The 121,564-nt window shown below is 43.5% G+C and overlaps 1 protein-coding gene across 2 annotated transcripts; it reads left to right on the top strand.

Annotated features, from left to right (window-relative positions):
• The first annotated feature begins 30,181 nt into the window (after window positions 1-30,181).
• Window positions 30,182-116,080, top strand: GRB10 (growth factor receptor bound protein 10). 2 transcript variants are annotated; one of them, XM_080940612.1, is made up of 18 exons: window positions 30,182-30,376; window positions 71,753-71,828; window positions 82,583-82,744; window positions 85,286-85,511; window positions 86,550-86,703; window positions 95,813-95,977; window positions 98,568-98,724; window positions 103,925-104,040; window positions 104,276-104,344; window positions 104,659-104,796; window positions 105,057-105,167; window positions 105,808-105,906; window positions 109,002-109,076; window positions 109,537-109,653; window positions 110,366-110,435; window positions 110,623-110,710; window positions 112,241-112,334; window positions 112,829-116,080. In XM_080940612.1, exons 3-18 carry the CDS (start codon window positions 82,660-82,662, stop codon window positions 112,973-112,975), a joined length of 1,911 nt encoding a protein of 636 aa, XP_080796738.1. In that variant the 5' UTR covers window positions 30,182-30,376; window positions 71,753-71,828; window positions 82,583-82,659; the 3' UTR covers window positions 112,976-116,080. The 2 variants fall into 2 exon arrangements, with proteins under 2 accessions (XP_080796738.1, XP_080796739.1); XM_080940613.1 differs by lacking the exon at window positions 95,813-95,977.
• Window positions 116,081-121,564: the final 5,484 nt, after the last annotated feature.

The following is a 121,564-nucleotide window of genomic DNA, read 5'->3' as shown; positions in this document are numbered from 1 at the left end:
CACACACACACACACACACACACACACACACAAAAGTAGGAAATTTCTTGAGATCACAGTGCTGAAGGCTAGGAAGTCCAAGGTCAAGAGCCATATCTGGTGATGGTTTTCTGCTGCTTCATGGTGAGCAAAAGAGGAAAGAGCACATGGGTACAAGGGGCTATGATAACACAAGGAGCTGCCTTGCTTTACATCAATCTGTTATCACAAAATAACATACCAATGAGAGGGCATTAATTCCTCCTAATGAGCTAATTAGCTCCAAAATATTCCAATCAAATACCAACAATAATCTCACAGGAGACCAGCTTATCCCCAATCATTGCACCCCATGTACAAACAAAGATTACAAGGCCCAGAGAGACTGAGAGATTCACTTACTTTGAAGGATCCAAAAGACACTGTAGACCAAGTGGCTCCTAGAGTGTCTTCCCACTCACTACTGAGAAGAGGCAGTTGGATGTTACTGGCTCCAATGTCATTCTAGTATGAGTTGGTGACAGTTGACACTGAGTACATATTGTTTTTACTTTTCTAATGGTGTATCATTCAAAACCCAATTCCTCTGCTAAGCCTACTCTTAAAGAAATGAGATTCATGAAAGCCTTTTGTTAAAAAACTGAGTTTCTGTAGATCCTAGGTACTTTTATAGTACAGATTGGTAAAAACCCCAAGAACACATAAGACTCACAGAAGTGTAAAGTGAAATACACTCTTAAACTTGGTAAATAAAAGGCAAGTTAAAATCTACATTATATTTTTTAATATAAAAACACAAATTTAAGGTCAAGATACATGCTCATAAAGTTGTTCTCAGTTTCCTTAAAACTCCAAGTAACAATTCTCCAGAAAGGTTGAATCTATTCGGTGTGGTGGACACAGACTAGGTGTGTGGCGGGTTTGAAAAAACAATGAAACAAGAGTTAGAATCAGATCTCCAGATTACATGTAACGCTGTGCCAGGGGAAACTTACTAGTCATTCATCAACAATCTAAAGATCCACTCTGTCCAAGCAAGTTCTCACAAGGTACAAATGAGACAGGCAAGGGGTCCCTGGTCTCCAGCAACAGACATCATGATGGAGTAGAAAGCCAGTAAATAGAAAATCTGTTCCAGTTGGTGATGAACCTGTGCAGCAAGAACAGAAAGAACAATGGTTAGTGGAGTTGCACTGAGCAGTCAAAGAAGGCTCTCTGAGTAGAGCTTTGAGGGAAAGAAAATCTACTTCAGGGGGACAGATCCCAGGCAGAGGGAAAGACTGATGGCAAACAGAATAGAGAAGAGGACGCAAGAGGACATTTGGGACATAAGGAAGAAAGTAGCAGAGGGGAGACCTCTTAGGTCAAGAGTCCACTGATGCAAGTTCATTCTAGAAAGAAGTCATAGGAGGGACAATATCTCCCAAAACATGTGAATTTGGTGCCTTTGAATGTTAGCTTATAGGGGTTGGTTGGGTTTGTTTTTTTTTTTTTTTTTAAAGAGTACCATTAAGTGGAGTTAAAGTCTATTGTAATATGATGGGCCCTGATCCAATGGCTGGTGTCCTTGTAAGAAGAGAGGACATAACAGATCCTCGCAGGAAGAAACTGCCTTGAAACAAAAGAAGAGACAGAAGTGATGCAGCTACACATCACAGAGTGACAAGTGTTGCTCAACCGCTAGGAAGCTGGGAGAGGCAGGGAAGAATCTGCATTAGGGGCATGGCTATGAAGATTCCCAATTAGAGACACATACTCTTGACATCTCAAAACAAACAAACAAAGCTGTTGTTTTAAGACCCTCAGTTCGTGTGAGGGATATTCCTTGCCATCTAGTGGCATTGGTTCCAGGATTCCTGCAGATTCCAGACTCTAACAGTTCAACCCTTTATACAAAATGAAGATGTTATTTTCATATAACACAGCCACATCCTCCTGGATATTTCAAATCACCTCTAGATTCTTTGTAACACTTAATACAAATGTGTATGATATACCAATTGATCTTATCTTCTTTGGGGAATGATAGCAAAAAGTCAATCTGTGTCCAATAGAAATGCAACCATGGAAGACAATGTAGCATTCTCTGTCTTTTACGAGGATGCTCCATAGACTTTTTTTACTTTTGAAACTTTCTGAAATTGGGACCAACAAAATGGTTTGGTTTGCATACAGGTACTTCCAACCAAGCCTGATGACTTGAGTTCATGTAACTCACACAAATTGTCCTCTGACCTCCACACATGCACCCTGGCATATGCACATGTGTGTGCATGCACATGTCGCACACACACACACATGAATATAGTCAATCAAGAAAATGTCTAAAATTAATTTCAAAATATTTGTAAGTCACGTGATTGAATCTGTAGTCATGGAATCTGCAGATACAAGGGGCATACTATAATTTATTCTCTTAGTCCATAAGAAACTAACAGGTGTAAATCAACCTCAAGGGATTTAAACAGAAGTGTGCCAGGCTGAAACTTTGGAAGAAGGTGTGACCACTAGGCTGAAAGTTGACTGTAGAGGTTGGGAGTGTGGCTCAGAGGTAAGACCTTTGCCTATTCTGCACAAGAGATGTGATCTTGGTCATCATCTCTGAAAATAAACAAATAGGTAAAGACTAGAGAACAGCCAATTGGGGAGAATACAGAACTCCAGAAGAGAGGTAGCAAGAGCAATTCCAGAGAGCTGGGCTCCCATTTTGAGGCTGAGCACCCGCACTGGCAGCCAGGCATGATGTAAGGAACACCTACACAGATGGATCTCTCCATGTGGAGGACTCTGGAGAAGGCAGCCTATTATAACTGCAAACCCTGACACAGCAGATCCCCTTCAGCTAGCCAGCCAATGTATTACACCCTGGAGAAGAACTTCCCAGGAATAATGAATGGTTTTCCATATTTCTGCATCCCCAACTATATTTCCAGAAAATTTGTGTGGAGTTGGTTTACCCTATGACTGCTGATTGATGTGGATGGAGTGAACTAGGAAGGTGAACATAGTCTCAAACAAGCTTTGCTTACATGCCAAGACTGTTTTCATTTAGTTTGTTCCTTCAATTCTGTTGGAATCTATTTGTTGCTTGTATTAGAAAGTAACAACGTTTCATCCTCCAATGCTCCTGTGGTCGGGAATCTATAGCTCTTTCTACCTCTTACTAAGGGTGAGAAAATTTTTGATTCTTCTGAGTTGGGAACAGTGGCATCAGGAACTAATTAAAGTCAGGCTCCAACCATGGAGCCAGCCAGTGTTTCCTCACACTGAAAATGGGGCTACTTGGCTACCAGGCTTCACAGCAGTGAACAGCAGATCATTCCACCAGACTTCTACACCACTCTTTCTTTAATAGTAAAAATTTTAAAGCCACCATTGTGATCATGATGGAGAGATTTACAGATGTTTCGATGAAACTCTTCATTTGGAATTTATTTAGCAAAGTACATATTGACTTTGTGTCACTGAAAACAGCAAGATTTATTATTCCTGAAGATAAGTAATAACCTTGACTTTGATTTGGTCAATATTTATCTCACAAGTCGATAAATCTCCAGCAATAAATTTCAACAAAAGACAACACTTTCTGATACAGAGCTGTATTTTGCAAAGGCCCCCAAACTTCTTTTTTTTCTCACACAGAGAGCAGTCAAACCTGAGAAAGTATTCCCAGACATATTTTATTTTTAGTGAGTTCAGTCCTTTTATGACAGCAGAGTTTTATCCAAATAACTTAATGTGGGTGGAAAAATTACAGACTCTGGATCTTTTTGTCTTTTTTTCAATGGTTGTAACCAATGGATCTTCTCCCCAGCCCAGGTCTTTCTAAAGCTGATCCCAATGCTAACATCAGACAGTGAGTGGCCAGAACAGGCTAAGGGACAAGCCTGTCTGCAAATAAAGGTGATATGTGATACTGGTCATTTGTGTGCCTGTCGGTGAAGGCATGATCTAAGCCACCCTATTGTATTTTAACAGTGAGTGACCTCATACTAACTTCACAGAAGCCCCCAACCTCTTTTTAGTGTTTGTTGGTCAAACAGTCTGTCACCTTTTAAAACGGTGCTGAATATGTGCACAGTCAAAGCAGTTTTCCCATCTAGCTAGACATGACATGATGCTGGAAACTCCAGATGACTCATCCCCTGCATCTTCAAAGGCCCTTTTCTGTTCAATGTTACAGGCAATCGCCTTCTTTCATCATCTTTGGGATGTGTGTTCTATTCTGTAATAAAGTATCTGATACAGGATAATTTATAAGGAACAGAATTGGCTCTTGATCATGTTTCTAGAGGTTAGGAAATCCAAAAGCATCACCCGGTGATCTGTTCAGCCCCGGGGGAGGGCCTTTCTGCTGCATCATCATCATGGAAATAAAGAGCAAGAATACTATCCTGGCTCTTTCTTACTCATTTTTATAAAACAACTAATGCACCCTCATGATGTCTTCTGATCCTCATTCCCACACAAGGGTCCCATTTCCAAACACATGAATATATAAAAATCAACGTGTTGCATTGGGGAACATATTCCAGCCATAGCAATGAGTTGACAGTTTATCAGCATGTATGCACCAATACTTCTGACCATATGGTATCTCTTCTCCTTTGAAAAGAACAAATATGGCAGCACATACTTTCTGTGTGGCCCATGGACCTCACCAGGAGCCACAGGAGCTGATTCACAGAGAAGAGTCTTTAGCTGGAGCCTATAATAGCCTTTTTCCTGTCTATCAAATATGCATTCCAACATACTAACAGGTTATCTGGGTAAGATTACCAGCTGAAAATGTCTACCCAATTGTAATTTTATGAAGAAAATATTTAGCTGCATTGTATGTAGATTTTCACCCACCAGGCAGGCTTTATTGTTGCTTCTTTTTTGATTGTGTGATGTCTTACTTGAGACCAGGTTTATTTACTCAACTTATTGACTCAGTAAAACTTCCAGAGAACTTAAATCACAGATGGAATAGTCTGAAAAAAAATCTAATGTACATATTTAGGTATGTCAAAAATGATACCAGTCAGTCGCACTAGTAATCCCCCAGTAATAGAATTCTATCTTTTTAATATTTATATTGAGATGATGATACAGATCAAGTAAGGATTCTGGAGCTAGACTGTCTGGTGTTCCATCCAACCTCTCCTACATACCAACCAAGCCATTTTGGGCAAAGCATTTATGCATATTTCCTCACAAGTTAAACTGAGTTCTCTAGCTGTAGTATTATGCACATAAGAAGTGATATATGTAATGTGTGAGAATTACTTAGAATAATATCTGGCTTACAGTGAACAATAAATGCACCATACTGGTATTTTGTTGAGACAGTGAAATTTTAAATTAATATACACTCTTAATTGATTCATATATATTAACAATTTCCATGACATGTATTACTTTGTAAAAAAGAAAGAAAGAAAGAAAGAAAGAAAGAAAGAAAGAAAAAAAGAAAGAAAGATCCAAAAGATTAAATTGACTTGCCTAAGGTGGTTTAACTTGGTACTTAAAATTTGGCTTCAAAATCATGACTCTTGGTGGGGGGGGAATCATACTAGCTGTACTAGGGAGGGCCTTCCCTAAGATACAAATGTTACTTTTACTGACCATTCCTTACATGTCTTCCATTGTCACATATGTCGCCCAATGATTGCAACAATCTTGGGAGGATTTTTGCTCCTATTTCATAAGGAACTGGGACCTGAGGTCACTGAAGGCTCCTGGTTTATCTCAGATTTAAAGATTTTATTCCATTATGTAGAAGTGTGTGTGTGTGTGTGTGTGTGTGTGTGTGTAGGGGTAGGTAAAATGCATGTAGAGACCAAAACAGGGCATTAGGCCCCCTCAAGCTATAATTACAGGTGGATGTGAGGCACTTGATGCTGGTACTTTCAAATAAGCCCAAGTTCGGTGCAAGTATTCTTAACTGCTGAGACATCTTACTGCCTTTAGGTCCTAGGTTTAAATCTGTCTTTTGAGATTGAAATTGTTGACGTTCTATCCCTCAAACCACAGCCACGTGTGAATATAAAGTCTGAGTGGCTTTCTCATCGGTATCCTACCATACCCTACCTTTTCAGTTTAATACTTTCTAGGCCTTTGGAAATGTTGAACAAATACAACAATTAATATCTAACAATCCATCAACTGATTTCAACAACTATTTTCTCTTTTGTTTCTCTCAACAATTATTCTTAATCTAAAAGCTTTTCAGACATATAGAAATGTAGCCAAGAAGAACTACATAACATGAAGACAGTTGCTCTTAGGTCACAAAGGGTGTAATACAGAATAAGATCTGACTGCCTTGGGCACATGTGCATCAAATAATACAGCATCAAATCTATACAGCAACTGCCAGAGTTATTCACGTGGGCAAACAGAACCACATCGGAAGACTTGCAGGCACTGCTTTCTATTCATAAAACGAAAAAAGTAAGCATACAAAATACACCCACAATCAAAACAAGGAGAACTTGAGAGGAATAAGAGTCCTACATAGTAAATTTCAGACCTAAATCCAAGCTGTAAGGTGAAACCTTGTCTCACAACATAGAGGAAGAGCTTAACTGTAGCAGTGGGTTCACAAAAGCACAGGGCAGAGGGCTTCTCTAGTGAAGGGATGTGGATGGCTAGGGAGGATGAGCACTCTAGAGTTAATGCTTAATTGTGGCACCTCCTAGACAAAAGGGGAGCATCAAAGTCTAAACTGTTGAGTAAAGAACAACACAAAAATACACATTTCTGTCAGGCTCTTGAAAAACAGGAGCAGAAAGTCCCTTTCCTCTCATCAAAGCTATCTCTGTTTGTATGGCCAGTGTCACATGCCTTGTCTTTAGAAGTTATGTAGATCAATGGGCAGAAAAGTGGGGGCAGTGAGCTGCCTGTTTTCAAAGAGCGCAGCTCAGATGAAGACTCCATGGGCTTTTCCAAACACAGTGCAAACCAAACATCAGTCACTTGGAGACTATGCTTCCCTCCGAGGGCAGCAGCCTTTCCCCCCTGATTTGTACTTAAGATGGACTTACTTTCCTAGCCAAGGTGTAGTGTTGAGGGATGGTTTACTTCATCAGGTGGATTAAAAATGTAAGAGAATGACACTGAACTCAGCACAACTGTAAGAACTTGAGTGTGCCATGCCTTGAACAGGTTAGTGGCCCCTAAGCAGAAATTCTACCCTACTCTAGCTCCTGATTTTAACTCAAAGATTTGCTTGTATAGTCTGAAGCAAATCCTGACACTGTTAGACATGCTCAGAGAAAGTTTAAGTGTCAAATGGTGTCTTCTGCTTTAATGGAGTTAAGGGTTCTCAAGTATCTTGCTGCTCCTTGCCTGTTCTGTCATCATGATGCTGACCGTTTGCTTCTCAAGGATGCCCATAGGGTATCTTCGGCTGTCTGTCTGAGTGGATGAAGAAGGATGTGATGAAGACTTACTCTTCTGCCATATACGACCATCTACCACTACTGAGTGAGTGTGGTTGGGAAGGGCAGGCAGCACACTGGTTACTTTTCTGATAAAATGTGACAGATGGAGCTTACCTAAGGAATGGTTTATTCTGGCTTACAGTTCCAGATGAGGTAGAGTCTATCATAGCAGGGAAGGCACACCAAAGCAGAGCATGAGGCTGACTTGGCTGCCAGGAAGCACAGGGATCACGTTTCATTCACACCCATGAAGCAGAGAAAGAGAATATAAAGCAAAAGTAGATAAATGCCAAATAAAACACCAAAGCCCAGGGATGTACTTTCAGCAAAGCAACACCCTCCCCGGTGGAACCCTCCAGGGTCTACGTGTTCAAATATGGCTTCTGGAGAACATTTCATATTTAAACAACGAGAAGCAGTATGCCCAGAAAAGCTGAACATAAGTCCTGCATCCTGCTTTTGCCACCATGAACAAGAAATGGTCCATACATCTCTGCTGTCTCTCTATGGTCCAGTGCTCTGATATCCCAGCATGAGCATCCATGGTTGATGCTGGCTGTGGGCCCTCCGTGAAGGAGAGAGCATCCATGGCTGATACTGGCTGGCTATGGGTCCTCCATGAAGGAGGGGTTGTCAGTTTCTGTTTAAGACAGAAACAACGGTACAGAGTTTAGTCCAAGTCCAGGAGGACTGAAACGGTAGATCGTTTGTAACAAGCAGCAGCTGCCACCGCCACTACCTTTAGGTCACAAACATGCAATCCTGAAGCATGGACATCAAACCAAAACTCTCGGCTTTGGTGTCTCATGTTTAAGGAAAACAATGTTCAGAAATTTAAACAAATCAACCTGAGTTTTTGGGGGTTTTGTTTTGTTTTGTTTTTTCTGACATCAAACCATGGAGGCAATTATCACCAGCAGTCTCAGCACAGAGGAAATTTGTATCCACACTGAGGGATGTGGCACTTTGGATAACTGACTAACGTGGGTAAACTGTAAGAGCTTTACTTTTTTTTTTTTTCCCTAAAAATACACTGAGAGCTAATTGATTGTCCATTTCTGAACAAATAAAAATGTTGCACAGGTTAAAATGTATTTAGAAGTAAGAGTGACAACAGAGCAAAGGCCAGGAGGGAGAAAGTTCATGGCTGGAAAGTCTTGGTTATCGGCACGAAGTGGGACAGTACACCACAGTGCCACACATCACGCGCACTGGCTTCCAGGAAAAGGAACTAGCCTGAAACCATGGGACCCTGTGTTGTGTAAGTGACTGGGGAAAACTGTTTAGCACCTCTGAAACACTGGCAGGAATAAATTATCTTTATCCATAAATTTCTATCTTGGGGTTTTTTGGAGGGCGCTAATTTTTTTTTTTTTTTTTTGCTATAACAAAATGTTAGAGTCGAGTTACTTACACAGAGCAGAAGTTTGTCTGGTTCTGGAGGGGAAGTCTAATGCAGGATGCTAGGATCTAGAGAGGGCCTTCTTGCTGCCACAAGCACAACAGAGCACCTGTGCCAAGTGAGGTCTTTTCCTCTTAAGGTCCCTGATGCAAGCATGAGGTCCTCACCTTCAGGAACTAGTCCTAACTCCCTGCCTTCTTAGTCTCTTCCCTGCTGCTGTAGTAAAAACACTCAGAAAAGCAACTTAAGGGGAGGATGCTGTTTTCACTCACATGAAGGTGAAGACCATCACAGCAGGGAAGTCAAAGCTACAAGAGTTCAAAGCAGCTGCTCACATCACACCTACCATGAGGAAAGAGGGAGAAATGAATGCAAGCAAGTTAGTGTTTAGCCTCTGCTTTCCAGTTTTTACAGCCCAGGGTTCCCTGCCCAGAAAGTATCTCCTCAGCAACTGAGAAAAGTCTCCCCACATCAGTTAAGATAACAAAGATAATCTCCCATAGGCAAGACCAGAGGCCCATTTCCCAGATAATTCTAGACCCTACCAAGTTGACCATACCCGTCATTAAGCCTATCACCATGGCTAATCTTAATTGTCAAACAGAGGACCTGGAGTCAATTAGGAAACAGCTTCTGGGCATGTCAGTGAGGCAATTTCCAGAAAGGACTAAGGGGAGTAGATCCTCCTTCACAGTGAGTGATGCCTTCCCCCTGTGGCTCAGAAGTAAAGAACCAAGAAAAATCAGTATTGCCTGCATGTCTGCCTGACATCTTCCAAAGCAAGGACATCTCTTTCTGTCACAGTCACTGCTGTTCCCTGCTGGCATTGGACACCAGCTTCTTTGACCTTCCAGAATGCACTGCAGAAGACCCATAACTCCCCAGGACTTTCTGAGGACTTCAGTTCCAGATTAGGATTACAAGAGCATTCAGTTCCAAGAGTAAGCCAATCTAATAAAGCCCTGCCCCCCCTTTTGTTCCACACACACATAGAGAGACACAATATGTATATGTAATCTGCCTGCCCGAGTTTCTGAGCCAATAACCTGGGGAACTTGTTTTTCTAAGGTGTTCTCAAATAATGCTGGCCCTGCTGCCTGGGGACTATTTACTTTGAAAACAACAGTTTTAAGAAACACATCTCTATATGTATTTTTTTTCCAGTCTGCTTCTGTCTGACACACATACCAAAGGTCTCCACTCTAAATGTTAACTCATTCATTTGGCCATCACATTAAAATCATAGCAACTAGGAAAAGCTTTTTTTTTTTTTAATGTAGCCAATGAAATGTTCAAACTTTTCGAATTCAGACACTACCTCAAAGATGCTGAATCAGGATTTTTATTCTGGAATCTTTCTGCATAACACACAGGTATTGTAAAGAATCATAATCCACCTGGGAATATTGAATTCATAGAATGCATAAGCAGTCAGACACATTTTTTGTTGCTTTAGACACATCTGACAATACAACCTACAAATCTGTTCTTTATTTTTATGTATACTAGTGTTTTGCCTGTCTGAGAGTCAGATTCACTGGAACTGGAGTTACAGGCAGTTGTGAGCTGCCATGTGGATGCTGGGAATTTTACTTGGGTCTTATGAAAGAGCAGCTAATGTTCTTAACCACTTAGCCATCTCCCCAGCTCCTACCTGATCGGTTTTTGAACTTTCTATGTATCAGAATCCGGCCTAAGCTTTCAGTTCCCCCAGAACATCCTCCTAAATACTGGGTTTACAGGAGAAAGTAAACCTGGCCAGAGTAGGTACTTTTTAAAAATCAAAACACTGAATGCAGTGTTAATATGAAGTATTTTCTTGAAACCAAGAAAAAAAACTTTTCTTCTTTATCACTATGATTTATAATTATCATAATGAAATAGATTTTCACTTTATTTTTAGTGCTATATTTTTTGATAAAGCAATAAGGCATCAGGATTTGTGTAAACTTGTTTACCATTTTAAAAGTTTCTATTTTTCTCCAATTTTCTGAAACATCAGAAACTCCAACCAGTAATACTTCTTTCAGATATTAAAACATGAATAAGATGAGAATTCAATGAATGACATCCTTGCTTCTCCAAATTGTTGGAGAGTCAGAAGAACTTGTCTCCTCACTGCATAGGTTATTTCTCCTGTCAGCCTGAAATTTCTGTGATAGAAGCCAGGTGGATGTAAGGACTTCCAAGCCTGAGGAAGACTGAGAAAGGGAGGCAAGAAGCAATGTGGGGTCTTCCTCTAGGAAGAGACCAGAGTAGCAGGAAGGGGACCCCCAGCAGCTCCTGAGGGCCACTGCTTCTCTCTTGTGAGGATGCTGAAGTCAGTCTCAAAAGCCTGGAGACTAGGCAGTGAGGTGCAGGAAGGCTGTAGCCAAGGCTGGTTTGTTTATTCGTGTGGGGCACTCCAAGGAGGTATTCCTCTCTCATGAGCAAATGCATCCATGCAACCTTCGGGTCTTGGCACCAGTCAGATGCCACTATGGATCAAAGCCAAGGGCTGAGAATTTCTCCGAATGGGTGGTCCTGGCCATGGGCTTCCCTTGCTGTGTCCTACAGAATGTGCAGACAAGTGATTTGGCCTTGGTAACTTAGCTGAAAGTTGACTCTTAGGATCTGGACCTTTATTTGTGTGCTCTGCTGGGGCCTCTAGCTAGAACTTGCTTATCTGCAGGGATGGTGTGGGGGTGGATCTTCTGTTTACAATAATTGCCTAAGGTCAAGTGCCTGTCTGAATTTCTGAGCCAGTCACCTGAGGAATGTGTTTCTCTAAGGTGTTCTCAAATAGTGCTGACCCCGCTGTTCAGGGAACTATCACTTTGAAAACAACTGATGTAAGAAGGACAACTATCTTTCATAATCTACAGAGAATTTTGAGATCTCCTGCCTGTACCAATCCCAGAGTTACTACAGTCATTTAAATAAGATGTAGGTGGTCGACAGATACACGGTATCCCCTCTACTTTCAGTATATCTAGAATACTTTCATCCACCACAGAGACCCAACTGCCATTTACAATTTATAAAGTCTTTCTACGCACTAAAGCTCCCTGGATCCAGCTAGACATTTTAGGTTTAAACTAGATTTCAACAACACTGTGACTAATGTGCAGCCCACTGTGAGACAGTGGGAAAGCTCTGGATTGCGAAAAGCTCATATTTACTGAGTACAATCCATATTCCAGGCACTAGGCAAACATCACCGGTCCAGAAAAGTTAACCTACCTAAGATGGATAAATCAGCTGGAAAGAAGAAGTCATGTTGGAGCCCAGGCTGTCTGATTCCTACGATCATGGTTAACATTGTGCCATGCTGTTGCTCCTCCTACAAATGACAAAATAATCGTTCAATCACAATAAAGTACTTGTCACCACCAAAATACTCAATTAACCGCAAGTTCCATACCACATTCAGCCCAATCTCCTTAAATTTTAAGCACACAAGACCACTTGCAAGCACCTTGAAAAAGGGAAAACCTTGTGAGCCAGCCTGGAGAGCTGCCCATGGGAGGTCCAGCAGCCAGTCCTTCCCTGTCTCTCATGAGGACCCTTCTCTGTGGATTGTGTTCTATTGCATATATTTGCTTCCCTTTGGTTAGTCAAGTTTCCACTGCACAATCACAAGTCAGCTCCTGATTTTAATTTTCCCACCACTTCACTGTGAAGGAGGCTGGTATCTCTATACTCCCCAAATGGATGCCCCAAGCAAGCAGTGCTCGTGCTGAATTCAGTCTCTCTCCTTTTTCCCCAACTAGCATTGACAATTGCTCTCTTGGGTAAGGTGACGACAGCAACACAATCAACTACAGAAAGGAACAGGAATGTGGTCTCTTATGTCAACCACAGCCAAATAAGTGAGTGATAACTTTGTTCAATGAGTTAGTATGAGTTTGAGATAAGGAAGATGTTGAAAGATCCCACATGTATCTTTTTTTATAGCTAAGTAAGGCCCGTTTTGTCTAAGCCATTGTGTGGACACCACCTGCCTTCTGATGTTTTATTGATATCAGTATGGCAAAGGTTTCTAAGGACTTTCCCAAAGTGAAGAAGTAGGGAACAATGTCATTCCTTTGGAATGGGTTGCTGTGACACAAAGCCATTTTCTTGAGAGCCAGGAAAAAATGCACACCTAGTGTTTAAACACGAGTACAAACCTGATTTAAGAATATGCCAAGGACAATGAGAATCTCTTATCAGGGATTATACTTGCATTGTTCAGCAGGTGAGAGTCTCCCTGGAGCTGTTCTCTTGAAAAGGTGTGCTGTGTTAACTGTATTCCCTGCCCTCACTGGCAGCCATGAAGACTGTACAAGTTAGGGGTGTCCTTTGTTGCACAGGTAGGGACATCTCTGGCACTAAGTTAATCATTTGAAACAATCCAAATTTGTTTGAGCCTCAGCTCAATGCCAGACACAGTGCACGTGTTAGTTTGGAAAGTAAATAAGATTGAATCAAGGTCCCCGGAGCTCAGAGGAGAAGGCAGACATTAAACAGGATTTACTGTTAATGGCACAAACACAGGAGACTTAAACACTGTGTGGCTAGGCAGGCCCAGCAATGTCTAGTCTGAAGCCTGAGTCTTGTTTCTCAGCCAGTGTTTCTCAGGCCAGCATGTCAGGGCCCATTCAAGCAGATCACGGCTGCAACCCCTAGAGTGACGGATTCTGTATACCTGGGTGGATGCTGAGAGTATGCATTTCTAGCAAGCTTGCTGGAGGTGTGGATACATACTTACCTGGCAGGGGAGATCTCATGATCATGAGGGTGATTTTCCCAAGATGAGGCTCATCCTTTGCACTTTAGGTATGTTAACCCTTGACTCCTCCAAAAATGGAAGTCAGCTTCATATCATAATTTGTGGTAATAAAGAGTAGTGGTGTTCTATCACCAAAAGGAGATGTGGATTCTGCCAGTCTGTGGGGAAGACACTGAGAAACCTTTCTCTACTCCATGGCTTGGAACAGTATGTTCTGTGTCCTGTCCTGGATTCTGCATAGGAAATAAAAAAAAGAAGCAGGTTGAATCCTCCAACTAGTGATGAAGTAGGTGCAGAACAGTCTGCTGGCATTGTCTGGTGATTGGGAATGTGAAGTCTGGAACTCAGGGAGTGTGTTTGCAGTTTTCAGTGGACAAGAAAGTGATGTGGCTCTAGAGAAATTGTGAGATAGATAAAGAGGTGTTCCCCTCCCTGTGTGACACACTCACTCTCCATTCCCCCCTCCTCTCTCTTTCCCCCTTCCCTTCTGTCTTCTCCTCCTTCTCTCACAGACAGACACTTATTTTATAATGTGTCTTCTGTAATGTACAATGTTGCTCCTCTGAGTATTCAAACCTTGTATTTTGTTGACTTTGTAAGGCACCTACATTTTGGAAGTTCTTGAAATCTTTCCTTGCTCATGAATACAGTAGTCTTCCATTGCTCTTCCAGACTGTGTGGATTCCTGGCTAGTCCTAAGTCCCTGAACCCTCTGTAGAAGGTGTCAGTCTCGTTTCCTGGTAGGGAAATTCTCTAGGGGAGGAAGGATATGTGAAGCCAGTTCTGGAACCTGGAAAAATGATAAGAGAGAGAAGATATAGACATAAGCAGACAAAAGTCCTGCAAAGAGTTGGAGTGCTGTGGCTGAAACCACTGTCTGATATGGCTCCCAACGAGCCATTTAAAAGATTTTTTAGTCAATATGACCATTTTGTAAGATATCATACTATTGGACCAAACTCATTTGATTTGATGAGGGGGGATGTTTGTTTTTTAAGGGTCTCGCTATTCGCTATTCTACCCGTTCTTTACATCTGCGATGGTTAATCTCGATCACCATCTTGGCTGTGTTGAGAGATGGCTAACCAGTGAGTAAAGAGCATTTCTTGGTGTGCCTGTGAGGAGAGCAACTGAGGGAGAAAGACCTTCCCAATAGACTGGGAGCTGGGACAGAGTAAAAAGTGGGAGAAGAGAAGAGAAGAGAAGAGAAGAGAAGAGAAGAGAAGAGAAGAGAAGAGAAGAGAAGAGAAGAGAAGAGAGGCCTACATATGCTCCATTCTGAGAAAGTATGTTGACTGTGGTTGCCATTAACCATGAACATCAGACTCGAGCTTCTGAAGAAGCCCTTCCATGAGATGCCCATAAGCACACCTTCCAGAAGCATCTGTATCAGGCAAGGCTGTCATCACTGGATCACCTTGTTCTGAGGCTTGAAGCTTCTTGGACTGAGCAACAACCAGGTTCCCTGGCTCACCAGCCAGCATGAAGATGGATGCTGCTGAGTGATCTAATCTGCAATCTATTACACTGACCAATCAAATAAATTCTCTTTTATTATACACACACACAGTCACGATATGTATTTGTGTGTGTGTGTGTGTGTGTGTGTGTGTGTGTGTGTGTACATCATACTAATTCTGTTTCTTTAGAGAACTCTAATATAATATTCAGTTCTGCTCTCTATGACTGATGATGTCATGGTCCTTAGAGGAGAAACTACTGACACTTTCCTAAATTGATATAATTCCCAACTGCATTCTAAATACCTATCTTCTTAACACAGATAATCGTAGCTCTCAGCCCTCATCTGAGAGACTTCTTTTTGCAGCATAAAGAGGTTACTAGAGAGATTATCAAAACATAGAGAGCAAGGGAACATAAAGTGTCCATGTCCTCAACTGGGACATCTATAACATATTCCTATACCCAAGGAACAGCATGAAAGAGGGGAAAGAAAGATGCTAAGTGCCAGAGGATGAGATGAACATGGAAAGATAGTATATCCTAAACACAGAAATGTTGCACCCACAATGGATGGTGGGGGAAATCTCACAAGACTCCACCCCTAAATGAAGAGCTGTAGGCAGGTAACAGTTGCTAAGAGAAGAACCAGTCTTCTCCAGGGACAGGCACTCCTTTGGGTTATCCAATCCCAAGTGGTCAGTCCTAAACATAACATTATATATAATTACAAGATTATGTATGTGTACATGTATATATATTTATGTGTATATATGTATTTATGTATACATCCAACACCAAATTACCATGTGATATTTACAGACACACACACACATGCACACACACAATCAAGAAGAGGTCAACTTTTTCTCCTACTGGATTGCCTCATTTAGCCTCAATAGGAGAAGATAAGCCTAGTCTTACTACAACTTGATATGCCAGGGCTGATTGATATCCATGGGAAGTTATCCTCTTTTGTGAAGAGAAAGGAAGAAGAAGTGGATTGGGGAGGAAGGACTGGTAGGAGAGGAAGAAGGGGAAACTGTGGTTAGCATGTAAAGTAAGTAAACTGGTTATTTAAAAAAAAAAAAAAAAAAGAAAGGGTTGAGCTGGAGAGATTAAAGGGCTAAGAGCACTGACTGCTCTTCCAGAGGTTCTGAGTTCAATTTCTAATAACCACATGATGGCTCACAACCATCTGTAATGGGATCAGATGCCCTTTTCTGGTGTGTCTAAAGACATGCACAGTGTACTAATATACATGAAATAAATTTTTAAAAAGAGGTCAATGAATTTGAGAAAAATGGAGAGTATTGGAGGGACAAAGAGACAGAAATTATGTAAATGCAGTATTCGTGTATAAAATTCTTTTAAAAGTGTAAAAAGGAAAAGAAAAGGTGAGTGAGCTATGGCCAGGCCCGGAGTCCACCACTGAAAGGGGCTGTGCCTGGAAGCACCAGGTGCTCATGGCTGAATTCTACCACCCAGTTTCACATGTCAAAGCTCTATTCTTAATTTGACAAATTTCAAGAGAGGTCCTACAAAAGAGGTGAGTAAGGCAGAATGGTCCAGTCATCAGACCTTGTCCAATAGGATTAGTGTCTTTATAAGAGGAGATCAAGACACTGGTATTCATAGAAAGAAGACTGTGTAGAGATGTTCTGAGTAAATGGTCATTTCCAGCCCAAGAAAAAAGCCCGGGAAAGAACCAGTTCTGCCTGGCACCTTGACTTACACATTCAGCTCCCTTCATTGTGTGAAAATAAAGTCCCTCTTTTTAAGCCACCAAATCCATGGAATTTTATTAGGCTGTATGAGTTTACTAAGCTTAGGAGACCCGGGGAGAGATGGATAGCAGAGAGAGAGACTCAGTCATTCCTGTGTGTGGACCACTGTTTCAAGAGTGAATTTTGAGGCTTTTTGCCATTGGCATGAATGACCTATAACAGGAAGCCCTAAACTAAGAAGTGGTTTACGAATTGTGGAAGTGGTCAGCCTGCCCTGAGGTTGGGGTGCCTGTGAGGTCATCTGCCACAGACACTGCATCGGATATAGGGAACTGCCCATGAAACTTACAAACAGATGCTTGCTATACAATAATGCAATATTTATATAAAATTGGAAGGTCTCACAGAGAACTCTAGACCATTTATCACCACTTAGCTGCATTGGATTGGACAAACTTCAGCATGCTGCCCATGGATGACATGTCTTTGTCTTCTGGGGACACTGCTGAGCTTGGTGGTGTAAGTGTTGGTGTAAATACCTTCAAGATCATATACTAGTGCAGGCTGAGTGACGGCTGATTAAAGTATGCGGTGGTTGAATGTCGGTCCAGTATGTCCTCCAAAGGTTTATGTTGGAATCTTGGTTCTTGGTGTGGCAATAGTAAGAGGTGGTGGACCCTCTGAGGGACAGAGCCTAGTGGGAGGCAATAAGGGAACTGGTGGCATTATCCTTAGAAAGGATGAATGTTGTTTATCCTTCACAGGTTCATGGTATAGTGAGTTCTAATGAAAGTAGTTTCTTCATCTGGCTTCCTAATCTCACTGAGTGATCAACGTCTTACCCCTATCCTGCCAAGATGCCATTCGCTATCATGTGACACACTCAAGGAGGCTCTTACTACTGGGGACTAAATCCTGAACGTTTAAGAACTCAAAGTTATAAGGTCAACTATTTAAGAAAAATAATAAAGTATCCAGGATCAAGTATTTTGTTACAGCATTACACATGGCAGACTACCTGCTACACTTTCCACCTTTTCCATCCAGATAACGACTAATCCGAGACATGAGAAGATGCTAGTGTGGAATTACAGAGTTGGTAACAGATTGTCAGTGTTCATGCAGTGCTCAAGGTAAACGTGGGGTGTGGGACTATTCTGTTCCCATCAAATGCCAGCCCGCCTTGCTTTTTGTCTACAGCATTAAGGCACCCAGGTAAGTCTGATATAATCACTGATCCATTAGGACCTGCAAGAGCAGGGTGCTGGCTCTAAGGCACTGTAGTAATTACACCTGTGTTGCTATGACCATGACACTGGAAAGAAGGATTTATTTTGATTCAAAGTCTCAGAGGATACAATCTGTCGTGGCAAGCAAGACAGAGCAGAGTCCAGGTGAAGGGCCTGTGGAGTACAGCCCCTTTATACCATGATGGACTCAGAAAAAAAGCTGGACAGCCATAATGAGAGCCAGGAACAGATATAATATTCAAGAGCACATCTTTAGCTGCCTACTCTCAGAGGTTCCCAACACCTAAAGCCTAAAAGATAGCACTACAAGCTATAGACAATCAAAACATGAGCCTCTAAAGAGCACTTCCTATCTAAACCATAACAGTCACTAGGGCTGGGGAATGATTTTGCAAGATTCCATTTGGAAATGAAGAATGAACTGTATTCGATTCCATTCGGAACACAGTCCCACTGCTTTGTGAGAGGCTGTACCTACAACCTAGCCTCGGGTGACACCTGGGTTAGCCTAAAGAGATGGCTTTGTTTAGGAATATGAACTCTGGCATGTAAACATGAAACCTGTTGGAAATGGACATTGGAACTGTGGGGAAATTGGGTGGTCAGTCAGTGTGTGAGGAGACATAATGTCCTGGCAAAAGCTAGGTACACGTGGACAGAAGCAGCCAACAGGAGAAGAGATGAGGAAAAGCAAAGGATCACCAGGAGCACAGCCCACAAGGAACACCAAGGTCTGTCTTATGCTGCACGTATATTCTCCATCCTGAGCCCTGTATGTCTAAGGTAACTTTAGAAATCATTCTTCCTTGACTCTACTAAAAGGAGAAAAGCAAAATATCAGCTTTCTAAGGGAAATATGTTTTATAGAAGAGAAAATATACACAGCTTGCCAAAGGGTGTTTATTGAAACGCTATTCATAGCAGCCCAAAGCTGGAGACAGGCCAAATGCCCAATAGACAAGCATGTGGAGGGTGCCAATTCATAGAAAGGGGTGCCTGGAGGCAGCGGAAACCAAAACAAGAGAGGAAACTCAGTCCTCTCTTGTCGAGATGGAAGCATGCACATCACAGTATTGGGAAAAGGCCAGAGGTTATATCAATAGTTGACATTTCAAGTATTTTTTAACTCTTCTTGTCAACTTGTGAATATAGGGGAAATTTATCTTTTCATAGATGGTGATTTAAGAAAAACAAAAAAACAAAAAGAACAAAAAAAGGTGCTTTGAGGCACACCGCATTGCTCTTTACTTTTCTGTCTTTGGAACAAAGCCACCACAGAGTTCACCAGCTTGCTGCTAAACTTCAGGGCTGGATGTCACAAGGTCTGGATGTTCACCCCCCCAGGATGGGTGTGGAGAGTGCTTTTGAGATAAAGAGGGAAGCAAGCAGACCAGCTCAAAGCTCACCTTGCAGGCCACCCAGTTCAGACCTTCAAAGAAGCCGTCAATGGAACAGGGTGGAGACGGGGACAGTGTGTCCTGTACTATGCAGAAAATTCAGGTGTACATTCTTTGTCACTACACTGTCATCTGACTGTCTGGGCTGATGCTCTGAGTCTCCTATTCCCCAGAAAGACAGCAACTGAGAGCCTCATGGGTCAAGTTCCCTTCCCAGCAAGGCAATCATGAACCATACTGGTCCTCAAAATTTGTCATCAGAAGTATCTTATACTGGGCAATGTATGAAGAAAAGAGGTTTAGCTGATCCACAATTCTGATGCCTAGAAAGTTCAGACAGCATGGAGCAATATTTAGTTAGGGCTTCTTGGCTGCATCACATACCGGGTGGTAGCTAATGGGGAGAAGAGAAAGGGTGAGGTGCAAGATCTTATAGAAAGGGAGGAAATTATTTACAATGAGAGAAGCTTGTGTTGTTGCTGTTGCCGTTGTTGTTGGTAGCCAACTCTTTGAGAGAACTAATTCGCCCCGATTTATATTACTTACGTTGCTCACTGCTCTGAGGAAGCACCTGACAGAAACAATTTAAGGGAGAAGAAGACTTACTTCATTCACAATCTCGGTGGGTTCCGTCCATCCATGTGGGCAGTGGTGGTGGAGCAGACAGGCTCATATCATGGCAGGCCCAGTGGTGGAGAACAGGGATGCTGACGGTCCGTTGGCTTTGCTTCCATCTGGAATTAAATTTCAACACGAGTTCTGATGAGAACAGATCATACTCTCTGCCACCATTTACTGAGGGTGGTAGGTAGGGACATTGAGAATCACATGCACACACAATCAATGAATCTTGAAATACTACCTTAGGAAGTTGGGATTGCTATTTCCCCAGGCCACGGATTTAAAGGGCAGAATCAGTATACTGCCAAGAGGCCATAATGGAACTGAGCTGATTCATGTATCACCAGATGATGGTCATGATAAAAGCCCCATTGACTGTGAGTACCTGCCATGGGCCGGGCATGATATGAGTCAATTGTCCTACTAACTTAGAAGTCCCCACATTGTAACTGGGAAACCTTAATACTTAGTGTCTAAGACCTAGCCTAGGTGTTAAGGTTGAGAACGTGCAATGGTTTGGAAATGGTTTCATGCTTTCCCGTTGAATCATTCATTCAGTGGGGAGGGAGACAGGCATGCCACCGCATGTGTGTGGTGATCAGAGGACAACCGAAGTCGGCTCTTTACCTCTACCATATGTATGTCATGGGATTGAACTCCAGTCATCAGGGTCCACAGTGTCTTCATCTGTTGATCCATCTTGCTGACCCTTGCAAGTGGTTTAAATGTGGTTTGTCTTCCCAGGGCTGAAGTACTGAAGGACTGTTTCTCATGGTACTTTTCGGAAGTGGGACTTTATGGGAAGTCACCAGAAGCTCCACTCCAAAGGGGTTAAGGTCCCAGAAATGCTGGGTTAGTTCTCACAATGGGTTCTTGCAGAAATAGCAAACATATAGAACTGTGGGATGAATAAACTTCTTTTCTCCATAAAATTACCCAGCCTCAGGTATCCCCTTCTGTTAATGGGCTCACACAATAGGGTGTGGTATGGTTTGAAATTCATGGTTCCCAGCCAAACAGCTGTTTCAGAATATCTTGAGGTCTAATCAGTGGAGCGGGGTCATGGAGGAAGGGTTTCTCTTCTCATTCTCTGCATCTTGATCTGCAGCGATGGGAAAAGCAACAGCTATACTCACCCACATCCACAGCCTGAGCCATATGTTCTCCTCTCTGAAGGGCAATGTCATCCTGAAACCACAGCCAAAATAAAGCCTTTCTCCATTAAGCTGCTCTGTTAGGAATTTGTCACACCAGTGAGAAAAATAACTAGTAAAGTTAAGAGGCAAGTAGCCACCCTTGCTGTTCTATCCAAACCCCTGATCCACAGTGCTACACACATAATGTTCATATGTGACTAAATACGAGTGGACCCTGTCACATTGTGTATTGAGTAATTAATGCCACAACCATGTACAATATAAAACCCATCAAAACAGCCCGATCAGATAAGAATTATCCTGAGGAAATGGCATCGGTGGATCTGTAGAATTTGTTCAAGCTCAATCCATAAGAAGCAGAGTGAAAATGTACACCCATCTTTATCTGACATTAAAGAACAAAGCCTTTTCCAGGACAAATCATGTAGACCCAGCAGGGTCATCTCCATCGTGCCCAGGGAGTTCCCCTGGAGAGTGATGGTCCCTGTTGCAGAAGTTCCCAATCACTACTAGCAGTTTTATGGATACACAGAGATGGTAGTGCTCAGAAAAAAAAGCAAACAAAAAAATTGCTGTCTATGTCAACTGCTCTACAAAAATCCCAGTCTCCTTGAACTATAGCTCAACTATACTGAACTGCTTAGCGTCCCTTAGTGGTCTAAAGCGTCCATGCAGTTCTCCCTTTAAGGTACTCCTGGGCACCTTTGATCTGGGTATTATAGTCTCTCGCCCAGAATCCTTCTGCAACAGCCTGAGGTCTTCAGAAGCCTGTCAATATGCACATCCTACCTGCCTATCCAATAACCTTGCTCAAAGTTAGCATTTCACCTTGTCAACTAAAGATGTCAACTCCAAAGCCATTGATGCAGTAGAGTGGATGCTTTCTTATTGGTTCCACTTTCTGCCCCACTGAGCATCTCTAACCTCCATCAAGGACCCCTATGACTTGGGGCTTCAGCTTGGCCTAATGGTAAACTGAAAGAAGCCATTAGTACTGTGGCAGTCAATCATATCTCGGTACCTGCCTTTTCTGTAAATGATCTTGATCTCCTAGTCTATATTCCCCTGCTTGATAAGGGTCCTGTCTTCTTTTTGTCTATAGCCTGAATCCATGACCTAAATGTAATTCCATAAACTGAGCACCTTACTAGCTGCCTCCATCCACTTAATATACATTATAGTTTTTAATGACACCTGGTGTCTCATGGCCCATCAGTAAAACACCTCCTCTTTTGAACATTTTGAATGCACTGCTCACCTGCGTATTGAATACCCTCCATCCATAGTATGTTGGGTGAATCTTCAAGCTACCTAACAAAGTGCAGTCCCCAGCCTGTTGTTTTCTCTGGGCTCTGAAAGGTCAGAATTCCAAAGATGGCATTCATAGCCAAGTCCTCAAATTCTCTAAAAAACAAGGAATCAAGAGAGATGGGAGAGGTAAATTAGAACCCTTCTCAATAATGAACTTTGTCTTTTTTTTTTCTTTATCATTCCTTTTTACCACCTTGGATCTAGGACATGTGTCTAAATAGAAATAAAAACCACATTATATCACCCAAAAGTAAACAGCAACACCTTTCCTAAAGAGGAAAATATTAATCATATTACAACTTAATCACAGAATTATACATAAATGGCACAGCATGAAGTAATGGGTTGAAATAACGGATTACATAATAAAATAATAAAATGAAAAGAGAGACAGCTCTGAGAAAAAAAGATGGGTGGGTACTGAGTCAGCCAAATGGGCCACAGGAGCTCTTAGTTACATGGTTTTGGACATCTAGCTTCCTCAAATTAGCTTCCTGAATTATAACCTAAGTTTTTAGTAGCATTTACCTCACAGTATATTAGTATTAACTGAGACTTGCATGTAGAATCAGTGTTTATATAAAACACTTGTCCATGTGTAGGATGGTACAGATGCTTCAAAGATGCTTGTCTGAGGAAGGAAGAAGATGAAAATGAAGACAATAGAATAAAAAGTAGGTAGAAGATGAGAAAACACAGTTTTTCCTAGAGGGAAAAAAACTTCCATATACAGTCAATGCATCTTTGATGCAGATGAGTGGTCAGTTATAACACGGGCCCTGGAATGAAGAAGAACAACCAGAAAGCACAAGGCTCTGTGCACGTGACATGCTCCGCTGGCCAATAGAGGGCACAAAGTCCACAAAGGACAGAGACCCCCAGAGCTCTGCTCACCGCCTGCCCAACTATGCTACCTTCTATCACAAACATTCTCAGAACTGTTTTGCAGAAATATTAATCCTCTTCATGAATATATACTGTCCAACAGAAGGAGCTTCTGCTATGAAGTTTTGTCACTAACTGTAAGTCCTCGCTTTAAAAATACATTCTCACTCACCTGCCTTACACACTGTGGAATGTATGCTGATACTAAAACCCTAGTAGCTCTGACAACTTTTACCACATAAGTAATTTTACCCTTTCTTGGAGTCTTTCTATAAGGCCTGAGACTTATGTTGTTAAAAACCATGAGATGCACTGAATGAAAATATATCTCATTTGGCCAAGTTTGTATGACATTAGCGGTTAATTAACTTTTAATTAACATGGGGGTTGAGTTTATTTTTTCAGGCTAAAAAGGATCTCACATTTTAGAGACATGACTACATCGAAACTAGAGTTGATCATTGCAAGCTAGCCTCCACATTCTAACTCCATGTAGAATTTTATTAGAACACTGCCGTTAATTAAGATGGCACCCTGGGTTTTCACTGCTGTAAAGACCATAGACATTTGTGTGGGTCTTTCTGGTTGTCTAGTCACCAGTTCCACACTCCTTGGACCTTCTTTCCTTCCCTATCAACGTTTAAAAGCCCATATGCTGGCAACTTACCTTCCTCCATTCAGCATATAGGCTGGGACCTTGTTCCAGACAAGGCTTAAAACAAAATTTCCTAGAAGCTTCTATGATGAGCAGAAAAAAAAATGTCTCCTTGATCCCTTGATCTATGTTACTGGTCACTAGAGTCTATGTTACTGGGGACAAACATTAAGGTGAAGCCAGTACCTTAAAGTTGATCAGCCAAAACTGAATGTGCCTGGGATTTGGATTGGTCATCCTCGATGTCCACATCGTGTAAACGGACACTCAGTTTTCCAAGTTGGATGGAGATGTCTTCTGGGGTGCCAGCCCTGCCCCAGAGTGAGATCTTCCTCCAGTGGCTCTCCCTGCAACCTCTTCTTATCTGTGTCAGATCTTGTGCTTGCTGGTCCGTGGACTCTGATGTTTTTCATGCCCTGGAACATCAAAAGGACAAATGTGTATGATCCCATTTCTATATGAAAAAAAAGAGAGAGAACAGCTTCAGAAACATACAGTTAGATGGGATCCTTTGGTGGCATCCTCAGAGTTTGGGTCCCAGCTGACTGAGCCTAGATCCTGATCCTGCTGCCTGGGTCCTGTGGCAAGGCTACGACTGGACTCCAGCTGAAAGCTTCTAAGTGCTTCCTTAAAGCAGCTGGGTGTTTCCAGGCATGCTCTGCGAACTGGTGTGTGGGTGAAGTTACCTCAGCCACCTTTCTCTGTGAGACTGTGGTAGTCGTGCCACCGTCACCAGTTCTGCTATTCTGTCAAGTGTGATTTTGTAGCAAAAAGCCAGGCTCTGGATTCTTTCTTTCAATGTTAAATAGGAGAGCTCTTTTCCATCCCAATCCCTACCCACAAAGCCAAGAAATGTCTTAGCCCCTGCCAACTCATTATACAGGCTGTTCACCTGAGACCTTCCCTGACTCCCACAAGGACTGTTTTCCTCCTTCATGTCCCATCCTCGAGGCCAAGCAATACTCCAGCCCTACCAGAGCCTCTCCTCAACTGCACCTCCTTTCCATGGTGACCATTCTCCTCCCCTGTCAGGCTTTCAGCTGCTCCCCTTAGTCTGTAGAGAAGTCAGATGAAGTTTTCTAAAACTATCCGGAGTCACCTAAATCTTCCAAACCACCTAATTAAAAAACAAACTCAAGTCAGATGATAGTGTAACGTTAAGACCTCAAATGTCAGAACTTCTAAAGAGGAACATGAGGAACGCTGTTGCAGTACGGAGCGAGGTGCGGCTTTCTTAAATGGGACACAAAAATCCAAGCATAAACAATAAATCGATGCTTTAGCCTCCAAAATACAAAATCTTCTCTTTGATGCTTGAAAAGGTGGGGGAGGGAAGGAGGGAGAGAGAGAGTACCAGCAAAGCAGGTGCCTATATTGAAGAAACTTTAAAACTCAATGCTATGAAAACAACCCAAAAGAAACCTGATTTGAACAGATTATCTGTCACAAAATAATAGACAGATCCAACAAGTAAGCACAGGAAAAATGGCATACTTATTAACTATGAGGGAAACTCAAACTAAAAGCAGGGAGGACACACGGCTGCCCTCTAACATGGATGGTTAAAACTGAGAAGGCTGACAAGCGAGTCAGGAGGATGTGGGGCAGCTGAGACTACTGTGATTTTCAGCGCAAATGGTGTAATTACTTTGAACACAATTTGGAAGTTTCTGATAAAACACACCACAAGACCTCTCTGTTTTGCTTAGCTGTTTACCCAAGGGAAATAAAAACTTATGTTTCAACAAAAAGCTTTCTCACAAAGAATTCTAGAAATTTTATTCATAATTGCCTAAAACAGAGACTGACCCAAATTTCTCAGTGAAAGAGTGGAAGAAAGGAACACACACACCCACACCATGGAATCCTAATCTCTAGTTAAAAGGTGAAAATCATCTGCACCATTCGGAGTGACTTTCTGTACTATTTCATCCGTCTCCAACAGTAAAAACACAAGGTCAGAAGGCAGGTGGGTGGTTATCTAATGTGGGGCCCAGGGGGTGGAGAGGGTGGGGGTTGACTGCAAGGGTGGGGTATGAAGCAACCTTTTGGGGTCAATACTGTCCACTATCTTTACCGGTTACACAACTGTGTACCATTCTAAACTCCACACACGTACTTTTCACAAAGAGTGAATTTTCCCCCATCGGCAAACAGTCTCAATAGGTGGAACTCAGGGTATATTTTCCAGGGAGCTGCCCCGTTTCTCTTTGAAAAGTCTTTTTGATTCTAGCTAGTAAAAAAGAGAGTATATATTAAGATGTCAGAAAACAGAATTATATGGACAGTCTTAAGAACATCATATTATTCCAAAGCCTAGAAGGTGGGGAGTGGGGGGTTCTATTTGTGTCTACCAAGTCCCACTGCGTGGTCCTCATATAGTTTCCTCTGTCTTGACCCCCATCCGGTTTATAATTCCAGGTATAGCATCTGATTATTCAGCTCACCATTCTGCCCACTGGATAACATGTCTGGGATACAGACCCCTTGTTCCAGGTGTTATCCTCATCCATCAGAGACCGAGAAAGCCAGGACTGTTGGGGACAGTCCATAACACACATTACCTTCTAGTGGCTATAGGTTAAAGGCAAATGCCTGACCTGATGAGTAAGGTATTCCTTAGCCCTTCAGTCTCCCTCTCTGGTCTCAGCCTCACCCTCCTGCCCCAGCAGCAGCTCCAGCTCCAAAAAGCCTCTGAGCAGCCTTTTTAGGTTCCTCTTTGTCTCAGCTTCCAAGTTTGAGAATCACTGCCTCAGCCAGAAAAATTCTGAAGGCCACCCGACTGTCCATTTCTAACCTCTGGGAAAAGCTGTGTCTCTGTCTTAAATAGTTCAGGGACTTGAAGCATCTGAACCGCTGATGTGCATGTAATCAGAGTAGGTTAAAATGCAGGTGAAAATCAGTTGGGCCTTGAGACTCATGGTTGAACCTCAGCTCTACAGACACTGAGGCAGGAGGATCCTGAAACAGGACCAACCCATGAAGGACCTTGCTGTGCCTCCCAGGTGGATTTGGAAACCAGGTGTAAATAATCTCCTGGGTTTCTGGGGCAGCCACTATGCCAGAATTTGTGTCCCTGTGTTTTTAAACACCGTAGAAACACAAGGGAAGGATTTTTTGTTGTTGTTGTTGTTGTTTTGGGTTGGTTTGTTGTTTTGTTGTTGTTGTTGGTGGTGGTGGTGGTGGTGGTGGTGGTGATTTTGGTTTTGAGTTCATGGCTTCAAAGGATTCCTTGCATCATGACAGGGAAAAGCACGCAAGCACCGATCATGGAGGTCAGGAAGGAGAAAGAGGATGGGATGAGAAACAGTTCTATGGCAAGAGACCTACCTCGGAATCCATGGAAGTGTCACCTCCTGAGGGTACGCCACCTCCTTCCTGAAGCAGTACCCCTGCTGAAGATCAGTGCTCAGCACAGGAGCCTGTAAGAGAGAGAACTGTGAGTGGCTTCTCATACACAACCTTCTCATACACAATCATAACCTGCCGTGATTCCATTACAACTGCACATCACTCGCTGACCCACCAGGGTGTTCTGTTGGACTGTCCTCAGACTGGCTGCTCTCTGGTTTCCAGCTCTGCCTTCTAAGCTATTCCAGAAGGCACCATGTGCAGCGAGGACGGAGTGGCATGACTAGCATCTGTCAGGATGCCATTCGCCCTCCATGCTTTCCCTCTGCCAAAGCTACTGGCAACATTTGAGACGATGCCCGGGGCTGAGAGATCACTCTGTTCCTTCTCCATTCATCTGCCTTACAGAGACATTCGTTTGACTGCTATTTTCCCAACACTAGCTAAAGGGTAGGTAAATAGTGACCAGTGACACTGCTCCTACAATCAGCAAGGGAGACACATGTTAATCAGTTCATTAGTACAATTAGAATCTATCATATTCTCTACTTTCAGCTGAATAAGCCTCCTGGAGCTCATTCTTGGATAATGGAATCCCTCACTACCAGAGAACCCTGTTTCCTGCCTTGACACCCAAGTCTAGTTCATACATTATTCCTTTGGGAAGTTTTTGAGCTGTAAAGCCACCCTGTCTTGCCCAGGAGGCTGGGTTCTCGGGGCTCATTTATACACTGCTAACCTTACAATGTATGGGTCTGTAATACCTCTGTGGGGCAGTGTGTGGGCAGGGGGCGCTGGGAGTCTGGAGATGAGAAGACCGTAGTAATGTAGTCTGCTCACAGAACTGGCCAGAACCTCCCTCTCCATTGGAGCCTGCAACCCTAACGCTACAGTAAGAACAAGGCTAAAACCTTCGTTCAGAAAGGTGCTACATGCGTCCTACTAGCTGAGGTCTACAGGGAGCTAGGAAATCTGGGGGTAAGGGCCTGTTCGGGGCTTTGACGCCAAGAAAATACTTGTTATTTATCTCCAGACCCTTCTAGTTAGTAGTAATGCCTGAAAAACACATATTAAACTTTTCGCCTAGATCACTGGACTGGTCTTGTAAGGAAAAGGAATGTTCTAAATTATCAGATAAACTGAAAAAAAAAAAAAAAAACAGAATTTAAACCTAGATTAAATACACGTTTCTGTGGACTTGAAAGGTATGCGGCTGTTATATAAGAAAACATCTCCATGTTTGGGAAGGCAACATCAATGCGTAGAAGGCTAAAGTAAAGGGTCCACACTGTTTGGAACTTACCAACAAATCGATTCAGGGGGCAAAAAGTATTGCGAAAGTATGTAGAAACTTTCAAATATCTGTAAAAGTTCTCTGACCTAACAGACTTTGTGTCTGGCACAGTATAGATCGCTGGTGAGACCCTGCAGGAAAACTAAAAAAGTTTGAAGCAAATCAACTGGGGGAAAAGTTAGCCCAGTTTTCTCCGCTTTGGCTCGCAATGGAGTCCTTTGTCTACAAAAGACTTCTTGTGTTCCTCTCCCCGGGAATCTCAGACTTATTTCACATGCTTTTCTCTGGCTTTTCACCTTGTGGGTTTCTGAGTCTGGACCAAGGGCCAGAAACGGGGATGAGTGTTCAGTTATAGGAAAGGAAAAACTTTTCATTGATTACATCAATCTGAGGTCGGAAAAACCACTGTTAGAAGCAAGAGGTACGGAACGGTGCTCAAAAAGAGCGTCGGGGGGACAAAACGCACAGCATGGCTTTGAAATCCTTGCCCCGAGCTCACTCCCAGCTTCTCCACCTTTTAAGAAGTTACTTTTTAAAAGAATCAGTCTCTCTACTTTCTACAGTTGTCCCAGGAACAACTCAGAACTCAACTCAGAAGTCTGAGTGAGAAAGAAGTAGAACTCACAAATGTTTCACACCACGTGTCTTCTCGACTACGGTGATTTACGGTTGGGGCTGCTTTTACAAAGCCGAAACTCAAGAAAAAGGTGTAATTATTGGGTATCCTATCTGTCCTAGAAAAGCGACACAATATAGACATTAAGAATTATTTCGAAGGGGCCGGTCACATTCGCCCCGTTGCCTTTTCGTGGGTCACTTTAGAAAACCGGGCAGGGCCCCGTCTAGGCTTTACTTTCAGGAGGGCCCCACTTTAGAGGTAAAGGACACGAGGCTTGCTCGGCTGCCTCAAGAAAACAATGAAGGGCCTCTCAGGCTTCCCTCCTTGGCTACTCACACGCAGCTGGCGAAACTGAGGCTGAGAAAGGTGAGGCTCGGACCCGACCCGCCGTGAGCAAGCCCGAGTTTCCTTGTCCGGGCCCGGGGCTGCCCACGACGGTGTCGGGCGGCCGCAGCCCAGGAAGAATTTGAACTGTGCGGTTGGGGAGTACTTTCTGAGTTTCGAACAATTCCCTTCCGAATGGCCCTTCGGGACAGGTCCGGTCGGTCTTCCGCCGGCGCGGCCGCGCACCCGGGTGGTGGCGTGGCGCCGGGGGTCCCGCGCGCTGCAATCATGGTGGGCGCGCGCCCGATCGGGCGGGAGAGCATCGTGCCACGCTAACCCCGCGGCAGCCGAGCCCGCGCCCCCCCCCCGCGCCACGCCCTGCGCCCAGGCCGCGGCTCCTCCCGCGCTGGCGGCCGCCGAGCGGTCCGGGCGGCGGCGGGAGGAGGAGGAGCAGGAAAAGCGGCCGGGGGAGGAGGAGGCGGAGGCGGCGGGGGCGGGGAGGGCGGGCGGGGCCCGGAGAGTTTAAAGCCCATCGAGGGGGTGGGGTGCGGGGTGGCGGCAGGAAGGGAAGATCGCTGCGACCAGTGGCGATCGGGATTCGGGTTCCGAGACCCTCGGGAACTCGAACTTTCCGTGCACACTTCAGTGCACGGTGATCGGGACCGTCCAGGGTCCCGTTTTTGCCTTCGGCATTTTTCGCAGGGACTCGTGCAACGTGTGGCCGCTGGCCACGCGGAGGCGACGAGGAGCTGCACCACAGGTAGGAGTTGGGCGGGGAGCGGCGGCAAGTTACTTTTGTCGTCCGCGCCTCGCGGGGCCCGGCGACCGGGCGGCTCCCCGCGCCGTCATTGTCTGCGCTCCGGGCCGCCCGCGATCGCGACGCGGGGCCCCGCGAGGCACGGAGGGCGGAAGGGCGTCGCCTCGGGGGGCTGGGGGGGCTACGACGCCCCGGGCCCACGGCGGGATGGCGCGGGATGGCCCGGACGGGGCGGCGGGGCGCGCGACTGCGGCGCCCCGCGAAGATCTCCCCTGCGCTCTGGTCCCCGTGGGGGGAGGCGCGGGGCCCCGGGCGGGACATTCTTGAGCCGTCTTGTCCGACGGCGGCGGCTCGGGGGGGCTCGGGCGGGAGCCGCGGTCAAGTCCGCGCTTTCGGGGGCCACCGCCCTGGAGGGTGGGCGCCCGGGGGTCAATGGAGCGGCGGGTACTCCCACTGCGCCCCGGGCCTCGGCGCGCGCGCCAGGCGGGCCGAGCAGCGGTGCCAGACACTCCCAAGTCCCAAGCAAGCGCGGCCCGGGCCGCGGACGGAGAATCTGCCCCCCCCCCGGCCCCAACCCCCAGCCCTTTCTTTCTTTGGGTCTGTTAGTGGCCCCGCTACCCGTCGCTGGGGCCTAACACCAAGTTTGAGGGCTCGCGAACTAGCAGCCCGCCAGCGGTGGAAACGTGATAAGAGCGGTACCGTTTGCAGAAGGAAATTTCTGATGCAACTCTCCGCCTTTGCTGATTGCCTCTCCAAACGCCTGCCTGGTGAGGGCCTGTGGCATGTGCGTTATGGAAATTAGGGTATCCACTTTAAGAAAAAAAAATGTATTCGCCTTCTCCCGGCGTTAGAAGAAACCCCGGGAACTTCTTTTCATTTGCCTTGACCGAAAAGTAGGAGAGCCACAGGTGATCTTTACAAAGCCCTGGCTCTGGGATGTTTTCCGGGGAAAAAAAAAAAAAAACTCTTTTCTTGTAACTGTTTCATTCAAGAGATGCAAAGAAAAAGTCCAAAACAAGTAGCATTCATGAGTAAATATGTGTTATTGCACAACTTTCCCTTTGCTGCTGTTTAAAAGGCCAGGCCCAGAAGACTTTGTTTCAGAAAATGCTGATTCAGCCATTTGGAGCCCCCGAGTTTCAGAAATGGTGCCCAATTTAACGTTTCGCTCAGCTTTACCAGAACTCTAGTCGTTAACATACCCCCCCCCCACCAACCCGCACCCGCACCCGCGGCGGGCACGGACTTGAGGCTTACACTTTAATGAGGTTCCTATTTTACAGAAGTGGACCTCGAGTTCTGGATTTCTGCAGCTGAGGGAATTGTGTAAGGCAATGGATGAGGAGTCTTAAGAGTATTTCGCCAAGAGTGCGGTGATCAAATGTGTGCGCCCAGGAAAGATTCTTGCCTACCAATTTTTTTTTTGTCTTAAAAAAATCAAAACTTTAGGATTACTAAACATACTTTTTTAGTTTAATGGGAACATTTGAAAGAGGACTGCACGGGCCAGTCCCCGAGTTACAGGGAGGGAATTTGAGGACAGACGCAGCCCAGGCGTTGCAGAAACTGAGAAGTGGAGCCACTGGTACTTAGGTAGCATTTCGCAGTTTACAAGGCACTTTGAAAAGCCCTGTTGCTTTTTACGCTCTTTGTGGCCCCCGCGGTCCCCATTTTACAGGTCTGGAAACCAAGGCTCAGGAGGTTAACTGGTGTGCCTCAGGCCGCACCAGCTAACAAAGGACAAAGCTCTAGGGAGACCTCCTGAGCGGTCCACGTCTGCAAAAGCACACGTCCACTTCTAGAAGAAATGGAGTGGAGGAGGAACACGCAGCAGAGCAAATGGAGGACGGGGCCTGCTTTTTTAGACCAGTTGCTTCCAGCCTCCCAAGATTAATGCCACGTAGACCAAGCAATTATCACTGGGTTCCCCCCCCCCCTTTATTTTTTTTAATACTTACATACTCATTTAATTTGAGAAGAAACTTCAATGTTCATAAAATCATGAGTTTGATATGGTAACTTTGTTCATTATAATTAAAATTAAAACTCTGTGTGGCACCCTAAATCACTTACTACACATTACTTGGCCTATATTGCTTTGGAGGCAATGTTGGGTTGGTCAAAGTGGATTTTGTAGGCCGACTAGAGAACCAGAAAGCAGGGCAGATTTTTAGTGGCTAATTATCTAGGACTTTGTATGGTGGTTACTGCTCTGATTGGAAGCCAGAGCAACTGTGTTTGTCAAGTTAGCCTCCACTTGGTCAAAATGAGCAAAATCAGACCCAAAGATCCTGCTCAAAACTTAGGGTGTTGCTGAACCCCCTGGATCAGAGGCTTTACAGTGTTTCGAAGCCAAACTTTGGTTGAACCAAGACATCCAGGTGCTTTTAGCTCATTTTAGAGCTGTACAAATTCTTAATTGGTAAATCTTAAAAAAATAAAACAAAAAACAAAAAAAAAAAAAAACCCTACTATTTTATAAATGGTATAATTGAGATGGTATAATTGAGAGACCTATTTGCTTCAAAGTTTGTTCAATGTGTAAAAACTGCAAGATAGCTGTGGATATTTGCAGCTGTACACTGGGGCAATTGTCCATCTATGGAGACCCGGTGCTAAGCGCCGGACATTTCATGCTGGCACCTTCATAGGACGGAAAGCCTGTACATAATCCAGTGTCTGTTTCTCGGGCCGTTAAAACAACATGGAGGGCAGGCGAAGCAGCTCAGTGTACAGCCATGATGAGGCCTTGGCTTCAACTCCAGCACCCAACCCTCCTCCCTGCAGAAATTCCCCTCACAAAAACCCACAGCAGTGTAGAGCTTTGGAAGGAGAAAATATTACTTGCTTTTCATTTAGGTGGTTGGTCACATGTTCAAATTTAAATCTTTTCCGTTAGTGAAGCTGTTTTTGATGGGGGGGGTCCATTTTTTTCTTTTTTTCTTTTTTCTTTCTTTCTTTTTTTTTTCTTTTTTTCCTTTTTGGGTTTTTTACCCACCATCTTATTTTTTACTTGCCTGTAGAAGTTTATTTTTCTCCTTTTGGCTTTTTGATTTCGATGTTTCAATCGAAGTCAGACTTTTACAGTGTTCAGAAACTGAACTTCGCTTCAACAAAGAACAGTTGTGCCTTCAGTTTCATCCTAAAGCTATAAGAATTTTTTTTATTTCTTATGAATTTTTAAGATAAAAATCTTGGAGCACAGATTTTTAAACCTCCTTTTTTAAATTTTATTTTAAATACAGGGATTTAAAGCTAGGTGTTTCCCTGTAAGCACTGTTTTGGCTGCATCCGACAAAGTTTGATGCTACAGTCATTTTTTTCTTATAACATCCAGTTCAGAAATATGGGAGATTATGGGGAAATTTTTGAGGCACTCAGATTACCTTGGGGAGCTGGCAAATAGGTGCTTTGGGACTTGAGATATATTCTTCAGGGTTTGCGTGCTAATGAAAAGGCAGATTGAAAGCTCATTTATAAAAACAGTGAGCAAGTCATGCTTGTTCTTTGAGATATCAACCACAAAACCATTTTCTAGAGTTATCAAAAAGCATCTGAGAGAGAGGGAGAGGGGGAGAAGGAAAGAGGGAGAGAAAGGTGGGTGCCTCTGTTTTCTGCTCTGGAGGTGGACAATAGGGGGTTTTCTTTTTCTGTTTTTTTTCCCCCTGTACTAGAGTATTCTTTAATTTTAGCCATTTACTTCCCATTAAATTTTGGAAAGATTTTTTTTTCTTGATTTTTTTCAGATCCTAAATTAGAGTTGCATGTTACTTGATCTGAGCCTGGCCAAACAGGACTTCTTGTTGCTCACATCAACTGGGCAATAGGAACATATGTACTTAGAAGAGTTGCCTTTTTCACCATGGCACTTCCTTTATGATTTGCTTGGCCAGCAATTCCTTTGTGTCTCCTGGTTCTACAAGTCATTACATTTCTGAGTCTGAACAAGCTAACTAGCCCCCTTTGTAGAGTGGAAGTTTGTGGCACAGCATAAACTCCAAGGTACAAACTCAGATGGGCAGAAAGTTGGTACATATAAAGAGATCTCTGGTTTGTACGCATAGGACACCTGTGACATTTGTCTTCAGGCTCTAAAGATCTGTGTCTGGACTCCAGAGGCTTTTATCCCAGCCAGGAATGAAATGTGCACGTACACTTATCCTGGACATGCTGACCACGTTCCCCCTGGGAGTGGCTGCAGCCCCATTCCAGGGCTGTGCTGGTGGGCAGAGCCCCACCCCTCACTGACTTCCTTGCAGGGTTTAGAGCCAAGTAATTAGGCTTGAGTAACTGCCATTAACACGGCTCTCCTAAAGCACATAGCATAGAAAGAGCCCTTTGGTCCTTATCAGCCTGTCATCCTTCTCACCACAGCTCACGCTCAGTTGGAGGCCTGGGATTCTCACTTGGGCCTCCAAAGCAGGTAGAGCTGCCTGGCTGGTCCAGTGTGATCAAGCATGCTCTCTGGTGTTTCTCTATAAGCTGCTGACAATAGGGAAGACCATGCTGGATGCCTGCAGGTCTTTCCTACCTTTCCCTCCTGTCTTATAGGTGCCAACAGCCATGGACTGGAAGATGACTTAGCCACATACTGCCTTCACTTTTGATATTTGTGGGGGCTTTGGCTTGCTTTATTTTTCTCTTTCCCTCAAGGTGCTGGGAATCAAATTCAGAACTTTGTACTTGTTAAAAAGGTGTTCATCATGGAGCTATAGCCCTAGCTATATTTAATTATATTTAATATTTTAAGGTATCGTCCCTGGAAGTTCAGAGGTAAGTTTACAACTAAGATATTTTTCAGTATAAAGGTCTTTATTTGTAATACTGTTTAACCCTCTGTACTCTAAAAATCAGAAATCACAAATCTGAATGGTTTTGAGTGGCAACTTAGTACTGTAACAAATGGACATTCACTCCTACCCTATTAAACTTATTTTAGGCACAAAGTTACTGAGTGTTGTATAAAATTATCTTCAGACTGTGTGTACATAGTATATAATAAACAGATTTTTTTTTGTGTAGACTTGTGTCTCATCCCTAACATATCTCATAGGTCAGTGGTGTATAAATCCTCTAAAAGCCAAAACCAAACAAGCAAACAAAGAATCCCCTGCCTACCAAATTTAAAACTTGTAGCAATAGTCTTGAGAATCTCTGCTCTAAGAAATTCCTAATAATCAAAAGCTACTGTGAGTAGCGCTACTTTTAAATTTAGATGTTTGCACAGTAACCTCATGCCTGAGGACAGTGCCCTGCACTGAATCTGGGGCCTGCTTAGGAGGCCTGATACCAAGAAGGTCTTTGTGTAGGGGTATTGGGTGGGAGGCACAGCCAGGTGAGTTGAGAGTCTTCTGAGTGTCTCCATGGCCTGGCTCCACCCAAAGCCTGCAGAGCCCATCTTTCCACCTTGGCATCTACTGGTCCAGCACAGGCTGTGGTGTACTTTTCCCTGAGAGCCTACTAGTTGCCAGTTCTAAAGAGCTGCTTGCTCTCTTTCGATGAAAATTGTGTGGATCTTACAGAAACCACTCCAGGATGTTCCTAGAGAGATGGGAACACTATGAGCTGCTGTCCTGTGCACCCCCTCATTGTGGTGAGTGAACACAGGAGGAGAAGGTGATCAAAGGAGTGCCTCCCTTACTTGGTGGATCATCCCTAGATATCAGGTTGTGCCTGGCCCTTCTCTCTAATTTGTAGCCTGCAGGGCTGCAAGTGCACACAGGTTGGGGCACTGTCCTCTGGCTCTCTGGATTACTGTGTGAAGGGACACAGGCTCAGTTAACAGATCAGAGAAGGTAGGGGCTTTTTGTTTGGGGGTTGTTTTTTTTTTTTTTTTTTTTTTTTCAATCAGAATGATAGATAAGCCATTGGTAGTTTGAACTAAGTTAAATTGTGTTCCAAAACACTAGTCTTAGCTGCCCCCCACACTTACCTTCATAAACAAAGGCTAAATAATATATAGAAATCACTTGCCATCTACCCCTGCCCCAGCTCCTGTCTACCCCCTGGAGCTGAGGTATTTACAGTTTCTTTTACACCTTCTACAGGTGAAGGTTTTTGCTTTGTTGCTCTGTCCTGAGTACTTTGTTTCTTTTGGCCAGATAAGGCATGTACAGAGTTGGGACAGCCCCATAGGGGCACTACTCCTATCTCTGGCACTATAGTCTATGATGGGAACTTTGTCCTAAACTCATAGGACCTTTTACTTTTTGCTGTAGGTTTTTTTGAGGGGGTTGTTTTGTTTTGGGGGATTTTGGGGGGATGGAGTATTTTTGGTTTGTTTGTTTTAAGGGGTTTTATTGTTTTGGGGTATGAGTTTTTGGGGTTTTTTGTTGTTTGGGGGTGCTGGGGTGTTTTGTTTTTAATTTATTTTCCCCTCTAGGTGTTTTTATGTCATGGTTTACTGCCCCCATACCTTTAGGGGTTTTTTGTTTTGTTTTGTTTTGCTTTTTTGTTTAGTTTTGTTTGCAAGCAATCTTTAGGTACCCTTTGCACATGCCTACAGCCACCAGAGACTCCCTGCTCTTGGCCAGTTCTAAGCCCCCTTTCTGCATCATCATGGCCTTTGCTTTTCTCATGGGTCTCACTTTTTTTTTTTTTTAAATTTCTTGGCTTAGCAAATGTAATGGAGAGCAGACTCCATCAGCTTTTCTCAGAAGAGGCACCTCGTATGTATGAAGTGTCCTCATTTTAGCCTTTCTTTAGTCCATTTCTAAATTTCAGTTAGTTTTCCCTCAAAGAGTTGAACCCGGCTACTGCTTTAGGGAAGCTAGGAGCTGCGAATGAAGCCCATTTATTTAATTTTTAATTTTTTTTTATATGAAAGAATACCCAAGTGTTTGTTTTGGGGAATGGTGGTGGTTTGGCTCCGTCCTTGTTGTGTCTGGAAATTTTTAGGGGTTCTTATTTCGTGTACTGAAGTCCTTTGAAGCTGTGACCTGCTGGGGTTGACAGGGTAAGTTGAGGACTCTTTCAAGCAAGACGCAATTTTTTCCCCAAGTCTTGGACAATTGAATCAATTCTTTTAATGACTTTTAATTTCCAAGAGTGGTATTACTTAATTTGGTTTTTTTAGCCTTCTACACTTGAACTCTGGTGAGTGAATCCAAGACTTCACTGGTGTGAGGTAAGTACTCTACGAACTGAGCTTAGGGCCCTAGCCAGATCTCATTAAAAGTTTTGATTTACAATTCTATATCCGTCATGGGGCTTTATGTTTTACATAATGTTATTAATTTTATCTTTAATCTGCCTATTAGCTTGTGTTTGTGTTTTCATTTGTAACTTCAAAGGACCTTGTTTTTTCTTTTATTTGCTGTTATACCGAGGTTGAATTCAGGACTTCATATATGCCAGACAATAGCTCAGGCCCCAGCCCTCTTGGATTGGGCAGTAGTATTTTGGGCAGTTTTAGGTTCAGGATATACTTGAATGAAGTGGACACAGCTTTTCTGTATGGCCCCTCTTGCCAGCATCTGCCGCTGTGCCAAATCCCACAGCAGAGTGATAGATTTGCTTTAGCTAGTTCACCTGTGTTGAACTAGCTATTATCATACCTAGAGCAAGCATTCTTCTTTCAGAGCTGAACAGCCCAGAGCCCTTGTATGTGTCGTCATCTCATTTAGAAATAGTAATTTAAACAACTTTTCCCGCATAGCTTTTTGTCATTGACATACTTATTTTACTTAGCTTGCTTGCACCCGACTTAATGGGAAGTGGAGTGAGCCTAGAGATGGGCAGGAAGGAGGGACCTGGTGAGCCACTGTGGAACTGAGAGGAGCTGAGGACAGCGACGGTGCAGCACTGACCTAGGGTTGTCTCTCTAACTGGCATCTTCTGCTGTGAGCCATCGAGTGCTTCACTGATGCCTATAGGAACTGAGTAGACAGGCCAGTGGTTCTCATGCATGCTGTAGGTCACCAGAGTGTAGTTAAAGAAGTTTTAGATCAGTGATGGGTAGACAAAACAGTGGACAGGTCCCATGGAGGCTGATGCCCATAGCTTACTCATGGAAAGCTAGAATGGCTTCTGCTCCTGCTAGGGTCTTCTGTCTCATTTTAGAGGCTGTGTATGAACCCCCGAGGCCCTTCCTCTTCCATCTAAGAAGCATGTGCCTGAATACTATGGAACACAATATGGAGGCTTTACTGAGCCTCTGTCCCAGTATGTCTGACACCCCAGATATCTATATCATCAGAGTTCTCCACATCTCTGAAGGGAATGGAGCCTGGGGACATTCGCTAGGCCCATTGTTTCTAGTCTGGAACCAAAGGTTTGTCTTGCTCCACTTCTTCTAGAAAAGTCTGTTGAGGAGTGTGTGAGATTCCCTAGGTCTAACTATCCCTTAAGACCTCCAGTGCTGCTGCTTGCTTTGGATTCTGCCTTGTCCGTGTTTACAGGAGTCATGATGTTTCTCACTTTTGAGATTTCCTTCCTTCCTTCCTTTCTTTTTTTCCAATTTCCACTGTTTATCACGTTTCATCTCTGATTTCCAGTTAGATTCCAGCTCTTAAGCATTTGATAAGTCAGTTGCCCCCTCTTCATTGGCTCTGATATTACAGCTGAACAAACGCAGGTGTCTAGGATGTTAGAAGGATTCCCCCGAGTCATCATTGGATTGTTCCCCCTTTGCATTTATTTATTTATTTATTTATTTATTTATTTATTTATGAGAGGAGTGAGGGCTGGACATTTTGTCCTACATGACCTGCTCTTCCAGGCCAGGAAGCTGTAGGGCAGGTATCTTGTTCAGGGAAAGGAATTCCTCCACCCTACCTACACCCAGCTTTGAGCCACCCAGCTTTGAGCAGCCAAGCAGAGGGGCCCAGGGATGCCTATATGAGCTGACTATCCAAGCTTAGCATACCCCTGGAACCCAGGTTTTTCTCTCCTTGGACCGTGTTCTGCTCTAAGTTTAGGCATGAGCTGAAGTGTGTTCTTACCCTTTTGCAATTTAAGGTTGGCTTCTGCCTGTCATTTTGTCCCTGGCATTAGCTTTGCTCAGCATCTCCACTAAAGAAGTACCTAGTCTGAGTTACATTTTCAGACCAAGGCTTGCTGTCTTTGATTTGGAATTAGCACCGCTGGTGGCCACTCTCAGAGCTGCCTCAAACCTGCTTTTTGGGGTTGGCTTCTCAGTTAAAAAAATTTTATAGTATGACCACCTTGAAGCCTCTGCTCCCCAGGTAGCATCTTCTTTTTCCCCATCTTTTTGACCCCTGTGGTACTTAGGGACCTGAGTGGCATCCAGCCTACTTGCTTACTGCAATGTTTCCGCTTGGCCGCTGGAAGTGTCTAGATAGGGTTTTCAAAGCTCCCCCCTCCCTTTGCAGATGTGAGTATTGCGTAGTAGACCTCAGCTTCCAAATCTGAGGTCTGCCGCCGCTGTTTTTATCGCCACCTACAGCTCCCATCTGCCAGAGGAGAGAGTGTAGGTCTACTGCTACTGTTCTGTACCTTGGTAAGAGTCAGAAATAACCTCTCCAAACCTTCTTGTTTACTTTCTCTATTGTAAATGTGTGTGTGTGCGCGCGCGTGTGCTTGCTGCTCTGTATTTGTGGGTTCTACGGCTACTAATTTGGTTAACACTGAGTCAAAAATATTCAGAAAAAAAATTGCTTTTCTGTGGCTCATGCTCAGAGTTTTTCATGTCATTATACAGAAATAATATACTATAGGGAATATTTATAAACGTTTGTATTGTGTCGGACATTATCAATCTAGGGATGATTTAAAGTACATGGGGGAAGATGCACATAGGCTATATGTTTAAAAAAAAAAAAAACTATTATAGTGGAGACGAACATCTGTAGATTTTGATACCTGTGGGGTTCTAGAACTAATCTCTTAAGGATGCTAACAAGCTGTGTGTGTGTGTGTTTGTGTGTGTGTGTGTGTGTGTGTGTGTGTGTGTGTGTGTAACCACACACACAAGTATCTCTTATATGTCGCTTCCTTTGTTGCAGCTGTGTGTCTGTCTGTGTATGTGAGAGAGACGGAGCTAGCGCTTAGCAGATGTTTGCTATAGAGTATTATTTAGTTAGCTAATTCTATATACAGACTCACGAGATAGAACAGTGGGTATTTGTTGGCTTCTGAAAGGAACCTCTCCTTTCTGGTGTTCCTGCTTTGACATTTTGGGGAATGGTTTGAGATGAAAATGATTCTGGATACTGAGGTTCTCTGGTCATGGTCACTCAGAGCTCCCCTCCTCTCGCAGGTTAGGAAAAAATGGTGTTTCTGGTGTAATTCACCACCCATTTCTGAGCTCCGTATGTGGTTTAACCAGTGGACATGGTGGACTTTTGGCGTCATGAGAGCTGCGGGCGCTGTTCCTGTTCTTGCACATCAGAGCGAAGGGGGGAAGTGGGGGGAGGGGAGGACGAGATGCTAGGAGCAAGAGGTTCTTCAGGGTTGCCATGAGAACCAGGGATCCAGGGATTGGGCAGCAGAGGGCCCCCGCTGGGCCTCGGGGCGTGGCTGCGTCACATGGGTTTGGTCCTGGGGTTCCCGTAGTGCGCAAGGACCAGCCGCGTCCCTCGTCCTCCCAGTCGTCAGGGGTGCCTAGTCAGCCCCCTGGAAGCTGAGGAGAGCGGTAGAGGACCAGGCACCAGCTCAGCAGGACAGACTTCCCAGCACCTGTGCTATGATGGGGGTGGGTCCAGACGGGCATTTTTGGGGGGGGAGGGGGGAGGTATAGCACCCTTCTTGGGATGGCTTCTTGGGAGGCTGTGTTGCTTCGCTTAGCGTGTTGGCCCGTGTCGGCGCGTGTCTGCGTATGTCTGTGCGTGTGGGCGCCTGTCAGCCGTGTTGGCGCGTGCCAGAGCGGGCTGGCGCGTTCCAGAGCATGCTGGCGCGTGCCTGGCTCGTGCTGGCGCGTGCCGGGCTCGCGTTGGCGCGTGCTGGCGCGTGCCGGGCTCGCGTTGGCGCGTGCCGGGCTCGCGTTGGCGCGTGCCGGCGCGAGCCAGTTTGTTGGCGCCTACCGGCGCGTGCTAGCTTCTGTTGGCGCGTGCCGGCGCGTGCTGGTTTGTATTGGCGCGTGCTGGGTTTATGTTGGCGCGTGCCAGCCAGCCATGATCATTCGGCTGTACGTGGCACGGCCCTGTTGGTTCGCCTAGGAGCTAGTTCGCGGTGTTTGTTTGTGTTGGCGCCTGTCGGCCTGTGTCGGCGCATGTAACACGTATGTGGGCTCGTGTTGCCGCGTGTCGGCCCGTGTCTCTGCGTGTTATCGCGTGTTATCGCGTGTTGCCGCGTGTTAGCGCGTGCCTGCTGGGCCTCCACGCTCCTCGGGCTCCTCGGGCTCCGGAGCCCTTCTTCCGAGCCGTAGGCCCTTAGCTGGGGCGGAGCCGTGGCGAACCCGAGCGAGCCGCGCGTCCGAGCGCTGTCCATGAAGAGCGCTGTCCACGCGCTGGGTGCTGACGGGTTCGGAAACTGTCCGCTGGCCCGGTAGCGCGCACGCAGCGACCCCGTGTGGTGAAGTCTATGCTAGCCAGCACTCCAGGTACGCAGGTGGGCTCCGTCATCCGCAACGCTCCGGGGGTCTCGGGGTAAGAGGAGACGTGCTGGAGTCATGGTGGTCGCTCGGAAAGGGTTCGCCTCCCGAAATCTACGAAGGTCCGAGTGGTGGGCAGCTCTAGCGAGCTCGCGAGCACGAATGGCCCCGGGCTCGGTGCGCTGTTGCGCTGCTGTCGGCTCGCTCGCTTGCTGGAGCTCGCTTGTCGGTTCGCCTACCAGCTCGCCTGCGGTCCGGGATCGCGCGAGCCTGGGTGGACGGTAGCCGTAGGATAGTCTTACGTAACCATTTTTTCATCTCGATTTTTAAAATATTATGTAACAAGTAGTAACTGTATCCACGTAAACCTGTAACTGGAACGTGGAGACGTAGCGTCTGTTCTCAGCCAAGTGGTAGACAGCGGTTGTGCAAACCAGCTTGGGCTCTAAGCAGACATGGGCATCTGGGGTAACTGAACCTTTTTTCCTCTTTAAAAATAGGATACTGAGGTTGGCCTGGTCATCTTTTAAACCTCGGTGGAGAGTAGTCTAGTATAGGAGCCTGGGATAAATGCACACTGTCACTGTAAATTTTAATTCACAAAACCTTTTTATTTCGGTGAAAGAAAATATCAATTAATTAAAACTGGGTGACAGAGATTTTTGTCGTCTTTCCTATGTTTTTGACTGAGTTCAACAAATTGTCCACACGAGCGTAGCCACTATTTCTTACCCACTGACGTAGATCTTTAGAGAAACAGTCAGATCACCTGTTTACATTTTGACTGCTCTTCTCATCAGCTGCCATTTTTCTGCTGGTGGCGGGAGCCACGGCCAGTGTAAGGATAAGAGGCCTGGACAGAACCTTTACTCAGGCAGCTGCTGGCTGGGAACATTGCTCTCTGTGTTAGCAAATGGTTTCATTTCTGGACCAGTGAGTAAAAAGTGAGTGGGTTTTTTTTTGTTGTTGTTGTTTTTGTTTTTGTTTTTTCATTTTTGGTCTGTCTCAGTTTGAAACGTAGTGAATGACTACAGGGATTTTGACCTGTTGGTAGCCAGGGCCTTCAGCCTCGGCCTTCATTTTCTGCATGTCCTTGATTCTTTGCTTTTGGTGTTGGCTAGGATGGGGTATTTGGTAATGGCCGTGTGCATTACTTTTTATCCCAGGCCCCCAGTATTTAGCAAATGGGATGAGGATGGGAGAGATCAGCTGGGGGTTGGGGTGACTGAGATTTTTTTTTTCCCATCAGTCCTGAGAAGGAAGATGGTAAGTGACGCTTCCCATTTAGGGTTCTACAAGACCATGCACTTAATTGTGGGGGTAGGTGTGAGGTCCCCATGTGGACTTCCGGCTGGATTCATGTTGGGCTTCTCACCCCTCCCCAGGAGTCTAGACTAGAAACCAGGGATTGTAGCTCCTGCCCTATGGTACTGAGAATTGTGTACTACCGGTTAGAAGTAGGCAGCAGATGGGATTAATGGCAGTTTCACTACCAGTCTGAAGGGGGTGGGAGATGTGCCAGATTGGTAGAATTAAAATGTGAGTTATTTTTGATCCTAAGCCCTCTCCTAAGGATTTCCATCCCTGCTCACTCTTCTTGGTGTCGTATAATTACCACCCAGAACTGGGCTTTGGAAATTTCAGAGAACAGTGCATCTTTTGAATTTTAGAATTGGGTGACATTTAGGCAACAGTCTGGATTCAGTGACTTTCAACCTTTGTGGTCCCACAGAAACCAGACAGTTCCATACTTATGACTTGGCAAGAATGTCTTAGGAAGCTTTCTTGGGTTAGCACAGGTGATCATGCCATCTTAGACCTGGGGGACTGAGGTCTGATGATATCAGGGTAACAGGGCATTGAGGGAGGCAGAGAAGGGTGTGACCTTGGAGCACATACTGCTCAGTTCACATCTTCAGACTCCATTTGGCCCCTGCTGCATCTGAGAAATGGAATCCACCATCATGGTGAGGCCCATTGGAGACTCTTTAATTTTTTTTAATTCACATATTTTATTTAGGGGGTGGCAGGCTCATGTGCAGGCTATGTATAGAGGTCTCCAGACAACGTAAGTCCTCTTCTTTCACCATGGGGGACCTGGGGATTGAATTCAGGTTACTGTGCTTGATGGCAAATGTCTTTATTTGATAAACCATCTCACCAGCCCCCATGGCTGGTTCCATTGGACATGAAGGTAAAAAAGATGCTGTGTTCTGAGCCTTGTAACCACGTGGGCTTTGGGGTATTAGGGCAAAGGGTTGGAACTTCTACTGGCAGAGTTACTACCTAACTAGAGGGACAGCAGCAAAATGAGGAATGACGTGTAAGCAGTCTGAGCCCTTTGGACTCTGGGAGGTCTGGGAGAGCGAGTCGTAAGAGGCCTTTGTATGAGCCATCTTGTTCTCTATTTCATCCCATTTTAAAATGGGAGTCAACACAGACCCCAGGATTCCAACTTCCCACAGTGCGGGATGCTGAAAGACAAATCCGACATTTTTCTTTTAATTTAAATTTTTGAGAGTTTCACACGTGAGTTACCATATTTCTCAGTTCTAATCCAGAGTTTTAAAGTTTTCAACTTTATGATGGTATGCAAACAACATATATTCAATAGAAACCCTACTCTGAATTTTGATTGCTTCCAGGGTTAGTAATATGCTATAATGTTTTTCCATGTTCTTTGGCTGAGGCAACAAACAGAGCTCTGATCAGCCATGATATGCTGAGAAAATAAGGCTCACACCTCACAGTGTGCTGAGTTGAAGGCTTGCTCTGTAGAGTGGGTGTACTATGTGGTGTTCAATTATGTCATTCTAAATTACAAACCATTGTCAGTCAAAGATTGTGTATGCAGGCACACGTGACCCAATGTCTTGCCTCATTCCTGAAGGCATCAGTGCCTGAACCCCTTCTCTAGATAATTATTTGATTTACCCCCCCCCCACCCCCAGTATCCTTCTTTCCTGTTTCCAGCTAAGTGGGCTTTGTTCCCTAAAGGCTGTTGGGAGTTAAAGAGTAAGGAGATGGTGAACCCGGGTTGGGAAGTAGCTAAATGACATTTATTGGGCTCTGCCTTCCTGCTTTTTTGGGGGACAGGAGCTTCAGGACTGTTAGCTTCAGGAACATCCTTAGTCTGTGGAGAGCTTCCTGCAGGCATCAGGAAGCACCAGGGGTGAACTCAGGATGCTTCAGGCTGAAACTTGATCGCAAGGAGGAAAGAAAATCCTGATGGTATAAATGGGACTTTAAGTCACACATGATTTCTCTCCACTTTGGAGCCAGTCCAGGAGCTCTTTGCCTTTGCTAGCCATGGCCATGGTGGCTAGTACAGCCTTAAGCAGTTGTTCAGCACTTACATGGGGCAGAAATGGCAAGGAGCACTTTGATAGCTTTTGACCAGACCCTCTCCTGTCTCATTCAACAGATGTTTGAGGAATCAGTCTGTGTTCTTGGTCTGTTTTCCCAAGCTGAGGTTGAAACTAGCTACAATTAGCATGTGAAATGTTTCCCTGTAGGCTCATGTGTTGGAGCACATAGTACCATTGTGCTGGTACCATTGCATTGGGAGACTGGAACCTTCAGGAAGCAAAGGAAGTGGGTTACTGGTGGCAGGTAGTGTCTAGACCTGGTTCCCCCTGGAGTTTTCTCTGCTTCCTGATATAATTTAACCAGCTGCCTTGTGTTCGTGCAGCACACTGCGCCGTCTCTGCCATGATACGCCATACCTTCTCAAACTGTAAGCCAAAAATAAATTCTTCCTCTCACAAGTTGCTTTGGTCAAACATTTTGTGGAAGAAACTGCAGCACATTTAAGGAAAAAAAGCTAAATAAGATGATGAAAAATAAGTGAAATGAGAAAAAGAGTAGATGATTGACGAACACAGGCACAGGAGTCCCTCCCACCCACAGGCATGTACCCTGAGACCCCACCCCTCAGGAGGCTTGAATTACAGATAGCTGAGTTAGATAGCTTTCTATCACTGCTTAACAAATACTAGGAAGAATCAGCTAAAGAAGAGAGAGAGAGAGAGAGAGAGAGAGAGAGAGAGAGAGAGAGAGAGAGAGAGAGAGAGTCTTCATTTTAGATCAGGGATTCAGAGGTTTCCTTCCATGGTTGCTTATCCCCATTCTTTTGGGCCTGTGGCAGGGTTGTGGGGAGAGTACATCTCAGAGCAAAGTACTCATTTTGAGATGGCCAATAAGAAGGAGAGAGGGAGAGAAGGACAAGGGCATATTTGAGGCCCTTCAAGGACTAAAATTGCCTTATGGGTCTCCTTTATTTAAGGTTGCAACCATTTTATATAGCTCCAAGGCAAAGGCCAACTGTTTTAACATGTGGCTCTTTGAGAGACATTTAGATCCAAACTATGGCAGTACTGAGCCTGTCCACATTTACTTCTGTGATGAGATTTTACTTATGAATCAGGCACAGTTTGCTTATTTCTGGAATTTTCCATTTAATGTCAGATGTTGGCTGGCCACAGGTAACTGAGCCCACAGAAATTAAAGCTATAAGCAAGGAGGGAGGCCCACTATTAATATTTATTTATTGTCTTGAAGGGAGCTAGCAAGTTTCAGTTCTGACAAGTTAAATGTTAATACTGTTCACTGTTAATATTTAACACTGGCACACTGTTTGAAAGTGGTGCTCCTTAAAGTTAGCATGCACAGTTCTCTCGAGGCCCCGTTAAAATCTGCTGCGGTAAGCATAGTGTGGGGCCTAGGTCTGGTTTTCTGACCAGTGTGCTACCTGATTAGTGTGGTTCCCTCCAGTTATCACCCCAATGCTTTTCCTCTCTAGAAATTTTCTGTTAAGGGTACATTGCCCTTTATGAACAATCATTAGTAGTTCTATTAATCCAGGAATATTTGCAATGCCTTTTCTGTCATTAGCCTTGCATTGTCATAAGTAGCATTCTTAAGTGTGCTAAGTTATACATCAATTTTTCCGGTATACGTATTGGAGGCGTCCTGTTTGCAAATTCATTTGCATTCCTGCAGGTTTTATGTAGTAGGTCTCCCTTCGTGTAGAATGGTGCAACTCTCAGAAAAGCCATAACCCTTTTCAATCTAGAGTGGATTAGGAAACTCGCCACGCCTTTCTTTACGCTGGTGCTTTCTTTGTCGCCCTTGCCATGTGGAGAGTTGAGCGCAGGGCCTGAGGTGGCTTGCTTTGCACTTGTGTGCTTTAACACCTTGCTTCCCCAGGGGCCCCTACATACTGTCTCCACCTCTTAGCAAGGTAAGAACCAGAAAGGGCCTTTCACAGTGTCAACAGTGACTGCAGAGATGTCCCACTGAGGCTGCAGACTGTACTCCTGGCATGAAGTCTGCCATGTCCTGGAAGGTAAGTCTCAGCTGTCTCATTATTAACCTTGTTAAGGGAAGTAACAACAATTAGCTTTCATCTTATCTGAACATGTGACCCTGCATTCTAAACTTACTAATCCTCTCCTCTACTTTGTTTAGTGCCATCTTAAAAACAAAAACAAAAAAACAAAAAACTGATACCAAAATACCTCCCTGGATAATAAGAGCACTATTAAACTTGTATCCCTGCCTGTTCTAGTTGCTCAATGATGTATTAATAGAGCCTATTGGACTTTGGGTCCTATTCCTTGTCACCTTTTTATCAAGAATCATCCTGGTCATGTTGGGATATTGGGCAACTCAGCACTTTCCTGAAGGTTCACAGCCAAGGAAGCTTAGAAACAGACTGATGCAGGTTCCCAGTGACAGCACTTTCTAGAAAAGTCCCTGTGCTTCAATGTACTGTGGTACTCAGGGGAGGAGTGAATATGGGAGCCTGAAGCTGTAGGACACAGAGCTCCCTGTTTTGTCCATTAACTTCCTGACTTTTGTAGTGTTCTCTTCCCTTCTCTGTTACACAGTCAGTCTACCTAGGTATAATTTATACACCACGAAATGTACCCATTTAAAGTACTCCGTTTAATTTCAGTCAGTGTATGTATGGATAACTACACCACTATGGTCTGAATGTATAACCCCAAATTCTTGTGTTGCAACTTGTGCAATGGCGTTAGAAGTTGCAGCTCCTAGGAGCTAGGTAAATCATGAGGTCAAAAACCTTTTGAATGGGATTAGGACTTTAATAAAAAGGATTGGGTGAGAGGCCTGTCCTCCTCATGCCTATAGAGGCATTTGTCCCTGTGGAGGGCAGAGTAATGAGGTGCCATCTTGGAAGCCAGGAGCACTGAAGACAGCAGGCCTTCCTGTGTCCTCATGTGAGATTCTCCGGCTTCTAGATTATGATGCACATATCCAGACTTGGAAGTGCTTGGTCGTTTGGTAGTTCTGTGTTTAACACTTGGAAGGATTTCTAGACTTTTCTGGCATAGTAGTTGCCATGATTTGCAACAATTTTTGCCCTGATTTTTAATTTTTGAGGTCAGAGGGGTAGTGATGGTGACAAGTAAGATTGCCTGAAGAAACACACCACCACTGCAGTCTCCTAACAACTCTTAGTCTACTATCTACTACAGAGTTAGTATGCCCTCATCACATTAATGTTAGATTGAATGTATGCCACTCTCTCAGGGCCAGCCTGGGCTTTTCAAGGGAGAACATTGTACACTGTACTATACCAAGTCCTCAGGAGAAGAGGTGTGATAAGGCCCTTGCCCCATTTGGAAAGTGCCTCATGTTCCCGGGTCAGAAATAGATCGTTGAAGAGCTGTGCTCAGTCCCGGATGTGGTGTCCTGACCACAGACAGAACGTGGTTGGATGTTCCAACCCATTGGGAGGCCTGGGATACACAGTTGTTCACTGGAGCCTCACAGTCCATTCCTCACAGGCAGCAAATTCTTAATGTCACACACTTGGAACAGGCTAATACAGATAGTATGTGTCAGTAAAAGCTGGGCACTGTTGCTCCTCTTGGCTGGGGACATCTTCTCTAGGACTCTCAGAGCTTAGCCTCTGAGTTCACATTAACAAAGGGAAGATGGTCAAACTTTGGCCACCTCTAGGTGTTGGCCACCCTAAAGAAGGTACATTTCACCCAGGAGCAAGGCTAGAAATTTCTTGGAAACTAGAAATACTAGAAGTGTGACTGACATTTTCCTTCTGTCTCACCTCATGTGTATGATTTGTCCAGAAGAACCAACATATCCTAAAAGAATGAGGAGGAAACTGGAAAGATTATATTATAGTCTCATCAGCCATGGAACAGAACAGGATCAGGCAGGGTAGGACCAGGGCTCAGGAGTCTGCAGGGTACAGAAGCTCTGCCTTTATCAAATGGAGGAGGCTTGACACTTGAGTTCAGGTAACTAACTCTTCCCTGCTCCCTATTTGCTGAGTTTATAGTGAACTTGATCTGAAGAGGTCTACTGGCAGACAAGCTCTATCTTCAATCTGTCTTACCAGTTGGAGGCCAAGGAAACCAATGCTAGAGTTATTCCCACATCATCTGAGAGTACTTTAGAACAAAGTAGAGCTATTTGGCAATGATAGGGATGGCACAGGGGAGGAGGTGAGGTGGCTCTTTGTCCTTGGTGCATTACAGGGCTGTAAGTTTTAGAGGTTCAGAAGGAAGGTTGCAAAGAAAGCAGCATTCCTTCAATGGCGCTTGTCTGGGGCAGTCTTTCAGGGCCATAGAGATATGGCTGTGGGACATCCCATCAGAGGGCTTTGTTGTCTGAAGAACAAAGGTCATCAGCTTAAGGTCCCCTTCCGGACCCCTGAGGGCAAGCCCAGTTTTTGCAGAACTGATAAAAGTAATGACTGACTATGCATGCCACAACCTGTTTGTCTTCTCATACTCTTCATTCCTGGGTCTTGAGCAATGATAAAGACTTGGCCACACTACTCTTGACTTGTATCACTAGGCTTAGGGAGGCAAAGTTAGGACCCATATTGAAGATGTTGAAATAACTGAGGGTGTTGACTGAGAATATGATGAGCACCTAGGAAATTAGAATTCGATAATCAATAATAACTGATTAAATTAATGAGAGAACAATGAATTCCAAAGCCTCAAACAGTCACACCCCACATCCTGTTGGGCTTATCTATTTTCTTCTAGGTATGAGGTATATGCTATCTCAGTCTAGTATGATTGCTGCAACAAAATGTTGTGTAAGGTTGTGTAAACCGCACAACTGCTGGCCATCCTGCGGGTACTTAGTACCAGGGATAGGGGCCGCAGACTGCAGGCCTGGAAGTCTGTGGTGAGATGGTGTTGTGATGCTAGGACGGCTCTCCTTCAGCTTCTGAGATAGAAAGCAGATTGGAACCAGGGCCTGCAACAGTAATGAGGAATACATGGTGGTAGGCATCTTTTAGTCTGTTAGTTATTGTGCTGTAACAAAATAGCTCAGGTAATTGGTAAACATCAACTTCACTCACAGTTCTGCCTCCTTGCTGAGTCTTAAACGGCCAAGGGTGTCACATGGGGAGGCAGATTAGGTGTGTTCACTCAAGTCTTCCTAATATTATAAAAGCACATCATATACTTCCAACCATCTCCCAACGACTCTACTTCCAAGTCCATTAACAGGAATTTCAAGATTCTTAGCTTTTACCACTTAAATTCCAAAGGCTGTACCCAACATCCAAACCAAACTGGGTGGAAAGATCAATGGGCCATCTCTGGGGCCTTTAAGCGTGTGCTGGGGACTAAGCTGCCCCCTGTACATCCTTAGCTTAGGTATACGGGGGCTGCCATATCCTGACTCAGAAATGTGAGAGAGGACATGAAACCAAGAAGTAGGGTCTGTATAGTCAGTGTTCATGTGACTTAGCCTGAAGCATTTAATAGGCCTACTGTGTTTAGGTGTGAGGAGACAGAGAGAGCTACTCAAGGGCACAGGCAGATGGGCTCCTTCCTGCCAAGTAGACCTGACAACATCCATTGGATATTTGGGTAAATTCAAAGTACAATAAGTATCATGAGTTGAATTTGCCTTTATGTGTTTCTTTGTTAAAAATGGAATCTCTAAGCTTCTGTGCCAGTAAGATACGGAGCTCTGAGGCCCTTGGATGGGGTGATAAGGTTTAGATGAGTATAGGAGACTCCCATGCTGGTATTAGTGAGTTTACAAGAAGAGGCTAGAAGCAAGCTAGGATAATTGTTGAGTTTCGCCATGTGATGCTGCCACCATGTTCTGATGAACCAAGAAGGCCCTTGCCAGGTGCCAAGCAGATGCCAGGGCCATGCACTTGGACTTGGCAGCATTTAGAACCATGAGCAAATAAACTTCTATTTATAAATTATCTAGGCTCAGATATTTTGATATCTCAGCAGAAGATGGGTAAGGGTGGCATATCGATGCTTCTTAGCTCACCGGCCCTGCAGAGCTGGGGGATGGGTGGGTACCAAGGATGCTGGGAGATAAAACCTCCATAAAAGCCTTCCATCCTCTTCAAAGACTCCCATGTCTATTTCTGTCTCAAGAATATAATTTTAATGCTTTTGTGAATGAAGTGATTTTTTTTTACCATCAACTTTCTAATTACTGAACTACTACTTATTCATGTATTTCTTAATGTATCCTATTAAGTACTTTACTGTGTGAAATCATGGTAGTCTCTTGTATCTTTCCAATGTGGAATTTGCTTTTTGAAATTTATTCTGTCTCCTTTCACGAAGGCCTGGGCTTCCCTGTGGCCAACCAGGCTGAATATCTTTGTTGTGAAAGTTGGGATTTGTTGCGTGTCTAAATAGTCACTGTTATTACTCTAAATATTTAGTGTGTGAATGCTAGACAGAAAGAACACTTTATGTTAGCTCAGGAATTTTTGGAAGATACCAAAGATACCAAACAAGAATCAAGAGGTACCTTGTTTCTAGAAAATCTTTGAATAAGCTAAGACACCTGTTTTTGTCCAGATATTTTTTATTTTTGTATATTCTATAATAAGGTCTTAAATTTTTTTTGTCATGCCTAACTATAAGGCTTCATGTGATATGCTCTCTTGACTGAAAAGAAAATAGATGAAGGAGTTCCATCTTGACTCAGTAGGTGCCTGGCTCCCACGGGAATGGTCAAGGTCAGCCCATGACCATGACATGTTGGTCTGCTTTGGAACATTACCAGAGTCTGCTGTAGGTGCTGTCTGGGGTCATGGTAAGCAATGCCCAGAAGTATTTGTACAGTCTCTGTGGCTGTGGATCAACCCTAAGGTCATTGTGGTGGGTTGTATATTAGTTCATTTTGTAATACTTTAAAAGCGTACTGTTTGTTTTTCCAACTGCAAAGTTTAACATCCATTTTTTTGAAAATAGACAAAAGTGTTTGATGTGGTAACCTTCCACATTTTTTGTTTTATCTTAGAGATTGATTTACTGTGCCCCCACACACTTTAAAAGCAAGTCTCTAAATCTGAAGGTATGGCATTCAACCAGAATCCACAAAAAGAATAGATCCAATGAAAGCAGAACTCTCCAAATGTGAGAATTAGAAATGATGCCATCTCTGAAACATGATTTAAAGCCATCATCTGTTTTTCTGACAGACTGTGTGTAGAGACAGACTGGTGTTTGCAGGACAGAGGCCCTGTCTGTGTTAGATGACTATATGTGGAAGGGCTTTGGTGTCTGAGGCCCAGAGAATATTTATAAAATGGCTGTTTTAGCTTTCAGTTGCTCCTTCTAGATGGTTACTGCAGTGCCTGCAGCTTCAGATGTGTGTACACCTAGGAGGATAATCCTGAATAAATAGGCTATAACTGGTGCTCTGGCATCTAGCAGTAAAAGCCCCCCCCCCCTTGGATCTCTCTGCCCCTCAGTGTTACCAGAGTCTTTCTCCACAACAAGAATTTATTGTGAGCAGCACGGAGGTTCCTTGAGGTGTAGGTCTATTTTTGTTTTGGCATGCCTTCTCGGGGTTGAGGAGACACAACTGAATAGGCAGAAGGCCATCCATAACCACTCCTGGCTCCACTAGGATCATCTGACCAAGTTGTATCTCCTGTGTTTTTCTTTTCTGGTTACATCATTCAAATGGAGCTCTTCCTCAAAGCTTCTGCATTCCGATAGCCTGATCAGGACTTCTTGATGTAGACACAGCATGAAAATGAAGGTGCTTCTCATAGTTGGCCTTTCTGGCTTGAAGCGCGGTCATCAATAGCAGGAAGGAGTGGGCCTCCTGGCAGGAAGGGCCTGTGCTATGACAGGCCCTACTTTTTATCTGAGCTCCAGGAGCTGGGTCTATACTTATCCATTCTCATCACTATTTTACTTGACGTTTCTGGTATTGGCGATGGAACCATGGACTTTACATATACTAAGCAAGCACTCTACCTCTAAATCTGATTGCTCTGATTGGCAACTTTGGGTAGTGAATAGTGTATGCCCCACAAAAAAAATTGATCTGAGGAAGTAATTTCCAGACTTTTTTAGCCATAAATTTTTGGGGTATTTTTGTTTGTTGTTTTGAGACCATCCCAACTTATTACGTAGGCAAAGGTAGCCTTGATGCCTTTGTTTTCCTGCCAGTGACTCTTGAATGCTAGAATTACAGGTATTTACTATTATGAGCTTTTAAAACTCCCATAACTGTCCATCATGAGCCTCACTGGCTGATCTGGAGCACCACTCCATACACTATAGTCACTGAGGTAGCTAATTACTGTGTTTTCTTAAGTCTAGGTCCAGGGTGGAAAGCCTTAGACTTTAGGGAAAACCAGTTAACATTGTTATACCTGTATTTCCTGGTCCTATATTTTATCTGGTAGACTCTCTGCTCTAATATATATGTATCTTTTCCAAGATAGTGCCAGTCCACCAGGGGTACTGGCAAGGCTCCCCAGTATCTATGAGCTCATTTGTTAGGGGCTCTCTGACCTGAAACTAGACTCATTGGATTAGGTGTGCTTTTAGTGTTAAACTGTTAGTAGATTTGGTCTCACTTTCCTAATTTTTTTAAAAATCCATTCCACATGTGTGTTATGAATACCCATTTGATACAGGACACTGTCCTGGGTTCCACAGCCCCCTTATATAGATACCGTGTTTGGAATTATGCTTTGATTGAAGCCCAGTCCCTTAGCATTTCAGGAGGATGACACAAAACAGAATCAGGGTTTATGGCAGAGGCAGATTGTTGTCAGCCAGGAATGGCTTTGCGGTGTCAGACCAGGGCATCCAGGCCTAGTGTGGGCAAAGTCTGTGGTTTGAACTGAGATGTCCTCTGAAAGCTCATGTGTTGGAAGCTTGGCTGTTGGCTGATGGGCTTTGGGAAGTGATTACATTCTGAGTGCTCTGGCCGAGCTGGTGGCTTGTTTCCTTGATGGGGTCATGGTCCTCAGAACAAGTGGGGTCTGCCTTAGAGGAAAGAGGTCACTGTAAATGTGCCTTCTAAAGGTATACCTAGGTCCCAGCCTCTCTTCATGTTTCATTCTGTTCCTCAGCCATGAAGTGTGGCGAATGGAGGCTCTCAACCATGAACTGACACCATAAGCCACAAACAACAAACAGGTCTCTCTTTGTGGGAGACTCATTCATTTGTGGAATTCCCTTCCTATTTTCTTTTGGCCTCACCTGAGTCACTTTCTTGGCTAGCCCTGACGTGGTAGTTTTCTGTGTACCCTGTCTCTTATAGATCACACTGGACCATCCCCCACTTTCCTTGCCACCCTTGATTGGCCAGGAAGAGAATCTGTCACTCTACTTGTGAATCACAGTACTTGAGCCCCTTTTTTGTTTGTTATTCTGAGGGCAAACATCTCTCCAGTAGCTTATTTAAAATCATCCATGTCATCTTGAAGTTGTTGCCTGCTCTCTTCTCTCAGTTAAGCTGCCATTTTCCTCACTCTTGGTCAGGAGGGACGTTCTCCCATTGTATTTTAGGCATTGCACCTTGTGTCTCTGAATCTTGATTAGCCTTTCTCTAGTGAGCAGCCTCCCTTTTGACGTGTAGAGTGTGGCAGATGTTGTGCACCCCAACTCCTATTGCTTCCTTGAAATTAGTAGGGGGGAACTATCTTCTCCTTTAGTGCTTGGTAGTGGGCAATGTTAAAACGTCTCGTTTCCCTCTTACTGTTTATGGTTGGCGCAGTGGGGTTTCTTTCCTGAACCTTCTGAGATTCGTATTATGACCAGGGGTCCTAGGGAACCCGTCCTGTTCCTGTCATTTCCTAGTCTTCTGTTGCTTGCTGGTTACACTTGGGGCTTGTAGCAATAGTAGGACAGCCCAAGAGGAATGGTGCTACACCATCTTGGCAGAACTAAAAGCTTCACTTTGGCTTCACACCCTCTCCCCCTTTTTCCAATGGGTTTTGCTGCACTGCCCAGATGGGCCTCAAACTCATGATCTTCCTTCTTCGCCTCCCTAGTGCTGGAATTCCAGGCACGCACCACCACTGTAATGAGTCCTACTTGGTGTTTTGTTTCCTATCTAAACATTTTTGTTCCCAAATGACTGGTGCATTTTAGGTCGATGTTTAGAGTTTTGTCATTTGGCCCCTATGAGGCTCAGCCAGAAATTGAAAATAATTGTCAGACTTCTCACAGTACCTTCTAGAAGTCAAATCTGTGGGTATTTTAAAGACGCCAGCATTTTTTCAGACTGGAAGGACCATGGCTCAGTGATCTCTGAAATCCTGGTAATTTGTCAGTCAGCCTTCTGTTTCTTCTTGAGTTACCAATCCATCTCTTTGCCATCATTCTGTGTGTTCTGCAACCAATGCTAATTCCCACTGTTATTTCCTATCAGAACTGAAGAAAAAGATCTGGTTGCAAATCAAATAGCGGTGCTTTAATTTTGGTGACTAACAGTGGGTCTCTAAACCAAGAGTTTCTCCTGAGCATGAAAACATGTTAAGATAGTCATTGTTGGTACATTTGTCATTAGGAAGGCTTAAGCTCACTTACTGGTTTTTAAACAGTGATGAAGCCCATATTGCAGTGGGATGGATGTAGTGCAAGTCAAGAAGCAGTTAATATGGCCTTTTAAGATAAGTTACAGAGATCAAACCCAGCAGTCTCGGTTCAGGCACAATCTCTGTAGTTTCTGATGTCATATCGTGTGGTCTGGTGCTCGGAACGTGCACAGTCGTCGGGACTGGTGTGCTGGGAAGCAGATAACAGCATGCAGTACATGTCAGGCGAAGAGTAGAGGGGCAGTCCTTACGGGAACAGAACAGATAAGGCTAATGAGCAGCAGCAGAAGCACCAGTTCAGACGTGCTGTGCTGCACATGTGCAGGGTGCTGGTAGAGGGGCAACGCCCAAACACTCAGGAGATAGGTACACTTGATGCTTTCTGTGTGAGGTTTCTGTGTCCATAACTTTAACTACTCGCTGAAACTTCCAGATCTATTCTTTTCTAGGCCTTTGTGGCCAGTCACAGATCAGACTAGGATTCTATATTGGAAACCAATGCCCTAGTTATCAATATTGGCTTTTGTTGTTTTGTTTTTTGGAGGAAGTTATTTGTTTTTCTGTATATTTTCTGTTAAAATGGCCCTAACACACAGCATTGGCATATTTATAAGCTCAAGAAAGCTGTACTGTTTCTCACGGAAGCACCGTATAAGTCTTGCCTAGGCTCATTCATGGCTGCAGGTTGTCTATAATATAATATGCAGCATATGAATGGCACTGCCACTTGTGGGAGGAGCCTAGACCACTTACAGCACAGTTACAGCAGCTCCTCTGTGCTAGCCTGAGGCAAACAATTCTCTGGACAGTCACTGTTGAACAGGAAGCCTCTGCAACATTCAGTCCAAAGGGCTTTCTCCTTTGGAGTTAGAGCTTTCATGGGCAGTATCTTGCCTGCAGGTATCTTTCCTTTTGTTTCAGGGCAGATACTTTGGCATCTGCACACTCCTCGTTTCAAACTTTAACCTTGCTCATATACTTTACTCACCAAACTTCATATTTGTTAAGCTTACTTTTATCCCACTTTCTGTTTCTCCCTGTTGATGTGAATAAGAATAGTAAGTGCTAACCATGTCACAGGTTGAATGTCATGCTACCTTAATGTTTCTCTGCTAAAGAAATTAATATTTTTAAATTCAGCCTGAAACAAGTTCTCAGGACAGAGGAAGAATGTAGCCAAGTTCTTTTCATTTGTTTTGTTGGGTCTATGAGAAAATAGGTAGGCTGTGAGTGCACTGCTTTTCTGGTAAGAGCTTGGAAGACTAGAAGGCAAGGAGAAATACAAGCAGTAGATGTCTGGGTTACAAGGCTATCAGAGGGAACGAGGGTGTGCCTTGGGGAGGTCGATATACACACCTCACATACCCTCCCTGAGACCAGGTTGCTGTCTCTCAAAGTCTAACTTATGATCAACCCCCACCCCTTCCACTGAGTAAAGAATATTATTAATATTAGCATACATGAAGCAGAAAGCTCTCATCAGGTGGGGTTTTGCAAGTGAGGTGCCTTCATTGAGAATGGCCTCCCTACCACACTCTCTGCCATGCTTTCCACATGCTTCTCAATAAAAACGCCTTGTTCGGTGTTCAGACCCAACACTAGGCACTTTCCTGTGTATCTTCCAGATGATCTAGGATTTTTATCCTTGGGCTACATCTTCTGCCAGGCAAAGGATTCAACTGATGGCTCTGCCTAGAGTGACCCTGTAAGATGGGACCTGTCTTGTCTCAACTCTGAATGGGCAGAATCCACACAGTAGGTTTTCCCCCCATTGGCCCAGCCAACTCTTCTATAAGGGAAACAATATGAAGACAGTGAGGAGAGGGGTAGGGTTGAGAGGAGGCAGAGGCAAGAGAGCACAAAACATGGGAGAGAAGTTAAGTTGTGGAGAAAGCACTTCCTCTCACCTTGCTTTAGAGAACTGCCTTACTAGATTAAAGGCTCAAAGACATATTAGGGGAAAGCCAAGCATTTGGCTTTGTATAAAACCCAAACTTATTTCACTATAAAGCTTTGTCTGTTTTGTGGATTTGGAAGGAATGTAGGACTCCAGACTTTTTTTCTCTGCTTTTTTTTTTTTTTTTTTTTTTTTTTTTTTTTGTTCATCAAGAGCATATGCCCCAGCCAACTTTGGGGCTTAAATTCTGTACCTGCTATTTCTGGCTTGAAGAGGATTGATTCTTCATCCTTCCTCAGCCTCATCCACCACCAGTGATCTAGAGCAAAAAGACCACTAAAATCTCTAAAGTCTTCAGAATCTCTCCCACTTAATGTTCACACTGCAGCTATTTTAAAGCAAAGTCCCTGTTTATCCCAGTTTTAATCTTTCCATTGTAAAGTCCTACAAATGAAACCTTGAGGAAGACCACAGTTAAAGTTTGTAGAGAGAAATCTAGGAGATTGTTTGCCAGGCAGTGTAGATGGAAAATAATTCTTTATCATCAACAGATGTTTGGACTGAAGAAATACTGTTTCTTCCCTTTACCTATAGGATGAGTCAGTCCCCAGTAACAGGTTCTGGGGTGTTGGGTTTTTTTTTTCTCAGTTTCTTCTTGAGAGTTTTATGGTAGGTGGGTGTTTGTTCTGTAAATTTTTTTGTTTTTCTTTATCTTTTTATTTTAAGAGCAATGTCTTATATATAGCCCTGACTGGCCTATAACTGGTTATATAGTCTAGCCTCAAACTCACAGAGAGCCTCCTATCTCTGCCTCCTGAATGTTTGGAATTAAGGCATGCACTACCACATTTAGCCTCATTTTTAAAACTTTATGCACTTCACTTGTTATTTTTAAAGTTTTTTTTTAATTTTACCTTATGCATGGTTTGCCTACATATATGTATGTGCACTATATGCATGCAGTGCCCACAGAAGCCAAAAGAGGGAGCTAGAACTCGCTGGGACTAAAGTTACAGATGGTTGGGAACCTCCAGGTGTGTGCTAGAAACCAAGACCAGGTCCTCTGTATGAGCAGCTAGTGTTCTTAACCCCTAAATTTTGAATGTTTTAAGAATAAAGGCCTAATGTTGTTTCTTTTTCTATAAGTAACAATGTTATTATCAGTGTATCACTTTAAAATTTGAATTAGTTTTTTCTTGGCCTTTCTCTATGCCTTACTAAACGATTTTGTGTCTGCTCTGTTTCTGTCTCTTTAAAACTTTTCTATTATAGTTTGTCTCAAATATTTTTCCAATGCTAGGATATTTGTGAATAATGTCTTGAACAGGAGATAATTGGGCAGTTGGCATTCGTTACCACACACCATCTATCTTCTATCATAAATTGCCTCTGCTTTAAATGTTCCTTCATTTGTCTCTTCTGTGTTTCCCTTTGATGTTTAAAGTATTCATTTCTTTTTATTCTTTCATTAAGATTGAGAACACAAATGTTCTGTTGTTTGTTGTGAATGTGATTATCTTAATAGATCATGAACATTGCTCAATTCTCTTTATAAAGAATAGAATTTCCAAGCTTTTGTGGAAGGTACAACCTTTTGTGGTACTAATTTAAGACTTAAATTTCTTTTTAATTTTAATTTTTAAGTTAAATTGTATTACTTAAGCTGCCTGTCAACAATTATGCTATTTAAAGCTGGATGTGCTGGTTCCAGCCTGTAATCCTAGCACATTGAACACTGAGGCAGGGGAATAAGATGCTAAGGTCATCATCAATGGCTCCTTCACAAATGTGAAGGCTCCCTGAGCTACCAGAAACAAACAAACAAACAAACAAACAAATCAAACAAACAAAATACAGCTATTAGTTGGTAAATTATCCAGAGTCCCCATTACTTTGTGTCATTTGAGGCATAGCAAGGCAGGTCACACCAGGTTTCTTCTGAGCCTGCCCCAAGCAATGTATGATCACTTTCTCCTTTTTTTCACAAAAGTAGCTGTTTTGAGCTTCCTTTTCTTTAAGTTAGAACATATGTGTTAGATATATTCAAAAAATGTGTATTTCTATAACACCCCCACCTCAGTTTCCCCTTGCTAGTCATGCTTAGGCAGATGTTTTACAAAAGAAAAGGCCAGAGGAAGGAAGAGGCCATCATAATGACCACACTGTTGGCTGGGAACATCATGGGGCTGAGGGCTGGATGCAGCCAAGAGAGGAAAAAAGATGGAAGCCCAGTAGATCTGCCATTTCATTATGCTAGATCTGGCCTGCATATCCAGAACCTGGTCTTTGGAATTGGGGATGTTGAAAGGGGAAGCAAGCATCACTATCACAAAGCCAAACTCCACCAAGACCCAGTTTGCAGATTGTGAGCTAACTCCCTCAATCGTGGTTTAAAATTGAGGTAATGAAAAGCTTTATAAATAGACGAGAACACTTCAAGTTGATTGCAGAGATTTTTACCATGCACTGAGCATACTGCCAAAGGTCATGTGATACTTGTCTTGAAAGACAAATGAGATAAGTTGGGCTTCGTTACAGAGTGTCATTTAGTCAGCTGCTTGCTTGCTTTGCATTTGGATTGTCAACTTGACCACCAGTAGGATAGGAGTGGGTACACATACAGATAGATCATGTCCATCACGAATAGGACTCAGCTGTGGTAGCTAACTATAGATGGTAGGGTTCAGACGCCACCTGTGCCCTGCCAGTCTCCTGAGAGCAGTGAGGAGCGCCCAACATAGTTTTCAAAAAAAAGTGTTACTGAGCACAATGTTATTCAAACTTATGAAAATAATTTAGTTGGTACAAATGGCCCTTAAAATATAAAAATAGAATATAAAAATTTAAAAACACCTAAAGAACAAAGGCATATTCAAGTTCATTTGTGTGATCAAGAAGTATAAATATTGACTTTCAAAGAAAAATATTGACTTTAGAATCATCCAACTCTTGACTTTGTCTTAATTATATTTCAAGGCTATAGTTTTAATAATGAAGAATAAACTTTATGATGACGATTATTTAAGTATTTATGAGATCACAACTCAGCATAGACCAACAGTCTCTTGTGCATTATTTATAAGGACAGTCTGCAAAGAAGGATTTAACATTAAGTATACACATGAAATCAAGACAGCAAGACAAATTTGCCAATAGGCAAGGAAGGCAAATGGGCCCTGGTTATTGGCATACTTCTATAGTTATTCTACAGCTATTAATGAGAAAGCCTGGGAGCATTTATGATCCTAATCAGCTGTAAATTTTTAGGCTTATAAGACATTTCTCTGTCTACAGACATGGTATTAATACTCATGGTATTAAATCAAGGTTTTGCTTTTTGTAGGATGCTGGCACACATTAAGGCATTCAGTTGGAGACATGAGTCTGTGAGGCAAGGGAGGAGAGATGGAAAAGGGACACATAGTTTCTTAAAAGATGGCGGCTCGGCTTGGTTGTCAGCTGCCTGTCTCAGAAGAGTTCCTTTCCACAGCATGGGTCTTTTTCTTCCCAGAGGCCAAAAGTAGAATTTTAGGGAAGAAGTTCATCTTTATTTCTTCTATTTCTCTAGTTTCTCTCCCTGAGCTACCAGAAAGATTTCATCTGTGGTGTCCTTCAAGTTCTGAAATAGACTTTAGGCTTAACGTTTGCTTTAGCTATGGATAGTGCGTGGATAGTCTTGAGAGCTGATCCTTGGCTCTTTAGATTTGAGTAGGAGCTCTCTATCTATGCTCATCAGTACTCACACCATTTGAAGTACTTGCAACCATCTCTCTTGGGCTCTCATCCTTCCACCTTGGTTCTGAAGTCTTTTCACTTGTACTAGCCTTAGTCATATTTTCGCACTTCTTTGACTGTGTCTTTCTTCTCCTTGAGTCTCTGAAGTCTCTTTTTAGCTACAGTGATAAGTATTTGCCTACAGTTCCATGGCTGCAGAGTGAAATCTTTTTCATTCTTTTTGCTCTCCAAGTAGAGCAAATCTGCAGAGAAAGCTGAAGATTAAGAATACCATTCATTCTAATTATTGAATCTGATGTAAAGCCAAAATCAGTAACATGCCAGAAACAGAGATGAAAACTGTAGCCAACTGTGAAGGTTGGTGGCAACCTATGAGTCTGTTTAGCGGGTGAGGTCTTGTGTAGAAATCCAATTCCCTCTGCCTCATACATACTGGTCTTCTTGTTCTTAAAGAGCCTGTAGCTTATTGAAGCTCTGTGCTACATCCATGGGTCACAGGCCTGATTGTCATGTGCCAGTTAGCTTTGGCTTCTTTAGGCTCATACTGCAGCCCTTCCCCTGCATGCTGTGTGGCCCTTCATTCCTTCACCCCAAGAGAGCACAGCATGGAACTCAGAGGACCATATCCCAAGGGAGAGACTCTCTTAAGTTTTTTTACTGGTGTCATTGTCAGCTGGGTACAGGATAGACTTTGAGGGCCAAATAATGGCCCAGGGAAGGGTAAAGACACAAAGACTCTCTTACTCTTGAATCACCTCCCCCTGGCGTTTTCCATTTCCTGCTGGTACATACAGAAATGGCAGCGGCACAGACTCCAATCAATGCCTTACTTTGTAGACTCGCTGGGTGTTTGTCCTTGATGCTGCTGTGCCCAAGGCTGCTTCCCCAGGAGCCAGGACACCAGGAACACACCAATGCTGACTATTCTCTACTCTCCTGTCATACGTTAAGGACATGTTCAATGCTGTTCAGTGGCTTTTGAAGTCACTGTCTACTCTTATAAAAATCCAGCATCAAGACTTGGCAGTATGTATTCAGTGTTCCTGGAAAATTAGATGACAGTTCCAGAATTTCTCAGAAAACAGGATGATTTACAGTGGGTTCCAGTCTTGAGCAATCTGCAATTACAGCAATTAGATAAATCTCCAGGGTTTTATAGAGAAAAAAATTCTTCTTAAAATCTTCAACATACAAATAATTTTCCAATTCTAGCTGTTTTCACTAATAGCTGTGGCTTGGACCAGATATATGGTTCAGTCAATGAGTCACTGATAGGTGCATTTTTTATACATACAGAAGCTTCAGACTTGTTGCATGCATCTAATGGTCCTGCTTTCTGCTTGAATGATGGAGGTAGTAATTGAGTAGTAGGGCAGGGCAATAGCAGGCAGGGGCTGACTGGTCTCACACAGAAGGCCTAAACTCTTTAAAATTTGGAACTTCACATTCTCTTGTCTTGGTGAAATCAAAGACCTTCCCTCTTCCTCTGTTAAAGTAGTCAACAGTGTGATTATTGTCGTAGGCATCCGGAAATACTTAGAAGTTACTCAGCATCAAGATGACCACATCTTAGAAGCTAATGGAGGGATATAGGTTGAATTTTAATCTCTCAGATACTAAGTACCATCAATGTACTAAACACATTTTAGGGGTCAGGTTGCCATCTTGGACCTCACTAGACAAATAAGCAAGTTAACAAATTCTACTGGAAGAGGTAGACATGGAGCAGCTGACAAATGGAATAATTAGGAACAGTGATAATAATCATAAAACAAAGACAATGACAATCTGGCAGAGGTGGGCTGTCTGGGCAGGGGATGTCAAAGATGCCTCCTGAGGAAAACGATAGGCCCAGTATATCATGAGAGGGGCAGGAAGGGGTCTCGCAAGCATTTGAAGGTAGTATGGTAAGTTCCAGAAGAGTGTGAAATATGAAAGGCCCAAACATGATAAGTGGGGTTATACAATTCACTCAACACAGAAAGAATCTGGGAAGTTCTGTAAATACAAAAAAAAACCTCATTGTCAGTAACTTCGAAATTTCAAGGGCTTTGAACCTAGAAAGCTTTTCACTTCTCTTGTCAAAATGGACTATCCTATCAAGAACTTTGACCTCCATACTGCCTTCATTGTAATGAACTTTATTGCCAACATATGAAAAGTCTTTTCATTGGTCTTTGCAATAGACTCTTGATTTTTTTGAGGAATATGTGTATTTTTCCAACTTCACAGAGACAGAATGTAGCCTTTTAGCCTGTGTTATGGTGAATGTCAGAGAATCTAGAGAAACAATTTAATCCTTTGGGATAGGTCTTTACCTCTGATGGGTAAAAAAAGAACTAAAAATAATCTCTTGAGGATGTGGAAAGGAGTCCTAGCCAGATCCTCCTTCTGCATGTACACACTGAGACCTGTCTATTAACTGGCCTGGGTTCTGCACTGTGGGGGCCCCAGCCCAGGCCTGTCCCCAGCTCAGGAAGGGGGTAGTGGCTGGCTCTTGGCAATGGGCGGAGCTGGCTGGGCACAGAGGCCCGCAGTGATTTCTGTATTCCGAGAAAGTTTAAAATAGATTCCTAGTTGGGTACCTTTACTGTGCTGTAATTCTTCAAATGTGGCTAGCAATACACATGGCATCTGTGTTAACTGTTTGTGACACTCCAGTGAATTGGGGCATTCCTCCTTCTCTGGCACCTGGGTGAAGCATGTGTTTATTTTCGTTTATTTCGACAATCTCACTTGCTTGGGTTCGGGTGCTGTGAAACATCCTTACTTACTCAGATGCAGAAGGGGCGGGGAGGTGCCTCAGTAATTACTCTAAGTGCTTTGGACAACCAGACAAAGGAAAAATCGTATGTTTTAAATAGGCGATCATTATATATCGATAGACGAAAAAAAGACTAGGCAGTTGTAACTTCATTTAAAGATGATACAGTTTAAGATACCTTAAATGACTTATTTTACTAAAGCAGAATAACTTAGACATGAGTTTATTTCATTTCCTATTTCAGTGCTTGGCCTCCATGGTGGTAACTCTTTCAGTTACATTTGTATGTTCCTATACCTCAGGCACATGGAGCCGTTTAACTGCAGGTGGGAATCCCTTCATCCACTCTACCTGAACATACAGTGATGGCTGCGTTTCATGTGTGGGATGTAGCATGTGGCTTCAGCAGGGCTTCTGCACAGCTCCCGCCTCACTGGTGAGCTCCTGCGCTTGGGCTTCGCAGCCGCTCATTGCCACTTTCACTAGAACATGTGAAACAGTCGTGTGCTGATCCCAAAAGGGAGGCTGGTGACAGGAAAGCAGGTAAAGAACAGTGCTATTGATGTCCTAAGGGTAGAATCAGTTTATAATTTAGGGGGAAAGCCTCTAGGAAGAGAAATGCTTTGCAACTCTAAGAGTGGAAAACATAAGAGCTTATGGTAGCTACAGACAGCCTGTGTCTGGGTAGTTTAAGTACAACACACACACATCACATCTATATGTGCGTACACTCACTCCCACAGTCCTCCATCTTCTCTTGCAAGTGTCATTCCATTTGTTGACAGTATTAGAAGCACACAGCCTGGCAGCTGGGCCACTGTGACGGAGGCCAGCTGGCTCTTCCTCCTTGCTGTCTGCTGAAGCTGGAGTGGCCCTATGAATAGCCAGGCTGTTGCCATTTATAACTGCTATTCAGGCATGGAAGAGTATGTACGGCTTATTAAAGAGAACAGTGGAGGCCTCCATGATTTTCCCCTTGGCCCCTTGCCCAATACTACCTCTCCCCCAGCCCATATTAGGCTATGACAGAAAAGGAGGTCATCTCCTCCAGGATGGCCAGAGAAGCTGCCCTTGTGTTTTGTGACTGGACTGTTTAACCTTCAACTCCATGTCTTCCCAACAACCCCCCTAAAATAAGCATATTTATTAGTGTTTATTAGTATCCTGATTTGTCTATAGATGAAATTGGGGTTCCTAGCTTTTCGGGACACACTGAGCCAGGACAAGTTGATGTGAGATGTCAACTTCTAGCTCAAACTGGGTTGGTGTGGTTTGATAGTCCAACTGTAAAGTATGTTGATAAAGAAAGGAAAGGCAGCTCCCTTCAATCATACCAGACATTAGGAAGGCAGGAAGCAGAATGGGCCACAAACTTGGGACTAGTCTCCACCACTTTCCTCTAATGAACAATTACAGCTTGAAAAATCTCTTCGGCGATACTGTGGTAACTGATAGGGCTTAGGTCATTGCTCATACCTTCCTAGGATTTTTTTTTTTTTTTTTTTTTTTTTTTTTGAGACATGATTCCACTATGTATCACTGGCTGGCTTTGAACTTGTGATCCTGCCTGAGCCTCTCCAGCACTGGAATTGTAAGCATACACTACAGTACCCAGCTCATAATACTATTTCAACCCTGGTTCTAAGAATAGAGTCTTGGGAATATTTTTACAAAATGTGCAAGTGCCTTAGAACTGAAAGGGAATGTGCTGGTCCTGTTCTCCAGGTGAGGAGGTAGCCCATACAGTGAAGTGTTAGCTCACAGTATTTAGTTTGCCACATTGGTTGTTTACAAACCTTTGATTCACACCATAATAAGATTTTTTTCCTAACTGAAGGATGAGGTAAACTTCTTATGATCCACCCGGAGGAACCCAACCATCCTTCCTACTATGAAGGCAAACAGGCTTGTCTTACAGAGAGAAGACTCTCTGACCAAAGCCCTGAGATTTGGCCTCCATGCAGGCAATAGAGAGGCTACATTGTATCCATAGACAAACAGAGAGACAAGGTAGGAAGCCTATGAGTTTTTGAACCTCAAAGTCTGCCTCCAGTGACATACTTCCTTCATCAAGTCTCCATTATCCTAAAGGTTCCATAACCTTCCCAGATAGAGCCATGAGCTAAGGAACAAGTGTCCAAACACATGAACCTAGGGGATGGTTCAGATTCATACCACAGAAAATCTTAGGGAAGTATCACCTTAAACCATCATCACCTTGAACTTCAGCATGCTCCAACACATACCTACCCTCTGAAGAACAATCACACCTGGTCCAGGTAACCTTCTGAGCCAATCTCATTCCGCCTCTGGGTTTTTGGCCATGAGTTGCCATTTATCCTTGGCCCTCTGCCCTCTACAGGGACTTAGAGATAAGGAAGAACCACTACCAAGGATTACATCACACTAAACCCTGAGGCCTTTTCCTGGTCAGCCAGGACAGTGAGAGCCCTTTCCAAGTTCTGGGATTATTGTTGAGCAAGTTCAAGGAAGGGGTGCATGCCTTCCTTATGCTAAACTAGAGGCAGAGTATAGGCATATGGTATGCCTGCTGTGTGCCAGGCAATCTACTCTGAAGACAGCTCCATCCACCTACAGAAACCCTAGAGCTGGTGTCCTTCTCCTTAAAGCTAAGCCGCCTCCTTGATGTGGGAATACCGGATCTAAAACTGGGAATGGAACTGACTTGGCAAAGACATTTTATTTTGGGAAAACCATTTGTCAAGATTGACAGGCTCTGGACAGGAGGTTTCTTTGGAGGGTGATGGAAATATTCTAAAATTAGAACATGGTGAGGGTTGTACTCTCTGTCTTGATACCAGCACTCACTGGATTGCACACGTACAACAGAGAAAGCGTAATCTGTGTAACATCTCAGTGTAGGTGTTTCAAAGTATTAAACGCTGTCAAACTCTACCATGAGTAACTGAATCTGATGTTTCTATGTCTAACACAGAAGAAGACAAGTGCAAAAGTTAAGCCACTGAAACTTGCTTTTTCAGATGCTGTCAAAAATTACCTCCTCCGAGGTAACTACGTTGAAGAAATGCCAAATGTTGAGTACTAGGGCTGTGTCTTTAAGAGGTTATAGTAGTTATGTTAGTAGACAGATCTAAGTGAGAACTTGAACATGCATACATGTACACACCCACACATCTTAACATGTATCTATTCATATATACACACATATGCATATATGAGACAAATTTTTTGAAGTCTGGCCAAAAATGGCCCAAACAATTTTCATGTTAGACTCGGCGGCTTATATAAATAGAATTAAAAGCAAAAAGTGTAATTCACACCGTTAACGATTAAAAGCTTTTGCCCTCCCTCCTTGATACAGACAGCTGGCATACTAAGCTTTTCTTCTCTCCTTTGAGCTCTTGGAAACTATTCTGGCCTGGGCTTCATGCCTAGTTGACATAAGTCTTTGCTCTCCTTTCCCTTGCCTTTACATAGTTATAAAGTGTGTGTCATCTAAACAGGCAGGGCCATGTGGGACAGAAGCATGGCTCCAGATCATTTGTGGTCAGCATTACAGCCACTGAGGCAAGGATAGCAGCTTTCACCAAATTGTCTGTTACTGTAGGCAAAGTAGGCACAGTGACATCTTCTATTGTTAAGAACACATGAGCTTATGCACACTAATATATGGCTTATGAAACCTAAGACCATCAGTCCTCCTCCCAGCTCTTGTCCCTCCTTAGCTGACCTTGCTCCACTGGCGACCATTTTGTGAAGCTAAAGGTCCAAGGACCTGCTGGTGCAGCACAGGCAGTCTCGCTGTCTTAACAACAGAGACAAAATGGAGCTGACCATCTTCACTGTCCTTTTTCCACCAATTCCATGCTTTTGTGTGAGTCCCACTGCACCATTTAGTGTCGTGTCCCAGACTGGGCCACCCAAGAGAGGGTGGGCTTTTCCTGTTCCTTTTTCACAAAGATGTGTTTCTACTTGAATGTGCTTGGCAGGCCAGATTTTACTTTAGTAAGTACTTCCAAAAACCACATGAATCTGAAAAGGTCCAGCATTAACTAAGAAAGTGCCCTGTCGGGCTTCAGGTAAAGAACTTCTGGAACACACTCCCAAACCTCTCATCTGTTTCTGGAGGCAGACAGCATAGTAATTAAGAACCATAGTCTCAAAAGTATTTACTGTTAGCCTGTCCTTCAAAGAATTCCAGCTTTCCTCTCAAGCCCCGCCTGGGCCTCCTGCTTAGGTATCTGTGCCCACAGGCTACCCCCCCTCCCCTGCCCAGTTCTATCTTGGTGGAGGCCAGGAGGCTAGGAAGCAGACACACAGATAAACAGAAACTAACCTGAAGAGGAAACCTTTAGTCTGGCCTCCCTGTTCATTCCCTCGCTCCTGGCAGTGTGACATTGTTTGCCTCGGAATGGCGGGCAGACATTGGCTCTTGACCTTGTGGGTGTCAATGCCGCAGTCAGTGGGTACCTTTACTCCTCTGTCTTTGGGGGTTTGATTCTTTATACTGTTTCTAATTGAAAACCTGAAATATGAACTGCTCTAAAATTAAAAACTTCACTGTAAAAACAAGCAAACAAAAAAAAAAAAAAAAAAAAAATGAGGCCACAATTGGAAAATCTGCTTCCTGACCCTGTATACAATTAATAAAAGTGCGCCATAGGTTTACCATGAGGAAAAGGTGTACATAACACACAATTGAATTCATGTTTTGGCCTGAATTGTATCCCCAAGATCGATCTATCTAGACACGCATACACCAGAATATTACTTTTGAGATGTAAAGAACTGTTTAGTCTCAGGCTTTTCAGGTAGCTCAGTCACTTTGAATCAAGTCTTGTTGGTTTCTCATAGAAACAGAATTTTTAGAACAGACTCTTGAGCGCCTAGAAATGCTAAGTCTGCATGTCTTGGTCAATGCTTCCAAGGTAGTGTCCCAATTAGCATTACTGCTCATTCAAGGACGTATTTCAGATGAGACATCTTAATATTTCAAATATACCTTAAAATTAAAGCCATGCCATGGATACATTTTGAGAAGCATATTCTTTGGCAGTTTTATCATTGTATAAACATCCTAGAGTCTAGTTATACAAAGCTATCTGCCTGAGGTCCCTGCACACCTGGGTTGTATGACATAGCCACTGTCAGACAGTACAGGCTGTATGAATGAAGCTATGTGCTCTATGACTTTTAAAAAATCTGTGTTAAATCTTTCCTGGCTCAGAAATTTGCTTGGAAGAAAATGACTAAGATGTTCATGTAAAAGAAGTGAGAAAGGAAATACTCTGCTGATGATAAAACCTGTTGGCAGGCTGCGTGAATGGAAAATGCAGGGTGTCAGCCCAAGAGCACACAGATGTGCTGAACTGATGAGAGCTGAGAAGGATGTGTGTGTGTGTGTGTGTGTGTGTGTGTGTGTGTGTGTGTGTGTGTGTGTGAGTGTGTTGTGTGTGGGTGTGCAAGTGGGAGCAGGACTTACTGTGTGCACAGCAACCTAGAACAGGCAAAAGGAAGGATTGGATGACAAATAGTGCTATAGTGTGCAAGTGACTTGTTGTCTGAAGGCTCTGATTAAAGGTTTGCTCTTCTAGATGGCTCTGTTGGGAGTTAGTGGGACCTTCGGGAGGTCAAGCGTAGGGAGAGATGATGGGGATCTGCCCTTAAGGGTAGCTGCTTCTTTGTCTCTGACTCTCTTTTTCCACCTTCTTGAAAGCCTTGGCTGTGAGGTAATCAGGTCACCATGGACTCCCTGCCATTGCTGCCTGGCATCTCTAGGTATCTAGAAGCCATGAGGCCAACCAGTAGACCGAACCTTTAAAATGGCATCAAATTAAACCTTTTCTCATAGTCAGTGTTATCTTGGGTGGTTGAGAATGTCAGATATATGGAAGAATAAGTAGTTCATCAAGTCAGAAAAAAAATTAAAGTAAGATTCAAGTTGACTTAATCTTTCTCCCAAAAGGAGGAAAAACAATTCTCAAGATGAAAGCAAATGGTCAGTCTATGAAAGTGCACCTCACCCTGAGCAAGAACTCAAGAGTACCATGTTTACTTTGAGATACACTACTGAGATTTGCTCAGTGAGTTTAATAGAGTAGCAGACGTTATATTTAGAACATGAGTTCGTCTCCAGTTCAACAAAGAAATATGTGTAAGCAAAGATCAAAGAGTAACTTACAGAAATTTAAGAAAATGAGGCCAGTATGACTTCTCTGTTTTCATCCCCTTTCCTATTCATGGTATTGGAGTTGCTACAGCCCTAGAAGCAAGTTGTTACCTGTGGTCATTCCTAAGAAACTCAGCAACCCTTGCAGTGCTCTCTTTTCTGTTGTGAGTCATAAGGTGCTGCCCTCTGGATAAATAACGATGGGATTTGTGTTTGTTCATAGTCCACGGGATCACAAACGAAAGTGTTTCTGCCGCTAATCATTTCAGTTTAGTTGTTTGAATCCATGGGGACATAATCAAAAGCACAGAAGGCCAACTATATATTCTGAAGTATTCTTGACCCTAACAGAGTAAGAGTCTCATGCTATAGCAGCTTGGCATGCTGGGAACAATGGATAGCTATACAGTTGCTACTAATCAGTTGTGGATGGTCATCCCTCAATCTATGATTGTTCTACTTAATAAGATTTTGACATTATCGTTGTGTAAAAACAATATGCATTTAGCACAGACATTTTGAATTGGATCATTTCCTAGACTAATGCTGCGTCGTATGGTGCCGTCTTGTTATGATGGGTAGTGGGTATGAGCCACAGTTCCTGCTGAGCCTCATGGGTCAAGGGAAACAAGACGTCCTCTCTAGTGCTCCATGTCTCAACTGCAGTGTGGAGTTGGTTGGATGTATTCAGGGCACTCTTCACCTCAGACATTGTTCGTTTATATCGAATCTATTGGGATAGATCGCACTGCAATTGAACTGGAGTTTGTGCCCTGTTTGTGACTATATATTAAGTAGACTTAAATGAACATTCTGTGCTTTTGGCACAGTTCAAAACCTTTCTAATTACAGAAGTAGCACATGTGTTTTTAAACTGTTCGCAGATTTTACAGATTTATGTGAGATTGTTGACATCTGACTACCGAGTTTACCACTGCTATGCGCGCGTGTGTGTGTAAGCATACTGCTCCAGTAGCATATTTCTACCCATATTTTAATGTTTCCTTCGCCATCTTGAGGTGTTTCAATGAAGATGCTTTTCTAGAATTATATATGCGCCGTTGTAATTTTTGCCTAAAGACTTGGTCTTCATGCCACTGGGTTCCCTGTCCTTTGCAAGGAGCACTTTATGATCTTTCTCTAGATGTTTCTGGCCCAGGAAGGCCAGTATTGTATACGAATGGTTCCAGAAAATGTGCGCACTCCATGGAGTATTGATTATTGACCTTCATTGCCTGAACTGAGCAGTCGACAGCTGTCCTTTTTAATTACTCTTCATGGAATTCTAAAACATAAATTAAAAAAAACTGCTTCTAACTTCTTGGACAACAGATTACAATTGGTTTTCCTTCCACAGCACTCTTTGAACTGTCACTTAAAAACTAGGTCTATAATAAAAGTAAAAAGAATGAACTGGAGGGCAAGAAGGGACTGAGCACATGGAGCCATGTAAGTGAGGTGCCTCCCTTCACTCTGTTTCTCTTTTGTTTTTTAGGACAAAGTGGGGCAGTCAACGTCAAAATCCGAAAACCTAGCTAAGTCTGGGTTTTCGACACAAAAAAAGCAATCAGGTAAGAACAGGCTTAACTTTGCAGCTTGTCATTCTTGATACAGTTGTTTAGGGGGCAATGACAGAAAAAAAACTATATTTAATATGATTGAAATTTTTCCAGTGTTTTTGATTTGTGCTTGGTTGAACCTATAATTTTAAATTCTAGAGATACAGAAACCCAACTGTATTTTCTAAAATGTTCCTAGCATTAATAGAGTAAAACTCTAGCATCTTCTTTTTCTCTTAAAGCCAATAAGATCATATGTAGAATTATATATTTTCTTTTTTAAGACTTATTTATTATTGATGTATATGAGTGTTCTATTTGTATGCCTGCATTATGTTCTATTTGAAGAGAGCATCAGATTCCACTCCAGATGGTTGTGAACCACCATGTGGTTGCTGGGAATTGAACTTAGGACCTCTGGAAGAGGTTAACTTGTGTTTTGTGTGAGTTATCTGGGATTCACCTCTCACTGGATTCTGCATAAAGGCAACTAACTCCCCATTGCCTATTGAGGTCCCTGTCCAGAGGATCATCTCTTTTAATTTTGGGGTCTTTTCACCTTGAGAAGTTTTTTGTTGAATAACTATACAGAAAAATCCTGTGTGTTTGGGCCATTTTTTTTTTAGCTATGCTAGTTTCGCATGTATATACACTTGGCTTCTGTCTGCCCCTTTCTCATTTCTTTTATACTGTTGTGTTCCTGAGAGCTTCAATGTGTGGAAGAAGGAAATGTCTCTAAATGAATATGAAAGTAATTTGGTAAATTAGGTCTGATAAATGGAAACTTTCATCAAGAAAGAAGAATCTCATCTGACATGAAATGGGGGGGGGGTATACATGGCCCATTGTTGGGCTGCTGGTAAGTATAAGTCCAATAAGTCATAGGGTTTTGAGCTGGTAGGAGTTAAAGTAATCATGTTTTTTAATTGTTTCTTGAAAAAGGATGACATTTAACAAACAAACAAAAAGCTGAGGTATACCATGTAATTAAATAAGTCTTTTCTCAAGTGTTAGGCAGCTCATAAAAAAGCCATCATCTGTGGCAGACAAACACAGGTTCACATTTCAGAACATTTTCAAATAATAAGTGTAAGATATAGATGTAAGATGTAAATATAACATAAAATTTAAAAATCATGTTTGCTAGGACAGGTTTGAATTTTAACTCATTACAGTCTACCACGGCAAATGATTTTATTGAAGTTGAGATATTCCAGGTCTTATGTGGAATTCTCAAGAACGTATCCTTTGTCATTATATTCTACTCCCAACTAACAGACAGTAGGTAGAGTTGGCTTCCTGTGAGTTCTCGATTCTCCTACGGGATCTGTAGTGGCCAGTGGACTCTAGGACTCTACTGTGTCACAGCACTTTAAATAGGACTTAAAGGGGGAAAGACCAAGTATGTATATGAGATCCAACTGCCTAGTGCCCGCATAGTTTTAACCTTCAAGCACACCTCTGACATTGGCTTCCCTTAGTCTTCCTGTTCACATAAGCATGTAAAACCAGAGAGACCAAAGGGACTCAAAGAAAGGCCTGGTAGTGTAGCCACAGAAGCAAGTTACTAGCAAGCGTTGTTGAAAGAAGAACTTGGGGCTGGGGAAACATAAGTGAGTGGTAGAGCTCTTGCTTACCAGGTGTAGGCCCTTGGTTTTATAGTTATTAAACGTGCTCCCTCAGGAAAGGGGAATGGGAGCACCGAGGGGAACAAGGCAAACAGGAAACAGTGCAGGGAAAGAAACTAGCATGGCATTGTTAGTGCAGTGCCGTACAGATTGCTGAAACAGGGACAGAGTGTCCTACAGACCACAAAATAGTAGGTAATTCCAAGCATATCCATAACAGTGTTCACAGACTCACATTCAGGACTCACCGCAAACCTTTCACCCACCAGACACGCTGGATTCTTCTCTGAACCTGTCTGACTTTTTTGAAAAGTTGACCATCTATGGAGAGTTGCAGTTGAATTTAAGCAATCCGTTTCGCACAAGCCTCGTTCTTTGACCTAGTGTGATTAAATCAACTGTCAAAACAAAACACGGCACATGTCTGTAGAAACTTTAAAACAAGCCCTTATTTCACTCATGGCCTACACAATAAATCAAGCTGGAAATGCCAGTCATTTAGAATGGAATGGGCACGAGTGTATGGCAAATAAAGAGTGTGTCTACACACTGCTCCAGTGCTGTGTAGAACCCAACTTCTGTGTTCCAGAAAGGATTACTGAGCCTAGAAGAGTGTAGATAGAGTAAGTCTGAGCAGTTTCAAAAAAAGAAATTACAAAAGTTAAAAGTAGGAACTCATTAAAATAAAAATAGATCAATAAAAAATAATGAAAGCAAAGCTAGTCTTTTGTGTTAATTAGTAAATAAAAAGTCATATCACAGTGCACAGACTTGTATCAAAGCAAACCATATTGGTAGTGGGTTAAAGTTTTAGAAAGAAGAAAATCTTGAGCTGTGAATGTGAAAATACAGATAAATGATTGCAACAGTTTAAAAGTACATCTGCTCCTGAAATAGACAAATCTTTGTGCATGTGTGGCTTTGAGTACTGAACCCCTAGGGCCCCAGACATACTAGGCAGTGCTCTACCACTGAGCTGAAACCTAGCACCAGAAATAGAAAACTCTTAAATAGCTCTGAAGAGATGGGAACCAGTGATCAAAACTCTTCCTTCAATAATATCTACAGAGTTTCCAGATGAATATTACAAAATTTTAAAGGAACACATATTGTCTGTCTATATGGATTGTTTAAGAGAGATATAGGCACAAGAACACTCCTACTGGAAGTATATTTATAAGTACATTTGAAATAGTACTAGAAGCCAAAATTATAGGCCTGTTTCACATGTTAATACCTTTTAAAATCTAAATAACTCACTAATTAATCCAATTGTTTAGTTTAGTCTTTAGAAGTATTACACCCAAGTTGGAATTAACTACACAAAGGTGGTTTGCCATCATAAGTTACAGATGGATACAGAGCACATGTTACAGTATTAAAGAAAAAATAAGTCTGTCTTTTACTTGAATAACAAGAATAAAGTAAAAGTGAGAATCTTCACACTTTTAGGATAAGACCTCTTTACTAAGATATTCTGTAACCCTACAGAACAGTGCATGTAGATGTGCATTTCTGTATAGATAAACCAAATGACACAAGGACCTAAATGGTACTTCAGCTCCTCCTAGATGGTCAGGGAAAACAATAATATTATTGTCTTCTGTTATAAAAGAAAAGAAAAGGAAGGAAGAAAGAGTGTAACTTTAGTTCTTATAAATAGTAAAAAACAATGTCATGTAGAAAAGGTAGCAAAGAGCCTGGGCAGGCAATGTGCAGAAACATCAAGCATGCTGTCTTCCTTCTGATTCTGAACACTCATTTCACACAAAAACTAAGGAAACCAACTGAGTGAAAATCAAGGAAGCCGATGCTCTGAGGGAGGTTTCGGGGAATACAAGGGCACAGTCCCTCTTTCAAGTGTGTCCAAGTGCAATGTTCATCTTCCCTTTTGGCACACACACAACACTTGGGAGTCTGGTGAGCAGTCCTGGGGTGTACAGCTCTCTGGCACTGCAATACAGAGGCCGTTCCCTTACTGGGAGAAAGTGGATCAGTTTGTCTCCAGACAAGCATGAGCCCCACGGGAGCCTTCAGAGTGCCTTCCCCAAACTGCCATCCTCTTGTCCTCACACCCCAGACCCAGAACCAAATTTAGTGTATGAGGTTCTTGGGATATTTGGCCAACCAGGACCAAGACACTCTGTTGTTTCTTCTTCCTTCCTTAATTTCTGATTCTGACTGTAGGATTACAAATACGTGTGGCCCAGAGTTGCTGGTTCCTTACAAGGGGCCAAATGTATAGAATAAAAGATTAGCTATGCCTTTCCTTGACCTCTTACTTCTCTGGCAAAGAGGATTTGTCGCTCCTGTTTGGTCATCTCATTCCTAACATAAGCTGCTTATTTTTATGTGGCAGTTGCTAAAAACACTCTATGTATTTCTTAGCTGCACCAACAGAAAGGGCAACACTTTACTTCAAAAATGGCTCATTTTCTAATACTTAAAACTACTCTAACAATTTCTTAAAAAGACTTCTTCCTTATGGAAAAATACCTAAAATTAAACTTATCATTGTAGCCATTTTAAGTGTACAATCCAGTGCTGCTCTTTTTAGTCAGTGTTGTACAGCCATTATCAGTATCTATTTCCAAGACCTTCTTAGCACTGCAACAGAAACTCTGAGACAATTAAGCAATACATTCTTATCCTCTTATAACCTCTAGCCCATGTGCTGTCTGTTTTAATTTTAAGGGTTGTCTATGATAGCATATATCATAGCTTTATCTATCTATATCTATATATATATACATATTTATTACTAAATAATATTCCGGTGTGTTGACCTCCAGTCATCTCTAGATAGATGATTATTTCTGGTCCTTATTTGGAGCAAAACTGAAAAAAAAAAAAAAACTTTGTCATCCTTTGCCATTTCTCAAGTCTTAGTTATTCTGGGCCTCGCTCTGGAGATGCTCTGTCAGTCAGTTGATGCCACTCTTTTGTCCAGTCCCTTTGAGCAGATGATTGGGCTCCATTAAAGTTTTCTGTCTCCTTCAGCCATCCAGATACTCAAAGTTTAGGAGAGGGCTTTAGCCCAGCAATTTCTGTTTCCCAGGCAGGTTTCCTTTTCATTCTGCTTGCTTGCTTAGTAGTTCTTCTGTGACTTCTACTCATGCATTCTATCCTGTCTTCCTCCATTGTACAAGTACCTATTGCTTACCAACACCATGTGAAGAACAGATGTGGGGGCTGCTCCCATGAGATGCAGCAGTGAGCCTCACACTAGTCTCATTTACCAATCATGCAACGTAGATCATTTTGTCCAATAAAGTCTCTTTCAAATGGAGCAGGGAACAATTTAGAAATAAGTTATTCTTTCATTTAATTGTAATCAATAATGACAGTATCTTCAAATCTCCTAAACTAGAAGGTTTTAGAAAGAGTAAAAAGCCTGCCATTCAGAATTGCTGTCTTAAACACTAGAGGAGGGCCTCAGATGAATTCTTTTAGAATGGCTCCACCATGCTGTGTGATGCATACTGGTCTGCAGTTTTTCAGTGGAGTTAAGCACTGTTAGCAGAGATCACCAATCAGTAGCTATTAGAGTCTAGCATCTGCTGATTACCTCATTTTCTGCTTTACCACTTAGCACACATGTGGCTGGTCACTCAAACCTCTTTGACTCTAGATTCAATTTTGATTTTAGACTCTAGAAGTCTCTGATTTAATAATCCTACAAGATGAAGTTAGCACACAGGTCCTTAACTCATCTATCTTTTTGGCTATCTTTTTAAATAGTATATTTCCATGCTAAAGAACTGGAAGTCTATTGCAGAATTCAATAGTTTCTTTTGAGGTGGGTTGTATAGTGAATGACTCTGCATCCTAGCTACTAATGGAAGGACAGTGGAAAGAGTTGGCATTTGTCTACTTCATGGTCTATCCTATGGCAATTTTCTAAAGAATGGAGGAATAGAGATGTAGATGACTACAGAGTTTGGCAACTCTGGTTGAATCTTTAACTTCCTGAAAGACAGTAGCTTGACTAACTTAATGACCATTTAGTACCTACTGTGTATCAGACCCCAGTGTTAGGTGAGGAAGCAAAAATGAAAGAACTGAGTTCTAGCCATCTAGAAATTAAAGTTTAGTGACAAAGGGAGATCATAGATTGAAATCTTTGTCAGGTGAAAAAGGAACTAGAGAAACTAATTAACATGTAAGGAGTAATATGTCCAACTTTTGACTTAGATGGTTTCCTCTTTGTTATAAAATATCATGACCAAAAGCTGCTTACAGACCACTTTATTTTGGGTTATGGTTCCAGAAAGGAGTCCAAAACGGTGGGAGGAGGCATGGCAGCAGTCAGTCAGAGCAGGAAGCAGGATGATCAAATTTCCGTGAAAACTCAGGAAGCAGGATGATCACTTTAACCAAACATAGGCTAGAAACCCCCAAAGCCCACCCCTAGTAATGCAATTTCTCCAGTAAGGCTATACCGCCTAAAGTTTCTGTTACTCTCCAAATAGTATAACCCTCCTGACCTAATCATTCACCAGAGGTCCCACCCACCAACACCATGGAAGTTGGCTCTAGTACCTCAGCAGGAACTCTATTCTACTATGCCCTGAGCCCAGCCCTAGAGACTGGGATTCATACCTCCAAGTGCATTCCAAGAGCATGTTTGCACCCACAGAACCCCAAGTAGACCTGCATTTTGTGCATATTAGGAGAGGGCTCTGGATATTCTATTGTATCCAGCCCTGGTCTGAACCTACTATGCTGGTGCAACTGCAGTCTAGTCTCTGTCCTAGAAGCCAGCATTTGTCTCTTGGGCTTTTTGGTTCTGGGTTCTCCTGGGATGACTTTCAGCCTCTGATGCCTCAACACTGAGGCTCTTCTGAGAGCCGAGTGCCCTTTCTACGACTGCCTCGCTGTAAACAGGTGGCGTCAATGGCTCTCTCTTAAGCACTGAGCAGACCCGTGCTGGGAGGAGTGCTGGCCTCTGGAGTGTTTATAGACCAAGAACTTCACTCTGCCAAAAATCCCTTCATCTGAGGAGACAAGCCTGCTGTACCTTCCCACTTCCCCCAAAGCTGATGCCAAAAATCATCCCTTTTAGTCGGGAGCCCGTGCTCACATTCCTGAGGGCATACTACTCCCTGATAGGTGCCACTTAAACTGGAGCAAGTTTTAACTTCATAGAAGGAATTACTTTCCAAAAGTTGTAAAAAAAAAAAAAAAAACAATTTTCATATCCTTCCCTGCTACTTTATATTTAGCACCATGACCCTTTTCCAATGATTATTGCATAAGTCTTCATTATGTTTGGTGGCAGGGATTTTTTTTTTCCTAACATAAGTATTACACATATTTATAGGTACCATGTTATATTTTAGTACATGAATATACTGTATAATGTTCAAGTCAGAATAAACATATTCTTCTCAAATAACTACTCTTTGCAGTAAACATTTAAAAATACAAAATGCTTTATGAATAGTTCAGATCTTATTAACATCTATACCCCACTACCTTAAATGAGGTCAAACACATAGTTTGTACTCGGTTAAATATGTGTTGAATGAGGCAGCATTGGGTAGGTGAACAGATTTCCAATTTATGAAGTTAAGTTGTTGGGTGTACAGTGTTTCTATTTAATATGATGATAGAGATTCCTCAGTGTCTCACTTGGTTTTTAAACATTGACTCTTTGAGAGCTCAATACCCCATGAGTGACAGACACTTGGACCATAACCTTGAGTTTCCTTTTGCGAGTCCAGTGTTCTTAGACTAATATTTTTAGGGTTGATGGAAAATGGGAACCTTCTAAGGTGACAAGTTATTTATATAGTTTCTTGTACTCAGGCTTCTGCCTGATTTATGATGTAATAGAAAAAGTAGGAGTTGAAATTAGAAGGTTGAAAAGAAACAGTTTAAATTGGTAAGGAAGATTCGAAAGATACAGTTTATCTTTTGTCCTTGTGGAATGTTATTTTATAGATTATGTACACACACAAGGTATCTTCTAAAAGTAAAATTTGAAATTGCAGGGCTGTATCTGTGCTTTTAAAATGTAATTTGCAGCTCAGGTCTTTGGTTCTCATTTGGCAGGCTGCAACATTTTGGTAGTGGAAAATTCCTTTTCTGTGTTGTGTAGGTCTTTGGTGCAGAATTCAAGTCACCTTAAAGAACTGGGAAGAGACTTAGTAATGTCCAGGTGCTTCCTTGACCACTGTGGGAGGATACTATAAAATCTGAGGAAGGGCGCCTGACTATGAGATGTTTATTGAACACTGGGTTTCAGTTCTTTAGTTTTAATGAGTGGAACCATTGAGTAAAATAAGTAGCTTTCCTTATTTTTTAAATAAAATTATTGTGCAGTTCCCTAAAACATGGTTTTAAAGATAAATACTTGTATTCCAAACACTTGGGAGACTGAGCTGTAGATAGCCAGATCCTGCCTCAAAAAGCAAAGCAAAAGTAGTCATATTGGTGTAGCCATTACCCAGGGCTACACATAACTCTTCTCCAGGTGCAGCTCTGAATCCACAAATACCAACTCTTACTCTCTGCCCTAGACTCCGGCCACTTCAAACCCTCCCTTTGCTTTCTCTCTGTATGTGTAGTTTTTCTCATTTGTACACATAGACTTCAAGATTATATAAAAACTACAAGGCACAGATACTTGTGTTTCAAGTGTAAAATAGTATTGGGTTGCATATAAAATAGGAACACTTCCTCATATATTACTATTTTTTATAATACCTAATTCTATATAAAACTACTAATATAGGCTATACTGCATTGCTTTAGAAGGATGGCAAAATAATCTGCAAATATTTAATGTAGATGTATAGATTTTGTCCCCCAAATATTTTTGGTCTGTAGTTGATTGAGTATATGAAATCTTAAAGGACACTAATAATTACCTTTATTTTCCTTTTTTTAAAAAATGAACCATAGAAAAACTAGAGCAGATCTTAACACCTTTCACCTAGTTGTTAAATATGCTTAATAATAAAATATTAGTGAATTACAGCTTCCCATTGTAACATTTCTCACATGTTTGATTGATTTCTGCCCCCTCAGATTGGAGTGTGAACTGTGACAGTTGTTCAGTACCACAAACTATTTTTTTATAGCAAAGTCTTGTTCCCTGGGTCATTGTTTTTAGCTTCAAGTGTATTTTGGAAGAGTGTTGATATTCATTTCTGTCTTCAAGCCTTTTAAGCAAATGCCACAAAATGACAAATCAGAAAACACAAATAAAGTAGCATAAATACTGATTTGTAACTGAGCTTTAAAGAGACTTTACAAAAACAGAAGGTTCTTAGAGAAAACTATCCTCCCTGGGATGACAAGGGAATAACATGGTCAAGTCTGGTCACACACTTAATCAGAAACACCAAATACGTGCTGTGTCTCTGACTCAGGTCTAGGAAAATGGCAGTAAAAACATAGTCCAAAATGAAGAATCAGAAATTTCTCGGGTAGACATACTGTTTAATTCTTTCTTCCCAGAGATTCGGTCATTAAGTCACTTAGACACACAAGCTTGCCTACAGCTCCTCATTTCCCAACAGATGTACACAAGGGCAAACAGGGAAAGCACTGAGTGTTCCCAGATGGGGGAGGGGCGGGGGGGCTTCCTGAAAAGATTGGGCTACCACAATGGATATATACAATACATATATACAAATACCTTTAAGGAGACAAAATAACTTAGTGAAGAAAACCCAGAACCACCGTTAATCTTCAGTTTGTGTAAAAAAGACACTAGATGGTGCTATGAACCAAGAAGTGTGTTATTTGTTACGGTGCTAAGGTACGCGCGCCCAGAGGAAAGATCCTCCTCTGCCAACACCTCTCTCCTTACCCTTTCCCCGATCAGCACACCTCACTTGACTTGTGAGAGGTATTTGCCAGTCATGTCTTATGAACAAAATGAGAATTTATTTAACTAAATTTACATGTATTTCCAAACAAAATTAGCCTTGAGTTTGTTAATGACAGTGAAGCAAGAAGAGATGTGAATTTGACATCAGATGACCTCAAATATTTGGGGCAAAGTCCATGCCCAAGTTGGGCCTTGGCTCTTTGGGGAAGGGAGACAGCTACTAAGAGTTTGATTAGACAGCCATGTTTGTTCAGGAAACACATTCCTACAAATTCACTGAAGGTAAAACTGTCCATAAGAAGTCATTTTTCTTTTCTTTCCTAGTATTCTTGCTGAGGGGTGCCCTTATGGAACCTGTTTCATCAGGTTACCATTGAGTAGACAGAGCACATCAGTCAGTTTCCTTCTGCTTCTGCCCACTTGCAGAGAGCTTTTCTCTGAATGGGTCATTCTAGCTCTGCTCAGATTCATGGGAGTACCAATCAGTTTAGCAGTTGGCCACATGGACAGGAAAGAAAAGACACACATGGTCCTCACTGAGAAAAATATAAGCTTACAGAAGATTGACAAGAGCAGAATGTGAGGCTGGTGAGATAGGTCAACGAGGAAAAACACCTCCAAGCATGACAACCTGAGTTCAACCCCAGAACCCACATTAGAATTAGAAGGAAAGAACTAGCCTAGAAGTTGTCCTCTATCCTCCACCCAACTGCTGTGATTCACACCTTGCCATAAATAAATACATATAATTTTCTTTAAAAGAACTAATATAATTTTAGTATATCTTATTCCAGTACTTAAAAAAAATAAAATTAGTGTAGACCCTTAAAAATCAGCTGTTTAAAAATAGTTTATAAATTTTCATTTTTAGTCTACATTGGAATTTAAGGAAGTTCAAGTAAAGTCAGTAATTTAAATACATATATCCAAACATATAAATTAGTAATAGTTCTCACAGAACATATTAAGGTTGGTTTGGGGGTAAGTCGTTTTAGAACTTTGAGACTTTACTTTCATTCTGACAGCTCTGAAAAGCTTGAAGCGTTGACAAATCTGGGTATAGCAGCTATGTTTGATTGGTGAAGATTGTAACCTGGTAACTGGATGTTATCAGATTAGCCGGGCATCCTTTCAGAGACCAGCCAATAAAGTATATTCAGATGAAGAAATTGGACATGTGTTATCTCTTCCAGGATCTGTCTGCTTTATATGAATAATATGTGAATCAACATTGTTTTGGCTTTGGCTTTACTACAGAAAACTAACCCAGAAATTTTACCTGTTCCCATAAAAAGAAGTAGCACAAGAGGCACCGGGGACTGCCACCAGGGGTCGGCACAGCCAAAGACAACAAGCCCAGGGAAAAATAGCCATGAATGATAACGTGCCAACACGAGCCAAGCCATTTCGTTTTCTCAGAGGCTGGGAGCGCTGTCGGACCAAGAACCGTGCTGCCAGTGAGTTTCTCGAGGACTACAGAAGTGAAAATAGGGCTCTGTGTCTTTCCAGGCTCTTTTCTGTCTAAACACTTAGGAAGTAGCTCTGCATGTGCGACACTTGTTTTGCATGAGAGTCTTTCAGTCTGTGAATGGGGCCCCACTCCCCCACCCCACACACTGTTTACTGTAGTGGACTTAGTGTTTCACCCAGTGTCACTTCTTAAATGATCTGATCTGTCAACATAGAAATGCTTACCTGTGAGTAGAAGCATGGATAATTCTTCACTGCTTATTGATTGTGAACAAAATAATTTTTAGTATGTTAACTAACCCTCAATGTAAATGTGTCAGGTGTAACTTCTGTTCCCACTGAAGTCTTCTCCTTAGCTATCTTTTGACTCCCTCCTTTAATAAGTGAACTAAATGCTGCTCAACTACTATTCTGGTGAAGCCTTTAAGAGGCATGTCACTTCATAGGACAGCAGAACCTGAAAGTGTAACCCCCATTTGCCCTTCTAGAGTCAAGCCATCCCTAGCTGGGCAGTTACTCTGCTGTGATACTCAGCAACCCCCTTTGTGCTATCTTAGATTTTTTGGTCATTATTAATTACCAGTTCACCATGTAATATCTGACTATAGAGTTAATATGTGACCATTTAAAGCCTGTGCTGTATCGAGATCCTCTTCCTCCTCTTTCCCTCATCTGTATATAGTTCCTAGACCTCATTAACAATCTGAATGCTTGTGTGCACCTAACTACTTCTCTTGGACCCACAGCTCACTGTTCCCTCCTTGTCAGCTTCTTTTGCACATGATCTCTGCTCTTATTCCAGCAGTGGCTACACCAGTAAGACAGATTTTCAGCAACCTGCTACAGTCTTGTCTCTCGTAATGACCTTGGAACCTAAACTGCCTAGATGTACCATGGGTCACTTCTGTTAATCTGTTTCCATCAGGGTCTCTCTTACAGCTCCAAGCCAGGGCCATTCAGGATTCTTTTGCTTCTGCCCATATATTTCCATAATCATGCCCTGTTCCTTCACACACCAGAGGTACTAATCCCTGGAATATATAGTTTCTTTCCATTTCTTACGCCATGCCAGGTATTCTCTAGTGGGCTGTAGTATCTTCTGTTGTCACATCCTTTAGTCTTAAGAAACAAGAGGCACAAAGAAAGGCCACCTAAAACATTGTAGTGCTAAAGAACAAAACCCTCGTGCACACATATTCTAGACAAGCATGCTCTACCACAGAATTACTGGCCCAGCTAGATCTAGAAAGATCCTTGAGCCCACTTGCTGTTCATAGTCCAAGTCAAACAAGCATCTAAATTTATTTTCAAATCCAAGACGCTCTCTACTGCTTATGTCTTCTGGGGGAAAAAAAAAATCAAGTAACTTTATTCCTTAAACATGCTTGCTTGACTGATAGACCTGTTTGTGTGGTTTTCCTGAACAACAAGTGAAATGGGGCTGCTTACTGTATGTCCGACTCTATTAGAAATAAACAGGTTAAAGCCGACTTCACCCTCACAGTTCCCTAGAGAACTCTCTATACTTCAAGAGACTTCTAACAGAAACCTCCAGTGACTCCAGGCTTTGCGTAGGACGTAGGGGTCATACCTGGCCCTATCTTACAGCTTGTGAAGTGCTATGATGCAGGCAGCTTAGGTCACTTCTTGCCCTATCATTAAGTTGACAACTTTAAGAAACACCTTCACAGCCCACTTCTGCTACTATGACTCTTACCATCTTCCCACTCCTTCTATGATCAGTTGTTCTCTATATTCTGTCTATCTCGGCTTTCTATAATGTTTTCCATTTTTTGCAAAGAGTTATAGTTATCTGTGGGTGTAATGATATTAGAAATTATGCTGGTTTAGTAAAGTGATGTTAAAAAAAAATCTTCTCTAATATCCATGACCTCACTTGCACTGGGAAATTGGGTAGGTTTCCAGAACCGGCCTTAAGTCAAATCATTGGTTGCCACCAAGATGTGGGTGCCACTATTGCACTGTTAATCTCTTGCCATGCTGGTCATTGTTATGATTCATGCGTGTTATAGCTGGGTAGGACTGTTGGTCACCTTCTTCCCTTTGTGGCTTTTATAGCACCTTTTGGTATTATGAAAGCTAATCCTCAGGGAGACTTTCAAGTCAGATCCAGCTTGGGTATTCCAGATCTTTTATCTAAACTTCATGGTATCTTTAGCAATGGGGACTTACCTCAACTTCTAGCAGGCAACTAAAAGCATCTGCAATAGCTGTATTGTTCTGGACTCCCCTAACGAAAAACCCTAAAGGAGATTTTTTTCATGCCTAGTGCTGGGATTTTTAAATGATGATGCATAGCTTTTGTAGGAAGCATTGTCATCCCAAGGGGGGTAACTTTATTTTGAACTATACATACAGACTTTCTATGTCTTATATGTAACTGATATGATTCTATAGTATTTTTAAAATACTCTTTGGTTTAGGGGCCTGGTAACCCTAAGATAACCATTTTGGTGGAACTCTACACCCTCACTGACATTTTTTTTCATCCTTGTCTTTATGTGCAGAGCACGGTGTTGGGCTTCAAGTACTAATGAACAACGATATTAACTCGTCCGTGGAAAGCCTTAACTCAGCTGCCAACATGCAGTCTGACACTGATACTGCACCTCTTCTGGAGAATGGTCAGCATGCCAACAACGAGGCGGCTGCCTCTGGCTCCCGGGGACAAGCACAGGCATCCCCGAAGCAGAAGATGCAGCGCTCGCAGCCTGTCCACATTCAATCTCTGAGGTGGGCCAGAACATGTGCCGTCTGCACACAGTGCACTCTGCTCTCCAAATGGTGATAGGCAGAAACTGTAAAGTCAAGTTAGATGAGTTTCTTCTCTTAATAGCAGCTACACTTGTCACCCTATAGTCTTGGGGAAAACCATTCATAGTCCTAAAGCCAAAGCACAGTCCTGACCCCAGTCTACTGCAGTTCTCCCATGAGTTTCAGGCTTGCATGACGGAGCAATGATGACAAGCTCTTAATACACGCTTGCTCTGGCCTCTATGGGAATTCACAGATATGTGTGCAGTGCACTGTGCCTAGCCTCAGCAGCTGAACTTCTAGTGGTTGTCCTTTCTCAGCATTGCCTATTCTAGGATGATCCACTCCTCCTGGCGTCTAGAAACGTCTAAATGGGTTCTTTTTGGTCTGACATTAAATCCTCTTCAGCCTTAGTAGCCATCTTCCCCTAGGTATCTACTCTTTCCAAGGATGTAGGTGCTGGGTTCACACTGTGGAGGGGCTCCCACTGATTCCCATAGGCTGGGTGAGCCAAGTGGAGGCAGACATAAAGCAAAAGTCTGCAGAAGGCCCACCATATATTCCACGGGCTAATTGATGGAGCAGGAGGAAGGCTCTGGTGAGGGAGAGAATTGTTTTTAAGTGATGAACCAGACAAGGACTTGGGAGCACAGACACCGCCACCTTCCAGGTCCTGGCAGTTTTGTAGCCATCTTCACATCCCTGAATCCCATGTCCTCTCCACAGACACTTTCATTTTGCAGCCTCAGGGATGTCCTCTTTTGATGTGAGTCTCTGTAACAAGGATTGCTTTCATCTTTGCATAATGCCCCTTAATTACACTTCTGGGCAGTATCTGTGAAATGTTATGGCATAAAAAGGAAAGGTTAAAAATTGAAATAATTTATAAACTTTCAATGTACCCTAATAAAGAAGGAAGCTTTTGTGAACTGCGGGAACAGCATTTCCTTCTCTGGGGCATCGACCCAGCAAGTGTGGGCTAGGATGGCACACTAGTTTTTGACTCCTTTCTTGTAGACGCCTTAAGGAGGAGGACCAGCAGCTGAAAACTTCATCTCTTCCGGCCATTCCCAACCCGTTTCCGGAACTCACTGGTGGGGCACCTGCGAGCCCTTCTTCGGCTGCTCCCAACTCTTTGCCTCCACCTCCGAACCCGCCTCCTGCGAAGCATGTAAGTGGTCCATCACTACAACACGGTGATGCCTTTCTTTGTGGAGAAAGGAGGGAAGTTCTAAGATGGCCTCTTTGGGTTGATACTGAACTTTTGTCTCATGAGTCCTTTTAAAATATTGGCCAAAATCAATTTACTAAGTTAGGAATGTATCAGGGTAGTTTTGCAAAGAGTTTAGTTATATGTCTATGTACCTACCTATGTGTTTGTTTATTTATTTATTTATTTTTTCCTGGGGGCAGCATGTGTGCCATGATGCATATATAAAAGTAAAGAACAGTTTTCATGAGTCAGTTCTCTCTTTACACCATGCAGTGCAAAGGATCGAACTCAGGTCCTTCGGCTTAGCATCCAAGTGTCTTTAGCCTCTCGCCAGATGGAGAAATGCATCACTGTGTTTCAAAGAATCTTAACTGTATTTTGTTGTTGTTGCTGCTGTTCTTGTTTCTGGTTTTTTTAACTAATGATTTGATGCTTGAGGATGATTTTAGCTCTTTTAAAGAAATCTTGCAACCAGGTTGTCTGCTTCAACCAGCCCTCCTGCTGTGGTGCGTCGCTGGACCTTCCTATGCACATACTCTTCAGTGTGGGAAACAGTCAAGAGCTTCCATCTTGAGGTCTTGACTTCGAATACAGCCTGCTCAAGGCCAAAGAATGGCCATTTAACCCAGGGGCTAATAAGTGCCTTTTAAAACATGTTTCTCCTTTGAAGTGGTACCATGCAGTAGAGAGCCAGTCACTTGTCCCCGTGTGAGAAACTCCCCAGTGACATCCACTCAGCTTATCAGAGACATGGGCAGGGAAATCTCAAATTCCCTGAGCAGTGGGCTGGGAACAGGATGGCCCAGGGCTCAGCAGCACACACCCTGCTGTAAGGAATCTAACAGAGACAGTGACTTCACACGGAGGCTCTGCTCTGCTCAAAGCACATGCTGCTACAGTGCTCACTTACTGCCTTGGTCAGCCTATGAATTCTGTACCTGTATCTCCTACAGTGGAGGAAACTGAGGCAGTGTCAGCATATGGTTGTATCTGACCTAGCGTCTAGGCCTAGAGTCCTCACGGGCTTCCTGCTACCTCAACTGCCTCTTTCAAACTTACAGTTTAAAAGGTTCTGTGTTTTCCCACTAGAACCATTCCACCTCTCACTTACCCACCTCTGCTGTTCTCTATCACAGAGGAGCCAGCAAGCCCCATTCCCTGCAGCCTAGTGGCATACAGCACCAGGCTTGCAACTAGGCTTTTTTTCTAATACTCGCTGGCTTTGGAACACTGCTCCCCTGAGCGCCTCTCGAGCCACCCGAATTACAGCACTGTCAGACTTAGAAGGTGAGGTCAGTGTTCCTTGTCTCAGAGCCAGCACTGTCCTGGCTTCCGCACAGGGTCACATGCTGAAGTGCATCTGGGCTGTCCACCTCCCTGGTGACCTTCTGCCTTGAGTAAGGATCCTGATGATCTCGTATGGTTTGTCCCCGGGGTTGTTTACAAGTTTCCTGTCCTGAAGTAGACCACAAAAGTCCTGTCTGGCCCTCACCCTGGCTGGCAAGAAAACGAGCCTCCTCCCCACCGATTGTCCAAATTTGTAAGAATAAGGAAACCCGGGAATTTTGCCTGCTCGTGTTTTTCTTGGGATCAGAGTTGGCTCTTCATGAGAACAGTGCACTGGCGTGTTTGTTATCAGATTCCTCAAGCCAACTGGGACCAGTGAGAGCAGGGAGGGTGTTTCTCACTTGTGGAGGACTGCTGTTCTTTATGGCTGTTTTGGTTCTATTTTGTATTTATTCTTTGATAACCTCATGCATGTAAATTGTATTTTTTGATCAATATCCCACTCTTTCCGAGTCTCTTCTTCCTCAGACACCCTATCCTACTTTCTTGTGTTTTGTGGTTATTAATTTTTTTATTACAGCTCTTTATTTAGTAGAGAGCACACATGCCGTACGGTGAGTGTGGACAACAAAGGGCAAATTGAAGGGTTCGGTTTTCTTCTCTCCTGTAGATCCATGGATCAAACTCAGTTCCTCATAGTAGAAACCAGGTGCTTTACTATGTTGAGTCATGTCACCAGTCATATTCAGTTCCTGCTCCTCGCTTTCCAGAGGCTTTTCAATGGTTCCTTAATGGGGCAAGAGTGGCCAGGCATAGGTGTTTAGACCCCAACTCTGGAGAGAGATGCTGGGGTGGGGACTTGTTGCTCATTATAGGCATCAGATTCCCTAGTACTGGTTCCTAGGAAGGTGAGGATTTGAGTGGACACCCTCCCCCGCATGGGACAACTTCTCAAGTCCCGCCCCCAAGTGACCACATGCTGAACACCAAAGACCTGGAGCACTGCAAAATGCCGTTTGGGCGTGTGCACCTCAGCTGCTAGAAGTTTCAGTGGTCTTGTCTGGGGTCTGCTGCCAGGGTCGATTGCCCTGCAACACTAGCCTGGCTCCTTCATAAATACGTAGAAGGCCTCATGGAAAGTCAGTAACCAGCAGGTGCTGGAAGTCCCAAGACTCAGGGATGTGTAAGAGGGAAACTCTACAGGGGATAGAAAAGATCCACAGCCCCACTTTTGCTAACAATAATCCTCCCAGACTCTGCTCCTCTCCCATCCAGGGGCTATGACAATAGTGTAGAGTAAGCTAAACTCAGCAAACACTGCCCTAGATGGTCTGGGGACTATGTACTCAGCATGGTGGGGGCAGCCTTGTTGGGAAGGGTATGAGGGACCCCATACCACTGAGGACTAACACAGTCACAGATGACATGGCTGCTGGATTTATGGATTTCCAAGTTGTCTCAGCCACTGTCAGGATATATTTAGCTGCAGAAAACCAAACCTGGCTGGCTTCCTTCATGAGGACACTTAACGTTCATGGAGTAGGATATCTGGGACAGAAAGCAGAAGGTGCCCTGACCTTGTTTGTTGTTGTGGAACTTAGACACCATCTCTGTAGGCAAAGCTGGTGTGACCAACGTTGGGCCTGTCATTAGCACAGCTGTTCTACCTCAGTGGGGGAGCCAGGTGCTTGAACACATGCAGTGGTGATAAATAAGGGAAACTGAGGTCCTATTTGAAGTGCTGACACACCAAGCGCAGCAGATAGTCACTGCTGACTTATACTGCTCAAGGGTAGAACTTCTGAAAAATATGGGAATCAAGGGAACTTGGAAGAGTAGGTCTGATTCATGCTAGTGCTGTAGACAGGACCTTTTCTGAATTCATAACAAGCTCAGCAATGGCAGACTTCTCTTTCAACCAGCAGAGTTTCCCGTGACCACATAATGACTCCTTAGAGCATGTTTTTCCATTTGCTATTTAAACACAATTAGTCTCATATTCTGTGTTCCATCATTAATGGTGCATACATTCTGCCTCAACTCCAAACAGTTCTTTTCTCTTTACTTAATTTTAAAAATTAATTTTTTGGAACTGAATTGATGGCCTTACACGAGATTCCACTCCACCAGGGTCTTCATAGGCTTTACCTGCATTCTCTGAATGCACTGCCACTTGAGACCTCTGTATAGTGGAAAAATGTAACCCTGGCTACCATGTGAAAAGTAGACTCTCGTATGCCTGAAGGCCTCAGCCACATGTCACTAGTTCTGCTCTTGGTGCCTCTACAGCACCTTGTGTCATCTTTTCCGGTGCCTTCTGAGATCAGAAGTATCGAGACCTAGACCTGGCTGAGGATTAACTTGACCCCAGCCTGAGGCAAATTATAGCTGCTTAGAGAAGTCCCTGGGCTGTATTAGCTAGAACTGAGATGGGGATGCCCAGTGAGACAGAGACAATACCAGTATCCTGTGACAGCCTGGCATAAGACATATCAGCTTGGCACACCCATACTTCTGTGGTGCAGCATTTGTCTAGCAAGTACAAAGCTATAGGTTGGGGAACATATTTATTCCATAGTTTGGGAAAGTTTGCATTTTCCCCTATGTTCTTGGGAATTCACATTCCCTACTTGATCTTAGAGGACCTGAAAAAATTAACAAAGAAAACTCAAGTCAACCTAGAGCTTTTTGAAGGCTTTTTTTTTTTTTAAGAAAACACTCTACATATTTTAAGTATTTATTAGATGTTTCTTATTATAAAAATACATAAAAACAGTTCCCACAGAGCTGACTTTGGATATGGTGCTAAATTGCCCAAGATAAAAGTGAAGGCTGCCCCTGACTGTCACGGTTGATTGGTGGTGTTGCTAAGTGCTCAGAGCCCCCGAGCATTATAGCCTCTGGAGCCAGAGCATAATCCCTCTTGCTTGGACGACGTGACGGTACCTTCATGTCTCTGTTCGCCTCTGAACAAATGATGCAATCCCAGCAGGGAGTCGTGACCTAGCGCCGACCATGTGCTTGGCTAAAAATGAGACAGGAAATCATCCCAGGAATCTCATGTGAAACCCCAGCCTAGTGTTTCTCTGCACTATAAATATCTTATATAAATTCTATAAATTTGAGAAGCCTGGCTGATTACTACAGCCTCAGATCGCTCTTATCTTGAAAGAGTACTGCAAACATGAGCCTTTAAATTTTATCTTGAGGAAAGAACCACCAGCCTTTAGCTACAGGAATGAATCTGTGCCTTCCCTGTGCAGGAACCAAGGTGATAAGATCCTTCTGCAGAATCAGAAATGAGCAAGGGGGAGGGCTTAGGTTTTTTTGAAAAAAAAAAAAAAAAAAAAAAAAAAAAAAAAAAGAGCCTCTGAGTCTGCTAGAAACCAGAAATCATTTTCCTGGGAAGATTGATTTGTGAATTCTTACTTGATGGTTCAGCTTTAAATTTCATTAGTAAATGGGAACGTCGCCAGCTAGTGAACTTTTTACCTGATTAGCTTCTGTCCTAGTTAGCTTCAGCTGTCAACTTGACACAGCCCAGAGTCATCTGAAGGGAGGGAGGCTCAATTCTGAGATTGCCCAGATCAGATTGGCCTGTGGCCATGTCTGTGAGAGACTGTCCTGACCCATGATTGATGTCAAAGGACCCAGCCCGTGCCTGGGCAGCCCCGTCCAGAAGCAGATGGGTCTGAGCAATAGAAAGAAAGCAGGGAAAGCAGGCTGAGTGAATTTTACTCCATTGTTCCTATACTGAGCTCTTGCCTGACTCCCCCACCACGTTGCTTTTTGGTCAGTGTTCTGTCTCAGCATCAGAAAACAGGCTGGCATCCCTTTTGTGATGGCTAGGCCCTTGCCCTCAAACAGCACTCTTCTCTCGGTTTGCATTAAAATACACAATTCACCTTGAGGAAAAGGCAGCTTGTTATACCTACAGTTTGCAAATGTCTGCCCTTTATAGATGCAGGCTAAGTATCTCTCTGCCAAAAGTGAAATCTGAAATGCCTGAGACTCCAACATGAGGCCACAAGTGGAAGACTCCACTTTTGTTACTTCATTAAGCCATTAACTTAATTGTCTTCAGACTTCTTTTTCCCCCACACTCCATACCTCTGATGGCTCCTCCTGGTTTAGAACAGAGGTGTCTCATGAAATTACCAAGTGGAAAGCTTTTTGTCGTAGCTGAGGGTACCCCATACAACTGGGAAGTCTTCACCGCCACTACCAAGTCTTAAATCTTAACCTCTTTACTCTTGTAGCAGACATTAGTCCGAGTATAAAACTGCCCTGTTGGCTGCAACTCGCCCATATTCACGCTTGTGCCTGTGCCCTGCCTTTTTGCTCAGTGTGGCACCTCCTCCTCCCTCCTCCATGTCTGGGTACTTGTCTCCCAGACATTCACCTCACTCTCTTAACCAGCCTAAGTGGGGTCAGAACAAACATAAAAATGATAAAGAATCCCTGGAGGGAAACAGGCAAGGGTATTTTGAGTGTCTTCAGCAGAGGGAATAGAGTCAACATCCTCCCGTGGCCTTGGACGCCAAGTCTCCATATTTCTAGGAAAGAGAATACAGATGTTGACCTTGTCTGGAAAGGTTAATAATTACATGTCTTCAGGGTCTCTAGAGAACTACATGCAAATGACTTACTTGTTTATCTTTCACCTTACCTCAAAGTAGTTTCCTTCTTGTAATTTCATCCGCAGACATTCTGTGCCGAATCAAAGCCGTAGGTTCCTAACGGTTTTATAGTGTCCTGGCATCTTGGGTTCGTTTATATGAGCAGTGAATTCCTCGGCTTTTATCCCTGGAAGTGTTTCTGTTCACACCGTCCCCGCTTTCTCCACTGAGCCCTGGAAAGCAACCAGATCAGTGGCAGCAATATCATAAATACTTGAAAGGGAAAGTGACAGGGTTCCCTTTTCATTTAACTCTGGAATATAAATATGAGTTCTGATCATTGGGTCATGACAAAATAGTGTTTTAACAACAATAAATGTGTTAGCTTGCCACCCCTACTGCACAATAGACCTGAGGAACCAACCTGTAAAGAGTTTTTTAAAAAGCTTATTTTGACTCCGAATGATCTGTGGGTCTTTTAAGAGCCACCTACTCACTAGGGAATGGACCTCAGATAAAACAAATCCACTAGAGTCTCTTTTCATATAGATGGCCTCCATTTGTATTCACTTGGGAGACCTCTCCACCTCTGTCCCCTTGGTTTAAAAGAATCAGCTCACACGGTTATTTCTTGGTTTGAGTTTCCCACCAGCAGACTCATCCGTTCGGTAGGCCAGAAGAAGTTGTCAATGGTGTCCTCAGTGGCAACTTTTGCTTAGGTTGCCAGATTTCTAGTCTTGGAAACAGCCATCTGGGAGGGTGGGAATGTATCAATTAATACTTTCTATGAGTGTTGGGACTCATTTGCTGAGTGCAGTCTTTTTGTGAGGTACTCCCAAATTTTACTGCTAAGAACATCCAGTCAGAGGGATTGAAGCATGCAGCAGGTAGCAAAGCCTAGGAACATGTCTAGGACATGTAGGCTGATAGTCCACACTGCACTACAATTTCTGCCTAGTATGGCAGATGTGAGAAGTGGGCACCAGGGAAAATACCCAGGGACTTGGGAAACTAAAGATCTGAAGATGACAGATGGATTTGTCCACAAGCTTGCTCGTTCCTCAGCAGCTTAAGCATTTTACCCACAATGTCTGGCCAACTAAGTCCTTGAGAAATGTTTAAGCCTAATAGAGAGATGTCTTAGCAAGGCATGATGTCAAGCAATTCATCTTAAGAAAATAAACATATGCACTAAGATATATATATTTGAAGACAATCCTAGTAATTCTATAATAAGAACAAAAAGGGGGAGTGGGGGAGGCAGCGTGAGAGAGTTCTTCATCCTTGATGCCTCGTGAGCTCTGAAGCAGCGAAGGAGCACAGTGACATGGTGAAGGGTCTATGATGTAATGTGAGGCTGTACAGCCCAGCTTAAGTGTGTGTGCAGTATGATTACAATTCTGTCAGGGCTTCTATTTATAAATATCTGTGCAGAAGAATGTTGTCACAGTGAGTCTGTGAACTGTCGGTGATTAGCCCGGATTATTTCCTCCTTTGTTCCTTACTGTATTTTTCCAGTTTGATATGAGAATCACATTTCTATATAAAGCTAACATGTATTTATTTTTATACATCATCTTTATGCATATGTGTGTATTTGGATATATGTGTACATATTGCTATTGTATGGGTAATGTTCATGTGTTCATGTGCAAACGTGACTGTGTTTTGGTATCACAATTCTTGAGTTCAAGCAACCCTTGTTTTATTTAGTAAGAGTTCTAAAGCCCAATAACAATGTTCCTGGCCACTTGGAAAAGACAGCGAAGCTGTAAAATACTTTCTGTAGCTGAAAAGGTAAGAGTGAATCAAATGTTTTTAAGAGCAATGACTTTACTTGAATAACTTTTACCACAGTATAAATCCTCAGAACTGTTTTGTTTTCCTAAGAGCTGACATTGTTTGTTATTATGAGCTGTTAATTTTGTACCATCTCTTTGAATTCAAAGTGCTGAGGAGCAACTGGTTGGTGTGGGGAAAATAGGCCAACTAGAGCAGAGAGCCCTTTACCCCAGGACTGACTATTTTTGTCACTGGGAAAGTCCTGCTGCCTCCAGAAATGCTTCTGATGAGGCTGGTGTGGCATCTGCCTTGAGGCTAAGTTTTCTCTGCCACCTCAGCATGAATGTTCTACCTTTGTCCTTCTAGATCCTAGTTTCCAAATAAAGCAGTCACTGCTCAGATGCTCAGTGTAGGTTCCCTGAGTATCCCATGTATGCCCCACCCCCAGAGCTCCCCTGGTCCTCTGATTACATCCAGCCTGGACCCTCCAAAATCTTTTGATCTAGGAGTTACTTAAACAGAGATGAGGAATAAAGACAACTCAGGGTTGCAAAGCTTTTGCTTTCATATGCTGCAGTTACTGTGTAGTGTCTGGGAAGAATGGACAGTCGTGATGCTGGGGCATCAGCCTCTATATGCCCAGGGACCAGGCCATCTACTTAGGGACATTTTGCACTGTAGACAGCTGGTGAGGGAGGACAGGGAGGCATAGAGCTTCGAGTGTCCTGTTTTCTATTTTTATAAGGTGAGCCTCTGGCACAGTTTTAACTGCCAAAGTCAGAAGATCTTTTGAATTCAGTAACAAGAGTCTTTAGGTTCCAGCCAGCAGCCGTGAGGTCTACTACAGGAATCAGCGGTGAGGATCTGTGCCAAGATTGCGAGCAGAAAAGCCAAAAAGACCCCCAGACTGTTCACCTGCTGGGAACCATGGACACAAAAAGCCAGGCATCCTAGACTGCAGCTTGGGGCCATGGAGCAGATGCACTTCAGCCACTTCTTCCTAAGCACCTTCCCTTAAGTCTGAAAAGAAAAGGGGCTTTTGTTCCTTCCTCTATATGGTGAATGTATAAGAAATGGCAGAAAGTCTGGGAACAATGGAACATTTTATTACCTCATCAGGGTCCTTACAGCAGAGTGTAGTGGGCCAATTCAGCAGAAAAGCATCCCCATTCCCCTCGAAAAGAGTTTTATGCTGTTGACATAATTGTGTCTGGTCTCTTTCACTCTCTTTCATGTTACTGTTTGGTTTTTAAAGCAATGAAATATTTGGTTTGTTTGTTTGTGTTTTCCCATTGCATCTTAGCCAGTGAGGTATGCTTTCTAAAATTTGAGAGTACTGGTAAATAGGTACTTAGAGCCCTCCCCATCTCTCTACCAAGTTCCCTCCAGGCTTTCAGCTGTCGAAACTCACCCGTCCTGGTCTGTGGACAAAGACCACTGCGAGATTTTCAAGGAGGCATTCTAAGAACCAGGCTCAAAACGATGCTGCGAACGCAGCGTCACGGATGCCCGCTCCACAGATGGAGAAGCTGAGACTGAGAAAGGTGGGGTAACTTGTGAAGGGAGTGGTGGCTCCCTCTGATCCTAGAATTGCTTCTAAGAACCAGCCCTGACTGTCATTGCCAAAGTTGCATACATGGAGCATCAGGTTCTGTGTCCCCCTCGTTGTCAAAACCCAGTGTTCAGGGACAAGGAAGGTGAGGCTAGGGAAGCTACCTAGATGTCAGGATGAAACTAAGGCTCTCCAGGTTTTCTCCCCCTTCCAGTAGTGCACAGATTCTTATGTGCCCAGGACACTCCTCCCATGGAAAACAGCTGCCAGGGTTATTGCTCTCACCCTGCTGAAATATGGGTTGCTGCGGGGCTCAGAACTCTGCTCTTTTTGAGAGAACCTTCTGTGTCCACTCTGGGTAAGAAAGGAGAGCATTCAGTATGCCTAAGAGGCCCAGGCTGCTCCCAGGAGCTCTTGGCCCGGGCTCTCGTACAGACCTATGAAATACACAACCCTTACTTGATTCCTTAATGAGCCCCAGCACAACTCAGAGGTCTGCTAAAGGGACAGATGACAGTGTGGCAGAAAATGTTTCACCTAAACCCTCCTTTAAAAGATTCCATGGAAGGATGTGGAGCTGCACACAGCATTAGCTTTGTGCCTTATATATTTGCTACAAAACGTCCCTTCTGTAGCTTCCAACATTTACCCAGATCAACACTGCTGGTATGTGTAATGGTTTTTCCAGAGCTCTGTCTTGGAGGTTGTTTGGCTTGTGGGCAGCAAGCCCTGTGGAGTTTGGGGAAATAGCCAAAGAATGGTGTGTCAGTTAGAGTCTATAATGGGAGATGTGTACTTTTCTCTCTGTTCTCTATCACAGGCTTTGGGGTTTGGGGGTGGGAGGGAGGCAAGGCCCATCACGTACTCCCCTGTCCTGCCAACCTGGCTTTTTGCAGGAATCTCAAAGCAGTGGAGATAAACCTGTGACAGAGTACGTGGTAGTTTGTACTGCCCAGACTATATATAGATCAGGGAGAGAGGTTGGCTGTGGAGCATTTGAGGGAAAAAGAAAGAGTTTAAAGAAAAATGCAGTGGGCTGAAAACAGACTTTGAAGCGTGGAACCACGACTGATCTGGGCAGGAAGAGTGGCGAGCGGACTTGGGGAGACATGAGACACATACTTCACCGCCACATAACTTTCCTGGAGGAGACAGTGTTTGCTGTAACCACATAAACGTTTCAAAGCTTAGGAAAGGAAGAGCATTAGAAGACCAATGTGGGGAATGGAAAGCTTCACTGGCTTAGGGGGCCCTGTGCACTGCAAACCAGAATATCAAATGCATTTATACTTTCCAAATTTCTGTTTCTTTTATGTTAAAGCATTTTAGAAAGAATGTTCTTGCCTAGAGACCACAGACATATTTTCTTGATTTGAATTAAGTGTTAGTTCCTAGACGGAGTCAGTCATGTGAGCTGTGTGTCTGCTTCTGCTCTGCTGGTCGAGGCAAATTTTCACATAGACATAAATTCCAGAAGAGGGAGAGGTGTTTTTCTTTAAAAGTAAAAGTTTTTTTCTGAGTCAGGGAGTGGCAGAAGTAGAGAGGTCCTTTGGATTCCCCTAGCTTGTCTTGCATAAAGAAGGGCCCTTCCCTGAAGGAATATGACCTTCCTCTCCCCAGCCTCCTGCTACCTGGTTCTTATCAGTAGGGGCCTTTTCTACTAGACGGAGTACACATAGGTCCTACCCCAGAGCCATAGTACCGGCCTTAGTGCTGGCTTGACTCCCTACCCCAGGGGCAAGTGAGAAGGCAGGCAGGCGGGTCTTAATTGCAGTGAAACTGCCCAGGACTGCAACTTTTGCTGAACAGTGAGCCCAGCCTCCCAGGGAAGGTAGGGAAATACCAGGAACCATCAGCCAGGCAGTAGGCAGTCACAATTAAAAATGCCACCATGTCCCCCTGACTGCTTTTTCCATGCTGTTGAGGTAATACATATCTTAAAGACTGCATCCCCATCAACTATAGAAGGAAGAATTGTTTTTTAATCTCCTAAGATTTCTATTCCCCTTTCCTAAGAACTATGTTTTTCATAGATTTAAATAGGACCTGGAAACTATAGCTTATTTTTTAATCTTGTAGAAGGGCCAAACAATTTCATGACTAAATTCTTTCAAGCCCTTTTCATCAGTCTAAATATTAACATATCCCTAATTCATTTATCTCAGCTTCCTCCTGTCCCTCGGGAGCTGTGAAGGGTACAGAACAGGAACTGCAGACCCTATGGGCTCTGGGGATAGAGAGAAGAGTTATCACAGTTTGGGGTAGAAGGAGGTTCAACTCAGACATTTGCTGAGTTTGTACAAGTCTAAACTGTCCAACCTGGAGCTACCTGTAGTGTTTTAGTGAGTTCTGTTACTCCCTAAGCTGGACTACTGGTGGCATGACTGTGTACTGTCTGTGCCTATGAGGTTCTCTGGTCTTTCCATAGAGAGAAAAGAGACCCCCATAGCCCTTGACCTACATCTGTGGAGCCAGAAAACCCACTTGTCCATGTGTTGAGACACTCGTGTCTTTACTTTTGTTTTTCTTTCATATAAATGCAAAGTTGCTTCATATGTACTTGTCCCGTCTGTGTGTTGCAGGATGTCAAAGTCTATGGTGAAGATGGGACAAGCAAAGTGGTGGAGATTCTAACCGACATGACGGCCAGGGACCTGTGCCAGGTGCTGGTTTACAAGAGTCACTGTGTGGATGATAACAGCTGGACTCTGGTGGAGCACCACCCACAACTGGGATTAGGTAGGGGACTGGTTTTCTAGCTTGGGAACACCACCTGGGGACTAAATATCAAATGGGTATGGCACAGCCATATGCAAATATGTCATCATTTCCTGCCACATTGACTGGTGGTCATTAGTTGTTCTCCGTTCCTTCTGACTCCTTCCTTTCTCCTAAATTTCACTTTTCTTCCTTCCAAGTCCTCTCTCTCTAATACTCTTGAGAATGTCTCCGTGAGTTCTCAGAGCAGTGAATTCCCCAAGACTTAGCCTGGGTCATAGGTTCTCTGTGATTTGATTCTTCTCTGATGTCCAGACCCCTGAGGGGGCTGGCTGCCCACACGTGTGTTAGAGCCTATGGCCCACTGGATTACAGGTGCCCAAATCAGAGAGGAGCTCACTCTGATGATAGGAAGCCATGATTTCTTTTCAGTAGAAACAGGGAGTCGGGATATTAACAGAGGGATCTCATAGACGTATAATACCTACATAGCATCTTTGTGAGGTGATGCTTGTACTGTGTGTGCACATGTGCACAGGCACATATATGTCTGTAGCTTGTCTGGGAAACAAGAACATATTTTAGACTGTAGAACACTTTTGTGCTCAATCGGTTCATCTCAGGTAAAGAAGCTTGTCAGACTTTTGCTTAAAATCTTATTTGCATGAAGTCTGAAGCCTGCAAAATCATGAGCAGGTATTTAAAAACAGAATTTTCACTCAATTAAGCTATAATTTTCCCATGTCTTCCATGTCTTAAAAGAGAGATATCAAATTTCACAGTTTTAAATTCTTCTTATTACCCTTTTGAAAGATTAGTAAAGTGGATTGCAACCTCTTGGCTTAGAATATTCATTGAAATGATCGGCAGACTCCCAGCAGATAGTATACAATGTTTTAAGCATAGATAATGTGATATGAGCTTGAGTCATGATTTTCCACCTCTCTCTGGACTTCCAGGTATCTGTAATGCTTTCCTGCGAGCACAAAGAACTCTAGTGTTGTTTCAGCTGCTTTTCCCATTACTGCAACAGAAAATCTTATGGAAGGTGGCTTTGGGGTGGGAGACAGGGGCCTTGCGGTTTGAGGACTGAGTCTAGCATAGGACACAGGATATGGCAGCAGAATTGCATTTCATCTGTAGAGAAGAAGCAGAGAGAATGGCTGCTAGATCGCCTAGCTTACTCCTTTGAGTTCTAGACCCTAGTCTACAGAGTGGTGCTGCCCACATTCAGATTGGAAGCTCTCCACATAGACTGTGGGTCTCCTCCTGGCCCAAACCCCACTAGAAACCCCTTCACACATTGTACCCAAACGCATGTTTCTTAAATGACTAAATCCAGTCATACTGACATGAAGATTAACTATCACACTTATCTTTCTCATCTCCTGCCTATCTGTGTGACAACTGAGCCTTTTCCACTGTCACTGCCTTACCTTCTGTCATATTCCGTCACCTGCTCCATAATGACTGAATATGGGTGTCAAACTGCTCCATGGAGATGACTCTGTGAGTGGACCATATGGTGCTCCGCTGCAGGCATCAGCAATCTCTGCTGACACACACGTCACTAAACAATTAAGCAGTAGTGAGAAACCAGAAGAGACGGGGTGAGGACTGCAGGGATGCTTCTGCCTAGTCGAGCTACCGTCACAGGTACTCGTAGTGTGCAGTCTGTGGGTGTAACGGCATAGACTGAGAAAATCAGTACAGATCCACAGAGCTCTTCACTTGGGGCTGGCCTGGAAACTACACTCAATTCAAGGCTTTCTGATTCCAGCCCTCAGTGTGGAGACACCATACAGTGCGTAAACTAGATAGTAAGGCTTTGGAAAAAACTAGAACAAGAGCGCCTTAGTTTGAGAAAGTAGAGAAGAGGACGCCAAGCATATACAGCCTTCTGATGGGGATATTTCTGAGTCCCTTTCTTTGTTCTTTTCTCAGTCACTTTAAACGCACACTAGTGTACTTTCAAACAAATAGTATTTTATTTTAAAATCAAATTAAAACGGGGGAAAATATAAAAGAAAATAAATAAAATTATTTTAAAAGAAACAGGAACCTTTGGGATAAAATTTGGGTCCCATTTGACAAAGAAATGAATGAAAAGAACTGGATGTGTGTTCAGACATTTTTCCTCGGGTGTCTTTTCCACACCAGTCCCTCCTTTGTGACACACAGTAAAACAAGGTTACCACCCGGGCTAGGTTTTGGAGCGCCCCAACACAAGCTCCATTTCTGCCTTCCAATTCTCTCTCTTCTCTCCGTGAGAGGGGTGTGTGTGCGGTACTGATTCAACCTATCATGTAACTAAAACAAAAAAAGAACACAGCTAATTAGCCTTTAAAAGCACTCTCTTGTCGGGGTCCCCCTGGAGAGCCGGGGCGCTCTGGCTCTGTGGTTCCTCTCAGAAAGCCCTCAGCATTGGCTGCCCTGGTGCTGAGAGCTGAACCACAGGCTTGTGGAAGGCTCTTTGTTGCTCTAGGGTGAGTCTCTGGGTCCTGGCCTCACCTATGCTCCGTGTGGAACCGCCCTGCCTCACATTCCTGGGAATCCTTATCTCCATGGAAATGACTCTTAGGCAACTCTCCCTTAAGCCTTCTTATTAGGAAGGAGGACCCACAGGAAAACCATGCAATGTACAAGGCTTTTGGGCCAATTCTAAAACAGATTATGACCCAAAAGTGTAACAAACAAACGGGAGCATAAAGATAGCATTCTGAGAGTTTAATTCATAGGGGACCTCAAATTAAGGCTCCAAAACAATTACTATGCTGATTTTAGCAGCTGATCTACTGGAAACTTAACCAGAAGGTAAAGTCTTTAAAGTAGACACAGTTGCAAAGATTGTCTGTGAGCCAGCTCTCTTCTTGCTAGAAGAGGCTATATAATGTGCCTACGATTACTGGTCATCTAGTAGACTGATGAAGAAGCAGTAACAAGCAGTATTTCTACCCTGTCTCCCTTGTACCTGTGAGTAAGCAGAGGTAGAAGCCTGTGATCGAGGAGCCCATGGTTCTTCCCAGTACCCAGTGTCACCTTCTGCTGGCATCTACCTCTGAGGTGCCTTCTTTCACAAAATACCTAGCAACTGGTAAACGCCTTCGGTGTCTTGCAGTTTTCCGGGGGCTGATTCTGCAGTCCTCCTGTTCTTTCCTGTGCTGTCGTCAGGATGAGCACTTCCCAGAAGAATCCCCTACCTGTTGGGGATTCTTCAGCCTCCGGTGTGTGAGAATGGTCAGTAAAGTCAGTTATAGATCCATGCCTAGAGGCATCCTGAGGCCACCAACTCAGGAGCCTTGCACAAAGGCTCAGCAGGGTTTCTCCACTGTTTCCCAGCTTCCTAGGAAGGAAACTGGAGTTGACATTGCAGCTGGTTTGTATGAGGAACCACAGTGAGGCCCCTCTGGGGTCAAGGGACTAGTGGGGAGGGGGAGAGGGAAGGGGGGGCGCATGATCCTTCAGGGCTGCTAGGCAGTCACTGGTTACCTGAAACCACTGTGAGGCCCAGTTTCCCCTGCCTCCCTCCCCCAGGCACCAAGCAAGCCCTCCCCCTCTGCGTACGTGCAGTATGTGTGCAGCTTCCCGAGGACCTCTCCCCGCAGCTGTAAAGGATCTGCGCCATATAGACCACAGCATCAGTCTTAGCTAGAAAGCTCCCCACAAGGTCCTGTGCCTCCTCAGGGTTCTTTGGAAAGCACAACACTGTTTGATTTAGAGCTAGCCACTGCATTCTTACTGGTGTGGCTGCCACCTCTGTTTTACTCTGCTTTTTAAATGGTGAAACTACTTTATTCTGTAAAATAACCACCTACAGGTTATTGGGTTGTTGAGTTTTGTTTTAAGTTTGTTTAGAATATTTTTCTCTGAGTAAAGCTCCTGATGGAATTCGCTGATGTGTTTTTGGACAAGAAAGTCTATTTAAAATGAATGAACTTAAGCCTGGTTGTTTTTTTTTTTAAAAAAAAAAAAAAACATGCATAGTTTTTAGTCAATGTATGTGGTTGTTCACATACGTCTTGAGGAAATATAACCCTTATATAAACACAGGCGTTCAAGTGTTCCAGGGAGAATTCTCCCGGATAGAAGTAAATGGAAACTATTCTAGGTTTGCATCAAGCATGGCTTTTCATGCCCTATGAGATTTATAGCTGCCAATGGGAACAGATTCTGCTTTTAAATATGTTTCTGCCAAGATGTGTCCCCTTCTTGCAGTTTCAAAATGGAGGTTAAAGATACATCAGCCCAGAATCTGCTCTTCTGAACGGGAGCAGTCCTTGTAAAGCGGTGCCCATAGCCACAGCTCTCTTTTATGAACAGAAATTCTTTCTTCCAATTCTGAGACCCTTTAAAGTAGCTTTTCCTTAGTGAGATTTTTCTAGAGATTCAGCCCCAGCTGCATGAGAGGTGGTGGGAGCTCAGGATAGAGAATGCCTGTGTTCACTTAGGCTATGAATGCCTGGCTGCTGTCAGCTCACACATGTAGCCTGGGGTGGACTTGTCGATACAGTTTATCCTGTTGTCTGGTGTGGTTAGTTCTGTGTCACTACCACCTCCGTTATGGCTTTTCAGACCCTGATCTCCAGTCCACAGCACAAAGACACAGCTCCTCTGAACACGTTATTCAGGTCAGCAGGGAGCAGGCTGTTAGTTAGTTCTTCATGCTCCCTGTAAAAGTAGAGGTTCAGAAAAGGGTCTAAGCAGCCTTTCCGGATCCTAACATAAGATGTTGTAGGAGGTGTGTGTAATCCACCTGGTGAAGGCAAGAGGTGAATAATCCAGCTGGTGCCTTCATACCATGACTTGAGCAGTGCTGACTAGCTAAGTAGGAACAGTGAGTCCACTGCTTGTGGTGTCTAGTTCACAGGTCCCCTGCTCCTACCACCTGCATGTCCTGTGTGGCTGCTGTCTATACCTTCCCTTTGCCTTTAAATGAGTTGAACTTTTGTCATTTGAGGGTAACAATTATTTGTGACTCTCTCATTAATGTCTGGTCAATTCCAACTGTAAAAGAAATACATATGTGCTGGTGCGGACCCAAACTTTGGGTTTTAGTGAATTTTCAGACTTCTTTTAGATACTTGTCAGCAAATTAAAGAGAGTTTAAACTTAGTGTTGCTCTTGACAGACTCTTCACCTCAGTACGTAAGAACAGCTTTTGGCCTTGTGAAATTGCCCTGGCGTTTTCTTCACATCTCACATGTGATGCTTCTCCCTACAGAGCGCTGCCTGGAGGACCATGAGATTGTGGTCCAGGTGGAGAGCACCATGCCGAGTGAGAGTAAATTCTTATTCAGAAAGAACTATGCCAAGTACGAGTTCTTTAAGAATCCGGTGGTAAGTCTCCTGAAATCTTGCAATTTATACTTGGGTTGAATAAAACCTGATTATCAGACCATGAGCTGAGAAAGAAATGTAACTGCTCCGGGCAATTCAGCAAAGCTGCAGTGTTGTTACTTATTCATAGCCAAGGACTCTTACCTAAAACACAAATGGATCATGATCATACCAGGAGACATTTTAAAGTTGTCAGACATGTGTCTATAATACCCATGATCTCCCTGTCTCGCAGAACTTCTTCCCGGATCAGATGGTTAACTGGTGCCAGCAGTCCAACGGTGGCCCGGCCCAGCTGCTGCAGGTAAAAGCAAACGCTGCATTCTTGCTGAAATACACTTGCTAGAAGATTGCTAGATTCCTGAAGTGTTCCATCTTCTAAGGAAAGCAGTGACATTATGTCCGCACCGTACTGGGAGCCATTTGCTTCTTTGTCTTTCAGTGCCAATTGCTGTGTTCTACACCCTACCAGTTTTGTTGGGGTTTTAAGATGTTTGAAGTTAGAAAATTTTGCCTAACCCCCAAAGTATTTTAATGATTCAGAAAATGTCAGCTATATGTCTGCTTTCATTACTTAATGTGCATATTGCCTGACTTTGAAAATGTCTTTCTTCACAGAATTTTCTGAACTCCAGCACCTGCCCTGAGATCCAGGGGTTCTTGCAGGTGAAGGACGTGGGACGTAAGTCTTGGAAGAAGCTGTATGTGTGCCTGCGCAGATCTGGCCTTTATTACTCCACCAAGGGGACTTCAAAGGTAAGTTTTAGAACACTCCACTTCTCCATGTACTAGGTGTTCTTGCTGTGGGCTTGGGCTTAATTTTAAAAAGCCCCTGAACCTCTTTTATGCTAGTGTTAACTAATTAGTGGTCAGTTTCTATAATAACTGGACACACAGGGACCAGTGGACTGGTCTATCAGAAATTGGATGGCAATGCCCACAGCAGCATTCCTCTAGGATGGTCAGCCCTGGATCCCTACTGTGACCTCATGGTTCACTTGACTGCTGTTTTGTAGGAACCCAGACACCTGCAGCTGCTGGCTGACCTGGAGGAAAGCAGCATTTTCTACGTGGTTACTGCAAAGAAGCAGTTCAACGCACCCAATGAATTTGGACTGTGCATCAAGGTACTCCACGGATGCTCTTCACAGGCTGGGAATGGGAGCTGCTGGGCAAAGGAGTTTCCAACCGGCCAGTATTTATTTGGTTGTGGATTCTTCTCTATAAATAGAAACCTTTTTTTTCCCCTTTCACACTGGCCTCATTGTATGCTTAGGATTTGATGTTACTCAGGGAAGGCAGACATGTGCTCTATGAAGCACTGAGAGGGCTCAGTGACTCAAGGCCAGGTAGCCATTAGCATCCCGCACTGGCTGCGGCCACTGAGTGTACTGTTTGTGTGGGCTTCTGGTCATGACTGACCACGATACTGCCTACCCACTATGTGTGTATATAAGAACACTGGCACATGGATACAGATGTGTGCCTGTAGTGAGAACACACAGATGTGAATGTGTACATCGGTGCAAACATGCACATACATGCACGCACACACACCACAGCCAAGACAATGTTTTTTTCCTCTTGGTGAGATAGTGACAGTGGTGATTAGCACAGTGGTGACCACTGTCTTAGATAGCCAGTGACTAGCTGTACTTGGGACCTCACCATGGTATATTGGCTTCTAAAGTTTGAGGACAGCCTTCTCTAACACCGGCTGTTTGAGTTCTCACTGTTTCACTGGTCGGCCTTTCGTTTCTCCTGTAGCCAAACAAAGCGAAGGTTGATATAAAGGAGCTTCGTCTGCTCTGCGCTGAAGATGAGCAGATCCGTACTTGCTGGATGACTGCCCTCAGACTCCTCAAGGTAAATGACTCAAGGCTACAGTGTCTGCACCTCATGCAGAACAAGCAACTAGATGTGGGTCCATCCTGACCCACAAATGCTATGGCGTTTCTACCAAATGTGATCTATCAACTGTGGTTGTGCATTCTTCTACATAGGTCTCAGACCATTAGAAAGGGTAAAGCCAGGCTTTCCAACTTGAGCACTATCAAGTGTTGATGGAAACTAATCTTTTTTTTTTTTTTTTTTTTGGCTAAAGACAGAGCTTTATGCATTGTAGATCTCCCCTACAAGATGTCCCCAATTGGTAGAAACAGCCAAAAATGCCTCTAGATGTTTCCAAATGTCCTCTGAGCATCAAGGGGTAAGGAATTTCCCCTATTGTAGACAACTCTCAGTTCTAAGCCTGTTCAAAGTCTGTCATCAAAGTGACAGGATGTAAGCCAGCCATGAAAGGAATACTTTTATGTGTTGAAATAATGAGATTTCTAGGTGTGGTACCTATGCCTAGAATCTCAGCATGGTGGAGATAGGAAGATTGTTGAGTTTGAGTCTAGCTTAGACTTTATACAGAAATCCTTTTTAAAAAATAAAAATAAAAGAGTGCAGAAATAAAAAGTTGATCAATGTTCTAGAAAAACTATGAATTAACCTTCATTTCTATATAAGAGAACGGCATTGCTGTTTTCAGTGGTACAGATTTACTTAGTGGACAATGCCGGATGTAGGGTCAGATTTTGATCTTCATCATTTCTTGGCCACAGGACTATACTAGAGGTTTAGAAAGTTGTAACAGTTACCTACTTCTCTCCTATTCTCCCTCCTTTACTGAAAGTTTCTTAAACTGATGTAAAAATTCCCCCCACAAAATGTCTTGCTGAGTCAGCACAAGAGCCTGTCATTGTGGTTGCTTTGGTTTTAAATTACTCCACCCTGAAAAGGCAATTAGGTTCATGTTCTGCAAGACAGCAGACCACCAAGAGGCATGAGGAGCCTCCTCTGCAAAAGCACTTTGACTGTAGGACCAGCATGTTAGAAACAAAGAAGAAACTCACTGCAGTGCTCTGAAGCAGCTAAATGCGGGGATCAAAGTCCTCTCAGCAGTGAGGAGGTTATGCACAACAAAAGACTGCTGGGTGTAAAGAGGTCAGAGAAGCCTTGCTGGGCCTGACTGCCTGAGAGCAGAGCACAGACTAAGAACCACAAAATGACTTGGGTGGCTTAGTGTCCTCAGCCTCTCTTTAAGAGATCTCCCCTTGGGTGCAAGTACTCCCTCCCAGGTTCTCATAGGGAGTCTCGGTTACTGAAAGGAGGCCCCTGTCCACTGCAGAAATGTAAGACCAGGAGGTCAAACTAATTGTGTTCAGAGGGACAGTACAGCTTTGCAATCCTGAGATGATGGCACCTTACCTAGTGATGTTAAAATAGCCTTTGTTTTATAACTTACTGAGACCAAGTGGAAGGTTTGTGTTTTTCCCCCTAAAGAAGCCAAAACTAGTGATTTTCAAAAATTTTTATAGCAGAATTTTTCCCCATTTCAGTGCAGAATCTGTAATATAACAAGCAAATTAAAAGGCCTGATTTTTTTTTTTTTTAGATGTAGCATATTAGAGTATTATGAATTAGGAAACATCTCTAGTCTCAGTGGATCGTAACAGAGAAGACTTATTCCTTACCCTTGGCCTGCTAGAACTTGGCAAGGAAAGTAGCCACAGCCTGAGTTTGAGACTGAACCAATCAGAGCCTATGATGACTTTTGCCATTTCTGAACCAGGGACATGAGCCATCCAGGGCCCATGGGAGTGTTGAGCCTAGTTGTACTTAATAGATTGCTTTTGCTCAACATCTATGCCAAATAGGGTGTGCCTCCCATGAGATTACAGCTCCCTCCTGTTCAAAAGCATCCCTTGAGGTTTGTCTTATTCCTGGACTTGAGGTGCATTCTCTGAAACATTCTTTGACTATGACTCTAAACCTTTTTTTTCCTTGCATAAAGTGGTAAACTTGCCTACCACTTCATTTAAGAACCTACGTGTCTCTCTGAGCTAGTAGAGAAAGGTCTGTCCTTTTATTTAACTTGGGTCTTCCAGGGTTAAGGGACAGAATGGAAACAAGGTAATAAAGAGAATCTGTCAATGCACAATAGGTTCACAAAGCAAATGGATTCTTTTCATTAGATCCCCAAACTCAACCCCATTTGTAATGTTAAACTCCTGAACTTTATTGATGTGCTTATGGCTCTTTATTATGTTAATTTATTAATTAGTTTCTTTAGGGGAATGTGTGTGGGCATGTGTGTGGAGGTCAGAGGACAACTTGGGGTAGTCTTCTCCTTCTCCATGTGGGTTCTGGGGACCAAATCCAGACACCGTGACAAGCACCTTTACTCACCAGGCGTCCTGCCAGCCCAGAAAGATATTTGTTCACATGGCAAGGTCTGAATGTGGAGATATAGCTGTTGTCTCTTTACATAAAGCAACAAAACAGTCCACTGTTACCTTAATAAGTCTGCTGTTTGGGAGAGTCACATTTAATTTGATGTGAAAGGCTACCCGACAATGAAGCAGGAAGCATTGTTAGGGCACACAAAGGAAATAACATTAATTGGACTATACATGTATCTCTAAAGCCCAGTCAACTAAAATAAGAAGGGAAACGAAAGGTGACCTGTAGACAGCCGGTACATAAGTGCCCACTAATAGTGATTTCTATCCTCTGTCTTCTGACTCATTTATGAAAAAAAAAATGTCACTTGTTTTTTTTTTTTTAATTTGGGGTTTTGAATCTATGGTTTGGGAGTGATGACAGTGTATTGATCATAAAAATGGGTAGTAGCAAATGCAGTAGACCACTTAGACTATTTGACCCATGCAGAGCTCGGGAAAGGGAATGATTCTTGACCTCAGTATGTGCTGTTGCCCTGTTTGCTCCCCTCTCCCAACAGTGCCAGGTCAGCAGTTCTGAGGCAAAACTGAATGTTACACTGTGGGGGTTCTTTGACAGAGAGTACTTGGGCTCTTGTGTATCAGCACTGCCCTCTCAGCTCTGGGGTTTGCTGTAGGCTGGGGCTGTAGCGCTCTCGGGTGCTGGTACTGACTCCAGTCTTTCCTCTTTAGTATGGAATGCTCTTGTACCAAAACTTCCGCATCCCGCAGCAGAGGAAGGGCCTGGTCCCATTCAACCCTCCTATGGTAAGTGGAGTTGGGGCCCTTAACAGTCAAAGCTGGGGAACCTCATTACAGCATGCCTTGCCTGTTCTTCCCTAGTGAAGATACTCAGACTATAATTACTCCTGCTCCCCAGAAGCACAGAGATGCACTATATTATCAACATGTGATCTTAAAGACCCTCTGGTACTTACTCCCAGAAGAGAGAGTAAGCTATATTATAGAAGAGTCTCTTGTCTACTTCCCTAAACTAATGTCCCCAAGCATGGTCTTCAGTGAAGAATTGGAGATTCTTCTTTTTAAACAAAGCCCAAAGCCATTTTTCGTATGGTTCCATTTAGATAGCTGAGCTCTCAACCTAAAACAGGGAATTCTGTAGCACCCATCCTTGTGGTCCCCGTGTTGGTTTTTCATGGTGGGAGGGTGGACATGTTGCCTTAGCTGCTTCTCCTGCATCTTAGAGTCTGTGGCCTTTGCTTTACAGCGCAGTGTTTCTGAGAGTTCTCTTGTGGCCATGGATTTTTCTGGACAAATCGGAAGAGTGATCAATAACCCGGCTGAAGCCCAGAGTGCTGCCCTGGAAGAGGGCCATGCCTGGCGTGTAAGACACTAACCCCACTCCGGTTGAAACTGGTTACACACATGCACCCAAGTTTTACTGAGCGAATGGGAGTCAGTGTAGAAAGCAGCTGGCCCCAAGGGTCCGCCATGCTGTCAGCCTTCCACACCAGTCTATCCAGAGCTGTTCCTGCTGATAAATCACTCATGGCTGTTCATGAAAGGCACAGGGCCAGACGTTTGCATAAGGACTCCACGGGGAACAGTTCTCAAGTGCTGAATCTGCAGATGGAAAGATTATCTCCCATCTCAGGTTTCCCTGAAATTTAAAGACCATGTGCAGAACACCTGCCCAGGGCTCTGCTTAGAAGACATTTCCAGTCCTTCACCCATAGTGTGGGAAAAGGGCAAAAGTCTTCAATCAGTACAGGGACTCAGGGGAGCAGTATTCTGAGAATTGTCAGAGCTTAAAGGTCTAGCCTGTGCTAGCCTGTGCTGCTCTGCTGAGTCTGCAGACTACCAGGATCTGCATCCTCAGTAGTCTGGATAAGAAACATGTTACCACAGCCTCAGTTGGCTAGAAATAACCAAAATGTATTTGATTTGCCATTTTGGCCAGTGACCTCTTTATTATCCATAGTCAGGTAGTGTCATTGGAAGGGTCAGGGGATACTGCTCAGCCACCCTGTCCCGGATAGTGGGTGACTTGGCATGTCAGTTTCTCATCTTTGCTGATGTAAGCATTTCCTTTGCAGAAGCGTAGCACTAGGATGAATATTCTGAGCAGCCAAAGCCCCCTTAATCATCCGACGACCCTGAACGCAGGTAAGCACATCTATAAGACCCTGCTCTCAGAGACGCTCTAAACTGCACACAGTGTGCAGGCACAACTTCATGGGCTGCTGCCGCCACTAGAGCTGAGCCCTCAAGTTTGTCAAAGTTGCTTTCTGGGCTCTTGAGGGTCTCGGTAGAGGAGCTATCTCTTAGCCTCCATTCTCTGTCTCTACTGCAGTGATTCACAGGACTCAGCATTGGTTCCATGGACGTATCTCCCGCGAAGAATCTCACAGGATCATCAAGCAACAAGGTCTCGTGGATGGGTAAGGAGACCATACTAATTAAATCTGTGACCTGTTGAGGTCTCACTGTGCTGAACACATGCTCTGTCTCACACGAGGACTCACAGTTCCCTGGAGAAAGTAGCTCAGAGGCTAAGTATGATGGCCTTGCCAAGTTAAGGGCAGAAGTAATTTCCAACTATCCTGTCCTGCAAATATGTACATATATGCCCTCTACCTCTTCACTGAAATTTGAATAAAAAGAAGAAAACTGTTGCTTTTACATTTTAAGGCACTAAACAAATAGAAAAAGAAAGATATCATCAACACCCTTTTCTTCATACTCTTTATAAGTTCCCTTGTATGGGGGCAGACCGCTGTTAAGACGGTTCTTCTCCATAGTGCCCAGTGGGGCTTGGAAACCTCCTTCCTTCCTAATGTGTTGAAGGTGTAGGAGAGCATGAGGTTAGGCTTCTTTGTGCTGTTCTTTTTAAATTTAATTTTGTAATTGTTTAGGAGTTGTAGAAAAGTTTCAGGAAAAATGCAGTCAACTCTAGTATGTAACTTTACTCAGGACCAGTGGTCAACAAGACAGCACGTTCACTCTGCCATTATTTGTTTATTTTAATCATTTAAAAGTAAATTATAGCTCAATGTCCTTTTATTCCTAGTGATTTCTGGGCGGAAGCTTTGTGTGGTTTCACATAACCACAGAGGCATTATAAAAGCCAGGAAGCTAGCGCTGATACAGTTGCCACTTACTCATTTAACTTTTGGAGTGCCCCTCATTGTTTGCTTCATAACAAAAGGGGAAAATCCACAACCTTGGGTTCTGCATCTAACATCCTCATAGGCATCACAGTAGGCTCCTGTTGTGAGTGGCCGCCAGACCTGACAAGTGGTGTCTGGATTTCCTCCAGGCAGTGTCCCATGGCTAGAGTTGGCTCATGTATCTGGGGCAGGAGTGCACAGGAAATGGTGCAGTAACCTCCTCTGTGTATCCAGGGAGACCTCTGTCTTGTCTCCATGGTGGTAATCTGACAATACATAAAGACAGTCTCAATCTGATTCCTGTACCATCAAGCGAATATTTCCCCTTCTGTAAAGTATCAAGAGTAAGGCACTGCTGCAATGGGAAATATTGTTTCTTTCCAAGCTTGTATCCCCAGGTGGACCCTTTCTAGTCTTCCACTCCTCCCTTGTGTGCTTGGCATCTTCTCTAAGGAAAAGCTTCACTGTTGGATAATTTTGGCATGTCCCTGTCAGTCTCTGAACACTTTAACTCTCTAACCGAGAACATTTCAGTTCCATCTTGGTAGTTTCTCTGCCTTGCCAGAATCAGCCATATTCTCAGGGCCCCTGGTTTCTTTCAGTGTTGAATGACCTTCTGGGTGCTACAGCTGCAAAGTCACTCAAGTGCCAGAACAGCAAAGTGTCATGGCTGCGAGCCCATTTATCTCAGTCAGTTGTAGCTGGTATATTACACATGCATACATGTATGTTCATACATGGACAATTTATTTTGGCCGTTAGAAGGAATCGATAATAAATCGCTGCTTCTCCACTCCCCAGGCTGTTCCTCCTTCGTGACAGCCAGAGCAATCCAAAGGCGTTCGTACTCACACTGTGCCACCACCAGAAGATCAAGAACTTCCAGATCTTGCCTGTAAGTAAAGTACCCATACCCTTAAGTCAGCCCTCCTCCCCAGTCCCCGGCTTCTATTTCTAATGCAGTTTCCATTTTAAACATAACAAGCCGACGGCTTTATGTCTAGGGAAGCAGATCTCAAGAGTCTCCAAGAGACCTCAGCTTCTGTGAAACTAAGTAGGAGTATCTAGACCTCCTGGATAGGGGGGGGATCCAGCCTGAGCCAATGTGTCTGATAGTTGCTCAGAATTATAAAGGAACTTGCAGATGGTTAAGGCTTCCAAGGGGAACTTAGGTTTTCTGTCCACTTGGTCACTGGATCACCAAAGAGTTCTCCCCTTGGTCTATTCCACCGTGCCATTCCAGAACACCTTCCTCATCCCCTTTGCTCTCCTTTTGAAATCAGGGAAGTTAAGAGACGGTTGGGTGTAGTTTACTCTCCTTGCAGTGCCATAGGCTGTCCCCCAAGGTCATACCCTCTAACAGGGCAAGTGTTTTCTGTGTCTCCACAGTGTGAGGATGACGGGCAGACCTTCTTCACTCTGGATGATGGGAACACCAAGTTCTCTGATCTGATCCAGCTGGTCGACTTCTACCAGCTCAACAAAGGTGTTCTGCCCTGCAAGCTGAAGCACCACTGCATTCGCGTGGCCTTATGACCTCCTTGCCCACTCACAGAGGCTGGAGGCAGCAACACTGGAACGGAGAAGAGAGGCCTGCATGAGGGTGAGAACACACACCTACTCCCACCCAAGGACTCGTGATCGGTACCAACCGACAACATCAATTAGTTATTGGACTTCACAAAGATTTGCCGCTGCGGATCAAACAGGACCACCTCCCTCTGCGTCAGCCATTTAAAATTGGGGGAGGGAAGAGATCCAGTGCAAGTGTGGAAAGAAACTGGAATGATGATTATTTTGATTAGGCCACATAGGGTGAAAAACCGCAGAGAAATGATTGGAAATGAACTCTTGCCCTGGAATAACCTTGACAATTCAAACCGCGATGTTTACTTTTTGTATTGATCACTTTTTTGCACTCCTTCTTCGTTGTCAATGTTGTACTCAGCCTATGGTAGGAGAGGATATGGATATGGATATGGATATGGATATGGATATGGCTTTGCAACCCAGATGAGACAAAGAATTTTTGGATTGGCAGGCTTCGGCCTACAAATGGGTCCCCAAAGTTTTCTAGATGGCACCCTGCTCTCTGCAGGTTCTGACAGTGTGGATTTGGCTCCTACATTAGAAACCCCAGTCCTTCCCATTATACTTGAAAAGCTTTTTTTTTTTAAAGAAAAAATAATAAAAATAAAAGGTGTCAACTGCAGTTGACACCAAGCATGTTTTGTGGGCACAGTCAAGCTGCCACAGTCCGGTCATCGTTGTTGTTGTGCTGACGTTTGGTCATTTACTATTAGTGTGTCTCGTTCTCCATGGTGCCGGAGACCTCATTACTTTGAAAATCTCACTGTTCCCCCAGCACAGCACAGCTGCATGACCTCAGCTTCAGACTGATGTCAGCCAGCCTTCTTGGAACACATTGGTATCCATTGTGGATGCCACGTAACATCTGGGGTGCCCCTGTGCCTCCCATCTTTACAGCCGCCCACTGTTGTAGAATCGCTGCCTTTACCCTCTGCAGTAGCCTCAGTCATTTCAGTTCTCCCACAGGGGCGTGACAGGGGCGGGGTTAAAGGATTGAAAGAGAAAAAACAAAAAAAAAAAAAAAAAAAACAACTGCCAACTTGTTGGCCTTGTGCTCTGCCACTCTGAGCATCTATGGTGATAAAGAGAAGGAAACACTGCAGAGGCATAGACTGGCTTTGAGTCTTTGCTTGATGACCTCTGCACCCTACTGAAAACCCCCTCAGCCAGCAGGAGCAGGGTGTGCAGAGGTTCTGCCTCTGCTGGCTTAGGGTGAGAAGTACCTCACAGTGGTTGTGAACATTGGATAGTTTTTAGGAACATGATATTTACCTCCTCCTCCTCCAACAAAGAGAGAGTGAGAGAGAGAGAGAAGGAGAGAGAGATAGAGAGAGAGAGAGTGAGAGAGAAAGAGGAGTTTGAAGGTGGCCGGAGTTATCATTGGTCCCCTAAGCTCCGCGAGGGACCCTTTGTTGTCCCCTTGATGATTTATCACGCATGAGAGTAGCAGACAGGACTCCCTTGAGAAACACAGATAATTGTGGTGAACACATTTCTTTCTTGACACCACACAGGAAGTCTGCTACACACCTGAGTTAGCCACTAGATTGCCAGTCCCGACTCACCGAAGTGCTCCCCAGGGAGCCACTTCTGATTTTGCTGCGGTTGACGGCATAAATGGCAGATAGATTTGACAGCGCTTTGTAAAGCAGGCCAGCAGTAAGCTGGTGCACGGTATAGGAACACTGTAGTTCACAGACCACGCAACCGTGTTTCCATGAGATGTTATTACAACAAATGAAGAATTTTTTTCCTTTTTTTTTCATTTAATCTTTTTTGAATTTTTGACTTTTTTGACTTTTGACTTTTGACTTTTTTGACTTTTTTGAATTTTTGACTTTTTTGACATTTTTTAGTAAAACATTTTCTTACGCATAAATACTCAATTGCATTTCTCTTTCTTTCGCAGCTAGTTAATCCTTCAGTTGACAATGAGAGAATTCTCAAGTTCATACCTGGCAGCAGGCTCCCCTGATCCTCCCCTCACAAACAAATAATGGACATTTCAGTTTTACCGTATTTTTACCGTACAGTACACTTACTGTTTCTTTTCGCTGACTTCAAGGTCAGAACTTTACAAACAAACAACCCGAGGGTTTCTTTTTTCCAGTTTACACAGAACAGTCCCCACAGCACATCATCCTTTTCTCTTTTGCCTCTACAGTAGACAGCTAGGTTGTGTATCACATTTATGAGTATGCATTTTACTTAAGCGGAAGTGTAGGTTTGACTCTGGTTCACAATTTCGTACGTAGCTGGTTTGACGTAGCATTTTGTACTTCCCTTGCCGAAGTGAATTGTTGAGGGCTGCAACCTATCCACCTTGAGTATAGCAGACTTCAGTGGCCCCGAGCTCACCAGCCTTTGCACAGGCAGCTGAGAATTCCACCTGAAACAGCTGGTCCCTAGGTTAGCGGGTACCCAGCCCCCCTAGCCAGAGACGGAAGGACAATTGACTTTTAATTTTGTTTCTAATTGACATGTAAAGGGTTGTTTTGGAGCCTGTAATCTCTGCCTGTGATTTTCTTTTCTAAATGACAACTCCGTGTAACCACCTGGACTAAGATGAGAAGGAAACTGCCAAATGCTTTGGGTTTTTAGCGTTTTAATAGGTAAGCTGTTATATCATTAGGTGTTAAGGGTTTCTGAACATGTTTTCCTTTTATTCATTTTTTTCTTTTTTGTTTGCTTAAACTTTGAAGAAATATGTGCCTCAGCTTAGGTGTTTTGTCGTCTCCTTTCTGCACTTAAATACCTGACATTCTGTCGGATCACTGTGCCTCCGAGGGCGCTACTCGCTCATCGTAGATTTGTGATGTCATAGTGCAAACCGCAGTGACCAGAAAATGACCTGATGTAAAACGCTTTCAGGGAATGCAGAGAGAGGGTGTTAACTGACAGACAAAACCTTTATCCCACGTGCTTTGCTTCACTCTGTGCTACATAGCTCTTTGGCTCGTGAACCTAATTGTAAACTTTCAGGTATTTTTGTACAAATAAGGGACTGATGTTCTGTTTCTTGTTATTAGAAATAAACATTAATAAAGCGTTCTTCGCTTCCTGTCGTTTGTAAACCTTGCGCCGAAAATGAGCCAGCTCAGTTATGCCCAGACAACCTTGGCCAGCCTCTACTTGTCCCTCCTCCCTGAGACAAAATCACAGGCCCGGGCTGGAGAGATATGGTTCAGTTGGTAAAATGCTTGCCACAGGAGATAGAGATACGTGTTCCAACTGGGTGGTGGTGACACACGCCCTTAATCCCAGCACTCGGGAAGCAGAGGCAGGCAGAGCACTGACTTTGAGGCTGGTCTTATCTACACAGTGGGTTTCAGAACAGCAAGGGCTACACAAAGAAACCCTAAGTTGGAGGGGGGGAAGGATATGAATTCCATCCCTAGAACCCACAGAAAAGCCAGTGATGGCACACACATGTATTCCCAGTGCTAAAGACATAAAAGCAAACCTCTGGGGCTCCCTGGCACCTAGCCCAATTGATAAGTTCCAAATCAAATCGAAGAACCTGTCTCACAAAACAAAGTGGGTGTCACCTGGAGAATGCCACCCAAGGTTAACCTCTGGTCTCCACACAAACAGGAGCATCCTGTTCATGGACCTGTATACCCAGGACTCTGTACAGGCATACACAAGGAGTCACAGGCCTTGGAAGGCTTCAGAAAGTTCAGATATCCATACAGTTTAACAACCCCTCCAATATCAGACATTCGCATTTAGCAAGGCATTAAAACATCAAGGACCTGGGTTTCCTTGTCAAATAGGAAACTAAGGGACCTTCTAAAGACAGCTGGGCAATTAAGGGCGCTAGCTGCTCTTCCAGTTTGGTCCCAGCATTGACAAGACAACTCACAACCACCTGTTAATTACAGTTCTAGAGAATCAAATGACCTTTTCTGGTCTCCTCGGGCACCAGGCATGCACATGGTACACACACATGGGAGCAAAACATTTTATACACACAATAGAATATTATTGAAAGGAACTGGCAAATTAAGAAAATGGACACACTCTGGCCAATGCTATTGGCCCTCATTGGAGGGCTTTCTGTCTTCATGCCTCCTACACAACCTACCCCAGTCACTCAGAGAAAATGGATATTGTCACCTGCAGTGTTTGGAAGACTTGTCCATGTAGTTTTAGAGCATGAGTTCCTATGACTGTGGAGATGACTCAGTGGATAAAGTGCTGTCTCAGCGTAAGGAGCCAGTTTATGTCTCCAGACCCTAAATAAAAGTCAGGCAAGTATGGCAGCTCTCTCGTCCCCACATGTGTAAGGCAATGACAGAGTCTGTATGACAAGCAGGCTAACCAACCTGCCAGAATTGGTGAGCCCTGGGTTCTATGAGAGACACCATCTCAGCAAACTTAAGCAGAGGGTGATCAAGGAAGACAACCGATGTGCACTTCAGGCATGGACAGGCGCGCACACACACACACAACGGGAATCTGTCTTTCCTACTAGCTCCCCTCACAAAAACAAGCAAAGTTCAAAGGCAGGGCACTAATGCAGCCCACCTCCATCTTATGACACAGCCGTGCTTCACAGGTCTGATGGTGAGAGCCAACTGTAGATTTATGTTAAGTCAATACATGATTGGACAGGGAGAGGAGGTGGGAAAAGAGGAAATGGAAGGGGAGGGGTCAGGGAGTAAAATGGAAGAGGAGGAGTCTGGCAAAGGGAGAAAGAAACTGGAACAGGAGGACAGTTAACAGCAAGTTATAAGGGATCTCTTAGGAGGGGAATAGAGATGGTAGTGGTAAATCTGCCCCAAAATAGACACCATCTTGTTTTCCTAATTACCGAGTTGTGTTTTCATTGAATGGGTTGATTTGGGTTGAAGAGGATATTGCAACAAATTGGTGATTTGGGTTGAAAAGAATATTGCAACATCCAATCATGTATGGCACTACCAGACCAGTTACAAATGTACTTTGGTCACTCCAAATAAGACAACAGGGGCAGAACACACATGAGAAGAAAAAAGGTGGTCAGAGCACAATGTGAAACTTGATACCATTGCTTCATAAGTACTTCAGATAATCTCTGTGCCAAATAGTGCCTTTACCTATAATCCTATACCAACACTTAGGAGGAAGGGGCAGGAGGACAGTTTTGTCAAGACTAGACTTGGCAACAGAGGCCAGAAGCCAGCTTGGACTATATGTGACTCTTGTTTCAGTAGATTTTTTTTCAGTGAAAAAAAAAAAAGCACTAAAAGTCACAGGACTTTGTACTTTGGCACTTAGACCACACTCTTAAAGACTGGGAGGAAAAACATAGAAAGTATCGGACTTTGTCTCAGTGCATTTTCTATTACAGTGATAAAACACCAAAACCAAAAACAACTTGGGAAGTAAAGGGTTTATTTCATTTTACAGTTGTCCATTATGAAAGGAACCAGGGCAGAAACTCAAGACAAGAACTAAATCAAAAGCCATGGAGGAACTTCCCATGGTCTTACTTCTAGCTTACTTAGTTTGCTTTCTCACACATGCTAGAACACTTGCCCATGGATGACTCTGCCCACATCAATCAAGAAAACACACCACATTGCTAAAGGAAGGACCTAAAGAGTTGAAAGGGGTTGCAACCTCATGGGAAGATATCAACCAACCAAACCCTCAAAAACTCCCATGGAGTAAAACACCAACCTTTGTGCACACATTGAGAGACCCATTGATCCAGCTGCATATGTAGCTGAAGATAGCAGCGTCCGGCAACAATGTGAGAAGAGGCTTTTGTTCCAGGGAGGGCATGTTATCCCAATGTAGGGGAATGACAAGGCAATGGGGCGGAGAGCGGGATCAGAAGGGAGTGCACCTTTGTGAAGGCAAATGGAGGGGGAGGGGGCAGGGGGTCGAGATAACATCTCAAATGTAAATACAGGGTATCTAATAAAAAAAAGAAATGCAAAGAAGAAGAAGAAGAAGAAGAAGAAGAAGAAGAAGAAGAAGAAGAAGAAGAAGAAGAAGAAGAAGAAGAAGAAGAAGAAGAAGAAAACACCACAGAATTGCCTACGGTATGGTAGAGGCCTTTTCTCAGTTTGAAGTTTTCTCTCTTCTCAGATGACTTTGTGTCAAGTTGACAAAAAAATTAACCAACACAATTTATTTATCACCTTGACACACAACCTTATCAGTATTAAGCCATAAACTTTCCTTTCTTGTTTGTTCCCAAGAATCCATATTAATATTAATAGCACAACATAAAACAAAGCAGAACTTTATAAAGTCTTTAACGCTTTAAAAGTCCAAGTTCTATGCTTAAAAAAAAAGTCTCTTTGAAAGTCCAAACTCCTGGGGCTACAGAGATGGCTCAGCGGTTAAGGGCACCAACTGGCCCTTCCATAGAACCGAGGACAAGTCCCAGCACCAACATGACAGCTCAGAACTGTTTGTAACTCTTAAAATCTGACACTCTCACATAGACACACATGGTAATTTTAAAGAGTCCCAACACTCAACTGTGGGCTCCTGTAAAAAAAGGAAAAATAAGTTACCTGCTTTTATTCTAAGAGGAATGAACCAGGACATAGTCACAGGCAAAGAAAAACCAAAATCCAACAATGTAAATTAAATTCTGTAGCTCCTTGTTACGAATCTGGGCTGCACCTTCACAATGACCTCTCCTGGTCACAAGCCTCAGCTGTTCTCCCCGACCCTTCATGCCTTCAAAACCAGGAGCACCTAGGAGACTCTTACACGTCATCAAGTTCAGCTGCCAGTATGAGGTGCAGCCTTGGTTCTCTAGACCACAGCTTTTGTGTGCTAACCCTGAGGAAATAATTTCAGATTTCACTTCATTGATACTAGCCTCCCTTAATGATGGTTTCCTCTTAACCATGACTGATTTCTCAGCTTCAACTGACCAGCAGCAATGATCCCAGTAAAGCAGCAGTTCTCAACCTGTGGGGCTTGACCCCCTGTAGGGTCGAATGAAACAACACTTTTGCAAGGATCACGTATCAGATATCTTGCATATCAGATATTTACATCACAATTCCTAACAGTAGCAAGACTGCAGATATTAAGTAGGAACAAAAATAATTTTATTGGGGTTAATGGGTTAAAGGGTCAGCACTAGGAAGGTTAAGAACCACTCCAGTAGAGCAAAGCTTTCACTTCAGGGGTCCTTATCTCTTCTTGATCATGGCCGATTCCTCAGCTCAGCTGACCACACACTACAGAGGATTACTTTAAATCTACCACGTGAACTGCCCTGCTAGAGTCTTTGAGGGACTCAGACTTCCTTCTGAAGCTTCACAAGCCAGGCCTCCGCTGTCTGAACTATTTAGAGTCTAAGCTCCCACCTTAGCTTATTAAGCTCTGAGAACTCAATGGCTTTTCCAGGCCAACGTTCTGAACACTTCCACAATCAGCACCTCCCTCCCACCCGGCAACCTCGGGGGTGGGGTAGGGAACATGGTACCCATAGCAATCGGTGTGATAAAGCTCAAAGCATGTCCAAAAGCAACTTCGGAAGGAAAGGGCTTTTCCAGTGTACAGTCTATTGTGACAGGAATCGGTAAGAACCGAAGCAGAGGCCGTGGGGAAACCCAGATCGCCGACTCGCTTGCTCCTCCTGCCTTGTTTGTTCATTTGCTTTTGGTTTTCAGAGATGGAACTCTGTAGACTCGGCTAACCTCAAACTCACAGTGATCCACCTCTCCACCTTCCTCTGGCTCCCAAGGGCTGGGATTAAAGGTATGCATCACCACCGCCCAGCTTGTTTGCTTTCTTAAACAGCTCAGGACCACCGGGCCTGGGATGGCATCAACCATGGTACAATCCTGAGATTTGCCAGCGGAAAACAAATCCCACTGTTTTGGGCCACATTTAAAGCAAGCTTTATTAAATATTAAACACTGCCCAAGAGGTGGACTTGGATCAGGACCACTCCCTGGAATTTTCCAGCTGAATCGCCCCATACATGAGCGGTGGCTTACCTATAGGCCACGGTACTTTCCCATCAGGCTTTGGTTGCTTGTTATTTTTCCAGAACTACAACTCCCAGTATTTCAGGAACTCACCTGGTCCTTTAACAGGTTGAGCTTACAGGGCAATTTTGGGCATTATAGATAAGTCCTCCCACATCAATCAAGAAAAAGCCCTCACAGACTTGTCTATAAGCCACTTTAATGGAAGGTTCTCAAATGATTCTAGCTGGTAACCATAACAAACAATCTAGCCAACCAACAACACACAGGTGTTGTGTGTTAACCCATCATCCACCACAACAGTGAGGCTCCTATCAGGGCTTCAGAGATCCAGTAGCAGTAAGATCAAAGTGACCAAAGATGCCACAGTGTCAGTCCCAGAGGGCAGCCACAGGATAAATGGCATATTTTGAGAAACCATGAAAGATCATGCAGAGAAAGGCAGTTGATATCAGTGTCTTTTTCTGATTGTTTTCTGGAGCACAGCTATAGGTCTGATTCTTTGAACTAATTCATATATTACGCCAGGTTGTTTCGTTACTGTTATTGTCTTGTTTTAGTTTGGCTCTTTTAAATGGAACTA

This window comes from Micromys minutus (genome assembly GCF_963924665.1).
Source record: "Micromys minutus genome assembly, chromosome: 1".
Taxonomy (NCBI): Eukaryota; Metazoa; Chordata; class Mammalia; order Rodentia; family Muridae; genus Micromys; species Micromys minutus.
The sequence above is the reverse complement of the archived record's forward strand: the minus strand, read 5'-3'. Positions and strand labels throughout refer to the sequence as shown.

Coding starts and splice junctions, on each gene's coding strand:
- GRB10 (XM_080940612.1), top strand. CDS start 82,660: ATGAATGATAACGTGCCAACACGAGCCAAGCCATTTCGTTTTCTCAGA. Junction 105,168..105,807: donor AATTTGGACTGTGCATCAAG/GTACTCCACGGA, acceptor TTTCTCCTGTAG/CCAAACAAAGCGAAGGTTGA. Junction 110,436..110,622: donor TCCGACGACCCTGAACGCAG/GTAAGCACATCT, acceptor TCTCTACTGCAG/TGATTCACAGGACTCAGCAT.